Genomic DNA, 120,997 nt, shown 5'->3' with positions numbered 1-120,997 from the left:
GACCCTCTTTCCCAAGACCGGCCGCTTTGACTTTGTATCCGAGAGGGACCTAGCCCTAATGTACTATATTCTCCAAGATACCCCAATTAACTTCCCTAAGCTGATCTACAAATACCTATGTGAGCCACTAGACAAACCTAGGCTCACCCTTCCATATGGGATGTTGTATACCCTGATTTTTAGGGAGTACGAGGTCCCCATTTCTGAGGGGGAACCCTCTCGCGCACAGCGATACACAGATCGCATGGGTGAGGGAACCCTTCACAGGATGGGATTTGATAAGGTTGAGGGAGTCTGGGTCAGGAAATCATCCTCTTCCACACCTACTACTCGACACTCCCCCAGCCCTGATTATGATTCTGACTTTCCCACCTATCCCTCCACCTCAGCACCATCCACTTCAGCCGGACCCTCCTCTTCAACACCTCCTACTCAGCCACTAGAGGTCCGGATCTCTCCTGAGCAGCTCTGGGAGCTGCGGCAGGAGATCGTGCGGGATCTTCGGGACGACCTACTGAGGGAGCTCCGAGGTCCAGCCACTGCCCCCTCTTCTGCATTGGTTCCCTCATTGTCAGCCGTGACCGAGATGACGGCTCATCTGAGGGAAGAGATTTACAACGTCAGAAGCCTTATACAAGCCCAGTTCTCAAATATGAGTGATGTCACAAGCAACACAAGAAAGATGCGAGATGACATCCGACACGACTTGAGCAGCTAGAGTCAGGGGGCCGAGCGTCTGGCAAATGTGTTGATCTCCAAGTTGGATACCCTTCAGGAGAGTCTGACTGAGCTCTCCTCGATCCACAGTAGGGCCACCTCGGCGATCATCACGCAGCTAGGGAACGTCACAGATGGGGTCAGTCTACTTATGGAACAATCAAGACTGGGCAAGGGAGCCACATCCTCCTCAAAGAAGCCCTAGCTTGCTTTTTCATTTTGACATGTACTTACTGCTTTACTCTTTGTATCTACAAGTGTACCTACATATACAATCAATACAATGAGTAGACAATTTTCTTCAATACTGTGCAAATTTAATCTCTAATTGCTTGTGTGATGTGCTTTCTTCCTTTTTGCTATGATGGCAAAAAGGAGGAGAAAATATATTGAATGGACATGTAAAGGGAATCAATGAAAATCAATAAAAAGCAAACTTTTAAAACACACAATAATTTGCTCTTAGTGGATTCGATACCTCGAGGCTCATTATCTCTCTGTTGGGGCTCCTAATGGAGTAATCTCCAGAATCTATTCAAGAAATATTCGGAGATTAGTTGAATCATACTCAAGAACAAATTGGCAGATTTTCCCTCTAAAAACCGAAAATTTAAGTTCAAAAGCTTCAATACACTAAAAGAAATTTCAGAGAATCAAAACAAAGTTGAATGCATGTGTTGAGGGGGAGAATCTGAATTTTTAAGAAAGCAAACTCATTAAATGTATATAAGCCAAACAATTGATTGTATGACATGAAGGCTTATATAATTCCAAATGAAAGGGGGAGCTTTAACTTCAAAATTTACTGTTTCGCACCTTTCAGTTTTGGATAAATTAAAATAACTAGACACTTGAATTCATTTTAAAATTTTACTATAAATCTCCTTGTTTGTTGAGCAATTCACTTTACATATACTCAATGTTTTGTCATCATCAAAAAGGGGGAGATTGTGGAGTGATTGATTATAGCCCTATTTGATTTTGATGAGCTTAAAGTATTTGAGTATATCTTATGTTTACTAATGAATTCAATCTAGTGTTTCAGTGAAATTCTTGTAAATTTATGGTTAAGTGTCTCTAGATTTAGTTCAAGACATTTTGGATAAGTTAAGAAGTCAATTTGAACCAAAGTCTGAGACTCGAGTCGACTCCGGGAGATTACGAGTCGACTCCAAGCGTTTCAGAAGCACTGGCACAGGCTCGAGTCGACTCGGATACGTTACGAGTCGACTCCGACTGAGAACAGACAGACGAACAGAAAGATCCAACTCAAAACCTGTCAATGAGTCGACTCCTGAAGAATGCGAGTCGACTCCGATACTGCCGAGTCGACTCCAGGATAGTACGAGTCGACTCCAGGGAGTTACGGACAGAAAGACAGAGAAGTTATTTTGGACCCTGAGAGCCGAGTCGACTCCTGAGGAACTCGAGTCGACTCCGATGGTTGGCAGGTCGACTCCAAAGGAAGCGAGAGTCGACTCCCAGTGTGATACAAGGCAAAAGTCAGAGAGCAACTTTCGGACACTGAGAGCCGAGTCGACTCCCGCAAAGTCCGAGTCGACTCCAAGACAGCGCGACCCCAAAAAGACAGAAGACAGTATTTTCGTCTCTAAGAGGCGAGTCGACTCCAAGACAGTTCGAGTCGACTCCAAGACAGCGCTACCCCAAAAAGACAGAAGACTGTTTTTCGGATACTGAGAGCCGAGTCGACTCCGAAACAGTTCGAGTCGACTCCAGGACGGCACGAGTCAAAAGACAGAAGATCGGGAGTTCGGACTCTGAGCGCCGAGTCGACTCTCAGAATTTCCGAGTCGACTCAAGTGAGCAAAGTTGAAGAATACATCTATGGATTTCTTGAAATGAGTCGACTCCAAAAGTGCCAGGTCAGCTCCAGACTTTGGGGAGTCGACTCCGGGTTAAGTCGAGTCGACTCCCAATCGAAAAGAGCACTTTAATTCAAATCCGGAACAGTTGCCGAGCCGACTCCAGAAAAGCATGAGTCGACTCCTGCTGCAGCCGTGTCGACTCCAGATCGCGCGAGTCGACTCCGATCCCAACGGAAACATTGTCAGGATGTGCAGAATGTGCAGAACGGCTAGAAGATTGTGTCTAACGGCTAGTTTCCATGGGGAATGGCTTAAATAGCCACAGAGAACTGTAGCAAGGAAAGAAGCGACATTCCATTCAAAGAGAACAAGAAATCTTCATCTACCAAAGGATTTCAGAGGAAAAGAAGGAAGAGGGGCCATTAACTCCATCCAACCAACTCTTCCCAGCATTAAAGAAGTCTCCTTCAGTCTTCAAGTCTTCAAGACATTCAAGAGGAGACCCCGAGTTCGAGAAGCCCTCCTCTACATCTTCATAAATTCGTTTGAGGGCTCTTAACTTCTCTCTTATTTATATCGCTGAATATCTGCTTGTTTAGAAGCTGTATTTTTCTGTTTGTTTTTCAATCCGTTTGTTCCTTACTTGATTCAATCAGGGGATTGAATCAAGGGTGTTAAGGTTTGTTGGTGAGCCTAAGTTGAAATCAACGTGTAAGGGTTTGATTGTGATCCCGGGAAAACAATCGGGTGGTTCTAGTCGGTGAGCCTGGAAAAACCGACCGAGTTCGTTGTGATCTCGTAAAACAACAAGTTAGGTTGTGAGCTTGTAAAACAACCGGCTGTAATCCGAGGGGTTATAGTGAATTCCCAAGTGAGGCTTGGGGAGTGGACGTAGGAGCAAGGGTTAGCTCCGAACCACTATAAATTTCCTTGTGTTTGTGATTGTCTTGTTGTCTCTTACTTTCATTTCATACACTGCACATAGCATCTAATTAATCCACTTGCAAAAAGCATTAATTAGTTATTCACAAACCTTTTAATTGCTATAATTATTTTAAGACCCAATTCACCCCCCCTCTTAGGTTGTCTATCTGGGCAACACATAGGTATGAGATGAAAAAAATAAAAAAAATTGATATTATTTTTTCTCTTTTTCTTTTTAAATAGAATGACGGAATCTAATGAAGAAAATATGTTTAATTATCTTATTTCTATTTTTTAAAAATAACTTTCATTATTTTTGGAAATAGTGGAAGTGAAAAATTTTCACATCCACTTTTCTCAAAGTTGGTTTTTTTTTTTTTGCTAAGCCGGGCAGGTTAGACTATCCATGTCCGAACACACTCAATTAAATCAGAAAACAGAATGTCACGGAATGTCCTAGGCAAATCCTCTCCCCAGGTCCACAAGTTGCCACCGGAGCCAAAGTTGGTTTCCACCCTCTTCTCATCCCCTCCATCAGACCTTCTGATCTCGGCATCGCTCTTCTGCCTCTTCGATGCCTTTACCTTCTTTTTGCCTTCTTGAGGTCTTCACCGCCCTTTTACCTCCTCTTTGCCATTGCCTGCATAAACTTGCAGGAAGTGGCTTAGTTCCTCCATTAGTCCTCAATTTAAGAAATAGAGTGCAAAAGCTCCACTCTCTTTGATATGAATTCAAAGAGAGTTTTTGGAGGAACAAATAAACTTGTTTTTGGAGCTTACTTTGATGAGGAAATTGGAAGGAGATGATGGATCTTTAGAGCTATAGTGAGCAAGAAAGAAGGTATAGAATAAACTAGGGGTGATTAGAACAAGCACACTAATGCGATGAACAAAACAAGCAATTCAAATCTTATTTACAGTGCAAATTTCTCATGGTAGTAGGAAGGGTTTTTTTTGATCAATCAATCCCTCTTTCTTGTTCTCCTATCATCTTCTCGGTGTTTGTTTTTCTTGGCCTTTTATTCTCCATTTGATAATTATAACCTCTTCTACTATTATTTCCAATCCTAGTACTGATATAAGGTCATCGTTCTTCTCCACCACTCAGATAACCTTGGCATAGTCCTTGTTTCTCAAGTCCTCATTGGTGACAATTATCCTCTATGGAGGCTTGCAATGAAGACTGCCCTCTTAACTAGAATAAAATTAGCTTTATTGATGGCTTGCTTGAGAAGCCTAACAAAAGTTCAGCAGTACTTGATGCATAACAATGTTGCAACACCAAGGTGCTTTTCTGAAATTGGAACACAATCCAAAAAGATCTTGTGAGCAGCATAGTCCATTTTGAAATTGCAAAGGAGGCAATGGAAAGGTATGGAGGAGTGCTTTTCTCATAGTAAGGCTGCCCAAATTTATCATATCAGGCGAGATATCTCAATGCATATTCAAGATCAATCTTCTATTGCTTCTTATTTTTACCACACTCAAAGCATATAAGAATGAAATCAATGATATATGTCCACTTTCTACTTGTACCTATGATGCAATGAAAGAGTTGAACCAGATCTCTTAAGATGAAATTTTTTTTCAATTCCTCATGGGGCTTAATGACTTCTTTTCAACTGTTTGCATCCAAAAACACACATGGAGCCCCTACTTATAGTAAGTAAATCTTTTTCTCGGATTTTGCAAGAGAAAAAATACAAGGCACTGCAAGTCAAACCGATGCACTCTCTTGAAGGCGGTGCCATGTCTACTTCATTATTTAACAAGCATGATTCTACTCACTTCGGTAACCAAAGAAAAGTTTGTGGCTTTGGAGGTCGTAGCGGTCGAGGACAACCACACTATGATTATTGCAATAATTTTGGTCATACATGTGACATTTGTTACAAATTACATTGCTATCTAAACCATAGTGGTAGAACCAAAACCCCTACTCCTGCCACAAATCACGTTGCTAATAGTAAAAATTCTCGTGGCCCATCTATTGTGCCCCATCTCATGCTGGGGCAGTATGTCCAATTGCTGTCCTTATTAAACATTGACAAAACCACCATTTCTATCAACATGACAAGTATTGCTTCCAACTTACAACCTGTGGCATGGGTAATTGACATAGGTGCTTCTGACCACATGGTCTCCAACTTTAATCTTTTTTTATTACTTGAATCTTTACCAACCCGTCAACCATTAAACTACCTATATACTTACAGTTCAAATAACCCAAAAGGGAACTATTAAAATATCCCATTCTCTTGAGTTAAAAAATATTTTTTGCATACCCACTTTCAATTTAAATTTATTATCCATTTGCAAGTTTACTAAAATACATAATTGTATTGCCATCTTTTTTCCTGACATCTGCATTTTTCAGGACCTGTCAATGAGAAAGCTGATTGATTTGGGTAAAGAAAATGATGGTATCTACTACTACAGGGGTCCAGTTTCTCCTACTTCTACAGTATATTACACCTAGTTGAATATTTGGCATAATTTTTTGGGTCATCCATTGACTCTAAGATTAAAGTTTTTAGCCCAAAATATTTCTATTCCTCTTTCTACTTTTCAAAATAAAATAGATTTTTGTATTGTTTGTCCTCTAGCCAAACAAACTAGGATTCCTTTTTCTACAAGTACTTCTGTTACTTTCTCCATTTTTGAACTTATTCATATTGATATTTGGGGAGGTTATTCTATTCCATCTCATATAAGTGTGTGTTATTTTTTAACAATTGTGGATGATTTCTCATATTGCACATTGATTTTTCTCTTGTGATTCAAACATGAAACATTTTATTTGCTTAAAAAATTTATTGCACTTGTGGACAACCAATTTTCTCATAAAATTAAAATGGTTAGAAGTGATAATGGGATGAAATTCATGGATAATCAATTGCAAACTTATCTTAATTTTTAGAAATTATTCAACAAACATCTTGTGTTGACACTCCACAACAAAATGGTGTAGTTGAGTGCAAACATAGACACCTTCTTGATGTAGCCCTAGCATTACATAGTCAAGCCAATTTACCAACATAATTTTGGGGTGAGTGTCTTTTAACTGCCGCTTATCTTATTAATTGATTTTCTTCTCCTATTTTAGGTTGTAAATCTCTTCATAAAATGCTTTTTGATAAAAAAAAACCTCTTACCTCCATTTATGTACCATCGGATGTCCTTGTTTTGCTCATACCTAAGCAAAAAATAAATATGGACCTCGCCCACATAAATGCATTTTTGTAGGATATCCCAATGGCAAAAAAGTCTACTGCATGTATGACCTATTTGAGAAAAAAATATTCACTAGTAAGCATGTCATTTTTAATAAATCAGTTTTTCTTTTTGCCAACACATTTCACATTTTTCCTTCTTCCCAATCACTAATTCTTCCTCACATTACTGATAATGGTGATGAATCCATCCATCTTTACCTACTCGGCTTTCTTCCACTTCTAATCAAGATTCCATTGAACTAGTTGATTTTCTTGAAACATATGCCAATCTACCTCCAAAACGCTCCACAAGAATTCGACGTCTACCCCAATAGTTTTAAGATTTTTAATTCTCTCAAGTTTTATCCTTTTCTTGCTGATACCAAAACAACCTCGTGACAGCTACTAGTATGCACTCCAAAATGATCTTTTCTTTAATAAATTCTCTAGCTCTTATTGTACTTTTCTAGCTTCTATTTTCTTTTCTCAGAAACCTAAATCCTTTTCCTCAGCAATGAAACATTCTTATTGGCATGATGCTATAGTAGATGAAATGAAGGCCTTAGAGTTTAATCACACTTGGACCGTAATACCACTTCCACTAGTTAAATATGTCATCGGATGCAAATGAGTATATAAGATCAAATATAAGTCCGATAGTACTATTAAACGGTATAAAACAAGGCTTATTGCTAAAAGTGACACTCAAGCTGTAGACCTAGATTACTATGAGACATTCACTGTTGTTGCCAAATTGGTCCCGGTTCATTGTCTGATTGCCATTGTAGCCGCCGAACAATGGCAACTATAGCAGCTTAATGTCAATAATGTCTTCCTCCATGGTGATTTAAATAAAGAAGTTTACATATAATTACCATCAGATTTTTTTCGAAAAGAAAAGAAAAGAGAATAGTTAGTCTGCCACCTCCCAAATCCTTATATGGTCTTAAATAAGCCTTCCGTAACTGATTTTCTAAATTCTCCACTACACTATTTTAGGAAGATTTCACTCAATCAGTTTCTGATTATTCACTTTTTAGAATAATATTACTATTATTTTTATTTATGCTAATGATATACTCATTACTGGCAGTGATCCTTCTAATTCATTTCTTCCATTAAATTTCTTCTCTATGATCAATTTTGAATTAAAGATCTTAGCACACTTAAATATTTCTTAGGCATTGAACTTACACACCCCAGTAAAGATATTTTTCTCTCTCAACAAAAATATATCTTAGATATTCTTAAAGATGCAGTTATTCTAAGTGCTAAACTAGCACACACTCCGATGGAGCAAAATTTAAAATTGTCCCCTAATGTTGGAGAACCTTTGCATGATATTGGACCATGCAGATGCCGGATAGGTCATTTGATCATCTCACAATCATTCATCTAGAAATTACCTTTGCTATCAATTTTCTTAGTCAGTTTATGCATGTACCACACCAACCCTATATGGATGTTGTTTTTCGCGTCTTAAAAAACTTCAAATCATGCCTTGGTTTTGTTATTCTCATGCCTACTTTGAACAACTTTCGTCTCAGTGCTTATTGTAATGTTTATTGGGCGACTTATTCCACTACTCTTCATTTTGTCACAGATTATTGCAGCTTTCTTAGTGATAGCCCAATCTCATAGCGGACAAAAAAATAAAGTACTGTCTCCCAGCCCACCATTGAAGCCGAGCATCGATTAATAATCTCTTCCACTTTTGAATTAGTCTGGCTGAAAACTCTAATATCTAACTTGGCTATTTACCATCATCAACCTATGTCTCTCTTTGTGATAACCAAGCAGCACTTCATATTGCTGCCAACCCAGCATTCCATGGGCGGTCAAAACACATCGAAATAGATTGTCATATCGTTTTGACAAAACTACAAGCAAGCACAATTCAGACTAAGTTCTTTCGAAGTGATAACCAGCGTGCCAATAATTTTACCAATGCATTAGCCATTAGGCCATGACCAGTTTTTTTATCTACTATACAAGTTGGGTGTTACGGATCTGGACACACCAACTTGAGGAGTATTGCATTTCTTGGAATCATTTACAATCTCGCTTATTATAGTATAAACGATATTGGATATTGCAGCTGCCGTATATTGCATGCACAATCTTAGTATATTTATTCAAATCAATCTCCAAAAATTATGGAATCGGATTATTATATTCAAATTTAGTATTTATACCAAATTATAGAATTTTGCTATCGTATTATATTACATCTAGTTACTAGTATTTTTTGCATAATCATGAGATTTTATTGTTATATTTTACTATACCTAGGAGCTCAACTTATTTATAAAGCACACTTGTGCCATTAACAAAAGAAACAATTCAAATCTTGTTTTCAATACAAATTCCTTGTTCTGAATTAATGCATATATACTAGATTCTGAATTTCTGATGGAATTGAATTTGTATTCTCTATGCACTCAAAATTGAAGGGGAAATAAAGTCATCATGAAGGAGAAAATATTGATACCACGATAGGATATAAATCTGAAATTGGTTGGATAACAGAGGAACTAGCGAGCCGTCGGATAAGAGAAAGAATGTCCAATAGAGTTGGTAAAGCCGGCATCGGAATAGAGCTGCGCCAAATCTAGGAGACCCGTGCAGCAAGATCACCTTCTAGGCAAAATATAATCGGCATGCAAGTGTTGGGACAGCAAAATAGAGTCCCTCCCATGCTCTCCATTGAAGGGACAACACAAACAAGGCCTACAGCATCCTTTTTACCTTCTCTATTTGATTCATGACCGCACTGCACCAATCCTAAAAATTCTCTTATTCCTTTCTAGTTACATCTAAGAGCAAGTAGCAATAACCAAAATGCACCATCCTTTCCCCGTAGGCTTAATTTTCTTTAGCCTCCAATTACCCCAGAGGTCACCAACATGTTTAAGATTCCGTCAAGCAAACTTGGTGGCCATAATTATATCAGGTAGTGCATATCCAGCGCGTTCTCATGTTGCTTACCCTGATAAAGGACCACTTCTCATCATGCTAAGGGTATTCAGTACGAGTTCCTGCTGCCTGAGTGCCTGTGGGGCCCGTCCTTTAATGATTGACTGCTTGGACTATATCCATTGCATCTGTGAATAATAATTCACAATGGTTCGCCAGCCAAGGTACAGTTCTGCTTCTAAATGCTCCATTCTCCTCTAGCATGGTGGCATTGCCAAATAGGCCGACCACTTCCGCGAAGGCACACATTTAGGTGCTTAAAGATGAATATTTTGGAGAATTATTGTCGCGGATCTCCTAGTTTTCCTACATAAAATGAGACATTGCATGTATCCGGTAAGGCGCTAAGTATTAAAGTGTTCTCAATTTGATCCTAGAGAGGGCCGATCAAAATCAAATGCCTCAGCCATTTAATTGGTTCATATCGGAATTCAAAGATCGCATTGACACACAAGTGAAATAATATCGAACTGCAATTCGGGAGGAAACAAAAACACACGAAGGCCATTTCCAAAAATCGCAGTATATCTCAAGGCTCATCATATTTACAAAGTACTAAAATAGTCAGATGCGGAGACACCCAAACAAAGACTTGTTTTATCTTTGGGTCTCCCCTGCTTCTGAAGTCCTAATTAGGACCCCAACAGCTCAAGTACATGACTTTTCTCAGCGCCTCCTCCGATCGCTTGGCCTTCTCATCAGCCCCCTCAGATCCTTTCCTCCTCTCAATGTCAGAAGAAGAAGAAGAAGAAGAAGAAGACACCCTCCTGGTCTGAGGGAAGGAACGGATGTTGTTCTTGGCTTGCTGGTTGAGAGATCTGATGGCATGGTTCCAGCGGCACAGCCCTGCTTGGTCCTGGAGAGCTTCCACTGCTCCCATGCTCGCTGCCACGATCAAAGAAACCTTGCTTGCACAGCGCATCTTTTCTCTCTCTGTGAGTACTCGGAATTTGAGGAAGATATGAATGAAGGATAGTAGATTGTTTTGGTGAGCTTTGATCGCAAAGCTGGAAGGAGAGTGTATATGTAGAGGCTGGCAAAAAGATTGGGATGGGAGAAAACTAGGGATGAGATGCTGCCGGTTTTGGGCTTCCCACGGTTTCCCAGATACCTGGGGCCATATTGTTTATCTAGCTGAAAGCAGAGTCACAGGGCTACAGCAAGGACAGGGGAAAAATATATTAAATAACGGAGGGCATCTAAGTTAATTGGCATGAAGTTTTGCACTAGGTGGATTGGATAATAACTTTTATTAAAAAAAAATTTATTTGTCTTGCTTAGATGTTAATCTAAGATGGGTTCGAGGTGGTGTATAAGCAATCTAGCATTCTTTTTTCTTTTTTATGGCATTGGTATGGCATGAAAAAAAATATTAAAAAAAAACTTAGACGTTGCTTTTTTTTATTTTTTTAAAAAAATAGGATTACAGGATCCAATGAAGAAAATATGTTTGATTATCTTGTTTCTGTATTGAGAATATTTTCAGTAAATTTTTCTAAGACTAGAAAAGTACAAGACCCTATGACATATTAGAATGAGCATTGTAGAACCAAAATATGGATCAAACCTATAGTTCTTGTATCCATATTCTAAAGCTTTAGAATTCAATTAGTTGAAACCTTCATTTCTGAATCATAGTTGTTCTATGCATTTTTAGGCCCGTTAACGAGCTCGGGCGCGGGTCGTTAGTTAAACGAGCTCGAGCCCAAGATAAGATCCGTTTAAATTCGAGATCGAGCCCGAGCAGCTCACGAGCCCGCTTGGGCTCGTGACTTAATACTGCGTGGACCCTTTTTGAGTCTTCTTTAGATCGTGTATACTTGGACTGTGGTCAGCTTCCTCTGGGCTCGTATACCAATTTAACTCCATAAGCAGTATCTGCTTCAAAGGAATTGCCTTTTTCTCCTCCCCCACCAGCTCCACCTCCCTTCCACCGCCGTCCACCTCCTCGGCATAGGCTGAGCTTGAGCGCAAGCAGCTGGTGTCCAACGCTATCTCAGAGGTGTCCTCCTTAGGAGTCCTCTCTTGGTCTGCGAGCCGATGCCCTGTGGGCTTATCGTCGGAGCCACCGCCAGTGTCCTCGCAGGAGTCGGAGCCGGAGGTGGAGTTGCAGGCAGACTCGATGAAGGAGATGCGGTTGAAGGACGATACAACGAAGTAGAAGGGGCGGACGTTGCCGATGACGACACCCTATGAGTGGGCGAGGTTCACTGCCTCGATGATCTGCCGGAAGATGTGGAGGTTCTTGAGGAGGTGCACCGGCTGCCCCGGCCAGTCCAGCCACTCCCTAAGGCTCACCTCCCCACGATCCTCTTCCTCGTCCGCCGCTACAGACGCCACCGCCGCGCCGGCCGGTCGAAAGCTCCCGTCCTCGGTCCAGGACAGAAGGCGGCCCATCTCCTCCTCCTCCTCTCCCTCTTCCATCGACTTGCCTCCCCAACCGGCCACCGCTGAGCCCAAGCTGTCGCTCGAGGCGACGCAGTCGTCTCTTCTCGTTCTGTTGCCTTTAGAACAGAGGGTTACAGTTGCCCAAAAAAAAAAAAAAAAAAAAAAAAGGGGTTATGTGGCCCAAGCTCGGGATCAGGCTTGAGCTCGTAATTGAAACGAGCTTTACGAACTCAAGCCCGAGCCTTTGCTTAGCCAAGCAATTCCGAGCTTGAGACCAATACAGAGCTAGATACCAAGCCCGAGCATAAGCTTCTGTGAAACAAGCGGAAGGCTTGGGTTCGGCTCGGCTCGGCTCGTTATCAAGCCTATACATTTTCATATAATTGCTCTATGAATTTCAATTATTTATTGTTTAAAAAAAATGTGAGGACCCTACTAGTATGTGGTTAGTCCTATCAACTTACGTTAGATAGATCTTGGATATTTTGCAGGATTAACAAATCCAAATAATATCTTCTGACTCATCTAAAAGAGATTCTAAATCATTTCAAATAGTATAGTAGCAGATTTAGATCATGGTATATGTAGACTAAGAGATACTATAGGATTGATCCATTTGGATTAATCATCGCTTGATCATGATATTTGTGGTTGTATTTGAATGGATCTGAATTTTTAGCTCGACAAGGACACCTTAGCTTAAATTAAGGAGTATATTAGGATCTACAAAAATATGTATTTAGACTCACATCAATCATAGATTTTGAGCATTTATATAGAGCTAAAGAACCTAAATAACAACATATGGACTAACCTCTTTGGGTGAGGTTTAGCATTATGGAAGTGAACAAAACATCAAAATGTTAAAAGAAAATCTAAGATAAAAGAAAACAAAGAGAAAGTTCGATCTCCCTTCTTTTTTCTTTTTTTTTTTTTTTTTTTGCTAAAGCAGGTGGATCATACCTGACGAGTATAGATACACCCAATAAAATCGAAAAACAAAATATCTCGAAGTGCCAGGGACAATTCTCCATCTCCAGCCCACAGGGTACTACCGGGGTGACTGGCTACATAAGCAGCCACCTAGTCCGCAGCTCCATTAGCTTCACGGAACACGTGCTTGGCCTGGAAGGCCCCTTCAGCCCCCACCATTATCCAAATATCTCGGAGCAAGGGGTGGGCACTACTATTACCCCTAGGCCCCTCCGGACTCAACTGATGACTGTGGCCGAATCTCCCTCTAGGACAATGAAACCGATCCATAAAACACATCGGACATGAGGAAGACCCGCTCAAGCAGCCCTCAGCTCTGTACCCGAGATCGATATGTCGAAGAGTTGAAGAGTTGACTGCCCCTAGCAGCCATGACCCTGACAAACAGGTCTCGAATAACAAAACCCGCGTCGCCCCTCATACCTCTGTCCAAGACAGACCCATCGAAGTTGACCATAAGAAAGTCTGATCTTCCTTTTGGCTTTCCCAATCTTTTGGATTAATTGATTGACATCCAAAGCTTTCCCTTTCCCATGTTTCCTTTTTCTTTTTGGGTTCGTCCCCTTTCCCTTGTTTGTCTTGCTCCTGTTGTGCTTCAAGCAGAACTGAATTCGATATAAATCACTAAATTTCAGACATCGAAAAACTCAGTTAAATCCCTCCCTTCAAACTTTTAATGTATTCTCAAAATGATATATACTTATAGATGCATAAATAAAAAAAGTTAAGTTAAAAAAATTAGCCGAGAGTTGGGTCCATAACAGCTCAAGTACATAACTTTCTCCAGGGCCGGCTCCGTCCTCTTGGCTCCCTCAACCGGTCATTTGCTCTTTTCTATGGAAGTGGACATCCAGTTGGCCAACTTTCAAAAATCCACTCTCAACTAACTCTAGATGCCGCTCCCCGAAGAGATCTCCATTGCTCTAACTTGACCTGAATCGCTCAGAGGAGATCTCTGGCTATCGAACCAGATCAGGCACAAGTAACCAACTCGAAGCCCTCTCTTATTGTTAAAATTATATAATTGATTAGGATCATGTTTGATTTGTGATTAATCGTGCCAAATTTAGTTGACCTTCCAAATTTCATCTTAATTAATTTATAATTAATCGTGCCAAACTTAGTCGGCCTTACCAAATATTTTTAGCCTCCTAGTCTATATAAAAGAGGCTCCTGTACATTATAATAGACAGGTAGAAATGCAATTTTTTTTTTTTCAACATGGTATTAGAGCCACCGATCACGTAATCTGCTGCCGTCCTCTCTTCCGTTTTTTTGTGGTCATCATCGTCGCACGTAGATCCTGTATTTTTTCTACCTCGTTTGGCGGTAGCCGGGGCTCCGGTCTTAGCGGCTTTCAAAACTTTCTTTTTCTCATCAATGTCTTAATAAAATCATAAACTTCGGTCTTTCTTTTCTTTCTCTTAAATTATTTTTTGTTATTTTTTTATTATTTGCTGAAGGAAAAAAAAAAAAACCGTGGAAGGTTTTTGCTTCACGTGGCGGGGCTCAGGGGGCTTAGGCGTGACCTCTCTCCCAAGTTTTCTTCTCCCAAGCCGAGAAATCCAAAAGCTTTCTTCTTCTTCCCGTGTGGATTCTCTGTTGCGGCGGCTCCCGTGAAGGAAGGGGAAAACCCCGTCGCCAACCGGCCCGGACCAAGGTGGAGATCTCTCGCTCTCTAGTCTGTGCATGGGCACCGAACCTCCTCTGTTTCTCTCTTTAATCTCTCCCTCTATCTTTTCTCTCTCCATGGTCAGTGGCCGAGCCATTCGCATGAACTTAGGACCCAATTACCTTTTCTTCTCTCTCTTTCCTCTCTCTCCCTCTCTCTCTCTCTCCCAGCTGCTCGATGGATGTACAAGATCGTCTCTTATTTTCTCTCCTCACTGAGCCTCCTCTCTCCTCCCTTGTCTCTATCTTCCATTGAGATCAGGCATCTGTAAGGGAAGCCAGTTGAGATCAGGCATCCGAAAGTGGAGCCGGTTGAGATTGTCGGAAGAGGGTGGCTCGAAGGGGACCAGATCAGGTGGATGGATCTAAATCTAAGGCCTCTCTGCTTCTTTTCTTTTTTTAAAAAAAAAATATACAGTGCCAATCTAAGCTGATGCGGAGGGATATTATTCATCCGGTCCATATCAAAGCTAGTAGATTCGGTCCATCTAATAATTTCTCCATAAAATGGCTACAAAGCAGGGCAAGGAAAAGATTTGAAGCTAAAAGTCCAACCACCTTGCCACCAAAAACATCAAACCATATCCCTTTTATTTTACTAGAACTCCTAGGCGTGCTGTGCACATTGATGAGGTATGTAAACTTCCGAAAAGAAAAGAAGGCAGCACTGGACTTTGACCCTGAATAGAAGTATATATAGCATTTGGCAATTCTTTTGTGAAGCAAATCTTATGATGGATACATGCTCTAACTCGGACTAATCTTAGGCTCCATCTTGATCCTCATGATTGGGCGCTTGCATGGAACGAGGATGATCCTTCGAACGATTGTTGAGCGGGTTTCCGTTCTGTAAGCCCAGCCAACGAGCTTGCAGGTGGACTTGGCGCCAATCGGACCAATCCGGGGGTTTATGAGTAAGCTTCAGAGCCTCATCCAATTGTCGACGACGCCACCTCTCGCGCGCTGCGATCCCACAAATGCGAAGCGTGTTCACCCGAAAATCCGTAAAATTAACCTGTTCTTCCTCGTCATAGGCCCTCATGCTCTCAGAATCCATCTTGTCTCTTCAGTATTGGGGAAATAAAAGATAAAAGGGAGATGTAACTGTTTGCCGTGTAGTTTGATGAGAAAAAGATCGATAGAACTTTGGAAGGAGACAGAAGATTTATAAAGACATAGTAATAATAATAATAAAAAAGTAGAGGAAACTGAGGGAATTGAAGTAATTGCTAGTTTTGGGCTCCGTTATTTTCGTGATACCGGGGGCTTCGCCGTTCCTTGTATGAACCTCGCATGCCTTCTGCAGGCATTTTAGGTTTCCCCGTTTGGGGCCTCTTTCGTAAGGGTGGGCATACATTGGAATGGATTTGGGTCATGATTGGTTAAGCTAAGACAGGACTACCGTTTACTAACTTGTCCTGATTGGCCATTCTGTACGCCTCCCCAATGTACGCATGAATGGAGATACATGCATAAGTATGAGAGAAGTCATTCCCAAGGATTCTCTTTTCCTTTTATTATTTCCTTTTGCTATCTCCGAAGAAAAAAAAAAAGGGGTTAGATTCGCATTTTCTCACGAATCATGCACAACCTCACCTATTAAAGTATGAATGATATTGAATATCATAGCTGCTACATATTATATTTACAATTTTGATACATCAGTTTAAATCAATTTCCAAAAATCATGTAATCTGATATTTAAATTTAGTATTTGTATCAAATCATAAAATTTTGCTATTGTATTATACTATATCTGGTTCCTAATATCTTTTCTATAATAATGGCATTTTATTGTTATATTCCACTATATTTGGAGGCTCAACTTGTATATAAAGCACACCAGTGCCATGAATAAAACAAACAATTCAAATCTTATTTTCAATACAAATTTCTCATTCTGAATTAATACATATATACTAGATTCTAAATTTCTTATCAAATTGGATTTGGATTCTCTACACACCCAAAATTGAAGGGAAAATAAAGTCATTATGGAGGAGAAAATATAGATGCCACGATAGGATATAATACTGGAATTGGATGGATAACAGAGAAACAAGCGAGCCATCGGATAAGAGAAAGAATGTCCAATAGAGTTGGTGAAGCCGGCATCGGAATAGAGCTGCTCCAAATCCAGGAGACCCATGTAGTAAAATCACCTTCTAGGCAAAATGTAATCGGCATGCAGGTGTTGGGACAGCAAAATAGAGTCCCTCTCATGCTCTCCATTTTTTTTTTGGTGGGTAATAGGAGGGGAGGGGGAGGGGCAGAACTCCACCCGCATAGCAGCCCCCACTGGCCCTCCTTCCACCAGAGAATGTTCGATGCGGGTCGTAAGTTTCCGCGTGCCCTCTCCAACCTAGGAGAAACCCCACTAGGCCATCCACGTGTGAGTACGTCACCCCAGCGCCACCTTAGTACTGATGGAAGGAAAGTATATCCATACAGAGCCATCCGGGTGTAGGGCATGCGGTCTCCTGACAACTGGGGTGGAGTCCAAGCCCCCTTACTACTAGGCTACCACCTTGGTGGCCATTGAAGGCCTACAACATCTTTTTACCTTCTATATTCCTTTCTAGTTACATCTAGGAGCAAGTAGCAATAACTAAAATGCACCAACTTTTCCTCCAAGGCTTAACTATTTTTAGCCTCCAAATACCCGAGAGGTCACCAACATGCTCAAGATTCCATCAAGCAAACTTGGTGCTGGCGGAGTTTACTTGTATCGCTGAGGATTCACCTTTCGGGTTGGCCAGAGACATTTGGAGCCTCCCTCCTGCTTCTGCAGCGTCCAGATCTATGTTCGTAGTCTAGGTGCCCCTATTCTCTGGGTTTATGAAGGTAAACTTTGATGATAGTATGGCTGAGGATGAAAGATGTGGAGACGCAAGTTTCATCATCAGGGATCATGAGTCTAGATTAGTGGGGGCTAGGGGCCAGCAAATCTTCGACCCCTCTATGGTGTGTGCTGAGCTTAGAGCCATCTGGAAGGGCATTTTTTTTGCCCGATGGACTTTGGGAGCAGAACGACTCATTCTCAAGGGTGACTCGACTCCAGGTGATCTACTGGATTCGGGGTCAGGAACGTGCAGGCGAGGGCAGGCCTCTGCTTCCTGATATACGCAGACTACTGGAGGAATGTGGCTTCCAGTAGGCCATGTATGTCTACAGGGAAGCAAACAGTGCAACAAACTGAATTGCTTCCTATACGGCTCATCATTCTGAAGGGTTTATATGGACGACTCGTGACACGGTGTCGGCTCCGTTATCTGTTCTTTTGTTTTCTGATATTATTGGCTGCATCGGCACGCGTAAAATGTAAACTGCTGTTATATAAAATAATAATAATAATAATAATAATAACAACAACAACAACAACAACAACAACAACAACTTGGTGGCCGTAATTATATCAGGTAATGCATATCCAGCGAGTTCTATGTTGCTTATCCAGCGAGTTCTTTCTGCCTGTGGGGCCCGTCCTTTAAAGATTGACTGCTAGGACCATATCCATTGCATCAATGGATAATAGACCTTCATCATGGTTCGCCAGCTAAGGTACAGTACTGCATCTAAATGCTCCATTCTCCTCTAGCATGGTGACATTGCCAAATAGGCCGACCACCTCCGTGAAGGCACACATTCAGGTGCTTAAAGATAAATATTTTGGAGAATTATTGTTGTGTATCTCTTAATTTTCCTACATAAAAGGAGACATTACATGTATCCAGTAAGGCGTTAGTAATAAAGTGTTCTCAATTTGGTCCGGTAACTGGCTTCCTCCAGTCCACTGTATCCTAGTGAGGACCGATCAAAATCAAATGCCTCAGCCATTTAATGGGTCCATATCGGAATGAAAAACAATCTCGTACTGCAATTCGGGAGGAAACAAAAATACACGAAGTCCATTTCCAAAAATCGCAGTATATCTCTAAACTCATGATATTTACAAAGTACTCAAATAGTTGGATGCAGAGACACCCAAACAGAGACTTGTTATATTTTTGGGTCTCCCCTGCTTCCGAAGTCCTAATTAGGACCCCAACAGCTCAAGTACATGACTTTTCTCAGCGCCTCCTCCGATCGCTTGGCCTTCTCATCGGCCCCCTCCGATCCTTTCCTCCTCCCAATGTCAGAAGAAGAAGAAGAAGAAGAAGAAGAAGAAGACGCCCTCCTGGTCTGAGGGAAGGAACGGATGTTGTTCTTGGCTTGCTGGTTGAGAGATCTGATGGCATAGTTCCAACGGCACAGCCCTGCTTGGTCCTTGAGAGCTTCCACAGCTCCCATGCTCGCTGCCACGATCAAAGAAGCCTTGCTTGGAGAGCACATCTCTTCTCTCTCTCTCTCTCTGTGAGTACTCTGAATTTGAGGAAGATATGAATGGAGGAAAGTAGTTTGTTTTGGCGAGCTTGTTTTGACAAAGCTGGAAGGAGAGTGTATATATAGAGGCCGGCTAAAAGATGGGATGGGAGAAAACTGGGGACGAGATGCTGCCGGTTTTGGGCTTCCCACGGTTTCCCAGAGACCTGGGGCCATTGTTTATTTATTTGTAGGCTAGCTGAAAGCAGGCAAACAGGGCTCCAGCAAGGACAGGGTAAAAATATATTAAATAACGGAAGGCATCTAAGTTAATTGGCATGCAGTTTTGAACTTTATTGACCGCGGACAAGAGCCAGCTAGCCGTCATGCCCTTGTAGGTGGATTGGATAATAACTTTCATTAAGAAAAAAATATTTATTATTAAAGCTTGATTGGAGCTAGAATCCGGCTGTAACATGAACCATTTGCAAATAGTGTCAATCAATAACCAACCCAAGCATATACTCCACATTAGTTTGTTACTTAACAATAAATAATGTCAATAGAGGGGGTTGATTATTTGCAAATTCTAATCATTAAGACTCTAATTTTTCCTACCCTAACACGGATACTGTCAGCTGGCAACTATTTGTATTGTTTTTTTTTTCCCACGTAAGCTTTCATACCATGTATCTAAGTTGGCACATTTTTTAAGTTGTTACACACATTTTACGCAAATAAAAATCAACTATTTGTCCATGATGAAACACAACTTTCCGCTCCTAAATCAAGTCTTGCTTGGATGTTAACCCAAGATGGGACTCGAGTGGTGTCTAAGCAATCTAGCAGTCTTTTTTTTTTTTTTTATGGCATAGGTATGACATAAAAAAAATATAAAAAAATAAATTTGACATTGCTTTTTCTTTTTTTAAAAAAAATAGAATGACAGAATCTAATGAAGAAAATTTGTTTAATTATCTTGTTTTTGTTTTTTAAAATAATTTTTATTATTTCTAGAAATAGTGGAAGTAAAAAAATTTTACATCTCCTTTTTTTGAAGTAGATGTTCACCCTCTTCTCATCCCCTCCATCATACCTTCTGATCTCGGCACTGCTCTTTTGCCTCTTTAGTGCCTTCACCGCCCTTCTGCCTTTTTGAGGTCTTCACCGTCCTTTTACCTCCTCTTTGTCATTGCCCGCATAAATTTGGGGGAAGTGGCTTAGTTTCTCCATTAGTCCTCAATTTAAGAAATAGAGTGCAAAAGCTCCACTCTGTTTGATATGAATTCAAAGAGAGTTTTTGGAGGAACAAATAACTTGTTTTTGGAGCTTACTCTGACAAGAAAGTTGGAAGGAGATGACGGATCTTTATAGCTATAGTGACCGAGAAAGGAGGTATGGAATAAACTAGGGGTGAATAAAACAATCACACCAGTGCCATGAATAGAACCAACAATTCAAATCTTATTTACAATACAAATTTCTCATAGTATCAGAGAAAATTTTTTCTTGATCAATCAACACCTCTTTTTTGTTCTCCTATCATTCTCCCAGTGTTTATTTTCCTTGACCCTCTATTCTCCATTTGATAATCATAGCCTCTTCTATTGCTATTTCCAATTCTAGTATTGATATAAGGTCACCGTTCTCCACCACTCAGATAACCCAGGCAAGGTCCTCATCTCTTAAGTCCTCACTGGTGACAGTTATCCTTTATGGAGGCGTGCCATGAAGACCGCTCTCTTACTCAAGAATAAAATTGATTTTACTGATGGCTCGTTTGAGAAGTTTGACAAAAATTTGGCAATACCTAATGCATGGCAACGCTGCAACACCAAGGTGTTTTTCTGAATTTCGAACACAGTCCAAAATGATGAGGTATGTAAACTTCACCGTGTTTTTTCATTTAAATACTGCGTGTGGAGTTTATGCACAGAATCAAAGAGAGAAAAAGAAAAGAAAAGAAAGCAGCACTGGACTTTGACCCTGAATAGAAGTATATATAGCATTTGGTACCTCTTTTGTCAAGCAAATCTTATGATGGATACATGCTCTAACTCGGACTAATCTTAGGCTCCATCTTGACCCTCATGACTGGGCGCCTGCATGGAACGAGGATGATCCTTCGAACGATTGTTGAGCGGGTTTCCGATCTGTAAGCCCAGCCAACGAGCTTGCAGGTGGACTTGGCGCCAATCGGACCAATCCGGGGGTTTATGAGTAAGCTTCAGAGCCTCATCCAATTGTCGACGACGCCACCTCTCGCGCGCTGCGATCCCGCAAATGCGAAGCGTGTTCACCCGAAAATCCGTAAAATTAGCCTGTTCTTCCTCGTCATAGGCCCTCATGCTCTCAGAATCCATCTCGTCTCTTTAGTCTTAGGGAAATAAAAGATGAGAGGGAGATGTAAGTGTTTGCCGTGTAGTTTGATGAGAAAAAGATCGATAGAACTTGGAAGGAGACAGAAGATTTATAAAGACAGAGTAATAATAATAATAATAAAAGTAGAGGAAAAAGAGGGAATTGAAGTCATTGCTGCTTTTGGGCTCCGTTGTTTCCGTGATACCGGGGGCTTCGCCGTTCCTTGCATGATCTTCGCATGCCTTCTGCAGGCATTTTAGGTTTCCCCGTTTGGGGTCTCTTTCGTAAGGGTGGGTATACATTGGAATGGATTTGGTTCATGATGGGTTAAGCTAAGACAGGACTACTGTTTACGAACTTGTCCTGATTGGCCATTCTGTACGCATCCCCAATGTACGCATGCATGGAGATACATGCTTAAGTGCGAGAAAAGTCATTCCCAAGGAATCTCTTTTCCTTTCATTATTTCTTTTTTCTATCTCAGAAGAGAAAAAAAGGAAAAAAAAAAAAAGGTTAGAATGGAATTTTCTAACAAATTTCTTATTAAATTTTATATTCATATTGTCAGAATTATGCACAATTTTATCTATTATAATATATATGATATTGGATATCGCAGCTGCTCCATATTGCCTTTACAATTTTGATACATCAGCTCAAATTAATTTCCAAAAATTATGTGATCTGATTGTGGTATTCAAATTTAGTATTTATACCTATAGAATTTTGCTATTGTGTTATACTATATCGGATCCGTAATATTTTTTCCATAATAATAGCATTTTATTGTTATATTCTACTATATCTAGAGGTTCAACTTGTATATAAATCACACGAGTGTCATGAATAGAAGAAGTAATTCAAATCTTATTTTCAATACAAATTTCTCATTCTGAATTAATACATATACATACTAGATTCTGAACTTCTTTTCGAATTGGATTTGGATTCTTTGCACACCCTGAATTGAAGGGAAGATAAAGTCATCATGGAGGAAAAAATATTGATGCCACGATAGGATATAATACTGGAATAGGCCAGATAACAGAGAAGCCAATAAGCCGTCGGATAAGAGAAAGAATGTCCAATAGAGTTAGTGAAGCCGGCATCGGAATGGAGCTGCGCCAAATCTAGGAGACCCGTGCAGCAAAATGTAATCGGAATGCAACTGTTGGGACAGCAAAATAGAGTCCCTCCCATGCTCTCCATTGAAAGGACAACACAAATAATGATGGAATAATTAAACTTAATGAATCATAAATCATACCTTGACTCGCTGAATCCATCTTGAAACTTCGAGATGCGTGCAATCTGATCCGCAGCCTGCGATTAATAGGAATTAACTCTGATGTGGACAGAGATTAACGAAAGCGAAATATCTTCTGGAGAGAGAGCTCTTAATATGTGTATTAGAGAAAGAGTCTAACAGGCTATTTATAGCTCTCTAGGGACCAAATGCCGTAGGTGGTTATACCCATGAAGTGTCACCTCCCATCAAGGTAACCCTTCACTACTGCAAAATTACCTTAATACCCTTAAGATAATTAGAATTTACGTAATTCAAGGGACACTTGTCAAATGTGGGTTCTAATTAAACGGGATCAGGGTTTAATTAAAAACGGGATCCAACATTCTCGCACTTGGACCATATTGACGCCATTTGTCAATGTGGGCCACAACTTGATGGGATCCCAATATTCTTCCACTTGGACCATATTGACAAATCAAATATCCTTAGCACTTGGATTTTATAATCTTTATATGCGTATTCTTTCTATTCTGATATCAATTTGGGCAAACTTTATGTTTGACTACTTTAAGAATAATAATATGAACCATGGCAGAAATAACACCTATTTGATTGGCGTATAACATTCCATGATCACTATATTACTAAACCATCATAGCCAAACCCTTATGAATGAACTTCTCATAAAATCCATTTTTTGGTCACAATTTCTGCAACCATAGTATGCATAAACCATATGAATTCATTAAAGCAGAAAATACAACAAATGTTATTTACAACTATCTGAAATGTGCATAATAATACATCAATTAATTTATCCAGAAATGCCCTTTTGACCAACATGCTCCTTATGCAATCTCAGGACTATTGCTTTGGTCAAAAGATCTGCCAACTTAAGCACAGTATTGATGTATTAAACTGAAACTTTATGGTCATCACATTTTTTTCTTTATAATAAGATATTTTACCCCTATGTGCTTATTTTCATTGGATATCTTGTTATTCTTTATTGAAAAAACTGCTACTAAATTATCACAAAATAACTCTATGGGCTTTGAAATAGTATCCACGATCTATAGACCCGTGATAAAGTTTCTCAACCAAATAGCCTGTGTAACTGCATCATAGCATGCCAATAACTCAGCCTCCATTGTTGAAGTAGTTGTCATCTTTTGCTTCAAACTTTTTCACGAGACTGCACCACCAGCTAGTAGAAAGATATAACCTGATGTTGACTTTCTACTATCTGGACATCCCGCAAAGTCTGAGTCTCAGTATCCAACTATCTCAAGAGATCAGATTTGTTGTATGTAAGCATATGATCTTGAGTTCCTTGAAGGTATCTCAATACTTTCTTAGCAGCTCTCCAATGTTCTATGCCTGGATTAGCTTAAAATCTTCCCAGTAATCCCACAACATATGTTATATCAAATCTGGTACAGACTTGAGCATACATTAAAGTTCCAATTAGTGAAGCATATGGAAATGCTTTTATATGCTCCCTTTTAATTTCATTTCTCAGAGATTGTGATTTGCCTAACTTTTTGCCTTTAGTAATAGACACTGGGCTTGGTTTGGAATTTCCATGCCAAGTCTATCTAACATTTTCTTAATGTAGGCCATTTGAGATAGACAAACTTTTTCTTAGATCTATCTCTATGACCTCAATGCCGATGACATTTTAGGCTTCACCCATATCCTTCGAGAGAAATTGCTTAGTTTTCCTAAAAAATGCCCAATCACTATTGACAAGCAAAATATCTACATATAGGACTAGAAAAATAAATCGACTCCCACTAATATGAAGAAATATGCATCTATCAACAATGTTTTCTATAAAGCCAAAAACGTATAAATGACATTATTGAACTTAAGATACCACTATTGGGACGATTGTTTGAGTCTATATATATACTTATTTAGCTTGTAAACTTTATGACTCTGTCCTTCTGAAACAAAACCTTCAGGTTGTTTCATGTAAACTTGTTCCTCTAAATCTCCATTGAGAAATGCAATTTTCACATCCATTTGGTGCAGCTCTAAGTCAAAATAAGCCACCAAAGCCATAATTATTCTTAAAGAATCCTTCTTTGAAACTCGAGAGAAGGTCTCATGATAATCAATACCCTTATTTTGAGTAAATCCTTTGGCAACAAGTCTGGCCTTATGTCGCTCTACCTTGCCCTTGGAGTCTCTTTTGATTTTAAAAATTTATTTGCAGTGTACTGAAGTAGCTCCAAGAGGTAGTTCAACCTGACTCCAAATATTATTTTTAGCCATAGAATCTATCTCATCTTTCATAGCATCTAACCATTTGGAGGAATTTACTGAATTTATAGCTTGTGAGAAATTTATTGGATCATCTATATTTTCGATGTCATAATCGCATTCTTGAAAGTATATTATATAATCTGGTGGAATTGGAGATCTCCTTACCCTTGATGACTTTCTTAAAGTTGTTTCTTGATCCACTAGTTCTATAGTTGGGCAACATTCTCAGTGATAACTGGCACAGATTCAAGTGGAACATTAATAGTAAACTCATCCTCCTCCAAATTATTATCAATGATAGGTGGAGGAATCATTGGCTGCTTATTTGAATCTTGCACACCATATGGAGTTTGCTTTTCCTCAAAATTAATTTCTTGAAGTTTTATACTTTCACTGATTTGGTCATTTTCAAGGAATCTAACATTTCTTGTCTCCACAATTCTCAAAGTATGATTAAGATAATAAAATCTGTATCCCTTGGACTTTTCTGGATAACCAATAAAATAACAACTAATGGTTCTAAAGTCCAACTTTTTTTCTTATGGGTTATACACCCTAGCCTCAGCTTGACACCCCCAAATGTGTAGATATCTTAAACTAGGTTTCCTACCTATCCAAATTTTATAGGATATTTTTAGGACAGCTTTAGTAGGAACCATGTTTAGAATATACGCAACGGTTTTTAAGGCATCACCCCACAGAGAAATTGGAAGAGTTGAGTGACAAATCATACTTCTTACCATCTTCATTAATATTCGGTTTCTTTTTTCTGCAACTCCATTTTGATCAAGAGCACCAGGCATAGTGTATTGTGCAACTATATCTTACTCTTGAAGAAGTCAAGCAAATGGACCTAAATTTTATCCAGTTTCAGTATACCTTCCATAGTATTCACCACCTCTATTTGATCTCACAACTTTAATCATTTTACTAAGTTGTAACTCTACCTCTATTTTGAAAAGCTTAAAAGCATTTAATGCCTCAGCTTTATCATACAATAAGTAGAGATACCCATAGCGTGAGTAATTATCAATAAAAATGATAAAATATTTATGATCAATAAAATATGGGATCAAAAAAGATCCATATATATATATATATATATCTGTATGTATGACTGTGGTAATTTTATCAGATAGTGCATATCCAGCGAGTTCTATGTAGTTTATACCATGATAAAGGACCACTTCTCATCATGCTAAGGGTATTTAGTGCGAGTTCTTGCTGCCCGTGAGGCCTGTCCTTTAAAGATTGACTGGAAGGACTATATCCATTGCATCTGTGAATAGTAGACCTTCATGATGGTTCACCAGCCAAGGTACCGTACTGCTTCTAAATGCTCCATTTTCCTCCAGCATGGTGGTATTGCCAAATAGGCCTGCCAATTCCGCGAAGGCACACATTCAGGTGCTCAAAGATAACTACATAAAATGAGACATTACATGTATCCGGTAAGGCGTTGGTATTAAAGTGTTCTCAATTTGGTCCTCTGACTTCCTCCAGTCCACTGCATCCTAGAGAGGACTGATCAAAATCAAATGCCTCAGCCATTTAATGGGTTCATATCGGAATTCAAAGATCGCATAGCCACACAAGTGAAAAAATCTCGAACTGCAGTTCGGGTGGAAACAAAAACATACGAAGGCCATTTCAAAAAATCGCAGTATATCTCAAGGCTCATCATATTTACAAAGTACTAAAATAGTCAGATGCGGAGACACCCAAATAGAGACTTGTTATATTTTTGGGTCTCCCCTGCTTCCGAAGTCCTAATTAGGACCCCAACAGCTCAAGTACATGACTTTTCTCAGCGCCTCCTCCGATCGCTTGGCCTTCTCATCGGCCCCCTCCGATCCTTTCCTCCTCTCAATGTCAGAAGAAGAAGAAGAAGAAGAAGACACCCTCCTGGTCTGAGGGAAGGAACGGATGTTGTTCTTGGCTTGCTGGTTGAGAGATCTGATGGCATAGTTCCAACGGCACAGCCCTGCTTGATCCTTGAGAGCTTCCACCGCCGCCATGCTCGCTGCCACTATCAAAGAAGCCTTGCTTGCAGAGCGCATCTCTTCTCTCTGTGTGTAAGTACTCTGAATTTGAGGAAGATATGAATGGAGGAAAGTAGATTGTTTTGGTGAGCTTTGATCACACAGCTGGAAGGAGAGTGTATATATAAAGAGGCTGGCAAAAAGATGGGAATGAGATGCTGCCGGTTTTGGGCTTCCCACGGTTTCCCAGATACCTGGGGCCATATTGTTTATTTATTTATTTGTAGGCTAGCTGAAAGCAGAGTAACAGGGCTTGAGAAAAATATATTAAATAACGGAGGGCATCTAAGTTAATTGGGACGCAGTTTTGCACTCTATTGACTGTGGATAACACCCCGCTAGCAGCCATGCCTTTGTAGGTGGATTGGATAATAATTTTTATTAAGAAAAATTGATTTATTATTAAGCTTGATTGGAGCTAGAATCTAGCTGTAACATGAACCATTTGCAAATGGTGTCCATCAATAATAACCAACCCTAGCAATAGCTGGATTGGCATCTACTCCACATTAGTTTGTTATTTAACAATAAATAATGTCAATAGGGGGGGTTGATTATTTGGAAATTCTAATCCTTAAGACTCTAATTTTTTCTACCCTAACATGGATACTGTAAGCTGGCACCTCTTTGTTTTGTTTTGTTTTTTTCCATGTAAACTTTCATACCATGTATCTAAGTTGGCTCATTTTTTAAGTTGTTACGCACATTTTACTCAAATAAAAATCAACTATTTGTCCATGATGAAACACAACTTTCTGCTCCTAAATCAAGTCTTAGATGTTAATCGATGATGGGACTGGGGTGGTGTATAAGCAATCTAGCAATTTTTTTATGACATAGGTATGACATGAAAGAAGGTAAAAAAAATAAAATTGACATTGTTTGATTTTTTTCTGTTTCTTTTTTTAAAAAAAAAAGTGAAAGAAGAGTCCGACGGATTACTGATCTAGTTAACAAAATAATTCAAATGCCCTCATTTCTTCTCTTTTATCTATTTGTTTGAACTTTTCGTAATTATGTCACTGGTTGGCACCCTTATTGACTTGATCTTGGGAGAGGTATTGGATTCAAATTCTGATCATGGCAACATTACGACCGTTACCCAAATTTAACTCTCTCCCAATCTCCACTACTATAGTTTCAAAATGGAACTTGTGCAGTATCTCAATATTTTGGTTATCAACCACCAAAAAGTTTTCTTAAAGATCATGAGGCATTAGTCTTCTTCATCCATTTAGAGATCTAAATCAGGATTTTCTATTCAAGAATACCTGAGATTGAATTTCCTCGAAGGATAACACGACTCGAGATACTCTAACCCTTCATCATTTGCATCTAATTTTCTTTAGAGATAGTACCATTCGACAAACACAACCGTGACAATGTCGAATTTTCTTAAGAGATAACACGACTTGAGACTTGAATGCGACCCTTGAGAGGTAACACTAGTTAAAAGATTTGGTTCCTGACCTCTTGCAAACAAGCAAGGAGTTGCTTTCACTTAGCTATCACTCATTTTATTTGACTACAAAGGGAAAAAATTCTGTGGTATAACCCTGTTTGATATTGAAAAATATTAAAACAATACCGCAGATAGTATCTATCTGAGAAATGGTTAAAAAAAGTCAAATTTTAAATTTGAAATTCTAAAATGTTCTTCCCCCCTAGCCCAAAAATAATAAAGAAGAAAATTAAAATTACAAAAAAAAAAGGTTGAATTCTTTTCCTTATAGTGCATAGATTTTGAAGTAGTGTCATAAACTTGTCTAGAATATTTTCAATATAGTTTTCCTAGGACTAGAAAAGTACAAAGCCCTGTGAAATATTAGGATGAGCATTGTAGAACCAAAATATGGATTAAACCTATATTTCTTGCATCTAAATTATAAAGCTTTACAATTCAGTCAGTTGAAACCTTCATTTCTAAATCATAGTTGTCCCATGCACATTCATATAATTGCTCTATGAATTTCAATTATATATATTTAAAAAAAAAATATGAGGACCCTTGTCCCGCCTCGAACCCATCACCCGGGTCCGGCACGCGACCGGCCGCATGAGCCCTAGAGCAATACTCTAAAGATCATGCAAGGCCTAAGATAAACAACAATTCCAATAAATCTATAACTAATTAATTAACTCAAATTGACAATTCGACATGTTTAAATAAACGATCGGTTTAATTACAAGATTTTCAAATGTCCTACTATAAAAGATAAGCTGCTTCTATCTATCTAGCAGTCAGACTCCATGCTGATCTCATTTCTCGTCCCACCCGATGGACTCTACAAATCCAGTGCCTCTGAAAAAGAAAGTAAGAATAGTATGAGCTTTTCCAGCCTAGTAAGAATCCCAACAGCCACACACAGTAAAATTCATAAAATAATCAATGCATCAAATATATGTCATTTCATCATTTTCAAAAGGCTCAACAAATAACAAATATATACACAAACCATTTTGTATACATAAATCCTTTTTTTCACATTTCGTGATTCATTCACGTAATACCCTGATTCCCAAGTCTTCAGAATTTTTTTTACTTCTGGCGTTGGACTAACCAAGATCATGACCCAGTCCAAGACTGCACAAATCCCACGCATAAGCTCATGGCAGCTATCCCACGCGTAAGCCCGTGGAGGCTATCCTATGCATAAACTCGTAGAGGCTATCCCACGCGTAAGCCCATGGAGGCTATCCTACGCATAAGCTCGTAGAGGCTATCCCACGCGTAAGCCCGTGGAGGCTATCCCACGCATCAGCTCGTGGCAGCTATCCTACGCATAAGCTCGTAGAGGCTATCTCATGACAAGGTTAGTCCAACCCACATTACATGTCTAGTTTTACATGTTTAATCACAATTTCATCACATCACATATTTTCATAAATTCTCAAAAATATGTTATTTCTTCCCAAATGAATTTATCTCAATATTTTCATTATAAACACAATGCACGCCTCAAAGGTTTCGTATCAGCTCATAAAACAATAACAACATAATTATGAAATAAATCCAACGATAAATCAAATATATGTATAGAAGTGCTCAGATGTAGAGATTCTTACAGAAATTGTAGACTGACTCAATCACGGATCTGAGTCACAACCTACTCGCTGAGGTGCTGAGTCCCCTGATCAAAATCTCCTGGCACCGCTGACTCTTCCCCTACAACATTAATTATAAATCACAAACTAAATTATTTAATATTAAAATATTCTGAACCATAATTCTCATCTGTTATGGGGTCCATTATCAGGTCCCCTAACATCTCAATCCTTCCAGATCTAGGGTAGTCGGGATAGCCCGACTCCCACCTTGTACCACTAGCCTACGTCGTCGCCAGCCATAGCCGCAGCCACGCCGCGACGATAATCGGTCCCGGTGAAGAGACCAAAAGAAGGGGTGGATGAGAGAGAAGGATTCTTCCTCCACCTCTTTGGTCCAAGGGCAACAGCCAGGGTGGCTGTGCCCTCACCTTCCCCACCCTCAGCCACCATTGGCCGAACCATCGCCGGCCGCCCCTGCTGCAGTCGCCGGCGATGGTGGCCAGCCAAGAGAAAGAGAGAAGAAGAGGTCTCCTCCTCTTCTTCTTCTTTTTCTTCTCCTTCTTCTTTTTTTTTCTTCTTCTTTTTCTTCTTCTTCCCCCAAAAACCGACCCAGGGTCTCTTTCCTCCCTTCCCCCTCCTCCCACATCAACCGGAGATCCACTGGCAGTGGCTCGGCCCCCACCCGACGGCAACCCCAGTGGCCCTCGACCGCCGTCACCATCGCCGCCGGTGGCCAGCCGACGCGAGAGGGAGAGGAACAATGGGATCACGAGGAAGAAGGCCTCGGATCCCCCATCCCCCATCTTCAAATAAATCATAAAACCCCTCACACAGACCCGATCAACCCCGCCGCCATGAATCCCGGCCAATTCCGGCAGCCGGCGGCGACGGAACCCGGAAGAGAGGAGCCGAACAGGGGTACCCTGTTTCGGACCTTTCTTCGATGATCTCACCGGCCAAATCCCCACCAAAGCCACCCAAAATCCAAGCAATGAAGTGCAAAGAAAGGATCCACGCTTACCTTGGTCCGATGGGTGCTCCGGCGGCCTTTCCGGCGAGGAATCGGCGGAGAAATGGAGGGTCTTCACCGAAGGAAAGAGGAAGGCTTTCCCCCCCTCCGCGGCTGGCCGGATCTCCCTCTCCGGCGCTCGATCCCCTCCGGCGAGTCGCCTCCCCCGACGACCGGCCTCCCCTCACGCCGCCGCCCCACCCCCTTCACCCCTCTTCTTCCACGATGGTGCTTAGGGCACGATCGTAATAAGGGGAATGGGCCCGGTCTTTTCGGGCCGGCCCATCCGCCTTTTTTTTTGGGGGGGGAGGGGGGGATTTTTACAACCCTACCCATGTAAGTTTAGTTCTACATCGATTACACATTAAGTGGACATTTTTACGTGACCAACAAATACGAATAACATCTTATGGCTTGTCCTTTTAGGTGAGATTCCGAATCACTACAAATAGTATCATTGTAGATTTAGATGATAGTATATGTAGACTGAGAGAAACTATAGCATTGAGTTAATCACCGTTTGATCGTGATATTTGTGGTTGGATTTGAATGAATTTGAATCCTTAAGTTAGTAAGAATATTTTGGCTTAAATAAAAAAGTATATAAAAATCTGCAGAAATGTATATTTAGTTCTACATCAACCATATAATGAATAAATTTTAGGCTCTTATACAAATCTAAAGACCCTAAATAACTTGCGTCATGAGAAAAAAAAAACCCACCAGCTTTTCATCATGGAAGTGAACGAAACATCATGGAAGAGAAAATCAAAGATACAGGAAAACTCAGAGAAAGTTCGATCGACTTTTGAACATTAGCTTTCCCTATTTTTTTTAATCTAGTAACATCCAAAGCTTTTCCTTTCCCTTTTTTTTTTTGTGGTACGGCCCCTTTCCCATGTTTATCTTGCTCCGGTCGTCCTTCAAGCTGAACTGAAGTCAATAGAAATCACTAAAATATTTGACTTCGAAAAACTCAGTTAACACCCCCCTCCAAAATTTTAATATATTCTCAAAATGATATATATTTAAGTTAAAAAAATTAGCCAAAAGTTGGATTCGGTTCTACTTGGGCCCATAACAGCTCAAGTACATGACTTTCTCCAGTGTCTGCTCCGTCCTCTTGGCTCTCTCTACCCTCCCAGTGCTCCTTTCAATGGAGGTAGACATCTTGGTGGCTTGACTTAAAGATCCCACGCTGCTCTTGGCTCGCTGGTGGAGGGACCTCAATGCGTAGTTCCATCGGCACAGCCCTGCTTGATCCTTGAGAGCTTCCACTGCTCCCATGCTCGCTGCCACAATCAAAGAAGCCTTGCTTGTTGAGGCCGTCTCTTGTCTTCCTCCAAATGCTGGGAAACCAAAGACTACACTGGTGGAGAAAGCAGTGTGCTTTTTGTGGGGATTGCTTTGGTGAGGAAGTTGGCTGGAGATGGAGGATATTTATAGCTACGATAAATGAGGAGGATGGACAAAACCAGAGGTTATCTGCTGCTGGTTTGGCCTTCGGCTCAGTGGTTTCCTTGGGGACTTCGTTTCACCGCCGCTCCACAGCTGGCGGCGGCATGGAGTAATTTCCGGGAGCAAAATGGGGGCTGGGATCCGGCTTTCGAGACGCGGTTTATGACCTTTTATTTATTTATTTATTTATTTATTTATTTATTTATTTTTTTTGGGCTAACGCGGATGGATCAAATCTGAGAGGAACGGATATACCAAATAAAGTCACAAAATAAAATACCTCGAAGCTCCAAGGGCAACTCTCCATCACCAGTCCACAAGGTGCCTCCGGAATGACAAGCTATATATGCAGCCACCCAATCCGCAGCACCACTGCCTTCAGGATAAATATACTTGGCCTGAAAGGCCCATCCATCCCTCGCCATAGCCCAAATGTCACGGAACAAGGGATGGTCACTACCGCCACCCCTTGGACCCTCCGGATCTAACTGATGATGGTGGCTGAATCACCCTCTAGGATGATGGACCTAGCCTGTAAGACTCACCGGGCATGGCGAAGGCCCACCCAGGCTACTCTCAGATCCGCACTCGGAATCGAAGTGTCAAACAACTGACTGCCGCTGGCAGCCGCAATCCTGGCAGACGGGTTCCGAATAACAAAACCCGCGCCTCCGCTCGTGCCACGCGGTTTATGACTCTATGGGGCCCAAATTTCTATTTTGCCCATTTAGGCTTTCACGACTCGTTTGGTTGGCGGAAAGAGGGGGCCAACATCAAAATAAAAAAATATTTTTTAAATTTTTTTTGATAAATAAAAAATAATATATTATAGAAATAAAATTTGTATATTTTTGAAAAAAATTTAGAACCTGAAAAAGCTATTTTTTTGCCAGTTGAAAATTTATTTTTTAAAAAAATATTCTTAAACCATTAAAATTTCTAAATAAATTTTTTTTTTATTAAAAATATAATAGATATCTCATACAACTTTCTTAGAAAGATAAATGCCCAATCAAATATAAGCTACTCTATAATTTGTCATTTTTTTATTGTCCACTAACATGCCAAAATTATTTTCTAAACATTATTTAAAAAAAAATATTTGATATTTTTTTAAAAAAAACCAAACGAGTTCGATATCATCTAATCAAAAAGGATATTTTAAATTAGAAAATTCCAACCAAAAAAAACAACAAGGACAAAAGAAATCTTGGATCAGATCTACTAAAATAAAACAAAAAAAAATGTTGAAGAACAATTACGTGAGCTTATACATTAAAAAAAAGAGTTCAGGACACCTGACGTTTTCCTTATTTGTTATTATTTTATTAAATTTTTGCATGTTCATGGATTATGAGATGGGTACGGAATGTCCAGCTACCATACCACCAAAAACATCCATCTCCTCTTTATTCTATTAGAATACATGGACTTGCGGTGCTCGTTGGTGGAGGTATACGGACTTCGGACTCATCTGATTCGCAAAAAAAATTTATAAGAAACTGGTGCCTAAATATATAATATTTTAAAAAATATTTTTTTATATATTTGATTGATAATGAAATAAATGATATATTATAGAATAATTTATGTTTAGTTGAAAATTTATTTTTTGAAAAAAATATATATAAAATATCTATTATATTTTTAATTAAAAAAGGGTTTTTATCCAATTCTATCTAATATCTTTGCAAAAAAAAAAATTATCGCAATTCTTAGACGATAGGGGTTGGACTTTTCTAAATTCCATATGAATTTCTCATAAAATATGAAAATATTATTTTTATGAAAAATCTATTTTTTTCTATTTTATTTAAACTCTGATTAAATATAAGATATTTTTTTATATTTTTTGACCGTACTTTTTTCCTTCTTTTTCCGAAAACCAATCGAGTCCTTCATGGTGCTTTTTTATTTGAATATTGCATATGGAGCTCATGCACAGAATCAAAGAGGCATCCAAAAAATCTAGAAAAGAATTGAAAAATATAAAGCAACACTGGACTTCGGATGTGCCATTTTAGACAAAAGGCAATTTGAGAGCTCTTCATTTTCACCTCTATTATATGAAATCCCAGATCTACATGGAAAGTAAAGCTGGGAGATCTGGCGCATACAAGAACGTTTCGACCAAATAATAGAACAGATTTTTCCCTACTCTCTGACATACATATATTTCTCTCCTGGATTACCATACATATGATGTATACCGTCAAACATGAGAATAATATTCATTTCTCATTACGATATCTATTAATTGACTTTCCACACTGATTCATTTTTTTATTTAATATTTGGATTCACATTATACGACAGGATTTTTTTTTAATCTGAAAACTATTGAAGGATTGACAATCTGAAGATATGGATTAGTGAAGCTATACTTATAACTTGTTTGGTTCATATGAAGGGGAGAGAAAATATATGGTGTATATATATATATATATATATATATATATATATATATATATATATATATATATATATATATATATATCTCATATTTGATTGAAGTTTTTAAAGAAGAAAGTCGAAAAGTAGCTTTTCTATAGAAATAAAATTTTGATATTTTATGAAAAAAAATCATGATATGAGAAAGTTCAATTTCTACTAATTGAAAATTGGGATATTTTCTTTTCAAAAATACTTTAAGTTTTTCGATAGAATGAGGTAAGATCTTTTCTTTTATTAAGAATATAACTTTTTCAAAAAAAATAGATGTTCAAATAAATATAAGCCACTTTTTTTATGATCAACCAAACATGCAAAGCCCACTTTTTAAGGTATCATATATTCAGACATTAGTTTTCTAAAAAAAAAAAATCTCAATAGAAAAATTTATTCCTACGAACCAAACAAGCCCGTAATAATAGCTTGGTGAGCTGTCATTATATGTACTTAATTGAAAAAAAGCTTCAAAAAGCTCTTATTATCATATCGAAAAAAAAGGAAAGAAAAAGGAGTAAGAAATTCATTGCACAAAAGGGTATTACTATTCATGCAGATACATATACTTGTTTTCATATCCATCGTCTAGTCTCCTATGGATAATGTTTAACAGTATTTTTATAGCTAACAAAGCTTTAATATTTCACCAAATAAATATCATAATTATATGATATGATATAATATCATAATAATTATATAATATATTATATAATAGATATATTATAACATCAATGCAGGTAATCTTGCCATCTCAGCTGTAGGATAACCATTCAATTTTCAGATGCATAAGTAAATTAGTTACACACCTACGAACACCTCTTTTCTGGTTATAGCTGCGACTAGAGGGCAATTAGAAATGAAGGCAACTAGAGAGTCCCAAACTTTCCTTTCTTATCATTCTTCACCTCTTCTACCTAATAATGCTCTAAAGTGAAAGAATTTTAGATTTATTTTTTAATATTACAGATTTTATACTCTGCTGTAAATTATTTCCTTCAAACTTGTCTCTGATTAACATCAAATGCCCCAGCCATTTAATGGGTCACTTTAATTTCAGTTTCCCAGTTAAATCCAAAGGAGGAAGGAGAGAGAACATTTATGCAGAGCTGGAGAGGGAGCAGAGATAGGGCAAGAACAGGGAGTTACGGGTGCAGAAGACCATGGTTTCGGTATCCCACTTTCTGGATCCAATTGCTCTTGATGGGGAGAGTATTTGCCATTCTGACCTGGGGTTGTCCTAAAGTCTCCGACCTCAGTTTGTCCAAAATGAATGACCTCGGTATTGGCTGAGGTGTCATTCTAGTTGGGCCAACCGCAGTGTAACACTAAAGAATACTAAACAAGCCTCCGTTATAATCTGGGCAATGGTTACACCAGTTCATCCATAAATACACGATCGGTGCAATTATCATTGTATGCACATCGCGATGAACCATGACCATGCAGTTAATGCGGGATATTATCACACAGTTATTGCACGTCCCAGTGATTAAGTTAATGAACTCCAGCCCCATTCTATACATAGGGGTGACCAAAAGACCCTCAAGTAAGTAATTTGAAACCTCTGCCACTTTAACTCTCTCTCATTCTCCTATTGTTGTTCTAGAATCCTGCTAACTTATGCTTCGGATGGTTCTTTACTGAAAATCTTTCGGCAAATGGACTTCTTTTTATGTCGGGCTCCTATTTCAGGGAGGTGTCAATAGCCCTTCAACATCTTTCTTCGATTCTAAGCTAGCCTGCTTTCCATCTCGGTATTGACTAACCTCAACCGGGCTTCATCGACAGCCGACCTGATGGCAATTAAGAGGGAGCTAGAATCAAGGTTTAATATGGACCATTTCTAGCATGTTATGACATCTATTTTAGAAATTCCAGAGGTCTTTCATTATGTGAGGTATATAACGAGTTTCTAAAGAGATATTCCACTATGGTAAACATCATTACATAGGTGGTTTGCCGAAGCATCTTCCTATAAAAAAATGGTAGCCATTGTTTGACAGCTTGGGTGGTTTTCGAAACAATTATTATATAGGGGAAGTAATCAAGACCAAGTCCCATCAAATATTCTTATTCTTATGGATACAACTAGGGCCACTGGCAAAATATACAAGTATTTCTTTTTTTTTTTGTTTTGTCATTTTTGAGTGGAGGAACTTGTTGGAGTTTTAATTTAGAAAAATAATTTGTTTATCTCCTAAACTTTAATTATTTTAAATATTTTAAAATATTTTTTTGAGACTTTTTTTTTAAAAAAAAAGTTGTGTTAGTTCTGGATGGTGGCATGAGGGAAGGTGCGGGTTTTGTTATTCGAGACTCGTCTGATAAGGTTGTGGCTGCTGAGGGTAGTCAGTTATTTGACACTTCGGTTCCGCGTGAGCTGAGAGCAGCCGGAGCGGGCCTTCGCCATGCCCGGTTAGGGCTGCAAATGGGTTGGGTCGACCTGTGACCCGACCCGACCCAACCCGCTTAAGACCCGACCCGACCCGCATTTTAGGACCCGCGGGGCCGGGTCGGATCCTAAATTTGGACCCGTTCTATTTTTCGGGTCGGGTCGGGTCCGCCCAATTTCGACCCGCACCCCGACCCGACCCGACCCAATTTTTTTGGATCATTTTTTTAAGACATGCAGGCCATTGGGCCGCAGGCCCGCAGTGATACTGACTAGTGACTACTGTGCTCTGTGCTTTGCCCGCAGCCCGCAACGGATGATATATAAATCATCCGCTTCACCTGTTGGACCCCTTCCTTTTTCTCTCCCATGCGGCGCAGCGGCTGTGCCCTAGGTCTTGACTCTTGAGCTGCGGCGGAGGATCATCTGGAGGAGACGAGGAGTAGACCGCTTCCGTGCTCGGTGCCCTAGATCTCCCGTGCGGCTGTGCCCTAGATCTTGAGCTGCGGCGGAGGATCATTTGGAGAAGAGTAGCCCGCTTCCGTGCTCGGTGCCCTAGATCTCCCGACTTCCGACTCCCCATTCCGCGGATCTCCCTCTTCCCATTCTTCGGCGTCCCAAGGTATGTCCCTCCTCCAGTCCTCCGTATTTTTTTTAGCATAGGTCGGGAGATGGTTCCGGCGAAGGGGGCTTATCCTGTAACAGGGCAACGGCGCCGGACTTGAGGGAGAGGGAGAGGGAGAGGTGGGGGTCGTCGGGGATAGTCGGAAGATTTGGAGGAGGGGTGTGCCACACTTGGGGAGCATCATTTGGGCCTACTTGTTTTATTTTCTACCAATCTGCGAGATCTAACCTAGTTTGCACAATTTTTTTGAGATTTAATCATAGTTTTCAAGATTTTATATGCACGACATTCTCTCTGCTAAAGTCTTCCTTGATCTGGTTTTGAACAGTGCTGTGGTTTTTGTTTTTTTTTTGCATAACTTGTGATATTCTGCAAGAGGTTTTGAACAGTGCTGTGGTCTTCCTCGATCTACTTTCTCATGAAATGATAGATAAATTTGGATTTGTTACTTTTATCATTCATCAGAGTTTTCCTCCTTTCTAATGTTGATTGACTTAAGCAAAGTTTAGGTCCTTGGGTCTTGACTGGAGGATCCATATAGTAGGGATTTCTATAGTTGGCTTTGCATGCTGTAAATTATGAAAAAACATGGATGGTGGAGAATGAATACGCTATAAGCCTATGAAATAGGTTAATGTCCGTATGCCTGTATATTAATTAGCTCCTGTATATTAATTAGCTCACAATAAGTTTAGATTGTCCGCATGCCTGTATATTAATTAGCTCCTGCTAGTGTAAGTGTGTAACTATTCAATTGAAATCTGTACTCTCAAGTTGAAGTTTGTGATGCATCCTTTTGGATTGTTGTTGCCCAGATAGACAACCCAAGAGGGGGGGGGTGAATTGGGTTTTTAAAATAATTTGGCTAATTAAAACTTTGTGGATGATTAATTAAAAACTATAGCAAGTTATTTAATTAAAGCCTAGTGCTGTGAGTAATGTGCGGGGAAGAAGATGAGAGACAATGCACTACAAACACAAAGTTTTATAGTGGTTCGGAGCTAACCCTTGCTCCTACGTCCACTCCCCAAGTCTCACTTGGGAATTTCACTATAACCCCCTTGGATTACAGCCGGTTGTTTTGCAAGCTCACAACCAAACTTGTTGTTTTACGAGCTCACAACGAACTCGGTCGGTTTTCCCAGGCTCACCGACTAGAACCAACCCCGATTGTTTTCCCGGGCTCACAATCAAACCCTTACACACGTTGGTTTTAACTTGGCTCACCAACCAACCTTAAACCCCTTGATTCAATCCCCCGATTGAATCAAGTAAATACAAGAGATAGAAGAAAACAGAAAATAGCTTCTCAAAAAGCAGATTTAAAACAATATAATCGTAAAGGAGTTAGAAGCCCTCAAACGCTTTTAAGCTGGTGAAGAGGTATGGCTTCTGGAACTCCGGTCTCCTCTTGAAAGAGTGGTCGACTTGAATGCAGGAGGAGGAAGCTTTGATTGTTGGGAAGAAGTTGTTGGAGCAGTAAATGCAGATCTTCCCTTTTTCGTTTAAGAGCACTTGGAGAGCTTGAAAACTTGAATGCTTGGAGTGGAATATCTGTTCCCTCCCTTGCTACAGTCCTCTGTGGCTATTTAAGCCAACCCCCACAGAAACTAGCCATTACTCTGCTTTTTCTGGCCGTTCTGCACACTCTGCGCAGCCTGACAATATGACTGTTGGTGGGTTGGAGTCGACTCGCGCGATCAGGAGTCGACTCGGCTGTAGCAGGAGTCGACTCACGCTTTTCCGGAGTCGACTCGGCAACTGTTCCAAATTTGAATTAAAGTTGCCGTCTTGACTGGGAGTCGACTCGTCTTGACCTGGAGTCGACTCGCCAACTTCTGGAGCTGACCTGGCAATTTTGGAGTCGGCTCATCCACTGAAGTCCGTGGATCCAATTTTGAATTTTGTCCACTCGAGTCGACTCGACTGTCCTGGGAGTCGACTCGAATCTCAGAGCCCGAACTCCCGATTCTCTGTCTTTTGGCTCATCCAGTCTTGGAGTCGACTTGAACTTCCTTGGAGTCGACTCGGCTCTCAGTTTCCGAAAGTTGGTCTTCTGCCTTTTGACGTGAAGCTTGTCTCGGAGTCGACTCGAGCTGTCTGTGAGTCGACTCGAATCTCAGAGGCAGTAACATGGTCTTCTGTCTGTTGATGGTCGCTCAGTCTCGGAGTCGACTCGCGTACTGCGGGAGTCGACTCGAATCTCAGAGTCCGAAAATCGTTCTCTGACTTTTTCCTTGTGTTCCTCTGAGAGTCGACTCTTACCTTCTTTGGAGTCGACTCGAGCTCGTGCCAGTGAACTTGATACGCTTGGAGTCGACTCGTGATACTCGGGAGTCGACTCGAGTCTCAGACTTTGGTTCAGCAGACTTCTTACCTTATCCAAAATACTATGAACCAAATCTAGAGACACTTGGACAGGATTTTCACTGAAACACTCAATTGAATTCATTAGTAATCACAAGATATACTCAAATGCTTTGAGCTCATCAAAATCAAATGGGGTTTTAATCAATCACTCCACAATCTCCCCCTTTTTGATGATGACAAAACTTTGAGTATATGTAAAATGAATTGCTCATAAATGTCTGATAATTTATCCAAATCCATAAATCCATAAATTTAATTTATCCATAAATGAATTCAAATGTCTGATAATTTAATTTATCCAAGTTTGAAAGGAGTGAAACATTAAATTTCGGAGTTAAAGCTCCCCCTTTCATTTGGAATTATATAAGCCTTCATATTATGCAATCAATTGTTTGGCTTATATGTCATTAATGATTTAGCTTGATTAAAATTCAGATTCTCCCCCTCAACATATGCATTCAACTATGTTTTGATTCTCTGAATTTCCTTTTAATGCTTTGAAGTTTTTGAACTGAATTTTATCTTTTTAGAGAGAAAATCTGTCAATTTGTTCTTGAGTAGGATTCAGCTAATCTCCGAATATCCCTTGAATAGATTCTGGAGATTACTCCATTAGGAGCCCCAAAAGAGTGATAATGAGCCTCGAGGTACCGAATCCACTTAGAACAAATTTGAGTGTGTTTTTAAGAGTTTATCTTTTTATTTATTTCCATTGATTTCTTTTACATATTTTTTCATATTTCTCCCCTTTTACACATTTTATACATATTTCTCCCCCTTTTTGTCATCATACCAAAAAGGAGGTAATCACACACAATCAATCATAAAGCAAAGCACATAATTGAAGATAAAATGTCTACTCATTGTATTGATATGAATGTGAATACATGTGAGAATACAATAAGTAAAGCAAAGTAAGACAAAACACAACTCAAACACATCTATGTCCTCCTCGAGGATGAAGCTCCCCCTCTCGAGGATGCATCTCCTCCTCTGGAGGATGTGGCACCTCCTCTCGAGGATGGTGCTCCTCCTCTCAATCGGCTCTGCTCCATGAGGAGGGTGACTGCATCTGTCACATGTCCGAGCTGCGTGATAATAGACGTGGTGGCTCTGCTATGTGTAGTGGAGAAAGTTAAAAGAAAATCTAAGATAAAAGAAAACAAAGAGAAAGTTCGATCTCCCTTCTTTTTTCTTTTTTTTTTTTTTTTTTTGCTAAAGCAGGTGGATCATACCTGACGAGTATAGATACACCCAATAAAATCGAAAAACAAAATATCTCGAAGTGCCAGGGACAATTCTCCATCTCCAGCCCACAGGGTACTACCGGGGTGACTGGCTACATAAGCAGCCACCTAGTCCGCAGCTCCATTAGCTTCACGGAACACGTGCTTGGCCTGGAAGGCCCCTTCAGCCCCCACCATTATCCAAATATCTCGGAGCAAGGGGTGGGCACTACTATTACCCCTAGGCCCCTCCGGACTCAACTGATGACTGTGGCCGAATCTCCCTCTAGGACAATGAAACCGATCCATAAAACACATCGGACATGAGGAAGACCCGCTCAAGCAGCCCTCAGCTCTGTACCCGAGATCGATATGTCGAAGAGTTGAAGAGTTGACTGCCCCTAGCAGCCATGACCCTGACAAACAGGTCTCGAATAACAAAACCCGCGTCGCCCCTCATACCTCTGTCCAAGACAGACCCATCGAAGTTGACCATAAGAAAATCTGATCTTCCTTTTGGCTTTCCCAATCTTTTGGATTAATTGATTGACATCCAAAGCTTTCCCTTTCCCATGTTTCCTTTTTCTTTTTGGGTTCGTCCCCTTTCCCTTGTTTGTCTTGCTCCTGTTGTGCTTCAAGCAGAACTGAATTCGATATAAATCACTAAATTTCAGACATCGAAAAACTCAGTTAAATCCCTCCCTTCAAACTTTTAATGTATTCTCAAAATGATATATACTTATAGATGCATAAATAAAAAAAGTTAAGTTAAAAAAATTAGCCGAGAGTTGGGTCCATAACAGCTCAAGTACATAACTTTCTCCAGGGCCGGCTCCGTCCTCTTGGCTCCCTCAACCGGTCATTTGCTCTTTTCTATGGAAGTGGACATCCAGTTGGCCAACTTTCAAAAATCCACTCTCAACTAACTCTAGATGCCGCTCCCCGAAGAGATCTCCATTGCTCTAACTTGACCTGAATCGCTCAGAGGAGATCTCTGGCTATCGAACCAGATCAGGCACAAGTAACCAACTCGAAGCCCTCTCTTATTGTTAAAATTATATAATTGATTAGGATCATGTTTGATTTGTGATTAATCGTGCCAAATTTAGTTGACCTTCCAAATTTCATCTTAATTAATTTATAATTAATCGTGCCAAACTTAGTCGGCCTTACCAAATATTTTTAGCCTCCTAGTCTATATAAAAGAGGCTCCTGTACATTATAATAGACAGGTAGAAATGCAATTTTTTTTTTTTCAACATGGTATTAGAGCCACCGATCACGTAATCTGCTGCCGTCCTCTCTTCCGTTTTTTTGTGGTCATCATCGTCGCACGTAGATCCTGTATTTTTTCTACCTCGTTTGGCGGTAGCCGGGGCTCCGGTCTTAGCGGCTTTCAAAACTTTCTTTTTCTCATCAATGTCTTAATAAAATCATAAACTTCGGTCTTTCTTTTCTTTCTCTTAAATTATTTTTTGTTATTTTTTTATTATTTGCTGAAGGAAAAAAAAAAAAACCGTGGAAGGTTTTTGCTTCACGTGGCGGGGCTCAGGGGGCTTAGGCGTGACCTCTCTCCCAAGTTTTCTTCTCCCAAGCCGAGAAATCCAAAAGCTTTCTTCTTCTTCCCGTGTGGATTCTCTGTTGCGGCGGCTCCCGTGAAGGAAGGGGAAAACCCCGTCGCCAACCGGCCCCGACCAAGGTGGAGATCTCTCGCTCTCTAGTCTGTGCATGGGCACCGAACCTCCTCTGTTTCTCTCTTTAATCTCTCCCTCTATCTTTTCTCTCTCCATGGTCAGTGGCCGAGCCATTCGCATGAACTTAGGACCCAATTACCTTTTCTTCTCTCTCTTTCCTCTCTCTCCCTCTCTCTCTCTCTCCCAGCTGCTCGATGGATGTACAAGATCGTCTCTTATTTTCTCTCCTCACTGAGCCTCCTCTCTCCTCCCTTGTCTCTATCTTCCATTGAGATCAGGCATCTGTAAGGGAAGCCAGTTGAGATCAGGCATCCGAAAGTGGAGCCGGTTGAGATTGTCGGAAGAGGGTGGCTCGAAGGGGACCAGATCAGGTGGATGGATCTAAATCTAAGGCCTCTCTGCTTCTTTTCTTTTTTTAAAAAAAAAATATACAGTGCCAATCTAAGCTGATGCGGAGGGATATTATTCATCCGGTCCATATCAAAGCTAGTAGATTCGGTCCATCTAATAATTTCTCCATAAAATGGCTACAAAGCAGGGCAAGGAAAAGATTTGAAGCTAAAAGTCCAACCACCTTGCCACCAAAAACATCAAACCATATCCCTTTTATTTTACTAGAACTCCTAGGCGTGCTGTGCACATTGATGAGGTATGTAAACTTCCGAAAAGAAAAGAAGGCAGCACTGGACTTTGACCCTGAATAGAAGTATATATAGCATTTGGCAATTCTTTTGTGAAGCAAATCTTATGATGGATACATGCTCTAACTCGGACTAATCTTAGGCTCCATCTTGATCCTCATGATTGGGCGCTTGCATGGAACGAGGATGATCCTTCGAACGATTGTTGAGCGGGTTTCCGTTCTGTAAGCCCAGCCAACGAGCTTGCAGGTGGACTTGGCGCCAATCGGACCAATCCGGGGGTTTATGAGTAAGCTTCAGAGCCTCATCCAATTGTCGACGACGCCACCTCTCGCGCGCTGCGATCCCACAAATGCGAAGCGTGTTCACCCGAAAATCCGTAAAATTAACCTGTTCTTCCTCGTCATAGGCCCTCATGCTCTCAGAATCCATCTTGTCTCTTCAGTATTGGGGAAATAAAAGATAAAAGGGAGATGTAACTGTTTGCCGTGTAGTTTGATGAGAAAAAGATCGATAGAACTTTGGAAGGAGACAGAAGATTTATAAAGACATAGTAATAATAATAATAAAAAAGTAGAGGAAACTGAGGGAATTGAAGTAATTGCTAGTTTTGGGCTCCGTTATTTTCGTGATACCGGGGGCTTCGCCGTTCCTTGTATGAACCTCGCATGCCTTCTGCAGGCATTTTAGGTTTCCCCGTTTGGGGCCTCTTTCGTAAGGGTGGGCATACATTGGAATGGATTTGGGTCATGATTGGTTAAGCTAAGACAGGACTACCGTTTACTAACTTGTCCTGATTGGCCATTCTGTACGCCTCCCCAATGTACGCATGAATGGAGATACATGCATAAGTATGAGAGAAGTCATTCCCAAGGATTCTCTTTTCCTTTTATTATTTCCTTTTGCTATCTCCGAAGAAAAAAAAAAAGGGGTTAGATTCGCATTTTCTCACGAATCATGCACAACCTCACCTATTAAAGTATGAATGATATTGAATATCATAGCTGCTACATATTATATTTACAATTTTGATACATCAGTTTAAATCAATTTCCAAAAATCATGTAATCTGATATTTAAATTTAGTATTTGTATCAAATCATAAAATTTTGCTATTGTATTATACTATATCTGGTTCCTAATATCTTTTCTATAATAATGGCATTTTATTGTTATATTCCACTATATTTGGAGGCTCAACTTGTATATAAAGCACACCAGTGCCATGAATAAAACAAACAATTCAAATCTTATTTTCAATACAAATTTCTCATTCTGAATTAATACATATATACTAGATTCTAAATTTCTTATCAAATTGGATTTGGATTCTCTACACACCCAAAATTGAAGGGAAAATAAAGTCATTATGGAGGAGAAAATATAGATGCCACGATAGGATATAATACTGGAATTGGATGGATAACAGAGAAACAAGCGAGCCATCGGATAAGAGAAAGAATGTCCAATAGAGTTGGTGAAGCCGGCATCGGAATAGAGCTGCTCCAAATCCAGGAGACCCATGTAGTAAAATCACCTTCTAGGCAAAATGTAATCGGCATGCAGGTGTTGGGACAGCAAAATAGAGTCCCTCTCATGCTCTCCATTTTTTTTTTGGTGGGTAATAGGAGGGGAGGGGGAGGGGCAGAACTCCACCCGCATAGCAGCCCCCACTGGCCCTCCTTCCACCAGAGAATGTTCGATGCGGGTCGTAAGTTTCCGCGTGCCCTCTCCAACCTAGGAGAAACCCCACTAGGCCATCCACGTGTGAGTACGTCACCCCAGCGCCACCTTAGTACTGATGGAAGGAAAGTATATCCATACAGAGCCATCCGGGTGTAGGGCATGCGGTCTCCTGACAACTGGGGTGGAGTCCAAGCCCCCTTACTACTAGGCTACCACCTTGGTGGCCATTGAAGGCCTACAACATCTTTTTACCTTCTATATTCCTTTCTAGTTACATCTAGGAGCAAGTAGCAATAACTAAAATGCACCAACTTTTCCTCCAAGGCTTAACTATTTTTAGCCTCCAAATACCCGAGAGGTCACCAACATGCTCAAGATTCCATCAAGCAAACTTGGTGCTGGCGGAGTTTACTTGTATCGCTGAGGATTCACCTTTCGGGTTGGCCAGAGACATTTGGAGCCTCCCTCCTGCTTCTGCAGCGTCCAGATCTATGTTCGTAGTCTAGGTGCCCCTATTCTCTGGGTTTATGAAGGTAAACTTTGATGATAGTATGGCTGAGGATGAAAGATGTGGAGACGCAAGTTTCATCATCAGGGATCATGAGTCTAGATTAGTGGGGGCTAGGGGCCAGCAAATCTTCGACCCCTCTATGGTGTGTGCTGAGCTTAGAGCCATCTGGAAGGGCATTTTTTTTGCCCGATGGACTTTGGGAGCAGAACGACTCATTCTCAAGGGTGACTCGACTCCAGGTGATCTACTGGATTCGGGGTCAGGAACGTGCAGGCGAGGGCAGGCCTCTGCTTCCTGATATACGCAGACTACTGGAGGAATGTGGCTTCCAGTAGGCCATGTATGTCTACAGGGAAGCAAACAGTGCAACAAACTGAATTGCTTCCTATACGGCTCATCATTCTGAAGGGTTTATATGGACGACTCGTGACACGGTGTCGGCTCCGTTATCTGTTCTTTTGTTTTCTGATATTATTGGCTGCATCGGCACGCGTAAAATGTAAACTGCTGTTATATAAAATAATAATAATAATAATAATAATAACAACAACAACAACAACAACAACAACAACAACTTGGTGGCCGTAATTATATCAGGTAATGCATATCCAGCGAGTTCTATGTTGCTTATCCAGCGAGTTCTTTCTGCCTGTGGGGCCCGTCCTTTAAAGATTGACTGCTAGGACCATATCCATTGCATCAATGGATAATAGACCTTCATCATGGTTCGCCAGCTAAGGTACAGTACTGCATCTAAATGCTCCATTCTCCTCTAGCATGGTGACATTGCCAAATAGGCCGACCACCTCCGTGAAGGCACACATTCAGGTGCTTAAAGATAAATATTTTGGAGAATTATTGTTGTGTATCTCTTAATTTTCCTACATAAAAGGAGACATTACATGTATCCAGTAAGGCGTTAGTAATAAAGTGTTCTCAATTTGGTCCGGTAACTGGCTTCCTCCAGTCCACTGTATCCTAGTGAGGACCGATCAAAATCAAATGCCTCAGCCATTTAATGGGTCCATATCGGAATGAAAAACAATCTCGTACTGCAATTCGGGAGGAAACAAAAATACACGAAGTCCATTTCCAAAAATCGCAGTATATCTCTAAACTCATGATATTTACAAAGTACTCAAATAGTTGGATGCAGAGACACCCAAACAGAGACTTGTTATATTTTTGGGTCTCCCCTGCTTCCGAAGTCCTAATTAGGACCCCAACAGCTCAAGTACATGACTTTTCTCAGCGCCTCCTCCGATCGCTTGGCCTTCTCATCGGCCCCCTCCGATCCTTTCCTCCTCCCAATGTCAGAAGAAGAAGAAGAAGAAGAAGAAGAAGAAGACGCCCTCCTGGTCTGAGGGAAGGAACGGATGTTGTTCTTGGCTTGCTGGTTGAGAGATCTGATGGCATAGTTCCAACGGCACAGCCCTGCTTGGTCCTTGAGAGCTTCCACAGCTCCCATGCTCGCTGCCACGATCAAAGAAGCCTTGCTTGGAGAGCACATCTCTTCTCTCTCTCTCTCTCTGTGAGTACTCTGAATTTGAGGAAGATATGAATGGAGGAAAGTAGTTTGTTTTGGCGAGCTTGTTTTGACAAAGCTGGAAGGAGAGTGTATATATAGAGGCCGGCTAAAAGATGGGATGGGAGAAAACTGGGGACGAGATGCTGCCGGTTTTGGGCTTCCCACGGTTTCCCAGAGACCTGGGGCCATTGTTTATTTATTTGTAGGCTAGCTGAAAGCAGGCAAACAGGGCTCCAGCAAGGACAGGGTAAAAATATATTAAATAACGGAAGGCATCTAAGTTAATTGGCATGCAGTTTTGAACTTTATTGACCGCGGACAAGAGCCAGCTAGCCGTCATGCCCTTGTAGGTGGATTGGATAATAACTTTCATTAAGAAAAAAATATTTATTATTAAAGCTTGATTGGAGCTAGAATCCGGCTGTAACATGAACCATTTGCAAATAGTGTCAATCAATAACCAACCCAAGCATATACTCCACATTAGTTTGTTACTTAACAATAAATAATGTCAATAGAGGGGGTTGATTATTTGCAAATTCTAATCATTAAGACTCTAATTTTTCCTACCCTAACACGGATACTGTCAGCTGGCAACTATTTGTATTGTTTTTTTTTTCCCACGTAAGCTTTCATACCATGTATCTAAGTTGGCACATTTTTTAAGTTGTTACACACATTTTACGCAAATAAAAATCAACTATTTGTCCATGATGAAACACAACTTTCCGCTCCTAAATCAAGTCTTGCTTGGATGTTAACCCAAGATGGGACTCGAGTGGTGTCTAAGCAATCTAGCAGTCTTTTTTTTTTTTTTTATGGCATAGGTATGACATAAAAAAAATATAAAAAAATAAATTTGACATTGCTTTTTCTTTTTTTAAAAAAAATAGAATGACAGAATCTAATGAAGAAAATTTGTTTAATTATCTTGTTTTTGTTTTTTAAAATAATTTTTATTATTTCTAGAAATAGTGGAAGTAAAAAAATTTTACATCTCCTTTTTTTGAAGTAGATGTTCACCCTCTTCTCATCCCCTCCATCATACCTTCTGATCTCGGCACTGCTCTTTTGCCTCTTTAGTGCCTTCACCGCCCTTCTGCCTTTTTGAGGTCTTCACCGTCCTTTTACCTCCTCTTTGTCATTGCCCGCATAAATTTGGGGGAAGTGGCTTAGTTTCTCCATTAGTCCTCAATTTAAGAAATAGAGTGCAAAAGCTCCACTCTGTTTGATATGAATTCAAAGAGAGTTTTTGGAGGAACAAATAACTTGTTTTTGGAGCTTACTCTGACAAGAAAGTTGGAAGGAGATGACGGATCTTTATAGCTATAGTGACCGAGAAAGGAGGTATGGAATAAACTAGGGGTGAATAAAACAATCACACCAGTGCCATGAATAGAACCAACAATTCAAATCTTATTTACAATACAAATTTCTCATAGTATCAGAGAAAATTTTTTCTTGATCAATCAACACCTCTTTTTTGTTCTCCTATCATTCTCCCAGTGTTTATTTTCCTTGACCCTCTATTCTCCATTTGATAATCATAGCCTCTTCTATTGCTATTTCCAATTCTAGTATTGATATAAGGTCACCGTTCTCCACCACTCAGATAACCCAGGCAAGGTCCTCATCTCTTAAGTCCTCACTGGTGACAGTTATCCTTTATGGAGGCGTGCCATGAAGACCGCTCTCTTACTCAAGAATAAAATTGATTTTACTGATGGCTCGTTTGAGAAGTTTGACAAAAATTTGGCAATACCTAATGCATGGCAACGCTGCAACACCAAGGTGTTTTTCTGAATTTCGAACACAGTCCAAAATGATGAGGTATGTAAACTTCACCGTGTTTTTTCATTTAAATACTGCGTGTGGAGTTTATGCACAGAATCAAAGAGAGAAAAAGAAAAGAAAAGAAAGCAGCACTGGACTTTGACCCTGAATAGAAGTATATATAGCATTTGGTACCTCTTTTGTCAAGCAAATCTTATGATGGATACATGCTCTAACTCGGACTAATCTTAGGCTCCATCTTGACCCTCATGACTGGGCGCCTGCATGGAACGAGGATGATCCTTCGAACGATTGTTGAGCGGGTTTCCGATCTGTAAGCCCAGCCAACGAGCTTGCAGGTGGACTTGGCGCCAATCGGACCAATCCGGGGGTTTATGAGTAAGCTTCAGAGCCTCATCCAATTGTCGACGACGCCACCTCTCGCGCGCTGCGATCCCGCAAATGCGAAGCGTGTTCACCCGAAAATCCGTAAAATTAGCCTGTTCTTCCTCGTCATAGGCCCTCATGCTCTCAGAATCCATCTCGTCTCTTTAGTCTTAGGGAAATAAAAGATGAGAGGGAGATGTAAGTGTTTGCCGTGTAGTTTGATGAGAAAAAGATCGATAGAACTTGGAAGGAGACAGAAGATTTATAAAGACAGAGTAATAATAATAATAATAAAAGTAGAGGAAAAAGAGGGAATTGAAGTCATTGCTGCTTTTGGGCTCCGTTGTTTCCGTGATACCGGGGGCTTCGCCGTTCCTTGCATGATCTTCGCATGCCTTCTGCAGGCATTTTAGGTTTCCCCGTTTGGGGTCTCTTTCGTAAGGGTGGGTATACATTGGAATGGATTTGGTTCATGATGGGTTAAGCTAAGACAGGACTACTGTTTACGAACTTGTCCTGATTGGCCATTCTGTACGCATCCCCAATGTACGCATGCATGGAGATACATGCTTAAGTGCGAGAAAAGTCATTCCCAAGGAATCTCTTTTCCTTTCATTATTTCTTTTTTCTATCTCAGAAGAGAAAAAAAGGAAAAAAAAAAAAAGGTTAGAATGGAATTTTCTAACAAATTTCTTATTAAATTTTATATTCATATTGTCAGAATTATGCACAATTTTATCTATTATAATATATATGATATTGGATATCGCAGCTGCTCCATATTGCCTTTACAATTTTGATACATCAGCTCAAATTAATTTCCAAAAATTATGTGATCTGATTGTGGTATTCAAATTTAGTATTTATACCTATAGAATTTTGCTATTGTGTTATACTATATCGGATCCGTAATATTTTTTCCATAATAATAGCATTTTATTGTTATATTCTACTATATCTAGAGGTTCAACTTGTATATAAATCACACGAGTGTCATGAATAGAAGAAGTAATTCAAATCTTATTTTCAATACAAATTTCTCATTCTGAATTAATACATATACATACTAGATTCTGAACTTCTTTTCGAATTGGATTTGGATTCTTTGCACACCCTGAATTGAAGGGAAGATAAAGTCATCATGGAGGAAAAAATATTGATGCCACGATAGGATATAATACTGGAATAGGCCAGATAACAGAGAAGCCAATAAGCCGTCGGATAAGAGAAAGAATGTCCAATAGAGTTAGTGAAGCCGGCATCGGAATGGAGCTGCGCCAAATCTAGGAGACCCGTGCAGCAAAATGTAATCGGAATGCAACTGTTGGGACAGCAAAATAGAGTCCCTCCCATGCTCTCCATTGAAAGGACAACACAAATAATGATGGAATAATTAAACTTAATGAATCATAAATCATACCTTGACTCGCTGAATCCATCTTGAAACTTCGAGATGCGTGCAATCTGATCCGCAGCCTGCGATTAATAGGAATTAACTCTGATGTGGACAGAGATTAACGAAAGCGAAATATCTTCTGGAGAGAGAGCTCTTAATATGTGTATTAGAGAAAGAGTCTAACAGGCTATTTATAGCTCTCTAGGGACCAAATGCCGTAGGTGGTTATACCCATGAAGTGTCACCTCCCATCAAGGTAACCCTTCACTACTGCAAAATTACCTTAATACCCTTAAGATAATTAGAATTTACGTAATTCAAGGGACACTTGTCAAATGTGGGTTCTAATTAAACGGGATCAGGGTTTAATTAAAAACGGGATCCAACATTCTCGCACTTGGACCATATTGACGCCATTTGTCAATGTGGGCCACAACTTGATGGGATCCCAATATTCTTCCACTTGGACCATATTGACAAATCAAATATCCTTAGCACTTGGATTTTATAATCTTTATATGCGTATTCTTTCTATTCTGATATCAATTTGGGCAAACTTTATGTTTGACTACTTTAAGAATAATAATATGAACCATGGCAGAAATAACACCTATTTGATTGGCGTATAACATTCCATGATCACTATATTACTAAACCATCATAGCCAAACCCTTATGAATGAACTTCTCATAAAATCCATTTTTTGGTCACAATTTCTGCAACCATAGTATGCATAAACCATATGAATTCATTAAAGCAGAAAATACAACAAATGTTATTTACAACTATCTGAAATGTGCATAATAATACATCAATTAATTTATCCAGAAATGCCCTTTTGACCAACATGCTCCTTATGCAATCTCAGGACTATTGCTTTGGTCAAAAGATCTGCCAACTTAAGCACAGTATTGATGTATTAAACTGAAACTTTATGGTCATCACATTTTTTTCTTTATAATAAGATATTTTACCCCTATGTGCTTATTTTCATTGGATATCTTGTTATTCTTTATTGAAAAAACTGCTACTAAATTATCACAAAATAACTCTATGGGCTTTGAAATAGTATCCACGATCTATAGACCCGTGATAAAGTTTCTCAACCAAATAGCCTGTGTAACTGCATCATAGCATGCCAATAACTCAGCCTCCATTGTTGAAGCAGTTGTCATCTTTTGCTTCAAACTTTTTCACGAGACTGCACCACCAGCTAGTAGAAAGATATAACCTGATGTTGACTTTCTACTATCTGGACATCCCGCAAAGTCTGAGTCTCAGTATCCAACTATCTCAAGAGATCAGATTTGTTGTATGTAAGCATATGATCTTGAGTTCCTTGAAGGTATCTCAATACTTTCTTAGCAGCTCTCCAATGTTCTATGCCTGGATTAGCTTAAAATCTTCCCAGTAATCCCACAACATATGTTATATCAAATCTGGTACAGACTTGAGCATACATTAAAGTTCCAATTAGTGAAGCATATGGAAATGCTTTTATATGCTCCCTTTTAATTTCATTTCTCAGAGATTGTGATTTGCCTAACTTTTTGCCTTTAGTAATAGACACTGGGCTTGGTTTGGAATTTCCATGCCAAGTCTATCTAACATTTTCTTAATGTAGGCCATTTGAGATAGACAAACTTTTTCTTAGATCTATCTCTATGACCTCAATGCCGATGACATTTTAGGCTTCACCCATATCCTTCGAGAGAAATTGCTTAGTTTTCCTAAAAAATGCCCAATCACTATTGACAAGCAAAATATCTACATATAGGACTAGAAAAATAAATCGACTCCCACTAATATGAAGAAATATGCATCTATCAACAATGTTTTCTATAAAGCCAAAAACGTATAAATGACATTATTGAACTTAAGATACCACTATTGGGACGATTGTTTGAGTCTATATATATACTTATTTAGCTTGTAAACTTTATGACTCTGTCCTTCTGAAACAAAACCTTCAGGTTGTTTCATGTAAACTTGTTCCTCTAAATCTCCATTGAGAAATGCAATTTTCACATCCATTTGGTGCAGCTCTAAGTCAAAATAAGCCACCAAAGCCATAATTATTCTTAAAGAATCCTTCTTTGAAACTCGAGAGAAGGTCTCATGATAATCAATACCCTTATTTTGAGTAAATCCTTTGGCAACAAGTCTGGCCTTATGTCGCTCTACCTTGCCCTTGGAGTCTCTTTTGATTTTAAAAATTTATTTGCAGTGTACTGAAGTAGCTCCAAGAGGTAGTTCAACCTGACTCCAAATATTATTTTTAGCCATAGAATCTATCTCATCTTTCATAGCATCTAACCATTTGGAGGAATTTACTGAATTTATAGCTTGTGAGAAATTTATTGGATCATCTATATTTTCGATGTCATAATCGCATTCTTGAAAGTATATTATATAATCTGGTGGAATTGGAGATCTCCTTACCCTTGATGACTTTCTTAAAGTTGTTTCTTGATCCACTAGTTCTATAGTTGGGCAACATTCTCAGTGATAACTGGCACAGATTCAAGTGGAACATTAATAGTAAACTCATCCTCCTCCAAATTATTATCAATGATAGGTGGAGGAATCATTGGCTGCTTATTTGAATCTTGCACACCATATGGAGTTTGCTTTTCCTCAAAATTAATTTCTTGAAGTTTTATACTTTCACTGATTTGGTCATTTTCAAGGAATCTAACATTTCTTGTCTCCACAATTCTCAAAGTATGATTAAGATAATAAAATCTGTATCCCTTGGACTTTTCTGGATAACCAATAAAATAACAACTAATGGTTCTAAAGTCCAACTTTTTTTCTTATGGGTTATACACCCTAGCCTCAGCTTGACACCCCCAAATGTGTAGATATCTTAAACTAGGTTTCCTACCTATCCAAATTTTATAGGATATTTTTAGGACAGCTTTAGTAGGAACCATGTTTAGAATATACGCAACGGTTTTTAAGGCATCACCCCACAGAGAAATTGGAAGAGTTGAGTGACAAATCATACTTCTTACCATCTTCATTAATATTCGGTTTCTTTTTTCTGCAACTCCATTTTGATCAAGAGCACCAGGCATAGTGTATTGTGCAACTATATCTTACTCTTGAAGAAGTCAAGCAAATGGACCTAAATTTTATCCAGTTTCAGTATACCTTCCATAGTATTCACCACCTCTATTTGATCTCACAACTTTAATCATTTTACTAAGTTGTAACTCTACCTCTATTTTGAAAAGCTTAAAAGCATTTAATGCCTCAGCTTTATCATACAATAAGTAGAGATACCCATAGCGTGAGTAATTATCAATAAAAATGATAAAATATTTATGATCAATAAAATATGGGATCAAAAAAGATCCATATATATATATATATATCTGTATGTATGACTGTGGTAATTTTATCAGATAGTGCATATCCAGCGAGTTCTATGTAGTTTATACCATGATAAAGGACCACTTCTCATCATGCTAAGGGTATTTAGTGCGAGTTCTTGCTGCCCGTGAGGCCTGTCCTTTAAAGATTGACTGGAAGGACTATATCCATTGCATCTGTGAATAGTAGACCTTCATGATGGTTCACCAGCCAAGGTACCGTACTGCTTCTAAATGCTCCATTTTCCTCCAGCATGGTGGTATTGCCAAATAGGCCTGCCAATTCCGCGAAGGCACACATTCAGGTGCTCAAAGATAACTACATAAAATGAGACATTACATGTATCCGGTAAGGCGTTGGTATTAAAGTGTTCTCAATTTGGTCCTCTGACTTCCTCCAGTCCACTGCATCCTAGAGAGGACTGATCAAAATCAAATGCCTCAGCCATTTAATGGGTTCATATCGGAATTCAAAGATCGCATAGCCACACAAGTGAAAAAATCTCGAACTGCAGTTCGGGTGGAAACAAAAACATACGAAGGCCATTTCAAAAAATCGCAGTATATCTCAAGGCTCATCATATTTACAAAGTACTAAAATAGTCAGATGCGGAGACACCCAAATAGAGACTTGTTATATTTTTGGGTCTCCCCTGCTTCCGAAGTCCTAATTAGGACCCCAACAGCTCAAGTACATGACTTTTCTCAGCGCCTCCTCCGATCGCTTGGCCTTCTCATCGGCCCCCTCCGATCCTTTCCTCCTCTCAATGTCAGAAGAAGAAGAAGAAGAAGAAGACACCCTCCTGGTCTGAGGGAAGGAACGGATGTTGTTCTTGGCTTGCTGGTTGAGAGATCTGATGGCATAGTTCCAACGGCACAGCCCTGCTTGATCCTTGAGAGCTTCCACCGCCGCCATGCTCGCTGCCACTATCAAAGAAGCCTTGCTTGCAGAGCGCATCTCTTCTCTCTGTGTGTAAGTACTCTGAATTTGAGGAAGATATGAATGGAGGAAAGTAGATTGTTTTGGTGAGCTTTGATCACACAGCTGGAAGGAGAGTGTATATATAAAGAGGCTGGCAAAAAGATGGGAATGAGATGCTGCCGGTTTTGGGCTTCCCACGGTTTCCCAGATACCTGGGGCCATATTGTTTATTTATTTATTTGTAGGCTAGCTGAAAGCAGAGTAACAGGGCTTGAGAAAAATATATTAAATAACGGAGGGCATCTAAGTTAATTGGGACGCAGTTTTGCACTCTATTGACTGTGGATAACACCCCGCTAGCAGCCATGCCTTTGTAGGTGGATTGGATAATAATTTTTATTAAGAAAAATTGATTTATTATTAAGCTTGATTGGAGCTAGAATCTAGCTGTAACATGAACCATTTGCAAATGGTGTCCATCAATAATAACCAACCCTAGCAATAGCTGGATTGGCATCTACTCCACATTAGTTTGTTATTTAACAATAAATAATGTCAATAGGGGGGGTTGATTATTTGGAAATTCTAATCCTTAAGACTCTAATTTTTTCTACCCTAACATGGATACTGTAAGCTGGCACCTCTTTGTTTTGTTTTGTTTTTTTCCATGTAAACTTTCATACCATGTATCTAAGTTGGCTCATTTTTTAAGTTGTTACGCACATTTTACTCAAATAAAAATCAACTATTTGTCCATGATGAAACACAACTTTCTGCTCCTAAATCAAGTCTTAGATGTTAATCGATGATGGGACTGGGGTGGTGTATAAGCAATCTAGCAATTTTTTTATGACATAGGTATGACATGAAAGAAGGTAAAAAAAATAAAATTGACATTGTTTGATTTTTTTCTGTTTCTTTTTTTAAAAAAAAAAGTGAAAGAAGAGTCCGACGGATTACTGATCTAGTTAACAAAATAATTCAAATGCCCTCATTTCTTCTCTTTTATCTATTTGTTTGAACTTTTCGTAATTATGTCACTGGTTGGCACCCTTATTGACTTGATCTTGGGAGAGGTATTGGATTCAAATTCTGATCATGGCAACATTACGACCGTTACCCAAATTTAACTCTCTCCCAATCTCCACTACTATAGTTTCAAAATGGAACTTGTGCAGTATCTCAATATTTTGGTTATCAACCACCAAAAAGTTTTCTTAAAGATCATGAGGCATTAGTCTTCTTCATCCATTTAGAGATCTAAATCAGGATTTTCTATTCAAGAATACCTGAGATTGAATTTCCTCGAAGGATAACACGACTCGAGATACTCTAACCCTTCATCATTTGCATCTAATTTTCTTTAGAGATAGTACCATTCGACAAACACAACCGTGACAATGTCGAATTTTCTTAAGAGATAACACGACTTGAGACTTGAATGCGACCCTTGAGAGGTAACACTAGTTAAAAGATTTGGTTCCTGACCTCTTGCAAACAAGCAAGGAGTTGCTTTCACTTAGCTATCACTCATTTTATTTGACTACAAAGGGAAAAAATTCTGTGGTATAACCCTGTTTGATATTGAAAAATATTAAAACAATACCGCAGATAGTATCTATCTGAGAAATGGTTAAAAAAAGTCAAATTTTAAATTTGAAATTCTAAAATGTTCTTCCCCCCTAGCCCAAAAATAATAAAGAAGAAAATTAAAATTACAAAAAAAAAAGGTTGAATTCTTTTCCTTATAGTGCATAGATTTTGAAGTAGTGTCATAAACTTGTCTAGAATATTTTCAATATAGTTTTCCTAGGACTAGAAAAGTACAAAGCCCTGTGAAATATTAGGATGAGCATTGTAGAACCAAAATATGGATTAAACCTATATTTCTTGCATCTAAATTATAAAGCTTTACAATTCAGTCAGTTGAAACCTTCATTTCTAAATCATAGTTGTCCCATGCACATTCATATAATTGCTCTATGAATTTCAATTATATATATTTAAAAAAAAAATATGAGGACCCTTGTCCCGCCTCGAACCCATCACCCGGGTCCGGCACGCGACCGGCCGCATGAGCCCTAGAGCAATACTCTAAAGATCATGCAAGGCCTAAGATAAACAACAATTCCAATAAATCTATAACTAATTAATTAACTCAAATTGACAATTCGACATGTTTAAATAAACGATCGGTTTAATTACAAGATTTTCAAATGTCCTACTATAAAAGATAAGCTGCTTCTATCTATCTAGCAGTCAGACTCCATGCTGATCTCATTTCTCGTCCCACCCGATGGACTCTACAAATCCAGTGCCTCTGAAAAAGAAAGTAAGAATAGTATGAGCTTTTCCAGCCTAGTAAGAATCCCAACAGCCACACACAGTAAAATTCATAAAATAATCAATGCATCAAATATATGTCATTTCATCATTTTCAAAAGGCTCAACAAATAACAAATATATACACAAACCATTTTGTATACATAAATCCTTTTTTTCACATTTCGTGATTCATTCACGTAATACCCTGATTCCCAAGTCTTCAGAATTTTTTTTACTTCTGGCGTTGGACTAACCAAGATCATGACCCAGTCCAAGACTGCACAAATCCCACGCATAAGCTCATGGCAGCTATCCCACGCGTAAGCCCGTGGAGGCTATCCTATGCATAAACTCGTAGAGGCTATCCCACGCGTAAGCCCATGGAGGCTATCCTACGCATAAGCTCGTAGAGGCTATCCCACGCGTAAGCCCGTGGAGGCTATCCCACGCATCAGCTCGTGGCAGCTATCCTACGCATAAGCTCGTAGAGGCTATCTCATGACAAGGTTAGTCCAACCCACATTACATGTCTAGTTTTACATGTTTAATCACAATTTCATCACATCACATATTTTCATAAATTCTCAAAAATATGTTATTTCTTCCCAAATGAATTTATCTCAATATTTTCATTATAAACACAATGCACGCCTCAAAGGTTTCGTATCAGCTCATAAAACAATAACAACATAATTATGAAATAAATCCAACGATAAATCAAATATATGTATAGAAGTGCTCAGATGTAGAGATTCTTACAGAAATTGTAGACTGACTCAATCACGGATCTGAGTCACAACCTACTCGCTGGGGTGCTGAGTCCCCTGATCAAAATCTCCTGGCACCGCTGACTCTTCCCCTACAACATTAATTATAAATCACAAACTAAATTATTTAATATTAAAATATTCTGAACCATAATTCTCATCTGTTATGGGGTCCATTATCAGGTCCCCTAACATCTCAATCCTTCCAGATCTAGGGTAGTCGGGATAGCCCGACTCCCACCTTGTACCACTAGCCTACGTCGTCGCCAGCCATAGCCGCAGCCACGCCGCGACGATAATCGGTCCCGGTGAAGAGACCAAAAGAAGGGGTGGATGAGAGAGAAGGATTCTTCCTCCACCTCTTTGGTCCAAGGGCAACAGCCAGGGTGGCTGTGCCCTCACCTTCCCCACCCTCAGCCACCATTGGCCGAACCATCGCCGGCCGCCCCTGCTGCAGTCGCCGGCGATGGTGGCCAGCCAAGAGAAAGAGAGAAGAAGAGGTCTCCTCCTCTTCTTCTTCTTTTTCTTCTCCTTCTTCTTTTTTTTTCTTCTTCTTTTTCTTCTTCTTCCCCCAAAAACCGACCCAGGGTCTCTTTCCTCCCTTCCCCCTCCTCCCACATCAACCGGAGATCCACTGGCAGTGGCTCGGCCCCCACCCGACGGCAACCCCAGTGGCCCTCGACCGCCGTCACCATCGCCGCCGGTGGCCAGCCGACGCGAGAGGGAGAGGAACAATGGGATCACGAGGAAGAAGGCCTCGGATCCCCCATCCCCCATCTTCAAATAAATCATAAAACCCCTCACACAGACCCGATCAACCCCGCCGCCATGAATCCCGGCCAATTCCGGCAGCCGGCGGCGACGGAACCCGGAAGAGAGGAGCCGAACAGGGGTACCCTGTTTCGGACCTTTCTTCGATGATCTCACCGGCCAAATCCCCACCAAAGCCACCCAAAATCCAAGCAATGAAGTGCAAAGAAAGGATCCACGCTTACCTTGGTCCGATGGGTGCTCCGGCGGCCTTTCCGGCGAGGAATCGGCGGAGAAATGGAGGGTCTTCACCGAAGGAAAGAGGAAGGCTTTCCCCCCCTCCGCGGCTGGCCGGATCTCCCTCTCCGGCGCTCGATCCCCTCCGGCGAGTCGCCTCCCCCGACGACCGGCCTCCCCTCACGCCGCCGCCCCACCCCCTTCACCCCTCTTCTTCCACGATGGTGCTTAGGGCACGATCGTAATAAGGGGAATGGGCCCGGTCTTTTCGGGCCGGCCCATCCGCCTTTTTTTTTGGGGGGGGAGGGGGGGATTTTTACAACCCTACCCATGTAAGTTTAGTTCTACATCGATTACACATTAAGTGGACATTTTTACGTGACCAACAAATACGAATAACATCTTATGGCTTGTCCTTTTAGGTGAGATTCCGAATCACTACAAATAGTATCATTGTAGATTTAGATGATAGTATATGTAGACTGAGAGAAACTATAGCATTGAGTTAATCACCGTTTGATCGTGATATTTGTGGTTGGATTTGAATGAATTTGAATCCTTAAGTTAGTAAGAATATTTTGGCTTAAATAAAAAAGTATATAAAAATCTGCAGAAATGTATATTTAGTTCTACATCAACCATATAATGAATAAATTTTAGGCTCTTATACAAATCTAAAGACCCTAAATAACTTGCGTCATGAGAAAAAAAAAACCCACCAGCTTTTCATCATGGAAGTGAACGAAACATCATGGAAGAGAAAATCAAAGATACAGGAAAACTCAGAGAAAGTTCGATCGACTTTTGAACATTAGCTTTCCCTATTTTTTTTAATCTAGTAACATCCAAAGCTTTTCCTTTCCCTTTTTTTTTTTGTGGTACGGCCCCTTTCCCATGTTTATCTTGCTCCGGTCGTCCTTCAAGCTGAACTGAAGTCAATAGAAATCACTAAAATATTTGACTTCGAAAAACTCAGTTAACACCCCCCTCCAAAATTTTAATATATTCTCAAAATGATATATATTTAAGTTAAAAAAATTAGCCAAAAGTTGGATTCGGTTCTACTTGGGCCCATAACAGCTCAAGTACATGACTTTCTCCAGTGTCTGCTCCGTCCTCTTGGCTCTCTCTACCCTCCCAGTGCTCCTTTCAATGGAGGTAGACATCTTGGTGGCTTGACTTAAAGATCCCACGCTGCTCTTGGCTCGCTGGTGGAGGGACCTCAATGCGTAGTTCCATCGGCACAGCCCTGCTTGATCCTTGAGAGCTTCCACTGCTCCCATGCTCGCTGCCACAATCAAAGAAGCCTTGCTTGTTGAGGCCGTCTCTTGTCTTCCTCCAAATGCTGGGAAACCAAAGACTACACTGGTGGAGAAAGCAGTGTGCTTTTTGTGGGGATTGCTTTGGTGAGGAAGTTGGCTGGAGATGGAGGATATTTATAGCTACGATAAATGAGGAGGATGGACAAAACCAGAGGTTATCTGCTGCTGGTTTGGCCTTCGGCTCAGTGGTTTCCTTGGGGACTTCGTTTCACCGCCGCTCCACAGCTGGCGGCGGCATGGAGTAATTTCCGGGAGCAAAATGGGGGCTGGGATCCGGCTTTCGAGACGCGGTTTATGACCTTTTATTTATTTATTTATTTATTTATTTATTTATTTATTTTTTTTGGGCTAACGCGGATGGATCAAATCTGAGAGGAACGGATATACCAAATAAAGTCACAAAATAAAATACCTCGAAGCTCCAAGGGCAACTCTCCATCACCAGTCCACAAGGTGCCTCCGGAATGACAAGCTATATATGCAGCCACCCAATCCGCAGCACCACTGCCTTCAGGATAAATATACTTGGCCTGAAAGGCCCATCCATCCCTCGCCATAGCCCAAATGTCACGGAACAAGGGATGGTCACTACCGCCACCCCTTGGACCCTCCGGATCTAACTGATGATGGTGGCTGAATCACCCTCTAGGATGATGGACCTAGCCTGTAAGACTCACCGGGCATGGCGAAGGCCCACCCAGGCTACTCTCAGATCCGCACTCGGAATCGAAGTGTCAAACAACTGACTGCCGCTGGCAGCCGCAATCCTGGCAGACGGGTTCCGAATAACAAAACCCGCGCCTCCGCTCGTGCCACGCGGTTTATGACTCTATGGGGCCCAAATTTCTATTTTGCCCATTTAGGCTTTCACGACTCGTTTGGTTGGCGGAAAGAGGGGGCCAACATCAAAATAAAAAAATATTTTTTAAATTTTTTTTGATAAATAAAAAATAATATATTATAGAAATAAAATTTGTATATTTTTGAAAAAAATTTAGAACCTGAAAAAGCTATTTTTTTGCCAGTTGAAAATTTATTTTTTAAAAAAATATTCTTAAACCATTAAAATTTCTAAATAAATTTTTTTTTATTAAAAATATAATAGATATCTCATACAACTTTCTTAGAAAGATAAATGCCCAACCAAATATAAGCTACTCTATAATTTGTCATTTTTTTATTGTCCACTAACATGCCAAAATTATTTTCTAAACATTATTTAAAAAAAAATATTTGATATTTTTTTAAAAAAAACCAAACGAGTTCGATATCATCTAATCAAAAAGGATATTTTAAATTAGAAAATTCCAACCAAAAAAAACAACAAGGACAAAAGAAATCTTGGATCAGATCTACTAAAATAAAACAAAAAAAAATGTTGAAGAACAATTACGTGAGCTTATACATTAAAAAAAAGAGTTCAGGACACCTGACGTTTTCCTTATTTGTTATTATTTTATTAAATTTTTGCATGTTCATGGATTATGAGATGGGTACGGAATGTCCAGCTACCATACCACCAAAAACATCCATCTCCTCTTTATTCTATTAGAATACATGGACTTGCGGTGCTCGTTGGTGGAGGTATACGGACTTCGGACTCATCTGATTCGCAAAAAAAATTTATAAGAAACTGGTGCCTAAATATATAATATTTTAAAAAATATTTTTTTATATATTTGATTGATAATGAAATAAATGATATATTATAGAATAATTTATGTTTAGTTGAAAATTTATTTTTTGAAAAAAATATATATAAAATATCTATTATATTTTTAATTAAAAAAGGGTTTTTATCCAATTCTATCTAATATCTTTGCAAAAAAAAAAATTATCGCAATTCTTAGACGATAGGGGTTGGACTTTTCTAAATTCCATATGAATTTCTCATAAAATATGAAAATATTATTTTTATGAAAAATCTATTTTTTTCTATTTTATTTAAACTCTGATTAAATATAAGATATTTTTTTATATTTTTTGACCGTACTTTTTTCCTTCTTTTTCCGAAAACCAATCGAGTCCTTCATGGTGCTTTTTTATTTGAATATTGCATATGGAGCTCATGCACAGAATCAAAGAGGCATCCAAAAAAACTAGAAAAGAATTGAAAAATATAAAGCAACACTGGACTTCGGATGTGCCATTTTAGACAAAAGGCAATTTGAGAGCTCTTCATTTTCACCTCTATTATATGAAATCCCAGATCTACATGGAAAGTAAAGCTGGGAGATCTGGCGCATACAAGAACGTTTCGACCAAATAATAGAACAGATTTTTCCCTACTCTCTGACATACATATATTTCTCTCCTGGATTACCATACATATGATGTATACCGTCAAACATGAGAATAATATTCATTTCTCATTACGATATCTATTAATTGACTTTCCACACTGATTCATTTTTTTATTTAATATTTGGATTCACATTATACGACAGGATTTTTTTTTAATCTGAAAACTATTGAAGGATTGACAATCTGAAGATATGGATTAGTGAAGCTATACTTATAACTTGTTTGGTTCATATGAAGGGGAGAGAAAATATATGGTGTATATATATATATATATATATATATATATATATATATATATATATATATATATATATATATATATCTCATATTTGATTGAAGTTTTTAAAGAAGAAAGTCGAAAAGTAGCTTTTCTATAGAAATAAAATTTTGATATTTTATGAAAAAAAATCATGATATGAGAAAGTTCAATTTCTACTAATTGAAAATTGGGATATTTTCTTTTCAAAAATACTTTAAGTTTTTCGATAGAATGAGGTAAGATCTTTTCTTTTATTAAGAATATAACTTTTTCAAAAAAAATAGATGTTCAAATAAATATAAGCCACTTTTTTTATGATCAACCAAACATGCAAAGCCCACTTTTTAAGGTATCATATATTCAGACATTAGTTTTCTAAAAAAAAAAAATCTCAATAGAAAAATTTATTCCTACGAACCAAACAAGCCCGTAATAATAGCTTGGTGAGCTGTCATTATATGTACTTAATTGAAAAAAAGCTTCAAAAAGCTCTTATTATCATATCGAAAAAAAAGGAAAGAAAAAGGAGTAAGAAATTCATTGCACAAAAGGGTATTACTATTCATGCAGATACATATACTTGTTTTCATATCCATCGTCTAGTCTCCTATGGATAATGTTTAACAGTATTTTTATAGCTAACAAAGCTTTAATATTTCACCAAATAAATATCATAATTATATGATATGATATAATATCATAATAATTATATAATATATTATATAATAGATATATTATAACATCAATGCAGGTAATCTTGCCATCTCAGCTGTAGGATAACCATTCAATTTTCAGATGCATAAGTAAATTAGTTACACACCTACGAACACCTCTTTTCTGGTTATAGCTGCGACTAGAGGGCAATTAGAAATGAAGGCAACTAGAGAGTCCCAAACTTTCCTTTCTTATCATTCTTCACCTCTTCTACCTAATAATGCTCTAAAGTGAAAGAATTTTAGATTTATTTTTTAATATTACAGATTTTATACTCTGCTGTAAATTATTTCCTTCAAACTTGTCTCTGATTAACATCAAATGCCCCAGCCATTTAATGGGTCACTTTAATTTCAGTTTCCCAGTTAAATCCAAAGGAGGAAGGAGAGAGAACATTTATGCAGAGCTGGAGAGGGAGCAGAGATAGGGCAAGAACAGGGAGTTACGGGTGCAGAAGACCATGGTTTCGGTATCCCACTTTCTGGATCCAATTGCTCTTGATGGGGAGAGTATTTGCCATTCTGACCTGGGGTTGTCCTAAAGTCTCCGACCTCAGTTTGTCCAAAATGAATGACCTCGGTATTGGCTGAGGTGTCATTCTAGTTGGGCCAACCGCAGTGTAACACTAAAGAATACTAAACAAGCCTCCGTTATAATCTGGGCAATGGTTACACCAGTTCATCCATAAATACACGATCGGTGCAATTATCATTGTATGCACATCGCGATGAACCATGACCATGCAGTTAATGCGGGATATTATCACACAGTTATTGCACGTCCCAGTGATTAAGTTAATGAACTCCAGCCCCATTCTATACATAGGGGTGACCAAAAGACCCTCAAGTAAGTAATTTGAAACCTCTGCCACTTTAACTCTCTCTCATTCTCCTATTGTTGTTCTAGAATCCTGCTAACTTATGCTTCGGATGGTTCTTTACTGAAAATCTTTCGGCAAATGGACTTCTTTTTATGTCGGGCTCCTATTTCAGGGAGGTGTCAATAGCCCTTCAACATCTTTCTTCGATTCTAAGCTAGCCTGCTTTCCATCTCGGTATTGACTAACCTCAACCGGGCTTCATCGACAGCCGACCTGATGGCAATTAAGAGGGAGCTAGAATCAAGGTTTAATATGGACCATTTCTAGCATGTTATGACATCTATTTTAGAAATTCCAGAGGTCTTTCATTATGTGAGGTATATAACGAGTTTCTAAAGAGATATTCCACTATGGTAAACATCATTACATAGGTGGTTTGCCGAAGCATCTTCCTATAAAAAAATGGTAGCCATTGTTTGACAGCTTGGGTGGTTTTCGAAACAATTATTATATAGGGGAAGTAATCAAGACCAAGTCCCATCAAATATTCTTATTCTTATGGATACAACTAGGGCCACTGGCAAAATATACAAGTATTTCTTTTTTTTTTTGTTTTGTCATTTTTGAGTGGAGGAACTTGTTGGAGTTTTAATTTAGAAAAATAATTTGTTTATCTCCTAAACTTTAATTATTTTAAATATTTTAAAATATTTTTTTGAGACTTTTTTTTTAAAAAAAAAGTTGTGTTAGTTCTGGATGGTGGCATGAGGGAAGGTGCGGGTTTTGTTATTCGAGACTCGTCTGATAAGGTTGTGGCTGCTGAGGGTAGTCAGTTATTTGACACTTCGGTTCCGCGTGAGCTGAGAGCAGCCGGAGCGGGCCTTCGCCATGCCCGGTTAGGGCTGCAAATGGGTTGGGTCGACCTGTGACCCGACCCGACCCAACCCGCTTAAGACCCGACCCGACCCGCATTTTAGGACCCGCGGGGCCGGGTCGGATCCTAAATTTGGACCCGTTCTATTTTTCGGGTCGGGTCGGGTCCGCCCAATTTCGACCCGCACCCCGACCCGACCCGACCCAATTTTTTTGGATCATTTTTTTAAGACATGCAGGCCATTGGGCCGCAGGCCCGCAGTGATACTGACTAGTGACTACTGTGCTCTGTGCTTTGCCCGCAGCCCGCAACGGATGATATATAAATCATCCGCTTCACCTGTTGGACCCCTTCCTTTTTCTCTCCCGTGCGGCGCAGCGGCTGTGCCCTAGGTCTTGACTCTTGAGCTGCGGCGGAGGATCATCTGGAGGAGACGAGGAGTAGACCGCTTCCGTGCTCGGTGCCCTAGATCTCCCGTGCGGCTGTGCCCTAGATCTTGAGCTGCGGCGGAGGATCATTTGGAGAAGAGTAGCCCGCTTCCGTGCTCGGTGCCCTAGATCTCCCGACTTCCGACTCCCCATTCCGCGGATCTCCCTCTTCCCATTCTTCGGCGTCCCAAGGTATGTCCCTCCTCCAGTCCTCCGTATTTTTTTTAGCATAGGTCGGGAGATGGTTCCGGCGAAGGGGGCTTATCCTGTAACAGGGCAACGGCGCCGGACTTGAGGGAGAGGGAGAGGGAGAGGTGGGGGTCGTCGGGGATAGTCGGAAGATTTGGAGGAGGGGTGTGCCACACTTGGGGAGCATCATTTGGGCCTACTTGTTTTATTTTCTACCAATCTGCGAGATCTAACCTAGTTTGCACAATTTTTTTGAGATTTAATCATAGTTTTCAAGATTTTATATGCACGACATTCTCTCTGCTAAAGTCTTCCTTGATCTGGTTTTGAACAGTGCTGTGGTTTTTGTTTTTTTTTTGCATAACTTGTGATATTCTGCAAGAGGTTTTGAACAGTGCTGTGGTCTTCCTCGATCTACTTTCTCATGAAATGATAGATAAATTTGGATTTGTTACTTTTATCATTCATCAGAGTTTTCCTCCTTTCTAATGTTGATTGACTTAAGCAAAGTTTAGGTCCTTGGGTCTTGACTGGAGGATCCATATAGTAGGGATTTCTATAGTTGGCTTTGCATGCTGTAAATTATGAAAAAACATGGATGGTGGAGAATGAATACGCTATAAGCCTATGAAATAGGTTAATGTCCGTATGCCTGTATATTAATTAGCTCCTGTATATTAATTAGCTCACAATAAGTTTAGATTGTCCGCATGCCTGTATATTAATTAGCTCCTGCTAGTGTAAGTGTGTAACTATTCAATTGAAATCTGTACTCTCAAGTTGAAGTTTGTGATGCATCCTTTTGGATTGTTGTTGCCCAGATAGACAACCCAAGAGGGGGGGGTGAATTGGGTTTTTAAAATAATTTGGCTAATTAAAACTTTGTGGATGATTAATTAAAAACTATAGCAAGTTATTTAATTAAAGCCTAGTGCTGTGAGTAATGTGCGGGGAAGAAGATGAGAGACAATGCACTACAAACACAAAGTTTTATAGTGGTTCGGAGCTAACCCTTGCTCCTACGTCCACTCCCCAAGTCTCACTTGGGAATTTCACTATAACCCCCTTGGATTACAGCCGGTTGTTTTGCAAGCTCACAACCAAACTTGTTGTTTTACGAGCTCACAACGAACTCGGTCGGTTTTCCCAGGCTCACCGACTAGAACCAACCCCGATTGTTTTCCCGGGCTCACAATCAAACCCTTACACACGTTGGTTTTAACTTGGCTCACCAACCAACCTTAAACCCCTTGATTCAATCCCCCGATTGAATCAAGTAAATACAAGAGATAGAAGAAAACAGAAAATAGCTTCTCAAAAAGCAGATTTAAAACAATATAATCGTAAAGGAGTTAGAAGCCCTCAAACGCTTTTAAGCTGGTGAAGAGGTATGGCTTCTGGAACTCCGGTCTCCTCTTGAAAGAGTGGTCGACTTGAATGCAGGAGGAGGAAGCTTTGATTGTTGGGAAGAAGTTGTTGGAGCAGTAAATGCAGATCTTCCCTTTTTCGTTTAAGAGCACTTGGAGAGCTTGAAAACTTGAATGCTTGGAGTGGAATATCTGTTCCCTCCCTTGCTACAGTCCTCTGTGGCTATTTAAGCCAACCCCCACAGAAACTAGCCATTACTCTGCTTTTTCTGGCCGTTCTGCACACTCTGCGCAGCCTGACAATATGACTGTTGGTGGGTTGGAGTCGACTCGCGCGATCAGGAGTCGACTCGGCTGTAGCAGGAGTCGACTCACGCTTTTCCGGAGTCGACTCGGCAACTGTTCCAAATTTGAATTAAAGTTGCCGTCTTGACTGGGAGTCGACTCGTCTTGACCTGGAGTCGACTCGCCAACTTCTGGAGCTGACCTGGCAATTTTGGAGTCGGCTCATCCACTGAAGTCCGTGGATCCAATTTTGAATTTTGTCCACTCGAGTCGACTCGACTGTCCTGGGAGTCGACTCGAATCTCAGAGCCCGAACTCCCGATTCTCTGTCTTTTGGCTCATCCAGTCTTGGAGTCGACTTGAACTTCCTTGGAGTCGACTCGGCTCTCAGTTTCCGAAAGTTGGTCTTCTGCCTTTTGACGTGAAGCTTGTCTCGGAGTCGACTCGAGCTGTCTGTGAGTCGACTCGAATCTCAGAGGCAGTAACATGGTCTTCTGTCTGTTGATGGTCGCTCAGTCTCGGAGTCGACTCGCGTACTGCGGGAGTCGACTCGAATCTCAGAGTCCGAAAATCGTTCTCTGACTTTTTCCTTGTGTTCCTCTGAGAGTCGACTCTTACCTTCTTTGGAGTCGACTCGAGCTCGTGCCAGTGAACTTGATACGCTTGGAGTCGACTCGTGATACTCGGGAGTCGACTCGAGTCTCAGACTTTGGTTCAGCAGACTTCTTACCTTATCCAAAATACTATGAACCAAATCTAGAGACACTTGGACAGGATTTTCACTGAAACACTCAATTGAATTCATTAGTAATCACAAGATATACTCAAATGCTTTGAGCTCATCAAAATCAAATGGGGTTTTAATCAATCACTCCACAATCTCCCCCTTTTTGATGATGACAAAACTTTGAGTATATGTAAAATGAATTGCTCATAAATGTCTGATAATTTATCCAAATCCATAAATCCATAAATTTAATTTATCCATAAATGAATTCAAATGTCTGATAATTTAATTTATCCAAGTTTGAAAGGAGTGAAACATTAAATTTCGGAGTTAAAGCTCCCCCTTTCATTTGGAATTATATAAGCCTTCATATTATGCAATCAATTGTTTGGCTTATATGTCATTAATGATTTAGCTTGATTAAAATTCAGATTCTCCCCCTCAACATATGCATTCAACTATGTTTTGATTCTCTGAATTTCCTTTTAATGCTTTGAAGTTTTTGAACTGAATTTTATCTTTTTAGAGGGAAAATCTGTCAATTTGTTCTTGAGTAGGATTCAGCTAATCTCCGAATATCCCTTGAATAGATTCTGGAGATTACTCCATTAGGAGCCCCAAAAGAGTGATAATGAGCCTCGAGGTACCGAATCCACTTAGAACAAATTTGAGTGTGTTTTTAAGAGTTTATCTTTTTATTTATTTCCATTGATTTCTTTTACATATTTTTTCATATTTCTCCCCTTTTACACATTTTATACATATTTCTCCCCCTTTTTGTCATCATACCAAAAAGGAGGTAATCACACACAATCAATCATAAAGCAAAGCACATAATTGAAGATAAAATGTCTACTCATTGTATTGATATGAATGTGAATACATGTGAGAATACAATAAGTAAAGCAAAGTAAGACAAAACACAACTCAAACACATCTATGTCCTCCTCGAGGATGAAGCTCCCCCTCTCGAGGATGCATCTCCTCCTCTGGAGGATGTGGCACCTCCTCTCGAGGATGGTGCTCCTCCTCTCAATCGGCTCTGCTCCATGAGGAGGGTGACTGCATCTGTCACATGTCCGAGCTGCGTGATAATAGACGTGGTGGCTCTGCTATGTGTAGTGGAGAGCTCTGTCACCGACGCCTGAAGCCCAGTCACCGATGTCTGAAGTGCGTCCAGCTTGTCGATGAGTACATTCGCCAAGCGCTCGGCCCCCTCGGTGGTGGTGTGCATGTCACGACCTATCTCCTCTCGCATCTGTCGAGTGGAGCTCGTGACCTCACTCATGCTGTGGAACTGGGCCTGGACCAAACTCCGGACATTGTAGATCTCTTCCCGTACATGAGCCGTCATGTCAGTCACGGCTGTCAAGGAAGGGACCAACTGAGAAGATACGGGTGCAGGAGTGGGGGCAGGCACCGCACCTCGGAGCTCCCGAAGCAGCTCATCCCTCAGATCTCGGACGATCTCCTGCCGCAGCTCCCGGAGCTGCTCTGTATCAATACGGACCTCCATAGATGGTGGAACTGAGGAGGAAGGTCCGGCAGAGGTGGTAGGAGCAGGAGGAGTGGATGGGAGGTCTGGATGGTCTGGAAGGTCTGGGTAGTCTGAATCTGGCTCAGGACTGGGTGATGGTCTGGTGGTCTGAGCAGTGAGAGTGGACTTCCTAACCCAGATCCCTTCTCTCTTCCGAAACCCCATCCTGTGCATAGTCCCCGTACATAAGCGATCAGTCCATCGCAAGGCACGAGAGGGTTCCCTCTCAGGAATGGGAATCTCGTACTGCCTAAAAAGAAGAGTGAATAACATCCCGTATGGGAGTGAGAGCCTAGGTCTATCTAGGGGCTCACACATATACCTATAAATGAGCTTTGGGAAGTTGATCGGGGTGTCCTGAAGGATATAAGACATGATAGCTAAGTCCCTCTCATTCACAAAATCAAATCTCCCTGTCTTAGGGAAGATGGACCTGGACAGAATGCTCAAAAGGATTCTCACTTCAATAGGAAGTGAGCTAGCAGATACCTCATCTAGGAGGGACTGAGGTGGATGCCCTAAGACGACCGTAAGGGCCGCAACTCTATCCTCAGGGTGTGCGGGAGCCACCCCTACTAATGGAAGGTGAAGGATATGGGCAATGAGGTCCTCTGTGACACGCAACGGGACACCTACTACCGTGCCCTCGATACCTCCATCTCTCCGATGGACGGTACTGTAAAACTCTTGAACTAGGCCAGGATAGGTGGGAAGGTCCAAGGTGAGGAAGTACTCTAGGCCCTGGGCTCTAAGCCTATCGCCTATGGTGAACCCCTCCCGGGAGAGATAGTCGAAATCGACAAACCTCCCGGAGGTGACGGCCTTCCCGGCCAACGGCCTAACGAGAACCACCCTAGGCGGGGAACGATCCGGAGGTGGTTGCCTCGCGGGATCGTGCCGCGCCTTGGAGCGCCGCTCGGGACCGGCCTCGGGACGGGACCTCTTCCTAACGACGGTCTTACGAGGCATCTTGACCTACACGGGAAGAAAAATACCTAGAGGACGGTGAAGGACCGACAGAGGAAGCTCGGGACGGACCGGAAATGACCTAGGAACGGACGGAAACTCAATGTCCGGCGAAAAATCGACGGGAAAAGGGCTTGGAGACGATTGGGGATGACCTAGGAGTCGGCTCTAGGGCTTTGTGAACAGTGGCGGCTTGAGGAAAAGTGTTTGCGAAACGACAAACCTAGGGTTAAAAAGTCAGATCCCGACTGCGAGTCGACTCCCCTGAGTCGCGAGTCGACTCGACCTCGAGTCGACTCCAGAATATGCGCGAGTCGACTCCCGACAGTGTGCGAGTCGACTCCCCCTCAGCTGCCAACTTTGTGAGTCGACTTCCGCAAATGCGCGAGTCGACTCCCCCTTAGGAGCCGGCTCTGAAACTTACTCGAGTCGTCTCTAACCTTGGCACGCACCTAAAAACCATGCCATAATCGTGCCAAATGAGGGAAAATCACCTAATTAAGGACTGATTTGATGATCACTGCATAGAAACTCTATTTTAACCTCATTCTAATCATCAAAATCAATTAATCTAGTGAAAAACCCCACTAGGATGGATCAATCACTCCTAATCCCCTTCTAAGCACACTAAACCTCTCTTCACTTAGGGGTTTTGTAAAAATATCTGCTAATTGATTATCAGTACACACAAATTGGAGTGACACATCACCATTCAATACATGATCTCTTATGAAGTGATGTCTTATCTCAATGTGTTTAGTTCTTGAGTGTTGAATTAGATTTTTAGTGAGATTTATGGCACTTGTGTTATCACAATTAATGGGAATTTTATCTTGTTTAATGCCATAATCTTCTAATTGTTGTTTAATCCATAAGATTTGAGCACAACAACTCCCGGCTGCAACATATTCAGCTTCTGCAGTGGATAATGCAACCGAGTTTTGTTTCTTGCTAAACCATGAGATTAGGTTTTCTCCTAGAAATTGACAGGACCCGCTGGTACTTTTTCTATCAAGCTTACATCCAGCGAAGTCTGAATCTGTGTACCCTATTAAGTTTAGGCTAGATTCTTTAGAGTACCACAGCCCTATGTTCTTAGTTCCAATTAAGTATTTAAAGATTCTCTTAACTGCAGCTAGGTGTGATTCTTTAGGATTAGCCTGATATCTAGCACACATGCACACACTAAACATAATATCAGGCCTACTTGCAGTAAGATACAGTAAAGAACCTATCATACCTCTATAAAGTTTTTGATTTACAGATTTACCTGATTCATCTTGGTCTAACTTACATGATGAGCTCATGGGGGTGCTGATTGACTTGTTTCCCTCCATATCAAACTTCTTGAGCATCTCCTTGATATATTTTGCTTGATTGATGAAGATGCCTCCTTCAGATTGTTTGATTTGAAGCCCGAGGAAGTAGTTCAGCTCTCCCATCATGCTCATCTCAAACTCACTCTGCATCAAATCAGCAAATTCCTCGCAGAGGCGATTGTTAGTAGCACCGAAAATGATATCATCAACATAAATCTGTACTAATAACATATCCTTATTTTTCTTTTTCAGAAATAATGTTGTATCTACATTTCCCCTAGAGAATTCATGTTCTAATAGGAATTTACTAAGTCTCTCATACCATGCTCTAGGTGCTTGTTTTAGTCCATAAAGTGCTTTGTTCAGTTTATACACATGATTAGGGTATTGATGATTTTCAAAACCAGGAGGTTGTTCTACATACACCTCCTCATTAATAAACCCATTTAGAAAAGCACTCTTTACATCCATTTGATATAGTTTGAAGTCCTTAGAGCATGCATATGCTAATAGAAGTCTAATTGCCTCAAGTCTAGCTACGGGAGCAAAGGTTTCATCAAAATCTATGCCTTCTTCTTGATTATAACCCTTTGCTACTAGTCTAGCCTTATTCCTTATAACAATTCCATTTTCATCTAGCTTATTTTTATATATCCATTTAGTACCTATAATTGGATATTCAGAAGGTCTCTCCACTAGATCCCAAACCTTGTTTCTAGTAAATTGATTTAGTTCTTCTTGCATTGCATTTATCCAATTTACATCATTTTCGGCTTCTTCTATATGTTTGGGCTCAAAGTGTGAAACAAAAGCTAGATGATTATTCAAATTCCTAAGGGATGCTCTAGTCCTAACCGGTTGTGATGGATCATCTAGAATTAGTTCCTTAGGATGCCCGTGAGCATACCTCCAAGCTTTAGCTAGCCCATGATCCACTATAGGATCTTGGTTTGACGATTCTCCTTCAATCAACTTTTGATTATCATCTTGTAATCCCATCTCATCTATCTTTTCTTCAAGTATTTCAATATCACCATCAAAATTAACCTTCTTACTAGATGAGATGTCACTAGAGTCATCAAAAACAACATGTATAGATTCTTCTATAACTAGGGTTCTTTTATTAAAGATTCTATAGGCTTTACTAGTTGTAGAATAACCTAGGAATATTCCTTCATCAGATTTAGGATCAAATTTCCCTAGATTATCTTTCCCATTATTATGTACAAAACACCTACATCCAAAAACATGAAAATAGTTAACTTTTGGTTTTCTGTTTTTCCACAGTTCATAAGGTGTTTTCTTTATAATGGGTCTTAATAAAACTCTATTTAATATATGGCAAGAAGTATTAATGGCTTCTCCCCAAAAGTACTTAGGGAGGTTACTTTCACATAACATCGTTCTAGCCATTTTCTCTAGAGTTCTATTCTTCCTTTCCACAACTCCATTTTGTTGTGGTGTCCTAGGTGCAGAAAAATTATGGGTTATCCCCTTTTTACTACAAAATTCATCAAATAATTGATTTTCGAATTCGGTACCATGGTCACTTCTAATAGCTATGACTGAAAACTCTCTAGCATTTGTTACTTCCTTATGGAACTTTTTAAACATTGAAAATGCTTGGTCCTTATGTGCTAGAAACATGACCCATGTGTACCTAGAGTAATCATCTACTATGACTAGACCATATTTATTTCTACCTAGGCTTGTTCTACTAGTTGGACCAAATAGGTCCATGTGTAATAATTCTAGAGGCCTAGAGGTAGAGACACATTTTATGGATTTAAAAGAGTTCCTAGATTGTTTGCCAAATTGACATGCTTCACATATTTTGTTCTTTTCAAATTTTAATTTTGGCAAACCTATCACGGAGTCTCTTTTAACTAATTTAGTTATTGTGTCCATGCTTGCATGACCTAACTTACGGTGCCATAACCAACTAGCATCATTATCTTTAGTTTCATTTACAACTAGACATTGGTTATGTTTTGCAAGATCTTCTAGGTCTACAACATATACATTTCCACGTCTAATCCCTTTAAAAACTAAGCTATTATCATTAGGATTTGTTATAATACATAGTGATGGTTTAAACATAACATCATATCCTTTATCACATAATTGACTGATGCTTAACAAGTTATGCTTAAGACCATCAACATATCTAACATTATCTATAAAAGTAGAAGGGATGATTTGAACTTTACCAATACCAATGATGTGACCTTGGTTGTTGTCTCCAAACGTCACAGCACCTCCCTTCTTAGCTTCAAGGGTGAAAAATTGGTCTTTATCACCCGTCATGTGCCTTGAGCAGCCACTATCCAAATACCAACAATTTTTGTTGACCTTGGCTGCAAGACACTCCTACACAAGCAAATCATGTCATCTTAGGTACCCAAGTTTTCTTGGGTCCTTCATGGTTAGTCAAGTTGGTTCCTTTTGGAACCCATACCCTTTTAATTTTTCTTTTAGTTTTACTTTTCCTAAAATTACATACATTTGCTTTATGGCCTACTGTACCACAACAAAAGCAGGTTATTTTCTTAGTTTTTGTTTCCCCAGCTTTAACAAAGAAGTTACTAAGAAGTTTTTGCTTATTCCTTGGTTTATATCCTAAACCGGCTTTATTAAACACTGCACGTTGACTATTTAGTATCATGTTTAATTTTTCAGAACTATAGGTAAATCTTTCAACTAAGGGTTTGTATTTGTTAAGTTCTTTAGTTAGTGTCTGATTTTCGGCTTTTAGATCATTAAGTTCTTTAGTAAGATCCTTATCTAAGGTTTGTTTATATTTTTTAAGTTCTGAAAATTCCTTAGTTAGTTTTTCATTTTCTTTAGTTAAGGTGTTGGTCTTTTGAGTTAAAAGTTGGTTGCTTGTTTTAAGTTCTATATTTTCTTTGGTGATTAAATCCTTATCCTTAACTAATTTATCGTATTTATGTAGGTATGATTGATTAGTTATTTTCAGTTCTTTATTCTTAAGATTTATAGCCTTATATTCTACCATTAATTCATTAAATGCATCATAAAGTTCATCAAAAGAAAAATCAGGATGCGTGTCGGAAGTTACCTCGTTTTCGTTGGCCATGAAACAGAAATTGGCCTTCTCTTCTTGTTCATCATCTGATGAGGAGGATGATGAGTCGGAGTCCGATAGGGTAGTGACAAGTGCCTTTTTCTTCTTGTACTTACTCCCCTTCTTCAGTAAGGGGCACTCCGCTCTTATGTGACCCGGCTTCGTGCACTCGTAACAACCAATCCCCTCATTTTTCCTTTCCTTACCTTTGTCTTTGCGGTAGGAATTTGAGGGGCCTCTCCTTTGATGATAGGACTTCTTGTGGTTGATGAATTTCTTGAACTTGCGCACAAGAAGAGCCTCACCACCATCTTCCTCATCTTCTTCTTCTTCACTGCTGCTGCTGCAAGACAAGTCCTTGTTAGAAGATGTAGATTTAAGGGCTATTACCTTTTTCTTATGGGAGGACTCTTCCTCGTTGTGTTGTTTCATGGTGAGCTCGTGCGTCATGAGGGATCCAAGAAGCTCCTCAAGTGGTAGCTTGTTCAAGTCCTTGGCTTCTTGGATTGCTGTCACTTTAGCTTCCCACGACCTCGATAGACACCGAAGGATTTTCCTGACAAGCTCACTGTTAGTATAGTTCTTGCCAAGGCTTTTTAGACCATTGACAATATCAGTAAACCTAGTGAACATGGATGTGATTGTTTCATTTGAATCCATTTTAAATAGTTCATATTTATGAACCAAGATGTTTATTTTGGATTCCTTGACTTGATTCGTGCCCTTATGGGTCACTTCAAGTCTGTCCCAAATTTCTTTTGCTGAATTACAAGTTGAAATCCTATTGAATTCATTACGGTCTAAGGCACAATAGAAGACATTCATTGCTTTAGAGTTTAATTGTGCCTTCCAAATGTCATGTTCATCCCAGTCCATTTCTAGTTTAGGTACCTTAACACCATCTACGTAAATGGATGGGATGTATGGCCCATTTACTACAATGGACCACATCTCATAGTCTTGGGCTTGGATGAATATTCTCATCCTAGCTTTCCAGTATGAGTAGTCAGATCCATTGAAGAAAGGGGGTCTTTGGGTGGACTGACCCTCAATGTGAGAAGATCCAAATGGGGTTGTCATTTTGATCTTTTAACTCTTGAGTGGAAGAGTTTTTGGCTCTGATACCACTTGTTGCCCAGATAGACAACCCAAGAGGGGGGGTGAATTGGGTTTTTAAAATAATTTGGCTAATTAAAACTTTGTGGATGATTAATTAAAAACTATAGCAAGTTATTTAATTAAAGCCTAGTGCTGTGAGTAATGTGCGGGGAAGAAGATGAGAGACAATGCACTACAAACATAAAGTTTTATAGTGGTTCGGAGCTAACCCTTGCTCCTACGTCCACTCCCCAAGTCTCACTTGAGAATTTTACTATAACCCCCTTGGATTACAGCCGGTTGTTTTGCAAGCTCACAACCAAACTTGTTGTTTTACGAGCTCACAACGAACTCGGTCGGTTTTTCCCGGCTCACCGACTAGAACCAACCCCGATTGTTTTCTCGGGCTCACAATCAAACCCTTACACACGTTGGTTTTAACTTGGCTCACCAACCAACCTTAAACCCCTTGATTCAATCCCCCGATTGAATCAAGTAAATACAAGAGATAGAAGAAAACAGAAAATAGCTTCTCAAAAAGCAGATTTAAAACAATATAATCGTAAAGGAGTTAGAAGCCCTCAAACGCTTTTAAGCTGGTGAAGAGGTATGGCTTCTGGAACTCCGGTCTCCTCTTGAAAGAGTGGTCGACTTGAATGCAGGAGGAGGAAGCTTTGATTGTTGGGAAGAAGTTGTTGGAGCAGTAAATGCAGATCTTCCCTTTTTCGTTTAAGAGCACTTGGAGAGCTTGAAAACTTGAATGCTTGGAGTGGAATATCTGTTCCCTCCCTTGCTACAGTCCTCTGTGGCTATTTAAGCCAACCCCCACGGAAACTAGCCGTTACTCTGCTTTTTCTGGCCGTTCTGCACACTCTGCGCAGCCTGACAATATGACCGTTGGTGGGTTGGAGTCGACTCGCGCGATCAGGAGTCGACTCGGCTGTAGCAGGAGTCGACTCACGCTTTTCCGGAGTCGACTCGGCAACTGTTCCAAATTTGAATTAAAGTTGCCGTCTTGACTGGGAGTCGACTCGTCTTGACCTGGAGTCGACTCGCCAACTTCTGGAGTTGACCTGGCAATTTTGGAGTCGGCTCATCCACTGAAGTCCGTGGATCCAATTTTGAATTTTGTCCACTCGAGTCGACTCGACTGTCCTGGGAGTCGACTCGAATCTCAGAGCCCGAACTTCCGATTCTCTGTCTTTTGGCTCATCCAGTCTTGGAGTCGACTCGAACTTCCTTGGAGTCGACTCGGCTCTCAGTTTCCGAAAGTTGGTCTTCTGCCTTTTGACGTGAAGCTTGTCTCGGAGTCGACTCGAGCTGTCTGTGAGTCGACTCGAATCTCAGAGGCAGTAACATGGTCTTCTGTCTGTTGATGGTCGCTCAGTCTCGGAGTCGACTCGCGTACTGCGGGAGTCGACTCGAATCTCAGAGTCCGAAAATCGTTCTCTGACTTTTTCCTTGTGTTCCTCTGAGAGTCGACTCTTACCTTCTTTGGAGTCGACTCGAGCTCGTGCCAGTGAACTTGATACGCTTGGAGTCGACTCGTGATACTCGGGAGTCGACTCGAGTCTCAGACTTTGGTTCAGCAGACTTCTTACCTTATCCAAAATACTATGAACCAAATCTAGAGACACTTGGACAGGATTTTCACTGAAACACTCAATTGAATTCATTAGTAATCACAAGATATACTCAAATGCTTTGAGCTCATCAAAATCAAATGGGGTTTTAATTAATCACTCCACAATCTCCCCCTTTTTGATGATGACAAAACTTTGAGTATATGTAAAATGAATTGCTCATAAAACAATGAAGTAAAATCCATAAATGAATTCAAATGTATGATAATTTAATTTATCCAAGTTTGAAAGGAGTGAAACATTAAATTTCGGAGTTAAAGCTCCCTCTTTCATTTGGAATTATATAAGCCTTCATATTATGCAATCAATTGTTTGGCTTATATGTCATTAATGATTTAGCTTGATTAAAATTCAGATTCTCCCCCTCAACATATGCATTCAACTATGTTTTGATTCTCTGAATTTCCTTTTAATGCTTTGAAGTTTTTGAACTGAATTTTATCTTTTTAGAAGGAAAATCTGTCAATTTGTTCTTGAGTAGGATTCAGCTAATCTCCGAATATCCCTTGAATAGATTCTGGAGATTACTCCATTAGGAGCCCCAAAAGAGAGATAATGAGCCTCGAGGTACCGAATCCACTTAGAACAAATTTGAGTGTGTTTTTAAGAGTTTATCTTTTTATTTATTTCCATTGATTTCTTTTACATATTTTTTCATATTTCTCCCCTTTTACACATTTTATACATATTTCTCCCCCTTTTTGTCATCATACCAAAAAGGAGGTAATCACACACAATCAATCATAAAGCAAAGCACATAATTGAAGATAAAATGTCTACTCATTGTATTGATATGAATGTGAATACATGTGAGAATACAATAAGTAAAGCAAAGCAAGACAAAACACAACTCAAACACATCTATGTCCTCCTCGAGGATGAAGCTCCCCCTCTCGAGGATGCATCTCCTCCTCTGGAGGATGTGGCACCTCCTCTCGAGGATGGTGCTCCTCCTCTCAATCGGCTCTGCTCCATGAGGAGGGTGACTGCATCTGTCACATGTCCGAGCTGCGTGATAATAGACGTGGTGGCTCTGCTATGTGTAGTGGAGAGCTCTGTCACCGACGCCTGAAGCCCAGTCACCGATGTCTGAAGTGCGTCCAGCTTGTCGATGAGTACATTCGCCAAGCGCTCGGCCCCCTCGGTGGTGGTGTGCATGTCACGACCTATCTCCTCTCGCATCTGTCGAGTGGAGCTCGTGACCTCACTCATGCTGTGGAACTGGGCCTGGACCAAACTCCGGACATTGTAGATCTCTTCCCGTACATGAGCCGTCATGTCAGTCACGGCTGTCAAGGAAGGGACCAACTGAGAAGATACGGGTGCAGGAGTGGGGGCAGGCACCGCACCTCGGAGCTCCCGAAGCAGCTCATCCCTCAGATCTCGGACGATCTCCTGCCGCAGCTCCCGGAGCTGCTCTGTATCAATACGGACCTCCATAGATGGTGGAACTGAGGAGGAAGGTCCGGCAGAGGTGGTAGGAGCAGGAGGAGTGGATGGGAGGTCTGGATGGTCTGGAAGGTCTGGGTAGTCTGAATCTGGCTCAGGACTGGGTGATGGTCTGGTGGTCTGAGCAGTGAGAGTGGACTTCCTAACCCAGATCCCTTCTCTCTTCCGAAACCCCATCCTGTGCATAGTCCCCGTACATAAGCGATCAGTCCATCGCAAGGCACGAGAGGGTTCCCTCTCAGGAATGGGAATCTCGTACTGCCTAAAAAGAAGAGTGAATAACATCCCGTATGGGAGTGAGAGCCTAGGTCTATCTAGGGGCTCACACATATACCTATAAATGAGCTTTGGAAAGTTGATCGGGGTGTCCTGAAGGATATAAGACATGATAGCTAAGTCCCTCTCATTCACAAAATCAAATCTCCCTGTCTTAGGGAAGATGGACCTGGACAGAATGCTCAAAAGGATTCTCACTTCAATAGGAAGTGAGCTAGCAGATACCACATCTAGGGGGGACTGAGGTGGATGCCCTAAGACGACCGTAAGGGCCGCAACTCTATCCTCAGGGTGTGCGGGAGCCACCCCTACTAATGGAAGGTGAAGGATATGGGCAATGAGGTCCTCTGTGACACGCAACGGGACACCTACTACCGTGCCCTCGATACCTCCATCTCTCCGATGGACGGTACTGTAAAACTCTTGAACTAGGCCAGGATAGGTGGGAAGGTCCAAGGTGAGGAAGTACTCTAGGCCCTGGGCTCTAAGCCTATCGCCTATGGTGAACCCCTCCCGGGAGAGATAGTCGAAATCGACAAACCTCCCGGAGGTGACGGCCTTCCCGGCCAACGGCCTAACGAGAACCACCCTAGGCGGGGAACGATCCGGAGGTGGTTGCCTCGCGGGATCGTGCCGCGCCTTGGAGCGCCGCTCGGGACCGGCCTCGGAACGGGACCTCTTCCTAACGACGGTCTTACGAGGCATCTTGACCTACACGGGAAGAAAAATACCTAGAGGACGGTGAAGGACCGACAGAGGAAGCTCGGGACGGACCGGAAATGACCTAGGAACGGACGGAAACTCAATGTCCGGCGAAAAATCGACGGGAAAAGGGCTTGGAGACGATCGGGGATGACCTAGGAGTCGGCTCTAGGGCTTTGTGAACAGTGGCGGCTTGAGGAAAAGTGTTTGCGAAACGACAAACCTAGGGTTAAAAAGTCGGATCCCGACTGCGAGTCGACTCCCCTGAGTCGCGAGTCGACTCGACCTCGAGTCGACTCCAGAATATGCGCGAGTCGACTTCCGACAGTGTGCGAGTCGACTCCCCCTCAGCTGCCAACTTTGCGAGTCGACTCCCGCAAATGCGCGAGTCGACTCCCCCTTAGGAGCCGGCTCTGAAACTTACTCGAGTCGTCTCTAACCTTGGCACGCACCTAAAAACCATGCCATAATCGTGCCAAATGAGGGAAAATCACCTAATTAAGGACTGATTTGATGATCACTGCATAGAAACTCTATTTTAACCTCATTCTAATCATCAAAATCAATTAATCTAGTGAAAAATCCCACTAGGATGGATCAATCACTCCTAATCCCCTTCTAAGCACACTAAACCTCTCTTCACTTAGGGGTTTTGTAAAAATGTCTGCTAATTGATTATCAGTACACACAAATTGGAGTGACACATCACCATTCAATACATGATCTCTTATGAAGTGATGTCTTATCTCAATGTGTTTAGTTCTTGAGTGTTGAATTGGATTTTTAGTGAGATTTATGGCACTTGTGTTATCACAATTAATGGAGATTTTATCTTGTTTAATGCCATAATCTTCTAATTGTTGTTTAATCCATAAGATTTGAGCACAACAACTCCCGGCTGCAACATATTCAGCTTCTGCAGTGGATAATGCAACCGAGTTTTGTTTCTTGCTAAACCATGAGATTAGGTTTTCTCCTAAAAATTGACAGGACCCGCTGGTACTTTTTCTATCAAGCTTACATCCAGCGAAGTCTGAATCTGTGTACCCTATTAAGTTTAGGCTAGATTCTTTAGAGTACCACAGCCCTATGTTCTTAGTTCCAATTAAGTATTTAAAGATTCTCTTAACTGCAGCTAGGTGTGATTCTTTAGGATTAGCCTGATATCTAGCACACATGCACACACTAAACATAATATCAGGCCTACTTGCAGTAAGATACAGTAAAGAACCTATCATACCTCTATAAAGTTTTTGATTTACAGATTTACCTGATTCATCTTGGTCTAACTTACATGATGAGCTCATGGGGGTGCTGATTGACTTGTTTCCCTCCATATCAAACTTCTTGAGCATCTCCTTGATATATTTTGCTTGATTGATGAAGATGCCTCCTTCAGATTGTTTGATTTGAAGCCCGAGGAAGTAGTTCAGCTCTCCCATCATGCTCATCTCAAACTCACTCTGCATCAAATCAGCAAATTCCTCGCAGAGGCGATTGTTAGTAGCACCGAAAATGATATCATCAACATAAATCTGTACTAATAACATATCCTTATTTTTCTTTTTCAGAAATAATGTTGTATCTACATTTCCCCTAGAGAATTCATGTTCTAATAGGAATTTACTAAGTCTCTCATACCATGCTCTAGGTGCTTGTTTTAGTCCATAAAGTGCTTTGTTCAGTTTATACACATGATTAGGGTATTGATGATTTTCAAAACCAGGAGGTTGTTCTACATACACCTCCTCATTAATAAACCCATTTAGAAAAGCACTCTTTACATCCATTTGATATAGTTTGAAGTCCTTAGAGCATGCATATGCTAATAGAAGTCTAATTGCCTCAAGTCTAGCTACGGGAGCAAAGGTTTCATCAAAATCTATGCCTTCTTCTTGATTATAACCCTTTGCTACTAGTCTAGCCTTATTCCTTATAACAATTCCATTTTCATCTAGCTTATTTTTATATATCCATTTAGTACCTATAATTGGATATTCAGAAGGTCTCTCCACTAGATCCCAAACCTTGTTTCTAGTAAATTGATTTAGTTCTTCTTGCATTGCATTTATCCAATTTACATCATTTTCGGCTTCTTCTATATGTTTGGGCTCAAAGTGTGAAACAAAAGCTAGATGATTATTCAAATTCCTAAGGGATGCTCTAGTCCTAACCGGTTGTGATGGATCATCTAGAATTAGTTCCTTAGGATGCCCGTGAGCATACCTCCAAGCTTTAGCTAGCCCATGATCCACTATAGGATCTTGGTTTGACGATTCTCCTTCAATCAACTTTTGATTATCATCTTGTAATCCCATCTCATCTATCTTTTCTTCAAGTATTTCAATATCACCATCAAAATTAACCTTCTTACTAGATGAGATGTCACTAGAGTCATCAAAAACAACATGTATAGATTCTTCTATAACTAGGGTTCTTTTATTAAAGATTCTATAGGCTTTACTAGTTGTAGAATAACCTAGGAATATTCCTTCATCAGATTTAGGATCAAATTTCCCTAGATTATCTTTCCCATTATTATGTACAAAACACCTACATCCAAAAACATGAAAATAGTTAACTTTTGGTTTTCTGTTTTTCCACAGTTCATAAGGTGTTTTCTTTATAATGGGTCTTAATAAAACTCTATTTAATATATGGCAAGAAGTATTAATGGCTTCTCCCCAAAAGTACTTAGGGAGGTTACTTTCACATAACATCGTTCTAGCCATTTCCTCTAGAGTTCTATTCTTCCTTTCCACAACTCCATTTTGTTGTGGTGTCCTAGGTGCAGAAAAATTATGGGTTATCCCCTTTTTACTACAAAATTCATCAAATAATTGATTTTCGAATTCGGTACCATGGTCACTTCTAATAGCTATGACTGAAGACTCTCTAGCATTTGTTACTTCCTTATGGAACTTTTTAAACATTGAAAATGCTTGGTCCTTATGTGCTAGAAACATGACCCATGTGTACCTAGAGTAATCATCTACTATGACTAGACCATATTTATTTCTACCTAGGCTTGTTGTTCTAGTTGGACCAAATAGGTCCATGTGTAATAATTCTAGAGGCCTAGAGGTAGAGACACATTTTATGGATTTAAAAGAGTTCCTAGATTGTTTGCCAAATTGACATGCTTCACATATTTTGTTCTTTTCAAATTTTAATTTTGGCAAACCTATCACGGAGTCTCTTTTAACTAATTTAGTTATTGTGTCCATGCTTGCATGACCTAACTTACGGTGCCATAACCAACTAGCATCATTATCTTTAGTTTCATTTACAACTAGACATTGGTTATGTTTTGCAAGATCTTCTAGGTCTACAACATATACATTTCCACGTCTAATCCCTTTAAAAACTAAGCTATTATCATTAGGATTTGTTATAATACATAGTGATGGTTTAAACATAACATCATATCCTTTATCACATAATTGACTGATGCTTAACAAGTTATGCTTAAGACCATCAACATATCTAACATTATCTATAAAAGTAGAAGGGGTGATTTGAACTTTACCAATACCAATGATGTGACCTTGGTTGTTGTCTCCAAACGTCACAGCACCTCCCTTCTTAGCTTCAAGGGTGAAAAATTGGTCTTTATCACCCGTCATGTGCCTTGAGCAGCCACTATCCAAATACCAGCAATTTTTGTTGACCTTGGCTGCAAGACACTCCTACACAAGCAAATCATGTCATCTTAGGTACCCAAGTTTTCTTGGGTCCTTCATGGTTAGTCAAGTTGGTTCCTTTTGGAACCCATACCCTTTTAATTTTTCTTTTAGTTTTACTTTTCCTAAAATTACATACATTTGCTTTATGGCCTACTGTACCACAACAAAAGCAGGTTATTTTCTTAGTTTTTGTTTTCCCAGCTTTAACAAAGAAGTTACTAAGAAGTTTTTGCTTATTTCTTGGTTTATATCCTAAACCGGCTTTATTAAACACTGCACGTTGACTATTTAGTATCATGTTTAATTTTTCAGAACTATAGGTAAATCTTTCAACTAAGGGTTTGTATTTGTTAAGTTCTTTAGTTAGTGTCTGATTTTCGGCTTTTAGATCATTAAGTTCTTTAGTAAGATCCTTATCTAAGGTTTGTTTATATTTTTTAAGTTCTGAAAATTCCTTAGTTAGTTTTTTATTTTCTTTAGTTAAGGTGTTGGTCTTTTGAGTTAAAAGTTGGTTGCTTGTTTTAAGTTCTATATTTTCTTTGGTGATTAAATCCTTATCCTTAACTAATTTATCGTATTTATGTAGGTATGATTGATTAGTTATTTTCAGTTCTTTATTCTTAAGATTTATAGCCTTATATTCTACCATTAATTCATTAAATGCATCATAAAGTTCATCAAAAGAAAAATCAGGATGCGTGTCGGAAGTTACCTCGTTTTCGTTGGCCATGAAATAGAAATTGGCCTTCTCTTCTTGTTCATCATCTGATGAGGAGGATGATGAGTCGGAGTCCGATAGGGTAGTGACAAGTGCCTTTTTCTTCTTGTACTTACTCCCCTTCTTCAGTAAGGGGCACTCCGCTCTTATGTGACCCGGCTTCTTGCACTCGTAACAACCAATCCCCTCATTTTCCCTTTCCTTACCTTTGTCTTTGCGGTAGGAGGGGCCTCTCCTTTGATGATAGGACTTCTTGTGGTTGATGAATTTCTTGAACTTGCGCACAAGAAGAGCCTCACCACCATCTTCCTCATCTTCTTCTTCTTCACTGCTGCTGCTGCAAGACAAGTCCTTGTTAGAAGATGTAGATTTAAGGGCTATTACCTTTTTCTTATGGGAGGACTCTTCCTCGTTGTGTTGTTTCATGGTGAGCTCGTGCGTCATGAGGGATCCAAGAAGCTCCTCAAGTGGTAGCTTGTTCAAGTCCTTGGCTTCTTGGATTGCTGTCACTTTAGCTTCCCACGACCTCGGTAGACACCGAAGGATTTTCCTGACAAGCTCACTGTTAGTATAGTTCTTGCCAAGGCTTTTTAGACCATTGACAATATCAGTAAACCTAGTGAACATGGATGTGATTGTTTCATTTGAATCCATTTTAAATAGTTCATATTTATGAACCAAGATGTTTATTTTAGATTCCTTGACTTGATTCGTGCCCTCATGGGTCACTTCAAGTCTGTCCCAAATTTCTTTTGCTGAATTACAAGTTGAAATCCTATTGAATTCATTACGGTCTAAGGCACAATAGAAGACATTCATTGCTTTAGAGTTTAATTGTGCCTTCCTCATGTCATGTTCATCCCAGTCCATTTCTAGTTTAGGTACCTTAACACCATCTACGTAAATGGATGGGATGTATGGCCCATTTACTACAATGGACCACATCTCATAGTCTTGGGCTTGGATGAATATTCTCATCCTAGCCTTCCAGTATGAGTAGTCAAATCCATTGAAGAAAGGGGGTCTTTGGGTGGACTGACCCTCAATGTGAGAAGATCCAAATGGGGTTGTCATTTTGATCTTTTAACTCTTGAGTGGAAGAGTTTTTGGCTCTGATACCACTTGTTGCCCAGATAGACAACCCAAGAGGGGGGGGGGTGAATTGGATTTTTAAAATAATTTGGCTAATTAAAACTTTGTGGATGATTAATTAAAAACTATAGCAAGTTATTTAATTAAAGCCTAGTGCTGTGAGTAATGTGCGGGGAAGAAGATGAGAGACAATGCACTACAAACACAAAGTTTTATAGTGGTTCGGAGCTAACCCTTGCTCCTACGTCCATTCCCCAAGTCTCACTTGTGGTTCGCGGGAAGTATTTTCCCTTCTAGGAATATGATTCCTGGGAATCAGATTCCTAGGAAGAGGATACCTAGGAAAGCACTTTTGGCATGTTTGGTTAACCATAGGAAAGTGACAAATTTCCAAAGTGCTTATGTTTGGTTGACCATCCACTTTCCTAGGAAAGTTATGTATAATTTCTATTATGCCCTTAATAAAAATTAGGTCTTTAATGCCTCTTTAATGCTTCTTTAATGCTGAAGGGTCTTTTTGGGAAAAAATAAAAAAGGAGTGATTCCCACCTCATGGGAAAGTAACTTTCCCATGTTTCTCATGGGAAAGACTTTCCCATGAAATGTGGGAATCATATTCCCATGGGAATACAACTTTCCCATCTCTCTCCTTTGAAAACTCCAACCAAACAAGAGGCATTTCATTACTTTCCCGTTGACCACACTTTCCCCCCTCCCTTTCCTGCGAACCAAACGAGCCCTTGGGAATTTCACTATAACCCCCTTGGATTACAGCCGGTTGTTTTGCAAGCTCACAACCAAACTTGTTGTTTTACGAGCTCACAACGAACTCGGTCGGTTTTTCCAGGCTCACCGACTAGAACCAACCCCGATTGTTTTCCCGGGCTCACAATCAAACCCTTACACACGTTGGTTTTAACTTGGCTCACCAACCAACCTTAAACCCCTTGATTCAATCCCCCGATTGAATCAAGTAAATACAAGAGATAGAAGAAAACAGAAAATAGCTTCTCAAAAAGCAGATTTAAAACAATATAATCGTAAAGGAGTTAGAAGCCCTCAAACGCTTTTAAGCTGGTGAAGAGGTATGGCTTCTGGAACTCCGGTCTCCTCTTGAAAGAGTGGTCGACTTGAATGCAGGAGGAGGAAGCTTTGATTGTTGGGAAGAAGTTGTTGGAGCAGTAAATGCAGATCTTCCCTTTTTCGTTTAAGAGCACTTGGAGAGCTTGAAAACTTGAATGCTTGGAGTGGAATATCTGTTCCCTCCCTTGCTACAGTCCTCTGTGGCTATTTAAGCCAACCCCCACGGAAACTAGCCGTTACTCTGCTTTTTCTGGCCGTTCTGCACACTCTGCGCAGCCTGACAATATGACCGTTGGTGGGTTGGAGTCGACTCGCGCGATCAAGAGTCGACTCGGCTGTAGCAGGAGTCGACTCACGCTTTTCCGGAGTCGACTCGGCAACTGTTCCAAATTTGAATTAAAGTTGCCGTCTTGACTGGGAGTCGACTCGTCTTGACCTAGAGTCGACTCGCCAACTTCTGGAGCTGACCTGACAATTTTGGAGTCGGCTCATCCATTGAAGTCCGTGGATCCAATTTTGAATTTTGTCCACTCGAGTCGACTCGACTGTCCTGGGAGTCGACTCGAATCTCAGAGCCCGAACTCCCGATTCTCTGTCTTTTGGCTCATCTCGTCTTGGAGTCGACTCGAACTTCCTTGGAGTCGACTCGGCTCTCAGTTTCCGAAAGTTGGTCTTCTGCCTTTTGACGTGAAGCTTGTCTCGGAGTCGACTCGAGCTGTCTGTGAGTCGACTCGAATCTCAGAGGCAGTAACATGGTCTTCTGTCTGTTGATGGTCGCTCAGTCTCGGAGTCGACTCGCGTACTGCGGGAGTCGACTCGAATCTCAGAGTCCGAAAATCGTTCTCTGACTTTTTCCTTGTGTTCCTCTGAGAGTCGACTCTTACCTTCTTTGGAGTCGACTCGAGCTCGTGCCAGTGAACTTGATACGCTTGGAGTCGACTCGTGATACTCGGGAGTCGACTCGAGTCTCAGACTTTGGTTCAGCAGACTTCTTACCTTATCCAAAATACTATGAACCAAATCTAGAGACACTTGGACAGGATTTTCACTGAAACACTCAATTGAATTCATTAGTAATCACAAGATATACTCAAATGCTTTGAGCTCATCAAAATCAAATGGGGTTTTAATCAATCACTCCACAATTGTCATATGGGGTAGAATTTTGCTGTGATGTAGTAAATTGTAATGTTGTGATCCTAAAACTGTGACCCAGGTTGTAATGCTGTTGTTTGGATTGTCTTTTGTCATATGGGGTTGAATTTTGCTTTGAAAAATCCTGTGATGCTAATACTGTAACCAGCTTTGATTCTTTATGAATAGCAATTCCAAGTTGCAACTGTTCAAATGTTTATGTTTTAGATGGAAAGTTGCACCTGTTCAAATGTTTTAGATGCAGGTACTTGCAGTCTCAATGTTGGACAAGTTGATTTTGTTTTAGATCTGAACCTATTTTGAATGTAACAGATGGATAAATGTATGTTGAATAAGCTAAATCTAAACCTGGTTGATCAGTTTGCCTTCAATTTTTTTGGTGAAACGTATTCTGAACCGGTTTTGAATGTAACAGATATTGAATTGTTGAGCTTGCAGCCTTTATTTTCACGCTTCCAGCCTTCCAGGAGGAATTGTTGAGCTTGCAAAAGGCTTCACCTGATGGTGAATTGGTGATGGAGTATTGGAGTTGACAAAATATTGAATTAAAAATGCAAATCCGACCCGGATCCGATCCGGACCCGACCAGATCCGGACCCGACCCGACCCGAATGACCCATCGGGGTAGGTATGGACCCGACCCGACCCGATCCGTTTTTCAACCGGGTCGGGTCTGGGTCCAAAATTAGGACCCGAACATGCAACCGGGTCGGATCGGGGTCACCTAGGACCCGACCCAACCCGACCCATTTGCAGCCCTATGCCCGGTGCGTGTTATAAAGCAGGTCCATCATCCCTGAGGGTGATTCAGCCATCGTTATTAGTTGGATCCGAAGGGGTCCAAGGGGTAAGGATAGCGACCATCCATTGCTCCGTGATATTTGGGCTATGGTAAAGGTTGGTGAAGCCTTTCAGGCCAAGCATATTTACCGTGAAGCCAATGGTGCTGCGGATTGGGTGGCTGCGTATGTAGTTTGTCACTCCAGAGGCACCTTGTGGACTGGAGATGGGGAGTTGTCCTTGGCACTCTGAGGTATCCTATTTTTTTGACTTTATTGGGTGTATCCGTACCCATCAGGTATGATCCATCCGACTTAGCAAAAAAAAAAAAATTGTGACACTTTGAGAAAAAAACGTGCTCCGAAGGAAGAAGGTGGGCCGGAGGCTGACTCAGGGGTGGACCCGGTCGACTATCGACACACTCACCCGACGATCGCACGACTATCACCCGACGATCGCATTAGGCGGGCTTTGGAGGTATCCCTTCAGAAAGAATATACTACTTAATCATAAAAATTACTTCTCAAATATACGAGTCTAATACTGTAATAAAAGAGACAAACCGCTAGAACTCTATCCATATCCTCTCTGAACCTCTAAAACGAAATCCATCCACACGTCTTTTCCTCTAAAACCTCTTCCTACCCACACACAACTCCCCGCATAACGTCCACGGAACTATGCTCGCTTTCGGACCCTGCAAACACTACCTCCAAATGCCTCCTCAGCCCAGCTCTGGTAGGCTTCTGAGACCAATACCATCTTTCTATCAAGGTATTGCCCTCCAACACCAAATGCATCTCTAAGCCTTCATTGTTTGACATGTTCTCCTATCTGTTAAATAACTTAATTTTTTCAGGAAAGAAGGTTAAGAGCAGGGAGCTTGTGGTGAAAGGGTGTCAAGGAGAGGAAAAGAAGAGCCAGAAGAGAAGGTTTCTCAGCGTAGAGGAAGCTGGCCTGGTTGAGATCTCTGGCCTCAGCACTCACGAGCGCTTCTTATGTCGATTAACGGTGGGTAACAAGAAGCTCGAACTTTCGTGTTTATTCCTTTATCCTTGTCAATTTAGCATTTGAAACTTACGTGGGATAGAGATAATTATGACACCTTTGTGGTAATACGCATAGTAATGAGTTATTCGTAGTTGGTCAAGGCCAGAGTGGTATATAATTGACATAGAAATGGGTAACTTGATTAATGGAATTTTTATTAGATGAAAAGTTGGGAAGTTATAAGTTAAAGAGCTTCATTATAGATACCTATTATATATGGCGACTCGATTTTTTGACTGTTTGGTCGCATTTGTTATCAACTTGATTGTCTAGGGTACTTGAAGATACTTTTATCCAAGTCATCATCAATTAGAATTTTTTGATAGAACATCATCGATTAGAAGTAGGTATTCTAAAATTTTTAAATTCCTTTTTTTTTGAGAAGATTGAATTTTGTAAACTTATGTAGCAAGCAAGCACTTAAATATGAGCTTATTCTGTAATGAATCATAGTGTTACTAAGAAGCATTTTTAATAGAGTCCTTCATATCAAGGAGAGAACACTGTTATAGGCTTGCTAGTGTGCAATATGTACACATACAATGGCAACTTTGGAGGTAATCCTAAAAATGATGCAACCTTCATTATTAAGCTGGCACACAGCCTTCATTATTGAGTACGGATTCCCCTCCAATTATTGGCACTTTGTATGTCTCAGTTGGGTCCTATTTAGAATTGCATGCGACATTTTGTTCCACATGAATTGATTAGTGGGAAGTGAAAAGGGCTGATATCAATAGTTGGTCTCGAAACTTGGCGGATTAATCTTTTAAGTTGAATTGGATTCTGACTTGCACATCAAGCCATTTTTCTGGTTAGACAAACTTCCTACTTTTCACAGCAAATGATAATAGAGCCAATGGGTGACAAGTCTGACCATTCTCGAACATATAAAGGTATCAGAATTGGTTGGTTGATCTTCTGAAGAACGATAACATATGGCCTATTAAAGCCGGGTCGATCGTGCTGACCGCTGGGTGTGTCGAGTAGGTATGGCACGTAGACTTCGACCGAGTAAGACATTAAGTTTGAGTGCAAGCTCAGGCATGACTTTTGACAAGTCTCTTGGTGAAACATGGCTTTTGGAGAGCAATAACACACTGTAGAGAAATGTCTTAGATTGTGGACTCTTGAGCTGGAGTGACAAATGACAATATGTGGTTCACTTGAAGAGTAATTGGGTATGGAGCTAGACCCAAGAGTACGTAGTGGATTACAAGAAAGAGAGAGAGAGAGAGAGAGAGAGAGAGAGAGAGAGAGAGAGAGAGAGAGAGTCAAAATCAGCTCAGCATGAAGCTGGAGATGTTAAGGATCATGTGCGAAATTTAATCTCATGTGGAACAATATGTGGGAAGTAAAAGGGTTGATATTGATGATTGGGCTTACAACTTAATGGCTTAAGATTTTAAGTAAAATTGGAAATTGATTTGTATATCAAGGCCTTTCTTGGTTGGACTTAAACTCCCGATGATTAATAATCTTGAACAACTCTCCGAAATGCAAAGTTGTCAAAATTGGATGCTCTTAATAATGGTGCAGCATAGGAGAACGTAGTTATGAGGGCTATGATGTGCCAAGTAGGTATGACAATTGGACTCGAAGGAGCAAAGGGCTATATTTGAGTGTGGAATTAGACATGGCTCTTGAAAGCATAGGTATGCAATGAAACATGACTCTTGAAAAGCAGGTAGCTAATTTGAGAAAAATTACATTAATGGCGAAACATGGATTTGGAAAGCGGGTGACGCTTGGGCTTGAGCTGTAAGCATTATAATGGCTCTTAGAGAGTGGACTCTTAGACTGGAGAAAAAGCGGTTCACTCAGAAAACTAATTACGTGTGAAATTTCATTGCAGAGTAGCGGATTGGACTCAAGAGTAAAAATTGGCTTGTACATGAAGAGGAAGAATGTTAAGGATTGCATGTGAGATTTAGTCATACATGAATTTTAATTAGTGGGAAGTGAAAAGATTGGTATTGATGTTTGGGCTCAAAATTTAATGGCTTAAGCTTTTAAGTTAAGTGGGTTTCCGACTTATGTTAAGGCTTTTTCTGGTTGGACTCAAATTTTCTGCTTCTCGAGAGGTACTACTATTTCACAGAACCATTTGTGATGTTTTCTAGTTTTTTCAGGAAAAAAACAATGCTTATAACAAAAACTTATTGTTTGGCAAGGGTAATAGCCCCACATTATTTGTGGAAAGTCTTCTTAATATTTTTACTTTTTGCCACTTCCTTGGTATCATTCAAGTATCTTGGGCTTTAAATGACTACATGCGCATGAGCACTATATGGTGGAGAGCATGAGATATGCACCAGTTGACACTAAATTCATCTGAATACTTCTCATACGAATTTGCAACTCACCTTAGTTGGCCCTGTTTATCCCTTACACATATCTGTGAGGTGTTCTATAGTTTATAGGAAGTTTTACAACAGGAAACAAGTTTAAAATACCCCAACTTACGATGACTAGCATACATATCCACTGTAATATATGGATAGCTAGAATTAGTACTGAGATTTATTTTAAGTGCCATTGGCAAGGAGGATAGCAGAGGAACCATGACTTTGCTTGGCATGATAGCTAATGCTATAGGATTACTAGGGTCAGCAATATGAAGCTGCAGGGTCATGGTCATTCCAACCATAGAGAAGCAGTTGAAACTGATAACGATCATATCCTTTTTATAAATAAATGCTAGCTTTCCTATGAGTAGGTAAGTATTTGTTAATGTAAATTTGATTAAACCACATCTAAACCAATGACTATGATCCAAAGGCTAAAACTCTAAGGAAGAAGCATGCCAAAATACTAAGGGCGCCAACTGATACACTAAGAGTGTAGGCCGATACAACAAAAGTACAGGCTGATGGCTATGGTATAGATCGAGAGGGACAAGAGCTATCAAATCTAAGACGGGGCCTTTTATGGAGCAAACACCAAGGGGTGACTAATCAACAGTTGCCACTACTCAGTACAAAGAGGAACGGAAGTGCTAAGCCTACTCAAATTATGTCCAGACTGGCAACTATAGTCTAAAAGCTAGTATGCTAAGGAAGGTATAGACCACAACATTAAGGGTGCAGGATGATACACGAAGGGTGCAAACCAATACAATAAGGGTATAGGCCGAGTGATTATAGACCGAGAGTGACGAGAACCACCGCCTTAGGCCGAGGCCTTTTATGGAGTGGAAGCCAAAATGAGACTAACCAGAAGTTACGACTACTCAGTACGATGAAGAATGGTAGTGCTATCTAGAATGTGGTAGTAGTGAAATGAATGTGACTGCCACGCATAACAATAATGGATCACCTGGCACAAACCAATCAAAATTGAGTAGTTATACCTATCTTATTATTACCTAGAATGTGGAAGGAGTGATAGTACTACTCAAAATATAAAAGTATTGGAGGGAGGATAACTACCATGCATGATAATAATAGCCCATGCCATAATGCCACATACACTAGTAAGAATAAATATCAAAAGTTATGTAATAACACCTATTCAACAGTTAATAGAGGGCATTTATAAAAATCAAATTGTAATCCCAAGAGAATGGGCCCTTCAGCCAATCAAACAACCCATTGCTATCATTATCTTTACCTTTAATTTATTGTCATATTTATCTTTGAACTTTATACTTTCAGTTATCTTGCTCAACTCTACTTTATCCATAGGTATACCATAGACTTGGAGTCATGGCTACATTCTATCTCCTCCTCTTCTAGCCAGGTGGTATTATGGTAGTAGAAGTCTTTGAAGGTGATCAAGGCACCAAGACCCACACTATTATATTCTTTTTGGCTATTTGATGCTAATGGTATGCCCTTGCACTCATAGGAACCTGCCAGGGAATGCAAACTCCATCTCTTTCCCCCTACTCCATCCATTTCCGAGTACCAAATCTAAGGTGAAGTCTTTTGATTTGAGGTCAAAATTGGCATCCAAGTTGTCATCCGATGCACTGAATTATACAAGGAACAAGCGGTGAGACATACGAATTAGTAGCCTGAAAGGTGTTGGTGTATGTGCATGGAAAACCTAAGAAAATCAACAGGTTATGGTTCAGTTTTGATAAAAGCTGCATGGATATATGGAACCGACAAACTGATAGTTGGGTGATTTAGTTAGTCAAGTACAGCAGTATAGTATGTGCTTTATTATGGTTCCTTTTCTAAGTGAGTCATATTAAATGATTTGAAGACTCACATATCAAGTTATTTTGGTTATCACCGTGTTAGCCTTAGCATCTATTCAGTATAGTTTTGTTTCAAACAGATATTTATCCAGTTGGCTACCAAGCAGTAGTATTTTTTATATTTTAAAAAAAGAGCACCAGCATAACTCTCCATTTGCCTCATAATTTATCTCTGATGTTTCAGATATCATCATTGAATCTTCTGAGAGTAATATCTGAGCAGGAAGGGGTTCCCATTGAGGAGCTTAATGCTGGTCGAATTTGTGATTGGTACTTGAAAGATAAGCTCAAGAGAGAACAGGATTTTGAATCTGCAGTCCTCCAATGGGATGATTCTGACTTTTAATATATGTAATTAATTTTCTCTCAAAAATCAAATGTCAGCAATTGGTTATTCAATCATATAATGTAATTTCTCATAAAAAAAGAATAAAATGAAAATATTGTACATCACTCACCAAACTTTCATTTCTCTTGCTATTTCATTGTTCATCTTTAATAGCATTTTATTTACATATGAATGAGATGATAGAAATGATAAACAAAGAACTCTAAAAGGAAACATTTGTGAAAAACACTCAAATTATACACATGACAAAAAAAATTATTCTTGGCGATCTTTAAGATCCTTGCTTGTTCTTGCAGATCACTTATTGAAGCATAGATATCCTTCATCCATTTGTTTATTTCAAATTACAATGTGGAGCAGCTTCATCAATTTGTAGAACAACACAATTTGACATTTTCTTTTCTTTTTCTTTTTCCTTTTCTTTTTCTTCCTGAGACTGTCACAACTATAGAGACTACTATATGCATTAACTATCAAGAAGGGCAAAGCTAGAACACCTACAGCTATATATGAAGGGTCTAAGTCATCGTTCGATATCTATATTTGCTTCTATTTTTGAAGCTTATGCCACTCCAGAGCTCGAGAAACCTTAATCTTTGCCTTATTTTTCAAGAAGAACTTTATGAAAGAGTAGATGCCCTATAAGCCAATCATTTGATGGGTTTCTCTTTGTAATCCTCCAAATCATGTACTTTGACACTCGATATATATCAATAAAGGCATTGTGTTTCATCATTTGCTGTTTATCTATTTTATTATTGGATGATGAACCCCATAAATTAGGACATTGGTTTTAGGGTTATGATGAGATCATACCAGTGAGACCTAAAATCCTAAAATCCTAATTTAGAATATTCCCAGTCAAATTGGTATATTGAGTCGGGGATCAATATTACCGAAAAGACTGGCACATCTTATGTATGCTCGATGTAGAGGGTGATTGATCTCACAATCACTTGTGTTAGACACTAATACAAAGATGTGGGTGCTCATTAGAGGAATGAGTTCACTGAAATGACCAGCCATGAGAACATCTTATGGATTCTTACTTAATTATCAAAAGATGGTTCTCATAGTGGGAGTTGTGCAAGTGATTCTTAGACCTGAGATCACCATGGTACCTTGTGCACTTGAAGTTATGTTTTGGTTTACCCTCATTCACGACATTACGTTGTGTACGGGGTATTCTGGATATGGTGGATTTTGTACGAAGGTTGTGAGTAGGTCAACAAAGAATCAGTCACTTCTAGTAAGAGAAGGTAACATCCTACTTACTCTAATCTTATGATGATTCAAGAAGCCTTTGATCAAAGCAAAATGAATATTAGAAAGAGTTTCTAATATTTCATTGTTTGAATTATCATATAAAAGATTGAGAGAGACATGAATAAGTGATTGAGTTTGATATTGATCCATACTCATGCACTTATTCAGGATGTAGTATGACTGAGGGATTGAATTGCACGGTAACTTGCCCCTGAAGGGTATGTTTGGATTTGTCCAATACATTCCTCATCTTCCGGGTAGACATGATACGTTGCTAGACGTCAATCATGTCTTGTGGGTTGATCGGATCAAAGAGTTTGATTAGATCAAAGCATCAGAAAGGTTTTGATTGCTAAGTCAGGTTTAGCACTAAATTGAACCTAAATTGGATTAGAGGTATTCTAATCAGGTTAGGTCAACTTGCACCTGCACCTACTGCTGGTTAAGATAAGGAACCCAATGGGTCACACACAAGGGAATTGATCAAGGGTCTAATTAGATTAGATCATGTTTGCAAGATGAACATGCTAGCACGTATTGTAAACCCTAGCTCCTGATTCAAATTAAATTCGAATCTGATTCTTAGGTTAGGTTGATCTAATATGATTAGATCATGACCTAATATGGGTTAGCCAAGAGTTGGAACCCATTTGGCTTTAATTAGACCTGATTTGATTAGGTTTAATGTTTTCTTTAAGTTGGTTAAACCCAATTGGATTGGGTTTGATAGGGCCTTCACTTCTGGACCATTGGATCGCTCCCTGGATGAAGGATCTGGTCCACTGGTTGGCGCCTTCATCTGGACCATTGGATGGCTTCCTGGATGAAGGATCTGGTCCACTGATTGGCGCCTTCATCTGGACCATTGGATGGATTCCTGGATGAAGGATCTGGACCATTGGTCAGCGCCTGAATCTGGACCACTGGATGGCTCTCTGGATGAAAGATCTAGTCCATGCTCAGCGCCTGAATTTGGACCATCGGTGATGGCATCTTGCTTCTGGACCATTGGATGGCACCCTGGATGATGATGCCTTGATCTGGACCATTAGATGGCAACTAGATCTGGATCATTGGCTTTGGTTCACTGCATTTGGGCCCTTGGATCATCAGGATTTAAGAGGGAGACATGAGAAAGAAGTTGATACACCCTTCTCCTTAGCACCCCATCATGATGGGATGCCTCTCTTGGCACATGCCTCATCATGATGAGGTGTGTGGATGGGATGCATCCCTTTATGATGCATCCCTCCATCTCTTATAAATAAGGAGGTGCCTTGGGGTCTAAAGATCATCAAAGAAAAAGTCTCTCCTTCTCTCTTCTTTATCCCTTCTTTCTTACAAGCCTCTCTCTTTTGTCCTAACCCAAGACAAGAGGGTCTTCTTTAGGACAAAAAGGCTAGTGAATGTTTTAGAGGTAGAAAGGAAGAAGGAAGTGAAGGAAAATCAGCCAATTAAATCCTTTGGAAGGATTGAACAATTAGAATCAAGTTTTGGTAGAGCTAGAGTCTTGAACCCATTCCTGTGTGGATCAACATCGGAGGGTGAACATTTGGGTACTTTAGGACATCTTCAGACATATTGGATATAGCGTGATAGGTATTCTTCTATACCAAGATTATATTTTCTACATTATTTGGTTATACTATTAAGGTGATCTTGGCTTATTAGGGTTTCATATAATGGGTTTTATAAAAAAAATTTATAATCCCGTATCTTCCGCTGCACCCTAAGGCACTGGAAAACCCAACACTTCATAATTTTTGCCTTCTAATATCAGCTTGTGACAATAAAAAATGGTGATATTGGTGGACAAAAGTTGCTTCAAAGTTTTATTAATCACAAAATATAATCCAGAAGATTTTGCGGGAATAGCCAGTGAACAGGATTCCTTGCCATATTGACAGCATTCTAATCAAATAACTAACAAAAAGATCAAAAATGAAAAATCTAATTCTGACAATCATATTGAATCCATCTACTCTCATTTGCTGCTCTGTAATATTATCAGAACAACCACAATCACTTTGCACAGTAGCCAGCCACTTTTCTAACATTCTGCCAATTAGGATTTAGAATTTACAATTCAAAAGGTACAACTAATTGCAGTGAAAATAATGGTGCAAGGTTGGATAGACTTTGTGGTGTGCAAAATTCTGAGATGAAACAACCTTGCGTTATCTTTTTTTTCTAGTAAAAAAAAAGCGACGAGGCCAAAAAGAATCTACTTTCTGAATGAAGGCACAGCTCAAGTAAGCTATAACCTAACTATAATACCAACAAAGTGCTTAACTAAGAATTGACAGCCCATTGTTTAGATTATTCTCATTGTTTGATATGTGGATTTTGTTTTTTCTAATAATTTTTAAGGGATGATTTTTTTAATACTTTAATCATATACACGAACCATGCAACCACTTGTTCCTCACACTGCAAAGTTGCAACCTTCTAGATTGTGTTTAAGTAATGCAGCATCAGACTGTACCTTTTCTATTAAAGAAGAATTTATCAAATGCCAATTATATATAACAATGCCGATGATCACGCTAGGTTGAGTGTGATAGAGGAAGTCCAATATTCATAATTAATCAAACTCATAAGGATTGAGGCATCAATATTCTTTTTCAGAAAGATGACTTTTCTAGTCTGCAAAGTAGATGATAACAAATGTTACTTTTGTGGAGATGCTTCTATACCTCGATTATTCTTTACGATATCTTCTTATTGTATTGACCGATCTTATTCCAAGTAGGCCTCTCTCCTCGATCAATGGAGAAATGAGTAGAGAAACCTAGTAAGACATAAAGTCCATGAAATGAGAAAAATTGTGGTAATTTTGACTAAGTTGTACTGATGGCTTTACACATTCAGAATATCTTAGGAACATATCAAAAGTTCGCCGTTATTTCATAGATTCAGACGATCTTCTTTTTTGAGAACAAAGTTGACACCTCACTGCTGAGGAGCGAGGTGCCAACAGTCTGAGATGAAGACTAGTAGGTAGCCCTTAAATTGCGACAATCAAACCCAAATACATCTTAGATCTAATTCCAAATATATTACCAGTTATTATTCCTTATTATTTATTCAATAAAGCTAACTCAATTCTTTCAATAGATAGAGGGTGCCAGCCAGCTTGATGAAGTCATATATCTTCAGCCTCATGACTTCAGCTGAGTTATATGTTTGTAATTTCTGGAAGTTCTCTACTCAAACATAGTTTCTTAAAGGTTGGTGAGAGCCCAACAAATTTATTGCTGACAAAAAGAAGGGAAGAGCCATAAAAGGATACATCAGATCAACATTGGTTCACCAAGGCCTGTTGTAACAAGTAGCCAGAGTATCCTTGATATAAGGATATGATTAGCCAAAGCAACTTCCATTGACAGGATTGGAACAGGGGTCTCCTGGGTGAAAGCCATGTTTCCTGGCTGAAACTGCTTCTAAGCCTCCTGATGTTCTATGAACAAGGGCCCATTTTTTTCTTTTGAGAAAGGCTCATCTTAGAGTTTATCATTTACAAATGATCAATGCTTATGATTAGATTCTGCATTCCTTCTTAAAGAATGAGAAGATGACATTTTTTGTTTAACATGCTACTAGCACAATTTTCAAAAATTTTCGTGTAAGTTCAATGACTGGATCATTCAATGTGTCTCTAAAGCTAATGCAATTTGGCGATCAAGGAGATGTGCTAAGGTGGCAGGTAGTTCCCTTGAGGGCAATAAACATATGGGTTGGATATGGTTTGTTAAACTTAATTGGGACTTGTAGCCATAGACCCTAGCTATTGTTAGAACCATTACTCTCGTCGGATGACTCTTCTCAGCAGACTTCCAACGGCTAGTGAGTAGTTCCTCCCAACAGCTCAGCAGCTTCGAGGTTCTCCTCTTCACGTGGCTACTCACTGGATTATTCTTCCCATGAGTTGTCTGAGGAGTATTCCCACGAGCAACTTCTTCCCTCTAGTTATAACAACATTCTGTTGTAACAGTAGTTTGTTTAAAATGTTTCTCTTTCTCAAACGTTAGAGCTTTCTCTCTCTGAAACCCTATATATTTGAATGAATAGTGTAAGGTTTGGTGTGTTAGCCAAACTAGTTATTCAACTGTCCTACTATTTCTTACATGGTATCAGAGCTAAAAAGCTCACGCTCGATCCTGGTATAGCTTCCATACTTCTCACAAATGGCTGCCTCAGAAACCACTTCATCCTTCACCCCACGAGATTCCTCTCTACCATTTCTCATGCCCAATATTGCACAGCTTATCTCTGTAAAACTGGATGGCTCCAATTACCTTGTTTGGAGATCTCAGTTCCTGCCGGTGCTTAGAAGCCATGATTTGTTGGGTATTGTGGATGGCTCTGAAGCATGTCCTCCCAGCATTCTTCCTGATGGCTCACCAAATCCGGCGTTTATAGTGTGGAATAAGAAGGACCAATGCTTACTGAGTTGGTTCCTATCTTCTCTTTCAGAAAAGCTTATCTCTACCGTTTATGGCTTGGATACTTCCAGGCAGGTATGGGGTGCTCTCGCAACCCATTTCTCTTCTCAATCCAGATCTCGCCTTGCCCATATCCGGCGTCAACTCCAAACTCTTCTCAAACCAACAAAGGTTGCATGAAGTACCTTGAATACGCCAAGTCTTTGGCAGATCGGTTTGCTGCTGCTGGTAAAGATCTGATTTCATATGTTCTTGGTGGTCTGCATCCAACATTTAATCCGTTTGTGACTTCCTTCAACTTTGCCTCCCGAGACAAGGAATTTTCATTGGAAGATTTTCAAGCTGAGCTGTTGAGTTATGAGTCCATGCTTGATATTCAGAATGCCTCTCTTCATTCTGATAATGCTCAGTTCGCCCTAGCAGCTATCAAATCAAAGCCTTCAAATTTCATGAGAAAGCCAAAACCTCAGAACAATATCACTCGGCTACAACAGCAAACTCCAACTGGACTTCCCACCAATCGCTCACCAAAGTTTGCATCTCGACTCAATGTAAACATGAATACTACAACTCCTGTATGCCAGATTTGCAACAAACCACGGCACACTGCAATTGATTGCTACCACAGGTTTGATTACTCCTATCAAGGTCGCCTTCCACCATCTGATCTTGCAGCAATGGTCGCTGAAGCTAATTCTGCTTATGAACATCAAGTCTGGTATGCAGACAGCGGGGCGAATGCACATATTACCCCTGAGGCTTCTAATCTCATGCACCAACAGCAGGTTCAAGGAGGTGACTGTCACTGTGGGAAATGGCTCAGGTTTGCCAATAACAAGCATTGGTTCCTCCTTCCTTCACGTTGGACATTCCACATTTAATTTGTCTAACGTATTACATTGTCCTACTGCTTCTACAAACCTATTGTCAATCAATAAATTTTACCTAGACAATGATTGTTATTTTGTACTCACTGGGTGTGATTTTACTGTGAAGGAGAATCAAACAAACCGAACACTACTCCATGGACAGGTTGAGAATGGACTCTACCCAGTTGCTGATCAAAAGAGCTCTCAAAACAAGTTAACATACTTCACTGCCAATTTAGGTGTCAGTTCATCCCTTGATACTTGGCATTCACGGTTAGGACATCCCTCCAACAGTGTTCTAGAACATCTGCTGCGTCTCAAACTTCTCTCTGTCAATAAATCTTCCAAGCATTTGGGGTTTTGTTCTTCCTGTCAACTTGGCAAAGGGAAGCATCTACCCTTTACCGATTCTACACGACAGTCCACGGTCCCTTTAGCTCTGATTCACTCAGATGTTTGGACCTCCCCAGTACCATCAGTGAGTGGCTGTCGGTTTTATGTCATATTTGTTGATGATTTTTCTCGTTTCTCCTGGTTGTATCCTCTTCGTCATAAGTCTGATGTATTTCCTACATTTGTGAAATTCAAAACTCTTGTCGAAAACTTATTCTCTTGTTGCATCAAACAGTTACAAACTGATAATGGTGGCGAGTTTTTGTCTACCCAGTTTACTGGGTTCTTAGCTCATCATGGCATTTACCATCGCTTAACTTGCCCGTATACATCCCAGCAAAATGGGATTGCTGAACGCAAACATCGCCACATTCAAGAAATGGGTCTTACTCTGTTAGCTCAATCACATCTTTCACAACAATATTGGGTAGATGCCTTTCAAACTGCAGTGTTTTTAATCAATCATTTACCTACCAAAGTCTTACACCATACCACTCCTTATTTTTTGCTTTTTCGGCAGCTTCCGAAGTATTCTGATTTACGAATCTTTGGCTGTTCTTGCTATCCTCTCTTATGACCATATAACGCCCACAAGTTAGCTTTTAGAAGCAAACGCTGTGTCTTTTTAGGTTACTCTAGCAATCACCGCGGTTATCGTTGTCTTGATCTTCTTACTGGTCGCGTGTTTGTCTCTCGTCATGTTATCTTTGATGAGCATTCTTTTCCAGCATCAGCGGTGGATCTGCACTCAGCCAACCTACGGAGCATGCTTCCTACTAGTAATCTTCTCATTCCCAACCAAGTGGTAAATCCTGCTACTTCTCCTTCTACTTCCCCAACTCTTTCACTGGTGGATCTTTCCCTCCCTCCACATTCACCCACCTCTGGTCCAGATTGTTTGTTACCAGGGGCTTCTACTCCTCCGGCTGATACCATTTTTTTCTCTCAACCTACCACCAGACCAGACTCATTACTCTCTACTTCACTCAATACCTCTTCTGATCCACCACTTCGACACATCATGGTAACCCGCTCTCAAACAGGCAACTCCAAACCCAAACAATTCCCAGATTACAAAGTCTTTCATTCAACCCGTTATCCCTTACAAGCTCTCTCTACTGTCCATGACTCTGAACCCACATGCTTTACAAAGGCAGTCTCTCATCCTCAATGGCGAGCTGCTATGGGTCTGGAGATTGATGCTTTAATGCAAAATGGCACTTGGTCCTTATGTCCACGGCCTACAGATCATCGCATTGTTCGAAACAAATGGGTGTACAAAATAAAGCGACGCCCTGATGGATCTGTGGAGAGATTTAAAGCCAGGTTGGTTGCCAAGGGCTTTGACCAGCAGGATAGAGTGGATTATCATGAGACTTTCAGTCCGGTCATCAAACCATCCACCATTCGACTTATCTTGGCTCTTGCTGTTTCTTTTCATTGGCCGATTCGCCAATTGGATGTCTCCAATGCCTTTCTTCATGGTGTTTTGGATGAGGAGGTGTACATGGAGCAACCGAGGGGATTTGTTGATTCCTCCCATCCAGACTTTGTCTGTCATTTGCACAAATCCCTTTATGGCCTTAAACAAGCTCCCCAGGCCTGGTTCAGAAAGCTTTCTCAACAGCTACTAGCATTTGGGTTTACTGAATCCTCTGTGGACTACTCCCTCTTCACTCTTAATTCTACGGGGTTTTCTCTTTTTGTGTTAGTTTATGTTGATGACATCCTTGTCACCGGTTCTGATTCTGGTGCCATTATGAATTTACTTACTTACTTACAATCCTGCTTTCCTCTAAAGGATCTTGGGACTTTAAGCTATTTTTTGGGTGTTGAAGCTTCACGAACTTCCACCATGTTACATCTGAAACAATCACAAGTATATCTTTGATTTGCTGCTCCGATCCAAGATGGAAGGTGCTAAGCCCTTGTCTTATCCGATCGCGTCTGGTCAGAAGCTTTCTGCTCTTGATGGTGATTTGTTATCTGATCCTACTGAGTATCGTCAGATCGTTGGTGCATTACAATACTGCACCATCACTCGTCCAGACATCTCCTTTGCAGTCAACCAGCTCTGCCAGTTTATGCATGCTCCAAGAACACCACATTGGGTTGCTACCAAACGTGTTCTTCGTTACCTCAAAGGCACCATTGACTTTGTGTTGCCCAAGGTGACAACCCAAGAGGGGGGGTGAATTGGGTCTTTTAAAACTTTTCAACTATTTCTAATCTTTTAGAGTTAATTAAGCTAAGTTGTATGGATGCATAGTGGAATTTAAACTTAGCAAGAGTATGATTCTAATCTACAACTATTAAGCAGTGGACGCAATAAAAGATTAGTCTAAGTTTGCCCAAGTATGCAATTCAATACAATGAGTCTTAATGCAGTTATATTGAATGAGACTTGATTAAGTAAATTGAATATGCTTGCAACTAAAGGATGCGCGGAGAAGAGTTAAGCAATCAATTTATCTGAGTAAGTAAGTGAGTGAGAAAGTTAGATAACAAAGAGCATCACAAACACAACAAAAGTATAGTGGTTCGGTGCATCCCAGCACCTACATCCACTCCCAAGACCTCTTGGAAATTTCACTATAATTCCTCAGATTACAGCCATTTGTTTTACAAGCTCACAACCCAACTTGTTATTTTGCGAGATCACAACGAACTCGGTCGGTTTTCACAGGCTCACCGACTAGAACCAACCGATTGTTTTCACGAGCTCAGAATCCAACCCAGTTGGTTTTTTTCAGTTCACCAACCATAACCTTACACCGTTGGTTTTTCCTTTGGCTCACTAACAAACCTTAACACCGTTGGTTTTTCCTTTGGCTCACCAACAAACCTCAACCCCTTGATTCAATCCCTTGATTGAGTCAAGTTACAAGATATTAGACTAAGAATTTAAAGCAAATACAAGCTTCTTAAATAAGCAAATATAGCAAATATAAACAAGTAGAGTAAAGAGAAGAAGCCCTCAAACAAATTTGTAGATGAAGGAACTTGGCTTCTTCTTTACTTGACCCTCTTCTGATTTGGCATGAGATAGAGGATCACTGAGGCAGCACACAGTTGGAGAGAAAGCTTTGGGATTCACTTGGATGCTCTTCTTCTCTCTATTTTGCTTTGAATGGCCCTTTTGTGCTTTTGGAAGGTTTTTCTTGAAATCTCTTTAAAATTTCTTCCTTAAGTGATCTCTCCTACTTCCATAACTTCTTCCCTACCTCTCCTCTTGATTTTATAGCTTTAGAGGGAGTGGAAACAAAAATCTAGCCGTTAGAGACAAAAATAGAGCCGTTGGAGTTGAGAAAAAAACTAGCCGTTATGCCTCCCAGCGTGTTAGAGTCGACTCGGCTAAAGTAGGAGTCGACTCGAGCACTGTAGCACTGAAAATCAATTCTCTGTTTTTTGTCTGTTTGCAGTCCTGGAGTCGACCTGCAGTCTCGGAGTCGACTCGAGCACTGTAGCACCAAAAATCAACTCTCTGTTTTTTTGTCTGTTCTCAGTCGGAGTCGACTCATAAAGTTCCGGAGTCGACTCGAGCACTGTTTCTTGAAACTCCAGAGTGCCAGAGTCGACTCTAAACTTCCAGGAGTCGACTCAAGGACTATTCTTTTGAATCTTTCTTTGAATTTGCTCCTCCAACTTGAATCCTTTAAACTTGAAACTTGGGCCAATAAAGTGTAGCTTTCTTCCAACTTTTCTTGAGAGCTTTTGAGGCCTTCTTGTATTTTTCCAACTTGATATTGTAAAACAAATTATCTTTCTTCTTGCAACACAAGCATTAGTAATTATACTTCAAGATTTTGTGATCATCAAAATTAATCTTTAAATCAATCTTTGGGTCATCAATCTCCTCCTTTTTGATGATGACAAAAGTTGGAGTATATGAAATATAAAATAGACTGTGTTCTAGAACTAATGCATAACTAAGTTGCATGAAGTAGAGAACATATATCTCTAATATATACTTCTTGATAATGCTTTAGATTTAATCAACTTAACATAATCAACACATAAAGCATTATGAGCATATACTTAGATATTTCTCCCCCTTTTTGACAATATCAAAAAAGGTTGCAAGATAATGAAACATTAAGCACAAAGATAATGATACTCAAATATATTTTTTTCTATAATGTATCATATAGCTCAAGGCAATAATGTTAGAAAAAAATTAATGAGCATAGATCAGAGCCAATTATAATGAGAACACATCGAATGTGGTTCCAAAGATAGTTTTCAAATCAAGTGTAGGTGGAACCTTTTTCAAGTTAATTCAAGGAGTATCAAAACTGATATTCAAAGAAGGCACGAATGGAAATCTAACCTCTCTTCAATAATAAGTATGAAAGCTTGTTCATTTAAGATCTTTTGCCCAATATATTAAGTATTTTATCAACATGAGATCAATTTAATTAATTTTCAGAGTATAAGATCAAAACTTATATACTTGAAAAATATACCATCATGTTGGATCATTAATTCTTAATGACTTCAAAGTTCTTTTATGATAATAAGAGCATTAGGGCACAAATACCAAAATATGGATTCATGCAATTTTTGATACATCTTAGAGCTCTTTTAAAGACTTTCTTTTATTCCTTTAGAGAGAAACATATTTTAATATATATAAAAATAAATTGGCACAGGATTGAAACTCTAAAGAGCAAGCCAATAAGAACTCATTAGTGAATTCCAAAATAGATTTTTCTAATAGAGACAGATGAATTTTTTTTAAAAAAAATAATATTCAAAATAGTTGATTTGCCAATTAGGTGTATTTTACTATCTATAAATCTATCACATATAGTAGTTACTTTAAATTTGTGTTCATAAGAAATACTGAAGGAAATTTAGCTCAACACATTATTCTTTCTCTCTTTCATTAAACTAGAGGCTCTTAAGATCAACTGTTTGAATTGTAATTTGGTTCATGATTGATGCACTAACCAAATAACAAGCCTCAAAGTGTATCATACAGATTTTCAGATTTAAATTTCAGATGATACATAATAGAGAGTATTAGGATCACTTCTCATTTAATATTCTTTATCTCTCCTTTAGTTATGGATTTATGCGATTGAACTCCATATGATCTCTCCTCCTAAAAATTTTCTTTCTCCCCCTTAATTGAACATTCCATTTAGGAGTTTAGAATTTGAAGATAATTTTCAATAAAATATTCAAATTGTCAATCTGGAAAGTATTTGTTCTATAAGTTTCAGCATATTTTCATAAGACTCAAGGTTTGAGATAAGACAACCTTTATAGAACTCATCTCAAAGTATAAGCTTATTATATAACTAAAGTAAGTTATGCAATATAAGGAGGTTCATCAAAATCAATCCATAAAATATAAAAGATACGCATCATATGATGGTGGCTTTTGAATAAGATGTAAAATCTTGATATGTCTAAGCTCCCTCTCAAAAGATGCATTCTTCTTTAATCATTCTTTTCTTTTTGTTGAATTTCAGATTTTAATGATAAGCGTAAATAAAAACAGAAATTCTATGATATTAAGAATGTAGAGTGATCTAGATTTATTCAAAATTTATAGCAATCATTCTTTTTAATCCTTCAAGAACAAGTTATGCTTCCTATAAATATTTTAGAAAATGTATAGAAATATTAATCAGAAAATGATTCATTTGAAGCTCAATTTCTTTAAAAAGCATTTATATTTTCTTTCTTTTAAGAATCATTTGAGTGAGCTGAAATGTTTCTAGACTTAAGATCATTCACTCTTTTTAAAAATATATATATTTTTTGATGGAAGTCTTTAATAATGTAGAGAAAAAAAATATATAGATGATCATTGAGGTATATATTTATAGAACTCAATTTCTTTATCATAGTTTTTCAGCAATGTATACATGAATCACAATAAATCTTTTTAATATCAAAATAAAATCATATATTTAAAAATATTTGCTTGCAATCAAGATCATTGAAAGACACATCATTTAGACCAATATTAGTACACTTTAAATATAAGAAATAGTATGTTTCAGATGCATATCGGGGCAAATAATCAAGGCATCAAAAGTATTCTATTTTTCTTAAACTGTAGTTTTTATCTAGAAATCATATTGAGTTTAAGCTTTTATACAAAATCAGATTCTGAACTTCATAAAGATTTTCAAGAAGGCTTTCAAAGTTGTAATTTGTGATATGTATCTTCCACATTGTAGCTCATCTTAAATCATTATGATTGAAAATACATATTTCAAACATATTAGAGTATTTTCAGAATCTTTGTATTTAATGTTGAATTTTAGTATGAATTAGAACATTGTGTATCAAAGTTAGGCAAGTCGAAGGATGAAACAAAGTCAATTCATTTTTCTTAAATAGAGATATCCTTCTCTTCTTCTTTTTACAAATTTATTCAACTTTCAGATTTCAAAGATGATAGTGAACGATAAATCTGAAATTTCCTTTTAATAATACAAAAAGAAGTTTATGTAGTATTTCAAATATTTAATCATATTATCCAAGCATGGAGTATTACAAAATATTGAGAATCCATAATTCAAAAATATTATGCCACATGCAAAATATATTATGTGTTGAGTCATGTAAAAATATTAAGAATAAGCATGTCAAGGATCAAAATTAATTCTTTTCAAATAAACTTTCCCTATTTAAATATAATCTTGCACTGATTTCATCCTTAAGGTGTGTTTCCAAGTGATTAAAACTTGACTTGATTCTTCTTATATACTTTCATTTACTTTGACATTCATTTCCTCCTTTTTGAATTTTTTTTCTTAACCAAATAACAAACATTTTGATATTGTTTTTCGTTTTTACTTTCTTATGCTCTATACTCTATTTGTTCCCTATCCGGTGGAGTTGGAAGGGGCACGAGGTACTACCACTAGCCTCCCTCTTGTGCCGTCCCTAATATATCCTACACCGAATAGTTGGGTCAAATAGTGCCGAGTAATACCACTAGCCTCCCCATTGGCACCATCCCTATGATGAGCAATATAGAAAGGTTAAAAGATTTACTTCAAACTCCTCCTGTTTAAATGTAATTGATTACGAATTTTATCTCTTAAAAAAAATGCTCACACAAGTCTCACAAATGTACCGAATATATTATGCTTGTTTTGCTTTTCCTTAAGATTGGAGTATTTGCCTTTCCTTAGATTTTACTTCTCTTGAGTAATGTTCATTTTCTTTTCTTTATCTCTCTCTCTTTTTGTTATTCTCAAGTAATTTACATGAAAGAGCAGAATAAAGAAATAATCTTATGTATCATATAGATGTATATCAGCAAACAACATTTTCATTATGCTCAAGGATTCATAGCTTCTCACAAGTTATTTTAAATCAAAATTTTAAGCATAAACTTGTGTATTTCATGGTTATGACATAGGCAAAAATATATTTCAGTTTGGGCAAACCATGAAACAATTTCTAAAAGCATAAGTCAATCAATACATATATAGACATGATATCAAGAAATTAATAATTAAAGACTATAATCATGCCATAATAAGATTTAAATTATTGACTTTGCTTAGCTAATTTATGAGAGAGGTATCTAAAACTACCGATTCATTCTGCATTCTTCAAGTCAAATACCTACTAGATTTCTTATGCGTAAACTTTTGGCTAAAGAAGGTCCCTTTTCTTGTTTGCATGTGAATGTTTATTGTGTCTTATGTAGAGGTGTCCTTCAAGTTGAAATCTCTCATTTTCTTGCTTAAGGATCGTGCATTATTAACAAAATCTTTTTCTTTCTTGAAGAAAAGTCATTAGTTTCTTCAAGATACAAAACATTCATACAACATATTTCTTAACTAGATGACTCAATATAAGATATGACAATAATTGAATGTTGAATCACTTTACTCAGGAGATTGCCTAAATATAAGCAAGCACATATCACTTGAACTAAAAAGATAGTTTTATTAACCAAGATGGTTCAAGGACAAGCATGTGAGGCAATAGGAAGATTCATCAAAGTCAAATCAATTTCTTATTTTCAGAATCAATTTAGCTTAGATTCTATTTGCTTAAGATAATTATCAATAAGACATGCTAGCTAAGTTTTAATCAAATTATCTTAAACAGTTGTTTCTATCAAAATTCAGATTATGATTCATTTGTTATCAATAAAATATGATTCATTAGAGTTAGATTGAAGTCTTGCATAAGAACACATAATGAGCATACAATCTGGTCTACTAGCTGTATGAAGAAATAATTATTCTATCATGCTTCAATACAGCTTTAAAACAATAGATCTACTTTGCTCATCCTTTCCAAATTCTACAAGATGGGGTCATAGACATACCTTCTTCATGCCAATTCTCTATAAGAGTTTTCTTGTGGACTAACTTTGGTCAATGAAGATCCCCTTTCTTGTTTGTCTTAATTTGGAGTTCGAAAGAAAATGTTAATTCATTCATTATACATATTTCAAACTCACTTTGCATGAGCTTAGTAAAATCTCCATATAAATCTTCATTAGTAGAACCAAAAATGATGCCATCAATATATGCTTTGAGCAAGCAAGATATCACAAATTCTTCTTTTTAATGTATAGATTTATCATTATTACTTTTTATCAAAAAGTTACTCAAGCTTTTATATCATGCTTTTGATGCTTGTTCCAAATCATATATTGCTTTATCATATTTGTAATGAGTGTTTTCAAATAAGGTGGTTATTTTACATAGATCTTTTTTAATGAAATAACCACATAGGAGTGCATTCTACACATTCATTTGACAGAATATAAAGCTCATAAAGCAAGCAAATGATAATGGTGATCTTTACTTCTAATCATGCAAGAATTTCATCAAGATCTATTTCATCTTTTCTTGATTTAGTCTTTTAGTAGTCATCAAATTTTTTTTTTTCCATTAAGTGCATTTCTGAAAAACTCAATTTGGTTCTAATTATTAACAAGTTTTCAGATTGTTATATGTAAAAGATTAACCATATACATATATAATTTGATTTTAGTATCTTGATAATAAATCATTAGTCTCATAAAGAATAAAATGAATTGATATTTCTACAACTCGAATCTTTTCATTGAATATTCTATATGCATTGCTTGATGAATGATATCCAAAGATAGAAATATATTTATCAGATTTTGCATTATTTTCAAAAGACCATATCAAGCATAACATATACTACTGAAAAATATGAGAGATATGCAATAGATCATTTTCTATTTTTCAGAAGATTAAATGGAGTTTTCATCAAAAATAGATCTAATAGAAACCATATATATGACAAGCAATGATGATAGCTTTTAACAAAAAATAATTTAAGTAGATGACTATCATACAACATTGCCTTTTTCATTTCTTCAAGGATTCTATTAATCCTATTTTACTTATGGTGTTCTTGGTGCAGAAACAATTGTATTATTTTTTGTGCACAACTTAATACAAAATTGGTTTTCAAAACTATGCCATGATACTTCTTTATTTTCATAGTTTGCAAACCTTTTTCATTTGAACCCTTTTTGTGAGTTTGTGCCAATGTAGAAAATATTTCAATTTGAGTGCCAAGAACAAAACTAATGTAAGCTTTTGAAAACTTAGTGATGGACACAACATCTTTAGATTTAGAAATTGATTTTTGTTTGTTTCCTTAGTTAACATGCATAGCAAACTTTGACCTTTCAGAAGATAATCTAAGTAAGCCAATGGCAAGGTCTTTTGAGATTAAGTACAAACTAGCATGAGTTGATTTTATATGCCAAAGATGGTTTCTTTAATCTTGGTATTCATAGTGCATATATTCAAAGGCATACCAAGTACACATTTTCATATCTATGATTAATAAACAATAATGCCATGGATAAAAACTCTCAATCAAGCATATAGAGAATTCATAGAGTTATTCTTAATAAATTGATTAATCATTTAGCAACTTATCCAATAGTGAGTAAAGCATACTATAAAATGAAGTGATTTGATTATATTTCCAAAAGTATTTTCTATATCACAAAATTGATCAATACTTGCAATTCATATTTTAATCAAATACTAAAGCAAAAATAATGATGAGATGCAAGGGTTACTGATTTCATTATTATTATTTTTAATTACTTTTCATAAGTATATTTTAAGTTTCATTTTTTGACGTGTGTCTAGAACACCCATTTGTATGAAAGTTCTATTTGTTCCATGGGTATCTTGGCACACCTACATCTACATCCTTATATTTTCATTTTGGGTATCCAAGCTTGCTTGGGTCCTTGAGAGTTAGGACATATAGTTCCTTTTGGAACCCAAATTAGTTTAATTGTAATAACTTTACCACTTGATTTAATTATGTTAGAACGATAGGTAAAGTTGTTATGCCCATTCTTTTCATGTTTGAAATAAGTTATCTTATTTAATGGTTTGCTTGGTGAATTGATAACCTTTTTCTCTAGAGACTTATTGTTAAGTAAAGGAGTGAAGCCAAGTTTTGATTTATCATAAGCAACATATTGGCTTTCAAACATCATTTTTAATCTTTCTGAACTTACAGTGAATTTGTTAATAAAAGATTTTAATTAGTTAATTTTCTTACTTAAGTTTTGATTTTCTTTAATTAAACTCTGATTTTTTTGAATCAATTGTTCTAAATTTAACCTTAAGCTTTCATTTTCAGAATTTAGTTTATCTTGTATTTCATCACTAAAATTTCTTTCTTTTGAAATTTTCAGATTTTGTTTCTTAAGATTTTTATTCTTCATAGCTAATTTTCTACATTCACCATATAAATCATGAAAAGCATTTAATAATTCATCATAAGGGAATTCTTCTTGAAAATCATTTGATGTAAAAGTAGATTCAGATTTTACCTTATCTTCTTGTGCCATAAAGCACAAGTTAGTTACCTCTTGTAGTTCTTTGGAGCTAATATCATCATTGTTTCTCCTAGCTTTCATTTTCTTGCTTGACTCTTCCTTGGTCAAGGCTTTCTTCCTTTTTATCTCTTTCTTTCTTTCTTCTTGCTTCCTCTTCTTCTTTGTCTTTAGGAAGCTTTTGAATTTTTTTGTTGTTCTTTCTTCCTCGAGTCGACTCGGGTTTACTTGGAGTCGACTCGACTAACTTGAGAGTCGACTCGAGATTTTCGGAAGACGTCTCGTTCTCAGAGGCCTAAAAGATGATTCTCTGTCTTTTGAACTGTTCTGCCTCGGAGTCGACTCGGGCCTTGTTGGAGTCGACTCGGCTAACTTAGGGGTCGACTCTGAAATACTCGGAGTCGACTCGTTCACAAGATCTCCAAGACTGAGTCTCTGCCTTTCAGACTGTTTTTCTCTAGGAGTCGACTCGGACAAACTGGGAGTCGACTCAGCTAATGTGGAAGATTTTGCAGTCTCATTGTTAGTATGCAATTGAAGCACATACGAGCTAATCTGAGATTTATCATAAATATTTCTTAAAGTATCCCAGATTTCTTTAGCAGATAAGCATGCAGAAATCTTATGAAATATAGATTCATGGATAGCACAATATAGAATGTTCATAGCATTAGCATTTAATTGTGCTAAGTCTTTTTCATTGACAGCTTGAGAGTGTGTGTGAAGATCATTTATTGTGATATTCTATAAATCATAGTTTTGTGATTGAATAAAAATGCGTATGCGTGCTTTCCAATGTGTGTAGTTTATACCATTAAATAGTGGAGGTCTATCAATTAATTGTCCCTCTCCTAGAAAACTATCTATTTGAGTTGTCATGATCTTTGGCTCTTGATCGTAAGATCAACAATTAATTTTAGAGCACCTGCTCTGATACCACTTGTTGCCCAAGGTGACAACCCAAGAGGGGGGGTGAATTGGGTCTTTTAAAACTTTTCAACTATTTCTAATCTTTTAGAGTTAATTAAGCTAAGTTGTATGGATGCATAGTGGAATTTAAACTTAGCAAGAGTATGATTCTAATCTAATCAACTATTAAGCAGCGGACTCAATAAAAGATTAGTCTAAGTTTGCCCAAGTATGCAATTCAATACAATGAGTCTTAATGCAGTTATATTGAATGAGACTTGATTAAGTAAATTGAATATGCTTGCAACTAAAGGATGCGCGGAGAAGAGTTAAGCAACCAATTTATCTAAGTAAATAAGTGAGTGAGGAAGTTAGATAACAAAGAGCATCACAGACACAACAAAAGTATAGTGGTTCGGTGCATCCCAGCACCTACATCCACTCCCCAAGACCTCTTGGGAATTTTACTATAATCCCTCATATTACAGCCGGTTGTCTTACAAGCTCACAACCCAACTTGTTGTTTTGCGAGATCATAACAAACTCGGTCGGTTTTCACAGGCTCACCGACTAGAACCAACCGATTGTTTTCACGGGCTCACAATCCAACCCAGTTGGTTTTTTCCGGTTCACCAACCACAACCTTACACCGTTGGTTTTTCCTTTGGCTCACCAACAAACCTTAACACCGTTGGTTTTTCCTTTGGCTCACCAACAAACCTTAACACCGTTGGTTTTTTCTTTGGCTCACCAACAAACCTTAACCCCTTGATTCAATCCCTTGATTGAATCAAGTTACAAGATATTAAACTAAGAATTTAAAGCAAATACAAGTTTCTTAAATAAGCAAATATAGCAAATATAAACAAGTAGAGTAAAGAGAAGAAGCCCTCAAACAAATTTGTAGATGAAGGAACTTGGCTTCTTCTTTACTTGACCCTCTTCTGATTTGGCATGAGATAGAGGATCACTGAGGCAGCACACAGTTGGAGAGAAAGCTTTGGGATTCACTTGGATGCTCTTCTTCTCTCTATTTTGCTTTGAATGGCCCTTTTGTGCTTTTGGGAGGTTTTTCTTGAAATCTCTTTAAAATTTCTTCCTTAAGTGATCTCTCCTACTTCCATAACTTCTTCCCTAGCTCTCCTCTTGATTTTATAGCTTTAGAGGGAGTGAAAACAAAAATCTAGCCGTTAGAGACAAAAATAGAGCCGTTGGAGTTGAGAAAAAACTAGCTGTTATGCCTCCCAGTGTGTTAGAGTCGACTCAGCTAAAGGAGTCGACTCGAGCACTGTAGCACTGAAAATCAATTCTCTGTTTTTTGTCTGTTTGCAGTCTTGGAGTCGACCTGCAGTCTCGAAGTCGATCTCGGAGTCGACTCGAGCACTGTAGCACCAAAAATCAACTCTCCGTTTTTTTTTCTGTTCTCAGTTGGAGTTGACTCGTAAAGTTCCGGAGTCGACTCGAGCATTGTTCCTTGAAACTCCAGAGTGCCAGAGTCGACTCTGAACTTCCAGGAGTCGACTCAAGGACTATTCTTTTGAATCTTTCTTTGAATTTGCTCCTCCAACTTGAATCCTTTGAACTTGAAACTTGGGCCAATAAAGTGTAGCTTTCTTCCAACTTTTCTTGAGAGCTTTTGAGGCCTTCTTGTATTTTTCCAACTTGATATGTTCCTTGCAAAACAAATTATCTTTCTTTTTGCAACACAAGCATTAGTAATTATACTTCAAGGTTTTGTGATCATCAAAATTAATCTTTAAATCAATCTTTGGGTCATCACTTTGGTTTACTATATTCACCTTCATCTGTCACCTTACATGCTTACAGTGACTCTGACTGGGCTGGCAATCCTGATGATCGACGTTCTACTAGTGGCTATGGCATTTTTCTTGGCTAGAATCTTGTCTCCTGGAGCGCTAAGAAGCAATCTGTGGTGTCTCGATCCAGCACGGAGGCCGAGTATCGATCCATGGCTCTTGCTACGGCTGAGCTTTATTGGATCCGGATGTTGCTTCATGAGTTTCGAATTTCCTTGCCATCCCCTCCTACTTTATGGTGTGACAACATCGGCGCACTAGCTCTGGCATCCAATCCGGTTTTCCATGCTAGGACCAAACATATAGAAGTTGATTGTCATTTCATCCGAGAAAAGGTTGTGAACAAAGACATTGACGTTCACTATATTGCCACTCAAGATCAGGTGGCTGATATTTTTACCAAAGGTCTTTCAGCTTCTCGGTTCGGCCTTTTGCGATCCAAACTGGTGGTTTGTCCCCTCCCATCAGTTTGCCAGAGGGTGTTAGAACCATTACTCTCGTCGGATGACTCTTCTCAGCAGACTTCCAACGGCTAGTGAGCAGTTCCTCCCAACGGCTCAGCAGCTTCGAGGTTCTCCTCTTCACGTGGCTACTCACTGGATTATTCTTCCCATGAGTTGTCTGAGGAGTATTCCCACGAGCAGCTTCTTCCCTCTAGTTATAACAACATTCTGTTGTAACAGTAGTTTGTTTAAAATGTTTCTCTTTCTGAAATGTTAGAGCTTTCTCTCTCTGAAACCCTATATATTTGAATGAACAGTGTAAGGTTTGGTGTGTTAGCCAAACTAGTTATTCAACTGTCCTACTATTTCTTACAGCTATCACAGCACCATTACTGTTTTAATAAAGTCTACATGAGTAACAGGAGTTGCACATCACATTGAGCTATCCTTTTTCTTTAAAAATCAATACCGTAAGGCATGTTGTTGGGAAAGAGGATTTTTTTTTTATTCATTTTCGTATGAGATCTTATGGATTCACTCTCCGCTCCTGCTTTGGTATAGCATGAGGTTATTGAAGGCTCCAAAAAGATCACGATATCTTCATTAAGCAGTCAGCAAACTAGTTTAGATTCAATACTGTTACGGGGACGACGCTTTGGCCGGAGCCTTGCACAACAGAATAATCCATATTAAGCTAGCAGAGAAAGAGGACCGCGTTCCTCCCGAGGTATTGTCCGCTTTGGGGGTCGAGCATACCCGTAGCCCTCCTCACGGTTTTGCTCTTCAAAAAGCGCCTCGAGAGGAAAGAGCTTTGCCCCCCAATTAAGGCATAGAACCTTTCCGCTACTAGCCGATGTGGGACTATATTCAGGCCCTTCCCACAATATAGCCCCCCCAATGGGAAGGTCCTGTGCCGGTTTTACCCGTGACAGCCCCCCAGGCCCAGGGAGAGTTTCTATGTGCGGGAGTGCCCTCCTTCTAGCGCCATCTGTTGCGGGGACGACGCTTTGGCCGGAGCCTCGCACAACAGCATAGCCCACATTAAGCTAGCAGAGAAAGAGGACCGCGTTCCTCCCGAGGTATTGTCCGCTTTGGGGGTCGAGCGTACCCGGAGCCCTCCTCACGGTTTTGCTCTTCAAAAGGTGCCTCGAGAGGAAAGGGCTTTGTCCCCCAATTAAGGCACAGAACCTTTCCGCTACTAGCCGATGTGGTACTATATTCAGGCCCTTCCCACAACAAATACCACTTTGAGTGCTTCATCTCTTGTGAGAAGTCAACCGAGGGCAGCAGCCATAGCTTATGTGGTTGTCATGCAATGCAATTAAAGCATACATTTAACCAAGTCATTATTGAAGGCAAATTTTCTCCACAATATGCAATTATAATCAACCAAACCGGCCATTTTGTCTTCATGATCCATGATATTTTTTTGGCATTCTTATCCCCCTAGCTATCTTTAATTTGACCATGTCTGTAAGATAAAGAGAAGTTGTTGACATTGATGTGGGCACAACCTTTTGTGGTTTCTTTCAATAAATGTTCCCCTCCCACAGGGTTTAACATATCGGACCCACTCCTATGACCGTTGGATGGGACGCTTCTCCGAACCTAACATGTTAATTAAGATGGCATGTGGGCATTTCCTATGTAACAGTAATTTTTGAAAGTTTTCTATGTATGTCTATTTAAATCAATCTCACCATTCCTTCACCCATAGAATTTTCTACCATAAAGTTTTACCAATCTTTAGGAAAATAAATTTAGATTTAGCAAGTGCGTATTATTCTACATCCTGTATTCATACATTCATGTGGTTGATCCCATTTTTTTCAGGATCAGAGATTGCTATAAATTTCTAGTTACAAATGTCCCTATAAACTTGCAGCAGAAAATGACTCATGTTGATCATTCCACAACCACAAAAAGCATTAGGTAATTAGTGTCATTGGGTTGTAATGAACATCCCATGGTAGGGTTGACATTTAAAAACGGCAGCTAGAAGGGAGACTAGTAGTCACCATGGAAGCACTCCTTGACATAATTAATATAATCTTGCCTTCCCTAAGGTTATTTCTTTAAGTTAAAAAGATACATGAGTGCACAGAAATGGACTCTAGATGTGGAATGAGCGCTGAGAACTTAAGCATATGACTAGTTTTTTCAGGTCTTCTTAGGAGCAAACTGTGAACAGGAACAGCAAGATGGGTTTTCTTGGCTCTTACCATTTTTCACAAATATCAACCAATGATATACTACACAGATGTTATTATTGATCGACGTTTTCATTAATTTCATGTTTTGGCTTGAGGTCAGATGTGGCTGAGCCTTGCCTACCCTAGCATAATATTCCATATCAGATATAGGAATTATCCAAAAATATTTAGAAACAAGGCTTTATTGTAGTTGTTTTCTTTCCTCCCAAAATGTCACCTTGAAACTACCACTATGCATTAATCAAAAGGTAGAAAATTATTTGAGCAACATTACAACAATTATTATTGTTATCCATTATGGTAACTTATGGTTATTGAACTGTATGAGGCAATAGGATCCCTTACATGAAGTCAAAGCTATTGATACCTTGCTTGATGCTAGCATTGCTATAATATAGGAAGATAAACTAGACGTACTCCACACCACCTATAAGTAATTCTATAATTTTCTACACTCGAATCCAAGTAATTATAAAGGAAAAATCTCATAAGCACTTCCGAATGAGTTGGGGACTAAGTTTGTAGGAGATCACCTAATAATATGCATCACCCATGCATCAGAAGCAGTTATGAAGATTAAGATGGCTATGATTTCCAATTTGGTTACATAAAATTTATTCTTTACCATAATCACCACAAAAACATATCCCATCACTGTACTGGAGCCTTTTATCTAAAACACAAAATCTAGATTAAAAATAGATAAAAATAAAATCTAGATTACAAATAAATAAAAACAAATGTTGGCATCATGTTAATGTGGCTACATTCGGATGGGCTTAAATTGGATCAAAACTAATAATAATGGTGCATGTTAATGCTACATCACATATTATTTATATATAATTATATGATAAATTTTTATATGGGTATTGTTTTATCACATTTTATGGAAGGGAAAAAGACATTATGGAAAGCATATGGAATCTCATAATAAATTTTCAAATTTGAAATAATAAATGGCACATTATAGTTCTTGTCTTTTTTTTTTAAATTTGAGAGAAACTTAGGTAGGGGAACGACCTCAACTATGATTTTCTCTAAAGAGGAAAATGAAAATAAAAACTCAACTATGATAATATTATTTGTTGCCCAAGGTGACAACCCAAGAGGGGGGGTGAATTGGGTCTTTTAAAAACTTTTCAACTACTTATAATCTTTTAGAGTTAATTAAGCTAAGTTGTATGGATGCATAGTGGAATTTAAACTTAGCAAGAGTAAGATTCTAATCTAATCAACTATTAAGCAGCGGACTCAATAAAAGATTAGTCTAAGTTTGCCCAAGTATGCAATTCAATACAATGAGTCTTAATGTTGTTATATTGAATGAGACTTGATTAAGTAAATTGAATATGCTTGCAACTAAAAGATGCACGGAGAAGTGTTAAGCAAGCATAGTATCTAAGTAAGTAAGTGAGTGAGGAAGTTAGATAACAAAGAGCATCACAAACACAACAAAAGTATAGTGGTTCGATGCATCCCAGCACCTACATCCACTCCCCAAGACCTCTTGGGAATTTCACTATAATCCCTCAGATTACAGCCAGTTGTTTTACAAGCTCACAACCCAACTTTTTGTTTTGCAAGATCACAACGAACTCGGTCGGTTTTCACAGGCTCACCGACTAGAACCAACTGATTGTTTTCACGGGCTCACAATCCAACCCAGTTGGTTTTCCCAAAGGCTCACCAACCACAACCTTACAACGATTGTTTTTCGGGTTCACAATCAACCCAGTTGGTTTTCCCCAAAGGCTCACCAACCACAACCTTACAACGTTGGTTTTTTCTTTGGCTCACCAACAAACCTTAACACCGTTGGTTTTTCCTTTGGCTCACCAACAAACCTTAACCTCTTGATTCAATCCCTTGATTGAATCAAGTTACAAGATATTAGACTAAGAATTTAAAGCAAATACAAGCTTCTTAATTAAGCAAATGCAGCAAATATAAACAAATAGAGTAAAAAGAAGCCCTCAACCGAGTTTTGAAGATGAAGGAGCTCGGCTTCTTCTTTACTTGACCCTCTTCTGATTTGGCACGAAGTGGAGAATCACCGAGGCAGCACACGGATGGAGAGGAAGCTTTGGGATTCACTTGGATGCTCTTCTTCTCTCTATTTTACTTTGAATGGCCCTTTTGTGCTTATGGGAGATTTTTCTTGTAATCTCTTTGAAATCTCTTTCCTAAATGTTCTTTTCCACTTCCATATCATCTTCCCTAGCTCTCCTCTTGATTTTATAGCTTTAGATGGCGTGGAAACAAGAATCTAGCCGTTAGAGACGAAAATAGAGCCGTTGGACACAGTCTGTACCTCCTGACAATATTTCCGTTGGAATCGGAGTCGACTCGCGCGATCTGGAGTCGACTCGCCTGTTGCAGGAGTCGACTCGTGCTTGACTGGAGACGACTCGGCCACTGTTCCAAATTTGAATTAATGTGCATGCCTTGTCCTCGGGTCGACTCGGACCAAACTGGAGTCGACTCGCCAATAGCTGGAGACGACTCGGGCACTTGGGGGTCGGCTCATTCTCAGGAATCCAGAGGACATACTTTCTGATTTTCTTCCTCGAGTCGACTCGGCTCTCAGAGCTCGAAAACTGATCCTCTGTCTTTGGAGTTGAACTGCCTCAGAGTCGACTCGGACTTTGCGGGAGTCGACTCGGCTCTCAGTGTCCGAAATTGTCTCTCTGACTTTTTGCCTTGCTTTTCTCTGGGAGTCGACTCTTGCACAATTAGGAGTCGACTCGCCTGACTTCGGAGTCGACTCGTGGTCCTCTGGAGTCGGCTCGATTGCAGGGTCTAAAATTCTTTATT

General features: G+C 39.4%; 8 protein-coding genes across 8 annotated transcripts; 1 reads left to right on the top strand and 7 right to left on the bottom strand.

Annotated features, from left to right (window-relative positions):
• Window positions 1–10,140: 10,140 nt before the first annotated feature.
• LOC148702739 (uncharacterized) lies at window positions 10,141–10,792 on the bottom strand. Its single transcript, XM_088703035.1, has one exon. The coding sequence runs from the start codon at window positions 10,577–10,579 to the stop codon at window positions 10,286–10,288; it is 294 nt and encodes a 97-aa protein (XP_088559161.1). The 5' UTR covers window positions 10,580–10,792; the 3' UTR covers window positions 10,141–10,285.
• A 7,771-nt stretch (window positions 10,793–18,563) lies between these two features.
• LOC103698875 (uncharacterized) lies at window positions 18,564–19,141 on the bottom strand. Its single transcript, XM_017840989.4, has one exon. It carries the CDS (start codon window positions 19,039–19,041, stop codon window positions 18,742–18,744), a length of 300 nt encoding a protein of 99 aa, XP_017696478.2. The 5' UTR covers window positions 19,042–19,141; the 3' UTR covers window positions 18,564–18,741.
• Window positions 19,142–26,457: 7,316 nt separating this feature from the next.
• LOC103698874 (uncharacterized) lies at window positions 26,458–27,123 on the bottom strand. Its single transcript, XM_008780921.6, has one exon. The coding sequence runs from the start codon at window positions 26,950–26,952 to the stop codon at window positions 26,662–26,664; it is 291 nt and encodes a 96-aa protein (XP_008779143.3). The 5' UTR covers window positions 26,953–27,123; the 3' UTR covers window positions 26,458–26,661.
• A 4,561-nt stretch (window positions 27,124–31,684) lies between these two features.
• Window positions 31,685–32,874, bottom strand: LOC149753028 (uncharacterized). Its single transcript, XM_089924947.1, has 2 exons — window positions 32,705–32,874; window positions 31,685–32,414 (listed from the first exon to the last, which is right to left on the bottom strand). The coding sequence occupies exons 1-2, from the start codon at window positions 32,872–32,874 to the stop codon at window positions 32,057–32,059; spliced, it is 528 nt and encodes a 175-aa protein (XP_089781073.1). The 3' UTR covers window positions 31,685–32,056.
• A 14,200-nt stretch (window positions 32,875–47,074) lies between these two features.
• On the bottom strand, window positions 47,075–47,652 carry LOC149753027 (uncharacterized). Its single transcript, XM_089924885.1, has one exon. It carries the CDS (start codon window positions 47,550–47,552, stop codon window positions 47,253–47,255), a length of 300 nt encoding a protein of 99 aa, XP_089781011.1. The 5' UTR covers window positions 47,553–47,652; the 3' UTR covers window positions 47,075–47,252.
• Window positions 47,653–54,966: 7,314 nt separating this feature from the next.
• Window positions 54,967–55,631, bottom strand: LOC149753026 (uncharacterized). The gene has a single exon (XM_089924884.1). It carries the CDS (start codon window positions 55,459–55,461, stop codon window positions 55,171–55,173), a length of 291 nt encoding a protein of 96 aa, XP_089781010.1. The 5' UTR covers window positions 55,462–55,631; the 3' UTR covers window positions 54,967–55,170.
• Window positions 55,632–60,193: 4,562 nt separating this feature from the next.
• LOC148702738 (uncharacterized) lies at window positions 60,194–61,383 on the bottom strand. Its single transcript, XM_089924946.1, has 2 exons — window positions 61,214–61,383; window positions 60,194–60,923 (listed from the first exon to the last, which is right to left on the bottom strand). The coding sequence occupies exons 1-2, from the start codon at window positions 61,381–61,383 to the stop codon at window positions 60,566–60,568; spliced, it is 528 nt and encodes a 175-aa protein (XP_089781072.1). The 3' UTR covers window positions 60,194–60,565.
• Window positions 61,384–89,972: 28,589 nt separating this feature from the next.
• LOC120104747 (receptor-interacting protein) lies at window positions 89,973–95,101 on the top strand. The gene is made up of 3 exons (XM_039116438.3): window positions 89,973–90,156; window positions 90,242–90,393; window positions 94,824–95,101. The coding sequence occupies exons 1-3, from the start codon at window positions 90,063–90,065 to the stop codon at window positions 94,983–94,985; spliced, it is 408 nt and encodes a 135-aa protein (XP_038972366.3). The 5' UTR covers window positions 89,973–90,062; the 3' UTR covers window positions 94,986–95,101.
• Window positions 95,102–120,997: the final 25,896 nt, after the last annotated feature.

This window comes from Phoenix dactylifera, chromosome 8 (genome assembly GCF_051530095.1).
Source record: "Phoenix dactylifera cultivar Ajwa chromosome 8, Ajwa_hap1_PhDact_Kaust_v1.1, whole genome shotgun sequence".
NCBI classification, from domain to species: domain Eukaryota; kingdom Viridiplantae; phylum Streptophyta; class Magnoliopsida; order Arecales; family Arecaceae; genus Phoenix; species Phoenix dactylifera.
This window is presented reverse-complemented; position numbering and strand designations above follow the sequence as displayed.

What these genes read in the sequence shown, in the direction of transcription:
- LOC148702738 (XM_089924946.1), bottom strand. Translation starts at nt 61,383, where the DNA reads ATGGCGAGGGATGGATGGGCCTTTCAGGCCAAGTATATTTATCCTGAA. An exon ending in TTATTTTGTGACTTTATTTG is followed by an intron (nt 60,924 to 61,213) that starts GTATATCCGTTC and finishes CTCCATCTCCAG; the next exon opens with CCAACTTCCTCACCAAAGCA.
- LOC149753028 (XM_089924947.1), bottom strand. Translation starts at nt 32,874, where the DNA reads ATGGCGAGGGATGGATGGGCCTTTCAGGCCAAGTATATTTATCCTGAA. An exon ending in TTATTTTGTGACTTTATTTG is followed by an intron (nt 32,415 to 32,704) that starts GTATATCCGTTC and finishes CTCCATCTCCAG; the next exon opens with CCAACTTCCTCACCAAAGCA.
- LOC120104747 (XM_039116438.3), top strand. Translation starts at nt 90,063, where the DNA reads ATGCTCGCTTTCGGACCCTGCAAACACTACCTCCAAATGCCTCCTCAG. An exon ending in AATACCATCTTTCTATCAAG is followed by an intron (nt 90,157 to 90,241) that starts GTATTGCCCTCC and finishes TAATTTTTTCAG; the next exon opens with GAAAGAAGGTTAAGAGCAGG. An exon ending in GCTTCTTATGTCGATTAACG is followed by an intron (nt 90,394 to 94,823) that starts GTGGGTAACAAG and finishes CTGATGTTTCAG; the next exon opens with ATATCATCATTGAATCTTCT.
- LOC149753027 (XM_089924885.1), bottom strand. Translation starts at nt 47,552, where the DNA reads ATGTGCTCTCCAAGCAAGGCTTCTTTGATCGTGGCAGCGAGCATGGGA.
- LOC148702739 (XM_088703035.1), bottom strand. Translation starts at nt 10,579, where the DNA reads ATGCGCTGTGCAAGCAAGGTTTCTTTGATCGTGGCAGCGAGCATGGGA.
- LOC103698874 (XM_008780921.6), bottom strand. Translation starts at nt 26,952, where the DNA reads ATGCGCTCTGCAAGCAAGGCTTCTTTGATAGTGGCAGCGAGCATGGCG.
- LOC103698875 (XM_017840989.4), bottom strand. Translation starts at nt 19,041, where the DNA reads ATGTGCTCTCCAAGCAAGGCTTCTTTGATCGTGGCAGCGAGCATGGGA.
- LOC149753026 (XM_089924884.1), bottom strand. Translation starts at nt 55,461, where the DNA reads ATGCGCTCTGCAAGCAAGGCTTCTTTGATAGTGGCAGCGAGCATGGCG.